The sequence below is a fragment of the Limanda limanda genome, chromosome 15 (genome assembly GCF_963576545.1).
Source record: "Limanda limanda chromosome 15, fLimLim1.1, whole genome shotgun sequence".
Classification (NCBI taxonomy): domain Eukaryota; kingdom Metazoa; phylum Chordata; class Actinopteri; order Pleuronectiformes; family Pleuronectidae; genus Limanda; species Limanda limanda.
In genome coordinates, this window is record NC_083650.1 from 1642567 (window position 1) to 1786745 (window position 144179).

The following is a 144179-nucleotide window of genomic DNA, read 5'->3' on the forward strand; positions in this document are numbered from 1 at the left end:
TTGTGTCATTTAAGCGGGGCTTTAAAGATTAATATAGACTACATGACAATATTCAAAAAAAATGTTTAACAAAAACCTGGGTTTAGACTAATTGTTCCAAAGACAAACTAAATAAAGAGGTTAGGAACAAAACATAAAGACAAGCAACCGCCAACGCTCACATTCACACCTCTGGACAATATGAAAAGCTGAATGAATCTATTCAGAAAATAATTGTTTTAAAGGAGTGACACAATAAAATAGATGTGGAAAAGGGGATAAGGATATAAATGTATGTGGTTGTGGGATGTTTAGTAGCCCTGACACACACACACACACACACACACACACACACAGAAACACATGTAAAAGTATATTTTTTATTTAATCTGTTAAATTATGAGTAGAAGTGGGATAAAATCTCCTCCAGATCATATCTTAATCATGTCCTAATATCTCAATACTATTTGTGACTGAGTATAACAGTTGCTCATCCTGCAGAAGAGGAGAAGCATCTTATGCTTATACTGGTGTTTACAGATTACATGTGTTCCATGGTTTTAAAAGCGTTTAGTTTGAAGTGTTTCCACTTGTCGTCTGTTGATTCTGGAAAAATTTGTTTATTTCTGATCCTTAGACAAGCAATATGCAACCGCGCTACAGTTGCACCCAGTTGCTCAGCTGAGAGGTCACCTGCAGTGCTATGTTTCCAATGATGCACCGTTGCAGCTCCGATAACTCTGGAAAGCCTGTCCTCCTCCCTTCCCCCCATCTTTCCAGGAGGAGGAGCAGTGACACAACATTTCCCCCTTACACACAGCTAGTCAGACAAGAAAAAGAAGTATGTTTATATTATATAAATATGTATGTAGATATGATTGTTATGATGTATCACTTTGTGACACATTAATGTAATTTATGTATATTGTAAAAACATTTCTGTCATCTAGGTTAAGTCACATGGGTGAGATGTGGTGGCAATAAAAATAAAATACCTTTAAAAATAAAATCCAATTTGGGATTGTAAAGAGCCATGCAGGCAGGCAAGGTCACAGGTGTATTATATATTGTAATTATTAATACAAAACCGATGTAAAGAACAATAAAAAAATACATACAATAAATCTCTGGGCCCATAAAGAAGATGCACTAAACAGATATAGACCCAGGGGTGAGGGAAATTTTGCCCTTGCTTCTGCATGTAAACAGGCTTCAACCTCAGTCTCATCTTCTACCAGACCAGGAAGGTGACCTCACTGGTAAGATGACTGAACAATGTGAACTTAACATATGTGCTTCATTTAGAAAACAGTGCAGGGTCAGAAAGTGCTTATAGTCTATTTCTAAACCAAACAAACTGTGTCTGTGTTTTATACTATCTTTGTGTCTGCAAATTGAAGTAAGTGAACGTGATAATGATGTGGAGGGTTGTGGGATGAAAAGAAAAGTCATTCCAGCTATGTACGTCTGCTTTCCAAGTCTGTGAGTTCACAACTCACATTACCGGTATACCTGGTTGGTGAAATACTTTCGTGAAGGGAACATTTCATAGCAACTTCAATGTGCTGCTTCAATATGTTTGAATATGACTGTGAAGATCCTCAGTCATCCAGGTCCTGGTACCTTCAGTTGTACAACGACCAATAACTGGTGGGGGGGAGGGGTTCAACAACCTGCTTGTTTAACATAATGACTCTTAACATCAGCATTCAAGCCATAATTGTCTTCTTCAACAACGAAGAAAACATTTGACAGTGATTGTTAATAATTCAAATAATTAGCATAACATTTAAGATTCAAATTTGTATATGTCACAATATTAATTGTGACAATTTCAAAAAATGTCTCCCTCAGAATAAAATCTCCAAACAGGAATATATTTCATGCTCTTGTAATTTCATCCCCATTGAATTGACACACTCTGAAAAGCTCAGTAGTAGTGTTCGCAGTAAGGGTCTTAAAGGTAAGAACCTGCTGCACATACAGTATCACTCACATGTGTAGGTTGATATCCTTCCTTGTCTGAGGCGTGTGGGAGTAAGCCTGGTGTCTGCATTTGCTTTTTCAACAGATAAACAATATCTACTCGTTACCGGAGAAAAATAGCACAACAAAACACACATTCATTTCCTCACCCCCTACGCGACATCAGGAGGGAAACAACTCAATATAAGAAGGATTCTGAAAGTGGACTGTGGATCAATATTACATTTTTATGTGGAATACAACAGATCTAATATTGCTGTATTGAGGACATCATTGTCAGACTTTTCTTGGTTGAATCGTTAAAAAGATCCATCTCCTGTAAATTTCTGTCTCTTATTTTTTCCCTCAGATGATGCAAAAAATCCAAATGATGCGGTTAATACTTCTTTAGTTTCCCTCTTGTACTTGCAGAAGCACACTGTCTCTGATCCTATCTGGACATGTTAGACGGGGTAAGATGAAAAAAAGGGGTGGTTTCTAACTCAGAAGAAGTGTTATTTTTTACATTGATTATCATGATTGCGTTACATACATCTTAATATGTTAAGCTGAATCTCGTATGATAATGAATGTTATTTCTATTTGATAATAATATTTAAAACAATCAAATTTGCTTATTTTCTGAGGAGATATCTGAATAAGCAAAACAATACTAGATACAACTAGATGTGTGAAAAGAGGTTAATCTGTGTTCCTCACAGGATTTTGTGGGGCCATTACTGATTGATTCATTTTTTTCTTTTGCCGCTTTGTGATAGGTTAACCTGTCAGGAGGTATGAGACCATAGTAATGTAATTGGCAGAGTGACTAATGGTTGATTACCACACCCTCTAATCTACACAGATCAGGCACAATGTTAAAACCAGTGGGTAGTGGACAGAGTTTGTGCTCAGCTGCAGTATACACAGCATGAAGAGCAATGGTTTGGAAGCTGACATCTTGTGTGTTCTGTGCTCTGGTGAACCCCTGGGACCAGAGAGCTACTACTTTGATACCCAACATGGCTACAGTAGCAGTGACAGCAGACGCAGTGGCCACACTGGAGCAGACATTAGGTGAGATGGCAGCAATGAATCAGGAGCAGGCCATGGTAACAGACGAAACATAGAGATAAAGATCCAGGTGTTGGAAAACCTGGTGGCAGCGCCTGTCCCTCCCTCCGCACTCTCTGGATCACCCTCCACAAAATTTCAAGTCCAGAATTTAAGAAATCTTTATCATATCAAAGAGGCCAATTGTTCTACAGCAAGCAGCCAGTGCTGCAAAACAGAGAAACAAAGAATACAGTGTAAATAAATACAATATAAAAATCACATTGACTCATTATAAAGGCCAATGACAGCAGGGACAAATTAACTTTTTTATCTGTTCGTCCTGCATTCAGGCCGAGAGAATCTGAGGTCAGAGAGAAGGAACACAAACTCTTTAAACAGTGGAGTATCTTTATCAGACAACACTGACTTCTTCAAAGACTTCATTCTGTAAAGATGAGGAAGGTCAGTCAGTGTCATGCCAGTGATTTCACTGCACAGTAACGATGCCCTGTATCCCTTGTTGTTTTTAAGGCAAGGGTAAAAAAAATTATTATAAAAGTAAAATCAACATCAGAACCTCTGGTGTAGCCCATGCGCTGGTGGGCTTTATTGCACACAGCAAACATGTGGGAGTCAAAGTTCAGTCTGTTATCAATAATCGTGTCAAGATACATGTACTGCTGCACGACGTCATCAGCCTGGTCATTAGTCACCACAGGAGAGATAACTGTTTTGGACACATTTAAGATTAAGATTATTTAAATGGACGATCCTCACACATTCCTGGAGATGTTTGAGGCAACGGCAGCTGTGTGGAAATGGTCAACAGTGTATTGGACTGAGCACCTTCTGCCTCTGAGTCTCTGACTGCAGCGCTTAGTTTACCATCTCCTTCGCAGTAGGAGGTTCTAAGATATTTAGAAGGCCATCCTGGATGGAATGGCCTCCATCCCTGGGAACCACTGCTGCCAGTTGCACATCACAGAGTCGGGGCCCAGGAGCTGAGGGGGGCAGCGTCCATGTGGCTATGACCATGAGAGTCCACAGGGGAGAAGAGGATGTGAGATTGGTTACAGTGCCTGTTGTCCTGACCTGTACCACCTCACTGTTCATCCCAGGGACCAGGCACAATAGAGATGAGCACCCAACCCCTAGCATCCTGAAAGAAGCCCACACCCTTGCCCCACCAGCACAACATTCACCTCAATCCAACAGGAAGTCCATAGTTTTAAATTTTGTGTGACATTTCTTTGGGAACACAGGCTCCATTCTAACACTTACATGTCCAGCCCCTTTCGTCAGCTCTGTGTCTGCTTTTCAGGCCTGTGTTGTAGAAGGCTTTGGTACCATGCACATAGGATTTCTAAAATATTGTTACTTCACTGTTGCTCAGCAGAGTGTTACACAGCAATCTTTTATTCATATAATCTATGTCCACCACCTACATGGTGCATGATCTCGTCACATTATACAGCAGCCTGTTCAGATGTGAAGAACCAATAGCTCATTATATTTCTGAATCGTGGTCTCCAGATTCCTCGCCACCATCCCCCAATGTGCACAAAGGGGGAAGGTCCCTTCAGTGCTGCTTGCAGCCGTAATTCTCTTTAAATCCAAGAGCTCAGCAGCATTAACCTTCTTTTTATGAGAAGCATATTGAATAATGGATGAATCATCTCAGAAAGTCCTTCCTCCAAGGTCTTATTCAGCATTTCATGAATCTGAGAAATACTGTGCTTCGTGGTTTTGCCAGCAGCAAGTGTTGCTGGCTGAAGTTTTCTTTGATCCATAGTATTATTTGCAGACAAACATTTTGAGTCTTGACATATTTTGGTATAAATGTATGATTGCTAGCTTCCAGTGATTTTGTTTATAAATGGAACTCCAAAACCATATCCAACAGGACAGATAATCCTATTTTGAAACATTTTATTAAAATATGGTATGGTCTTTAACGAAGCTCCAAATTAAATTTGCAGAAATTGCTTTATGTGTGGCCAGGAAATGTATACTAATGACTTGGAAGTCTGATTCCCCGACTCTCATAGACCGCTGGTCTGTGAAAATTAACAGTTGTATTCCTCTTGAAAAGATTACATATAGTCTCAGAAAGAAATATAAGTTATTTTTGAAAATCTGGCAGTCTTATTTGGAATACATGGATACACCACCAGCGGTACCATAGGACTGTAACTATTTGGAGCTCTGAATTACATTATGTACTGTGTCATTGCGGTATTTCTCTGTGATGTATCATCCTATGCACCAACTTTTTTTCTTTTTTTTCTCTTTGGGTGGGGGGAATTATTAACTTTATTCATTTAATTAGTTTTATTTCATCTATGTGTGTATTTTTTTTATTTTGTTATGTAATTTTCTGCAATGTTTAATGTAGAGTGCTCTGTATGCTCTGCATGTTCTCTTGCATTGTGAAAATATTTGGAAAAATAAAATATTCAAAAAAAAAAAAAATGTATCATTGCACATGTTAATACTGTTACTGAAAAGCTTTGTTGGAAAGAGGGACATCTGGACTACCTTGCTGTTGCCACAGCTACATGACCCCGGGTTAATTGATGTAGTAAATGGATTGATATATATTGATCATAAAAGTAACTAACAAGGAAATATGGCAAATTTGTATATAAATGCATTTACTGAGAAATAGTTCACTTACTTTTTCTGGCCACTGTACATATTTTATTATTGTGTTTATAACTTTTGCTCTATTCTGTCATATATATGAAACTTTGGGCTAGTGGTTTTGAAAAGCCCAGCAGCTGTACAATCGTAGTGATGCTGAATCCATACTCCTGCCATGAGCACAGTTGTTTAGATGACATTTTAAGATCCTTATTGTTACACGTGTTCACATGCAAAGCAGTTGCAGATGTGGAATTGTTGCATGCACCTGTTTGTAAAGTGACACACATGCAAAAGGAAATATAAATTTCACTCCTGCAGGGGCAGAATTTCTTCTTCTCTGGTTGTTGAGTCATCTCTGCATCACCCAAACTTGGAGCTGTGATGTCTGCTTGCAAGGGACATGAAGCTGCAGGCTGCATGATTCAGGTGAACTGAGATTCAACAGTGACGGTAATTCCTCAGGAGCCAGAGGTGTTCCCCTGATGGTGCAAAATCATGCCCACCATCATCTTTAGCAACATAAACCTGGTGAGACACATTATCCACATCTAAATGTTTGGTTTGTCATGCACACTGGCCCACAATGAAATATTCCAATGTTAGATGGATTAATATAACAGTTTGTACAGTCATCCATGGTCCCCAATTGACATGGGTCAAAAATATTGTTATATGTTATAAATTACAACATTACTTTCAGTCTTAGCTGTACTTTGTGTTAAGTGGTAATTAGCACACTAAAGCCCTGCCCCAATTCTTCTTCCTGTGCCCCTACATATGAAGTGACCTTCGCTGGGAGTGTCCCCCTCCAAAAGAAGCCACAAGGGGGGGACAAGGAAATCTTCCCTTTGGAATTGGGACACCACTCACTACGACATCACCGACATAATAAAAGTGAGACATCTGATGACTGCTGGACAGATGGGACAGATTGCTCTATTGATCAAAACACAGTCAGTCAGTGTGTTTACATCAATTATTTCAATGTAACAAAGTTCCTGTTCATAGAAAATTCTGCCCCGCAAACGATCAAACTCAGATTGTTTACGTTCTTGTTTTGACAGCGTGAATAGCAATTTTCCTGAAACCATTGCACAGTGGTTCAATGACATTTTTAGTTGCTTCTACATTAAATACGATATTCTGCTATATTTCCATTGTGTCTTGTTACTTCTGTGTATCTAAACCCTGTGTTTTCCATACCTCAGCTGGTCTTGTCAGTTCCCTGTCAGGATTCTGGTGATTGTCCTTGTGTGATTTATGTAGGCGTTTAATCGCAGGTTCTTCAAATGTACAAATATAGAGTGTATGAATGTAAATGGAAGTGATTAGTTAATAGAACAACATGGTGGCTATATCCTACATGTGTTCTATTACTACCAGACTTCTTTTTTAGATCCATAGAACAATCACTTTGCATTCAGGTATCTATACCCTCACTCATCAGGAATGCCTTGGTGTTGAGAAAACTCTGACCAACCTCCCCTGTTTACGGCTCAGGTCGGTGAAATCACCATCCCCTCAGTTTAGCATCATATCCACCAATGATGCAAAACCTGGAAGGAAACTTCTGATGCCAACAAAAGGCTTGTTGATCGCCACTGGGCTCCAGCCCGCCACTTCTTCCCAGGAGGGTTTGACTCTCTACCCAAAATATTCTGTTAAAAACAAATTCAAAAAAATTCCCCATTGAGTGGAACATCAATCCCAGTCTTGTTAAACGTACCTTTCCTAGAACCATGTGCAGCCACCCTTTGTCCCATGTGTCCCAGATCAAGCCAGTTGCCCCCAGCACTCTGATTTCAGAGGAAGCCCCACAGTGTCCAACCATATAATGGCAAGCAACATCAACAAGAGCTGGATTTAGCTGCATTGCTCCTCCTGCTAAAGAGAGGAACCTGTTTTAGCATCTGTCACTGAATTAAAATAATGAATGATACTTCTAAAGTTTTTACAAGAAACCATTGCTATAGATGAATGTATAATTGATGCCGATCACAAACAGTTTACACTACAACTTGAACTTCACTTTGATAACTGTACAACAACCACCGGGTAATGTTCATAGTGGATGAAAAATATTGTGTAAAGTTCATAAGATACAGTAAATTACACAATGATCTGATTGTTTGTTTTCATCAAGGGCAGAATGCTGTTGCCACAAGGAGTTGTGGGGAAGCCTTGCCTTTCTTAAAGTGTATCCTATGATAAAGGAGATAGGATAGAAAATATTGAAGTCCCAGTCTTTAGCATTTAGAAAATGAGATGTTCCCTATCTGTTATTGTTTGTCTGTACTAGACTTAGTTTAGTGAAGGAGCCTGAATCTTTTGAGAAGAGACATTGCTGTTCAGGATCCTGCTCCTCAAAGCCCATGATAATCAAGCCCCATCAATAATTAAAAGGCTCATAACACTGTACTGTCCAAATAGATCACTTTGCTCCCAAATACAGGCTCTCTTGTGGTTCCTAGAGTCTGTAAGAATAGAACAGGAGGTCGAGCCTTCAGCTACCAGGCTCCTCTCCTGTGGAACCAGCTCCCACTCTAGGTTCAGGAAGCAGACCCCATCTCTACATTTAAGGTTAAACTTAAAAATACACTCATATAAGGCGTTGGTTTTCAGGTTGTGTGATTGTGTGTGTGTGGTTACTATAATGTAATGACATATCTGAAAGTGTAACAGGCAGGACAGCAAGTCCTCCAACCTATAATAAACATAAGGGATATACACAGGTTTTGTTTAGGTTTATGGAAACAATAGGTGTCTTTGGATAGGTTGAGAAAAGCATTGTAGTTTGCAAGTGAAGTGGGTCACTTCTGTATGTTCGAGGATCTTTATTGCCATGGAATGCCGACAGTTTCACAGAATTAAAAGCAGCCTTCTGTATAGATATCCTGTTAAGTCGTCATCTCTGCCTCTTCCTGACCTCCTCCTTTCACCACTTCGACCAAAAGACGTGACCAAACCAGAAGAACGTACAGAAACTAAAAGTTGTAGCACCTGTAAGTTAAACCTGGGCATTAAACAATGCATTGCCACTCTGAAATGTCTTAATACATAATCATGAAACGAAATCAAAATGGAAATTTTTTTAGTATTTGACACCGTAGATTAAAATAGGTGAATAAGGGTGTGGCAACTTTTCTTTAGCTGTGATCCACCTTTAAAAAAGATTCATGATTCTAAGCTCCTGAGAATTTGATCATAAATCCATCCCTGGTTGAGTCTCATTAGAATTCCCCGTGTCTCTGAGATCCATGAGGAGTTCTTTGGTATTCACGTCAAGCTTTTTGATCAGACATGCACTGCAAGCTGTGGGATCTTATACAGAGCTTTCTAAATCACTTAAAGCCACTCAAAAGAATTTCCACAGAGTGGAATTGAATCATCCAAAGTGGACAGATAACAGGAGGTATACATGCAGGCGGTGGTCACAAGACAGTGAACACATGTGGAGTCAATCCAAAATAATATCCATTCAATAAGTACGACCTTTGCTGGTTTGTCTTTGAAGATATGTGAGAGGATGGATTCAAGTTTGCAGAACTTTCAGGTGGAATCTGACACAGGAGAGAAACTCTTTGAAAAGACCAGAATGCAATGCAGCCAAAGGACTGGTTGGTTTTGCTGGAAGTGAACATGTAACCCAGTATATGTGGAACTACATATGCATTCATACAAGCACACTTCACCTTCATCATCACCATCTCCCTCTCTCTATATATTTATGTATATTTAATTTTTTTATGTGTATAGTATTTTATTTTCTTTCTCATCTACCTGATTCTGACTATTTGCTGCTGGAACAAGTGGGATCACTTAAGTTTTATCTAATCTTATCATCATGGTTGCCATTTGGTTAGACCTCAAGGATACTTATGGGTTCTGGTGAGTAATACCTGATGTTAACTTAACTTTAGTTCTACATCAAAAACAAAACTGCATCACAAAGGTTTAAGTAGGTTTGACCACAACCCTGTTCAGGCATTTTCCAGTTCAACACCTCACAAACCCAGTTGAACTGCATTAAATGCAGATTTTGTTCAGATATACTTGAGTAATGTCAAGTGAGTGTGAAGAATTAGTGATTGTAATATGACACAAGGGGAGTAAGTTACACACTGAGATCATGTCACTGATCTCACTGAATATTGTGACAAACAGTTGAAAGTCTAGTGAACGGACCACATCATTTAATATTTCCAACAGATTGCTCAACAGAACAGATCAGCTGCAGAGTCAGAGTTCCGATGCACGGATGTACTGCATATCAGGGGGAGGTGTTGGAAAAGTGACCACAGGGTTAACAGGGAAGTGTTCACAGAGACTTTTTCAATGTTGGCGTCTGTCATTGTGAAGCAGAGTTCACCAACCAGACAATTACTCTCATTACCATAACTACATGAACCAGTTTATGAAATAACAGGTCTGGTTGTGTTTAATGTTTAACGTCTGCACATAAGAAACTTAAGTATGAAAACAGAAGTAGTCATTGCACCGACTCTTATTTGATGTGTGGCTTTATGAAGCTAAATCTGCTGTGAAACAGGTTTCGAAATTTGTAGAGCCCCCAGCAGGTTGACATTATTTATTTCTGCTCTAATTTAGTTCATGACAAAAAAAACTGCAAATCAAATTTGTCTGGTATATATTTTTGCTGGTATGCAAATTGCATAGCTACAAACTAATACTGTGGACATTGTAAACAAAATACCTGAGATCAGCATGCTAGCATTGCCACTGTTAGCATATAAACGCTAGCATTTTGCTCTTGGTCTTATCCTTCAAGTGTTAATAAATATTAAACTTTTGTTTTTTAAACTTTTAGAACTAACTGAACTCTACATGTCCAGGCATGTTGACTGAGGTTTTTGAAAACTATTAAAAAAAAAACTATTTAGAAAATACATTAAAAAAATGTACCTCAAATCATTAAATAAAATTATGAGCATACGTTGAAAATGAGATTGATATGGACGTTGTTTTTAGTTTTTTACTGGATTGCTCCTAACTCAAGTCGTCATTATTGCAACAACTTGTTTTCTGTCTGACATCTTTGCTTAGGTGTTCAGTCACCGTCTCTCCGCAACGTTCATATTCTCAGGTGAGAGCATTGACGTCCTGTTACACGCAGAAAGAAGCATTCGCACAATCCAACTGTACTTTCAAGCTCCATTTAATGTCCTAGCAAAAGGAGTATGTGACTGTTCTAAAGAGTGAGCAAAATAGAAAGTGCAGTTTTTGTTCACTGGAGTTCCAAATAATAATAAAAAAAAAAGATTAAAGCAGTTTTTATGTCAGACGGAGCAGAATCATTAATTTTGTAGAAATAGCAAAGTAATCAGTAAAAGGTACTCTGTTGGAGTATTTGGTGGTATGGTGTAGATCAAAGGCACATCACAGCTCTCACTGGGGATTGTTGCACACGCACAGAAAACACACTTACACATGCACAAGCCTCCAAAATACATTTCCAATGTGGCTCTGACACAGTCTCATGATCTATAGTCGTGTTGATGGAAAACATTCATGGAGAAGTTCTGAGAGGCAACAAATTTTTATCCAGAGCATGGTGCTTTTTAATTTGGAGCCTGCAAAAGGGAGAACATAACATTAAGAATGTCCACGTCAGCATTATTCAAGTGGATATGATCCTGGAGGAAATCAAATGAAGCAGTGGATGAGCAGAGCGGCTTTTATCTCAGATTCTATTAATTGTGTTTTCTTTTTCTCGCTCACTTTTTAAATAGTTTCCTTAACAGTCTATCCTTGGTTACAACTGTTGTCATTCTAACAGTCAAAAAAAAAAGGAAATTAACATTCAGTAAACATTCTTCTCTAAAGGTAGTTTCCCTTATATAATCTGTAATTTTCCTCTTCCATATGTATACATAAACAAGTTTAATAACATACCAATCAGTGGTTATTTCACAATTGGAAAAAAGCACAAAATGTTTACACTCTTTTACAGGTAAATAAAAGTTTTGTTGACTGTTTCCAATATGGGTGTAGCATAGTTCATGTCGTTGTCTTCTGTTTCCCCACGTCCCCTCGTTCTATTCTTTTCTGCCATTAGATCTTTACATACAAATATTGACAAAGTGGTGGCTTGTGCTCTGAAGCCATCAAGTCTTTTCGGGAGCAATAATCATACGGAGGAGCGGGGAGGGTCGGAGATGCTGGGAGGGGGGTGGGGAGGGAGCAGGGAGTGGGGACTCATAGCTGGCCCTCGCCGCAGTGGCTGTCCTGGCTGCTGCCAGGCTTGTCTGCGTCCTGACTGGGCAGCTCTTTGAGTATGAGGGCAGCGCTCTTCTCTGAGAACTCGTCACCGTCGGGCTCAAGACCGTCGGGGCAGGGCAGCTTCAGAAACTCCTCTCTCAGCTGGGCAGTGTGTCTCTGCAGGGAGATCACACACACACACACGGTCAGACTTAACACTGGGAGACAGGAATATATCACATTTTTCACAGATTATCTATGTGTTCAAAATAGCTGTCACAAGAGTCAGGTGTCATTCTATATTTTTCTTATGGTCAATAAATCACATCAAAACACCAAAAGCAACACAATGTATTAGTCAGTTTCTCAAATATTTTGGATTCCATGAAGCCACTGGTCCCACTGGTTGTAAAACTTCCTTTCAAGAAATTATCCTTAAAGGGATAGTTCACCCAAAAATGAAAATTCACTTATTATCTTCTCACCCCTATGCTGATGGAGAGTTAGTGGTGAGTTTGAGTCCACAAAAAAAAACTTCTGGAGTTTCAGGAAAAACGCAACATCCCTCCATACTGCTTGTGTGAGGTCATCAAAGTGTCCACAAGCCCCGATATTCATGTTCAACTCAAAACGAGGTCATTTCAACCACGTTTTAAGCCTGGACACTTAGATGGTACCACACAAGCAGTATGTAGACATGTTATGTTCATTTTCTTTAGTTTTTTTATGTCTGAAGATAGTTCACAATTTTTTTTCAATTGTATTGATTTGGCTGCAACACTGTTTACCACTAAAAATCCAGACACTTCCCCCACCCCACCATCAGCATAGTGCTGAGTAAATAATGAGTGGATTTTCATTTCTGCTGATTATTTGTAGTGGCAGATGAATCCATATCTGGTACTGTGGTGAGTATTAGAGCAGCAGGGCGGTGAGTGTGTGCACTGTACATGTGGACAGATAAACTAGTTACTGGGCAAACATCCATAACTAGTCTATGTGACCTATTGATAAATATAATTATGGTCCAAAGAGGATCAATTCTGAATCTTTTTCTAATCTTCATTCATCATAAGGGGATCATTTCACTGTATCCGCATTTTGGTTATGATAAACCTGTAAAAATAAAGATGGTAAATGGTCAGTATGTCTACAGTGACTTGGATGGTCATAAAGCTCCTCTGCTGGCACGCAGTATAGAAAAGAAACAAAAACTCTGCAGCTAAATGACAAGTGGGCTCTGCTCTGGCCTCTTCTCAGTGGAGCTAAAATGTTTTTACAGTGGGGATGAGTTGTAGTTTTTGCCGGAGGGAGAAGAGAGGAGACCAGCCTCAGTGTGTGGGTACTAGTTATTGTGTTTGAGTGTGTATCTCTGCACATTATGAGCTCATGAGTGTGTCTCAGGGGTGAGTTGGCTGGGGATGTGAATTAAGGTGCTGGCCTGGCGAGGGTCCAATGTCCCCTGCAGCTAATTCACAGTATATAAGCAGGACACCAGAGCTCAAACACCAACTGTGATTACATGCATTGCGGTAACCTGCCCACTGTTTAAACCTTTAGTGCAGTGAGGACATTTTAAACAGCATGAAACAGGAAGTGTAACATTTTGAAAGTGTTTCGACCTGATGCATTTTCTCCAGTGGAATCAGATGAATTAATATCCTTTAAAAATATTCACTTGTTCTTGTGGAAGAAAAACATAGTTTGAAATTTATGCTAGTTGTGATCATAGCTTGTAAAGCAGTCAGAGACATAGGTGTCTCTGACAGACTGAGGGTGACTCAGCGGGACCCACTCTGCTTCATCCTGTTGTGAGTCGCGTCTAGCCCCAGTATTTCAGTGGAGCACAGTTGGGTGCAGGTAATTCACTCTGACTTATTGGACGAATAAATGGTAAATGGCTTTGTATTTTATATACATTTTTATACAAAGATGGAAGTCGTGGAACTAGGCTTTCACAAGCTTTCATGGGAGATATGATTACAGACATCAAGCCACTACTGGAGTACGTCGACCTTTACATGTGGCACTGTGGTCAAAGAGCATGTAATGCTGACAGTTGTACATTTTCACTGCATTGAATGACTTTACCTTTAGTGCAGCAGCGTGGTGGGACATGGTGCGGCCGACCCTCTTGTCGCTGCTGTACTGCTGGATGTCAGCAATCCACTCCTCACACTGAGACATGATCTCTGTTCGCTTCAGGTAGAAATGTTTGTGGACCACCTGCAAACACATGACACAGCAGTGTTCAACCACAGGGCAGCACAACCAAGGAATCATTCTGCTCTACTGCAGTCAGAACCCCTGTTACCCTGATAAACTTCTCTAAAGCCTAAAAAGTAAAAGTTGAAAGTCAACAAAAATACGGTCAGAAATAAAAAAAAATTCAAGATATCGCCACAGAAAATGATTCCCCATCATATGATGTCTCAAGAGACAATCAGAGACTTAAATAAACCAATTACAAATATCCATCATATGGTATAAAGTATGTCACAATGACATCATGATCAAGTAGCATTATTACAATGTAAAAAAACTTTGTTTGGTATATTTACAGTGCATGTGCGGGGTAAGCATCAACCCTCCGATGCTGACCTTATATTTGAAATGTTATTGGTCACTATAAGCCAGATTTTTAAGGTACAGTTATTGGACTGCAAAGCAATACCTTGCTTTATTGGGGTTCACAAAATGCGATTCACAAAACCTCAATGTTGAAAGTTTTTGTTTTAAAATACTCAAATTTTGGCAGATGATTATTATCAGTTTAACATTGATCTAATGACTGTCAAAGGTTTTTCAGGAGCTGTGAAGTATTATTGGGCCACCCTCTGACAGAACATGTGCACTCATGTTGTTTATCAATGTCACTCTATTCACTGCCTACAATTTATCTAGTAAAGCAAATAACATACACAACAGACAAATTACTCTTTAACAGTAAAAGCCATCAACAACATCAACTTCTCTCTTCATATTTCGATTAATTAGGAGCCGTTTCTTATAAAAGGTGTTTAAGCCACTATGTGACATCATATGTTTGATACTCTGCTTAATGGATGATCAATTATCCATGCACAAATCCCATGCTTTCCCGCCCCTCCAGTCAACTTCCTAGCAACAGTCACCATGGCAGAGTCATCAGTATGCAGTGAGCGCTGTATTGGATGTGTCTGTAGCTGCTTATCTGCTGGTGGAAGGAGTGAATTAGTTATTAAGGTGGCTGCTGATTTGCTGCTTACCAGGAGGAGAGGCAAATAGGCCACAAGGGGAGCTGGCGGGAGGGGGGGGGCTGCTTTTTAATCTCTCTGTTCCATCTACATCTCCCTCAGCACACTGTCTTCATACCATCTTTTACATTACTTCCCATATCTTCGCCTATCTATTGTTCCTCCCAACCAATCCCCCCACTCCCTCAGCTGTTTAAGTGACATTTGGGGGGGGGGTGGGGGGGGGGATGACTGTCCCCAGAGCAGAGGGAATGTTTCAAGGTTGCAGATGAGTGGTAAACATGGTGACATGGTGACATGGTGTGGTCGGCTGCCGCTGAGGCTTTCTTCAAGCAGAGACAAGGTTCAGGAATCAAGACACAGAACCCATATTCTACCCATCATAAGGAAGATCAAGTCAGAGGCACACGCCTGACATTATGCATAGACATGTTTGAGACACGGTGGTTTAATTGGGACATTTTCCCTGGGGCTCCATGTGGTAATGCAGCAGTCGTTTGACTTCTGGTATTTGGACATGGCCATTGATCACAGCATGGAAGGAAGCTCTATATGCAAACCAAATCTGATCATGAAGCGTATGTTGGATAAGGGCGTCCTGACAAATGACCTTTCAAGAAATACATGTCCTTATGCACGTACACACACACGCGCATCCAAGCACACACAGGCACACACACAGACAGGTACATGGAGAATTGTACACACGGATACATTGAGCTCATGTGTGCAGTCACAGACGAGGCCCTCTAATGGAAAGCCCGGGCTGCCAGATATACTCATTGACCTTTGATGTAATGCTGTCCACTCATTATTCCGCAGGGCAACCGAGGGGGTGTGTGTGAAGCTTAAGAATGGACGTGTGGAAACGTTCGACCAATGCAGGGTCAAGGGCGAGAGTGAATCATGCAGTCATTAAAAAGTTCCTTATTCCTGATTTTCTGTATTCCATCAGTAGTGTGTCAAGGCCTCATGAACCAGCCCCACTAACCCTGACCACAGCTCTGACCGGTGCCAAGACGGAATAACACATTTTTATACAACATCTGATGTCCAAAGCAAAACTACAACAGCACCTGCAAAATAAAACTAGTTTTTACCACTAAGTCAATCCTAACTCAATCTCAAAAAACTGTTGCTACAATGTTATTTTAACTAATGAAACAGTAAAGTGCATAAAGGATCATTTTAAAGTAAAGATACATGTATGAGAAGATGAAATCTTAATATGCTGACATCCTGGTCAAGTTACCATTTATGTAATACAGATAACGATTTCAGATCGCAAATTTATTAAAAAAGAAAAACTGAAATATCACATGGTCATAAGTATTCAGACCCTTTGCTCAGTATTGAGTAGAAGCACCCTTTTGAGCTAGTACATCCATGAGTCTTCTTGGGAATGATGTAACAAGTTTTTCACACCTGGATTTGGGGATCCTCTGCCATTCACCCTTGCAGATCCTCTCCAGTTCCGTCAGGTTGGATGGTGAACGTTGGTGGACAGCCATTTTCAGGTCTCTCCAGAGATGCTCAATTGGGTTTAGGTCAGGGCTCTGGCTGGGCCAGTCAAGAATGGTCACAGAGTTGTTCCGAAGCCACTCCTTTGTTATTTTAGCTGTCTGCTTAGGGTCATTGCCTTGTTGGAAGGTGAACCTTCGGCCCAGTCTGAGGTCCAGAGCACTCTGAAAGAGGTTTTCTTCCAGGACATCTCTGTACTTGGCCGCATTCATCTTTCCTTCAATTGCAACCAGTCGTCCTGTCCCTGCAGCTGAAAAACACCCCCATAGCATGATGCTGCCACCACCATGTTTCACTGTTGGGATTGTATTGGGCAGGTGATGAGCAGTGCCTGGTTTTCTCCACACATACCGCTTAGAATTAACGCCAACAAGTTCAATCTTGGTCTCATAAGACCAGAGAATCTTATTTCTCATAGTCTGGGACTGTTCTCCATGTGTTTTTTGGCAAACTCTCTGCGGGCTTTCATATGTCTTGCACTGAGGAGAGGCTTCCGTCGGGCCACTCTGCCATAAAGCCCTGACTGGTGGAGGGCTGCAGTGATAGTTGACTTTGTAGAACTTTCTCCAATCTACCTACTGCATCTCTGGAGCTCAGCCACAGTGATCTTTGGGTTCTTCTTTACCTCACTCACCAAGGCTCTTCTCCCACGATTGCTCAGTTTGGCTGTACGGCCAGGTCTAGGAAGAGTTCTGGTCGTCCCAAACTTCTTCCATTTAAAGATTATGGAGGCCACTGTGCTCTTAGGAACCTTGAGTGCTGCAGAAATTCTTTTGTAACCTTGGCCAGATCTGTGCCTTGCCACAATTCTGTCTCTGAGCTCTTTGGGCAGTTCCTTCGACCTCATGATTCTCATTTGCTCTGACATGCACTGTGAGCTGTATGGTCTTATATAGACAGGTGTGTGCCTTTCCTAATCGAGTCCAATCAGTTTAATTAAACACAGCTGGACTCCAATGAAGGTGTAGAACCATCTCAAGGAGGATCAGAAGAAATGGACAGAATGTGAGTTAAATATGAGTGTCACAGCAAAATGTCTGAATACTTATGACCATGTGATATTTCAGTTTTTCTTTTTTAATAAATTTGCTAAAAATTCTACATTTCTGTTTTTTTCTGTCAAGATGGGGTGCTGAGTGTACATTAATGAGAAATAAAATGAAAATTTTTGATTTTTGCAAATTGCTGCAATGAAACAAAGAGTGAAATATTTATAGGGGTCTGAATACTTCCCGTACCCACTGTACATCTTGCATACAACACTGAGCTATTAAAGTAATTCACAGATTCATGTTTTTATTTTAAACATACATGTAGAAGAGACAGTGAATCCTCATCTGTGGATGGCACACATACTCCCACATTAGTGAGATGTCGGACCCTGATGGGTAGCACACAACTTATCTAATCTTGGATGGATGGAGGTTGTCCGGCAGAGGGTCAAATCAACCTCACAATATGTTTGATGCATGTTAATGTGTTTTGAAAGACAATTAAATTTGTGGAAAAAAAAAAAAAAAAAAAAATTATAAAAAATTTAAAAAATTGTCTAATCAAGCAAAGATTTCGCGGACCCCCTGCAGTACCTCCGCGGACCCCCTAGGGGCCGCGGACCCCCTGTTGAAGACCTCTGGTCTAGCTCATGACATTGACCCTTAGCCTATGGCAATAAACCACATGGGGGTCAGTGTTGGGGATATTTGCCTGAGATGATGGGATGCCAGTCAGTGGTTCCACAGGCCCTTGTGCATTTCAGTGAGGATATATGTACAGTATGACAACTATGGCTGCTTCCTGAATGACCATGAGTCAAATCATACGCCTCAGTCGACTGACATTCTATAAAATACTTGTTTTTTAACAGTTCATGAGGAATAATAAATAAAGGGAATCTATGTTTTTAGGTTGTAGCAGGACTAGCTGGCATACCTTCTAAAAAACCTACACGCTCTGCTGGTTAACCTGATGAGAGAAGCTTAAACCTGAGGTGAAGTACGGTAAACTAAGGGAGCTTTAACCATGTCAAGAAGTTGTATGTATGGTGTTCCCTACTGATTAAAAACTAAAATTATTAAAATTATTAGTATTAGTAGTAACTGTTGCTGCTATCATTAATACCTTCATTACTTCTATAAATATCTTATCTCTTATCACTCTTCCGGTTACTGAAGGTTTTTTTTCTCTACACAGCTGTCACTGCTGCTCATTTTAAAAATTGTAGTGTTTCGCTATAAAGGTCAACAACCTTACAATGAAAAGTGCCTTGAAAAGTTCAGGATTTGGCTGAGGGATTTTGGAGGCTAATGGAAACTCTGGAGGCAGTTGCACTTTTTCTAGAAGACACACTTATGTACACAATGATGCTGCAAAATGGCACAGTGGGAGAGGTGGTAATGGAGGAAATGAAGATCAGTGCAGCAGTCAGTTTCACTACCAACATTTGGACATCACAGCTAATGGCAGTTTACATGACAGTTTTATTCCGGATGACTGAAGTCATTTGTTTTAGAATCAGAGTGGAGATTCGCACCACAGAAAACATTGCTTCAAGACGGAGCAAAGTCATGGTTGCATAAGACATTCAGCAAGAAAAGTGAGTGTCTCTCGTACATGACAATGCAGGAATCATGATTCTGTATTCAGGTATGTTAGCCAGCGTTTCACTCAGAGAGTGTAACGGGTCACACGTTGCAATTATATATTAACGCAGCCCTAAAAGAAGACTTGGTCTGTCACACTACAGCAGCCTTCACCTCCAAAAACAGCTGCAGAGCAACTCAACCAGGGAGCGACTGAACACAAACTGACCCACAATGAGCAAACTCGTGAGAATTCCACATTCTAAAATCGTACACATTGAGATGCTTCACTTAAAAGCAAGAATATTGAAACCACATTTCTCACACTACGTTATAATAATACATTCTTGAAGGATGTTCAATGCAACAATGTAAATGAATATGTAGTAAATCTGGCCTAGAGTGTTTCTCACAAGTAATTAATAAGGACTATCCTGTTAACAACAAGATGCCAGTTGTCAATTCTGTGAATTTCTGAAGGCCACGAGGAAAATGACAAATTAAATCTTCCCAGTGAATCCCCAAATCTGATGATAGCTGACAAAATTCTTTATCTGGTACTGCCTTACTGACGATGCTGCCTTTGCTCTCTAACACCCACAAACACACAGCCTGATTACCACAAACACACTGTGAAGCCCTCTCTCAACTCAAACATGCACATTTACAAGTGTACCCTCATTCTTTCTTATTCTCACACACACAAACACATACAAAATGATCCATATTTTAACATGCAGCCCATTGTCCTTAATTCCACTTGACAATCTGCTGCTGTATAATTCAAGCCTGGGCTCCCCCTCTATAAATAGCATCTGGTTCTCACACATACACACACACCAAAAGTAAAATGTCTACGTGGTTAGATCCCACCAAATAGCATCATCATCAGCAGGGTCTCATGGGGCATCCATGCATGTACATTTGAGTCTTGATAAAATCTCTGTTTTCTCTCTATCTCCAACCTTTCACTTACGGTCACAATTGCACAGTGTTGGACAAAACAATCTCAGCTCCACTTACCAGCTTGTTTTGGAGCCGTCAACCATTTCACCCGCTCCATTTATTTTCAGAGGACTTTAAAGGGTTCATTTGTGACCTTTGAAACTGCAAGCACTACAAAAGATGGAAAGTTTGAACAGTTCCATAACATCCACTGAAATTCCATCCACTGATGAAGATGACTTGATATGGTTGAAAGCACTGGAGCATGGCAGTAACTGGAGTTTGAGTTAAGATTGTTTTTCAAGGTTAAAAATTCATTTTTATGGGAACTTCAAATTTAAGTAAATAATGGTCGAGACGAGTAAATAGAACAAGCAAATCATGAAATGTTCATTAGATCAAACACAGTTTTGCTTTGACCAAGACATATCTCTTCAAATGAAGTTAAAAATGTTATAATGTAGTGAAGTATAGGTGACCGTTGGATGCAGTTGCAGCAGACACTCAACTCAGCCGGTAAGAATAATGACGGTGCAGGTTGCTTTTCTCATTCACTGACTGTGAAGTGCTGCTCAGTACTACAATGTGTGGCCAGATGCTATATTACTGTATTATTATTTAATAAATATGATGGGTTAGGAAAAGTGGCGATATCGCATGTAGTAACAAAGTATGACTAACATTCAAACTTTTTCAGGAATATGGTGAAAGATTCTGAAACTGGAAGGCGGAAACATTGTATATGGGATTGTATACTTCCACTAATCAGCACAGCTCAGTGAAAACCACAAGCTGGGGAACTATATTAGTGCAACATTGAACATTTTCAGCAGATTTCACGACTGACCAACTCAAGTGTTAGTGGAGAATGGAAACCTAGTGGAGGTTTTAAGTGAGGTGCACTAGTGCTGAATCACATACTGAGCTACTGTAGTCAACACAACTATATGACACATTTTCTGGATGCAGCACTGTTAAAATGAGGTCAAAATGATGGATAAATGAAGAATAGTTGTCAGGGTTAGAGAATAGTGAAGCAGTTGGCAGATAAGGGCCTGCTGTTATTCATCAACAGTAAGAGAACAGCCGGAACAGCAAAGGTTGATATGAAGGCTTCTGATGAAGCTGTACACAAAAAAGCAAAAAGAAGACAGAGGCCAGCAAGCTCACATGGAGGGCATCTTCTAGGACAAGCTGAACAGCTCATTGATTTTCAGTCAAGTTCAAAAGACCTGGAGGGACAGCAGTGAAAGACCAAATGACGTACTGGATTTACCAGACAGAAACAATACTGTGTCAAAGAATGTAGGGCAATGAGATGGGTCACTGAGAGGATGCCTCTTACTCCCTCTCATAAAGGTGCCACATTTCTGTGTCAAGATCCAAAGAGCTAAAGATGCAGCGTCAGGAGAGGTGACAGGATGAGCTTAGGCAAGTGACAGACTTGACAGCGTCAGTCTCGAGAAGCAGCCAAACTAGAGCAGAGACCACCACATCAGCAGACAAGGCATCTTCAGGAACAGCAGATGTAAGCCAAAAAACTGCTAGTTCAACAAGCCATGCATATAGTTTTCAGGAACAATATACTGACTGCATTTGATTGGTTGTACTTTCATTCTGTAAAAACACTCATCACTATGGGTGGACATGACAGCATACAAGAGAATAGTTAACTTCACAATTTTGATAGGGTTGTTCCACAAAAAAATCCAAGCGCAAGAGTCCAAGTGTGGAGAAGGGCTGAAGCATTGAGAACAGGAAATCGGTGTGAGCAACAATATATCTGAGTGCAAGCAAACAGTTTGAGCAGAAGCAGAGCAAATTGAAGTGCAAACAGTTCTGAACGTAAATTCAACAAAGTCATGTGCCTAAACTGAAAGACCACGCTCTTGATTGAAGATAGGAAAGCACCATAGTTTGGCCCTCTGTAATGTATTGTATCGTATTTCTTATTCACAGAAATTCAGATATTAAGCACCTTATTGTTTTACACACTTTTCTGACATCAGAACTATAACCTTGGAGTGGATTAAATATAAGAGATGTTTCTCCATGTTTATGAGCACGAAGAGGGTGAATCATTTTTGTTCATGGATAGTTGTTTTTCCTTTCTGTCTTGATGTCTGTCTCAGCTGAGGACTTAAAAGCGCTAGAAGGCCAGTGGTGAGAAAGCACATGGGAGTATCTGACCAGGCTTAATTGGAATTCTGTGTGCGTTTGTGTGAGATTGCTCAGCATTGCCAAGTTCTACTGTGCCCCCTCAATTTCTCTCGGGCCAATGGCCCATTTCAGTGGATGAGTGATGTCACAGACCCAGCATCACCTGCTGTGCTAGACTTATATTTCAACTTCAAATCCCACAGAAATACAAGCAGCACTGGCTGTGAATTCATGGAGTGAATAATGGAAACAATGGCAATCAGCTAATCCAGAACCGTTCCTGAACTAAATATACAAACTACAGTGAATATGAAAACGTATGTTTGTATTTATTGACTTCATTGCTGTGTGGTTATGCAGTGCTGATTTCTAAAAAACAACATGTAATAATGAAAGCATGCCCAGGCATATTGTTCATTGTAAGAACTGTAGGTTTAATGAAAGTTTAGTAAGTGACAGTTGACTTCATAAGTCAATATGACATCCAACACCACTACGGCCGTACAGAATAAACACTAATTCAGAACGTTGACCAGCTCTGCTTTTGATATATCCATCACTGATATTTAGCAAGAAAGAAAGATAGAAAGAACAATTTGAATTATTTTGTTATTTGAAGAGAAAAAAAGACGATAGAATTGCAGTCTGTTATTGATCTAACAGGCTGCATCACAGACTAGTTAGCAGCGAGTCTGGCAGTTGTCCAGCATGGAAGATGGTATGTGGAGAGTGAACAGGTCCCGAAGTCTCCCAGCTAAACTTGTGAATTTTAAATTGCTACATTTAAATTTCCCCAGTTTCAAAGACAAATTATATAAAAGCTAATGTTTATTTTATTTTATTAAGACATCATTTTTTTTTTTCAAATAAAGCCGAGTGAACTTGTAGTTTGTGTTTCATTTTATCTGATTTAGGGAACTTCTACAAAAAACTGCTTGATTTTATCAGATTTTCTCTAAAACATGTTGATAACTTATGTATGTGTAGAAAGATGTTTGTGATTGATTATTCTTGGTGAAAAATGTATCTTGTTTAATACCAGGTTAACAACATATATAGGTTTATATATATATAGGGAGATGGATGAATGGAATTAATTGTTAGAGTACCATCACTATTTCAGAACAACTGAATTATTAAAATGATATTCTCCGAAGCTTGTTTATCACAAATCAACATCAGGACTTGGAATTTGGAATAACCCATAAGTGAAGTAAATGTAAATCAACAAATCAGAAACCTTTGCATGACATCATGCATTACTGCAGAATGTTTTTCTCATGTTATCCTGTCAAGGTAGCTGGATAAATGTTCTTTCTCTCCCTCCCCCTCTCTATCTCTAATTTTCCTCTCCTAAAGTGCTCCCCTCCCTCAATATCTCTTTCTTGACATCTCAGAATGAGGCACCTCTGGATGTGCAGGTTGAAAAGACTGTTATTTTTCAAGGCACTATCTGTCTCACAGGACCATTTAAAGTATCACAGGGAATCAGAAAACTGAGGAAGAGAGAGAGGGGGAGTGGTAGGCCGACCTCCAGACGATGTCATCTACCAAGGAATTAATAAGAGGGGAATTCATGATAAGAGAGAGTGTCTGAACAACTCTGAAGGAGAGTGGGTGGCTTTTTCATTCATGTTTGGATTGAGGACTCAAATAGGTGGAAAATATCACGAATGGCAGGAGGTGGCATTCCATTTTAATTTTCTATTTAGGTTGAAACAAAAATCTACACAAATATTAATAATATAAATAATGTTTTCTGTGAAGGAGCAATAGTGGTGAATTGTGGTTAATATATATTGATTTACTTCACAGTTAAGGTCCTCTCCTTGGCCCAGGCCCAAGAGGGTGTTGACATGCTAGGGTGAATCGGTTTGTTTTTTTATACTAAAAAACATCGCTATTCTATCACTGTTAAATTATAAAAAACGATTCAGTTCCCCCCCCGAAAAATAATATCTGAATAAAGTTTGTATGTTGGTCTTATGCATTCTATCTATTTATAATATGACTGCTTCTTAACTTAATATATCTCCTCCCGTTTCTTTTGGTATTCAGATGTGCAAACATGTGACTGTAGTTCTTTGAAGGTGTTTGGGTGGAATGAAGTATAACTAACACTTAGAGTTGGCACAGGGTTACCAGCAAGTGTTTGCTAACTGTTTAGCTTGTGTTTTGCTTGGTAGTAATTGGACAAAATAAAGTTTCTTGTGTTTTTTGGTCAGGTTTAAGATTCTGTTGTGTGAGGATTTACCCAGTTAATGGATATTGTGTTTAGTTCTTCAAACATGAAGGAATGGTGGTGAGCCAAAAAGATTTACTAGTAGGAGCTGAAGTGGGTTGCCAGCTACTAGGAGCTGACAGCTTAAAAAATAAACAATTTAAACATTTTGAAATTACAGGGGCATTAAGTAAAGATTTAAAGGTGAACGAGTCATTTAGACTCTGTGGGACCATTGCATTATCTGTATAATATTTCCCTATGAGACAGATGTTGTGGGAGGTGACAACAATGCCACCTCTATATGTGACACCTTTTTCAAAACTGTCAGTGCCTCACTAGGAAATTAATGCTTTTGATTCTGTTTTATGCATTCATCTTCATGCTGAAATGTGTCAGGAGTTAGCTGGTCTTTACTATTTAGTCATTTTGTATGTCAAGTCAGATACGAATCCGCAGATGCTGTGAGTTTTTGGGCTTCTGTCAGGCTCAGGCCCCAGTAAATGAGGCTGACTGGTATTTACATGTCGCTGTAACACTTAATGTAACAATAACATGTTAACAGGACTCTTGCTATGTGTGATAGAGTGATTCCTACCTCTTTGAAGCATGGTGAGGGGTTTCGCATCTGCTCCAGCATGGCCCATTTGACAGTGGCCTGCCGGATGTTACCATCGTACTCCCGCGAGCTCTGGGTGCCACTGGGGGTGCCACGGGAGCGTTCATACCCTGGCTCGTTGAAGTAGGGCTCAGCCACCAGGATGAGGGACTGCACCGACACTAGCACCTACAGCAAAGCAAATGAAAAGAGGGAATATTTTAATTTGTTGGTTCAAATTCCATGGTGAATGCTAATCATAAAATATGTAGACAGTAGCTTGGTTTAGTTTAAAAATAACATTCTGATGCACTACATTTTTCCAACTAGCTTGATTTTGCTCTGTTGGTTAATTAGCCAGACATTTCTTCAGTCTCCTCAGTGGTGGACGCCGAGAAGAGTCTGACCAGGCACATCATATTTTGGCCCCTGAAAAGATATATCCTTCAATTCATCTTTATTAACAGCCCGATTCATGACTTGTCCTGTCTCAAGGAGACTAAGGACATCCTGCTGCATCAGTATGTCTGTTCAAAGCCACTACATTACCAACAATGACGATCTTGGGCTTGGAGGCTTGCCTGCTGGCCTATGCCGTGCTGGAGGATGAACTTGAAAATGCTCCACTAAGCGGTGGTGCGTGCCTCCTTTCCTGGATTTCTGAATTTCAGAGCCGATCTTCAACCCAGCCGATGACCGCTTCCAGCCCACTCCATTGTCTCTTATTCACCCACCCCCTTTTTTCCCTTATTGATCCGCAGCACACTAACTTGAATGATAATCAATGGAGACATCTCTATGCACTCTCCAACCCTGCAAATGAGGGAATTATAATAAAAAAGGAGCAATCCATTTCCAAAGGCTCTGGCTTGCTTGTTGCTGGATCAATATATATATAAAAAGTAAATGCAAGTGTGTGCATCACAAACAACCAAATAATGGTGGGGGTGTGTGTCTATCTATAAGCCTGAGCATCACTTTGGATACCTAGGCACAGTATTCCCCTAATGCTGCACATTATCTATCACAAGCATTATAGGTCCAACCCCTTAAAACTTTAGATGATAAATAAGTCTTTACAAAAAGCAGAAATATTCCCTTAACCATAAATAACATTTGAAACAAGAAGGGGGCACCGGGAGCACATACTGTACCTCGAGCAAGGCTAATGCCATATGTTGCCGTGTAAAACAAATCAAGAGCAGAATCAATATTCGTTTTTACAGAACATCTGGGGGGATAACTGAGTCCAAGATTTACACAAATCTTTAGTTTCACTCAATAGCTCAATGGACCCCAGTAGGCATGTCTTTCACTGTCTATCCTAGGAGTTTAAAAATAAGAATAAACTTGTCAGATGTGTTTGAAGAAAAGAGTATATTGGTATTGTATCAATTTCAGCAGAGGTAGGTCTACGAAATGAGGATTTAAAGAGTACAATATGAAAACAGTCTCAAATCAGATGGCATCAGGGTTAACTGGCAATTGAAGGCAACTGATTCCAACTCTAAGATGAGTGATGCGTGTGCACAGGCATAACCTGGAGCTCCAAATGATATTGGTTTGATTAACATCGACACACTGTCACCAAAGCAAAATAATAACTTGACTTTGAAAAGGATCCTTCATGTCAGCTGTCGAAGCACCAAGTCCATTAATACACAGCCCCTGGCAATTTAATGATGGCACAGTGATAAACAACAGCCTGTGACACAAAGACTCAGACAACAGCCCTGCTGATCTGTTCAGACAGGTGACTGTCATGATGAAATATCTACAGCTCACCTGTAAAAAGCTTGAGGTCTGTGGGTTCCATTTCTCCTCTGGTCTCCCGTGCCATGTATTGAGGATACTTAAACACACCTGATTTAGACACACACACACACACACAACGAAACAAAAAGTTAGAAAACTTGTTCGTAATTATAACCCACACATAGAAGAGTTTCAGCATAACATCCATTGCATTGGTGAAAGACTCAGGTTTTTGAAATTCATGACAAAACTTCTTTGGGAATTTTAGTTTTTTCTGTTGTTGCATACATTTTTTTTTTACATTATGTTTCCCCATTAATTATCTAGACTGTAGGGCCCAGCCATATTACAATATGTCCTGCCAAAGTTTTCTAATGAACCAAACCTTTTTTCATTTCTCATAATAACATAACAGATCTCTAACTCTCTAAGCTGAAGTTGTGTTATGCAATGCAATTCTTTTTTTCGCACAAGTACTTCTCTTTCACTCTTTAGTCTGTTGCGAGAGTGACCTTCGGGCATGTGCACCTCTGTTACTGCAATAGATTTAATTGATTCTGTGGGAAATGCATAACAATAATAATAATACTCTAGCATATACACTTAGCTGAGACTGATGTAGTCAAGAGCAACACTCCTGCTATGAATCATACCCTCATGAAGATTATGTTTGGGTTGTAACAGTTTAAAGGTGTGTTTGTAAAATTGAAACTTGAATAATGGCTCCATAACATTTTGTTAGTATTTATCTTAAATTAACACTCTCCAACTTGTGCTCAATACCTATGTTTCCTAATCAGACCTGTTTTCAACATAAATCTGTAAAAATGTGTCGATACTTCCTATCACTGTTCTTATTCAACCTGAACCTTCAGCATGGCTCACAGCTTCCAAGACAAAAAAATATGCAGCTGAATATGAACAACCCTCAGCGACAAGCTTCTTATTATGCATCCGTCTTTCTGTTTCCTCCACTTAACCAACCATTCACCCCTCATGACTTGTGCTGAATGGTGGCTCCCTTCGCCCACCCCTTCCATTGATGTGGGAAGCTCCAGGTATTTCTTATAGAAGTTGTCTGCCCATTATGGAAATATATTTGGACTGTCAGTGTGTGCCTAATGAGGTGCAGCAGACTGGGTAAGCCTCAGCACCTTGGCCCCAGCTCCTAAATGGAAAGAAGCCAAGGGCTTGGTGGGAGAGCAATACATATTCAAACATGTCTGAAGGAAAATCTTCAGATACAGATATATATATATATATATATTGGGTTCATTTGACGGTTTAAGTCCATTGTGGGTGATTAAGTGACAACCAGGCAAGTTATTTTTCTGGTCCATTTCACTTTTGGAAGTTTCTATACAAAATGAGTTTTTTCTGTATTTCTACAGGATTTTGACACACAACAATTATCAGTATATAAAAGTTCAGTACAGATTGTCAAAAGGCAGATGACACATTCTGAATCTCTACACGGTTCATAAATTATGTTATATTGAAATATTTTCAAACATGAAAATACAAATATTCTAAATAGTATATCAATATAGTTAGTTATAATTTAGTTAAAATGCTGAGAAGTCAGTTGAGAAAGGTCAGGGTGTAATATTTGACATATTTATCTAAAAAGGTAAAAATCCTTTATCGCAGTTACTTGACAGAGTAACATGAGCATTTTTCAACTCACTTTGCCATCATTGTAGAGGTTTGGGTTGAAGCGCACACTGTGTCCGCCAGTAGTTTCCAGGTTGACCAGAGGCGGAGAGTTGGGATAATCTTGGGGAAAATACACATCAAACTCGAAGCAACCGTTGGCGTATGGCGTGTCGGCTGGACCTGTGATGAGAACCTGTAAATTCAAAGAGTAGAGGGCTTTAACACAAATAGCCTGAGAAGGGGCCGTTATACAAAAAAAAAGGTTAATTAAAGAAAATATATACTCTATTATTAGTAAATATGGATTAAACAAAGGGCAAATTTATTGAGAAATGGTTCTGCCTCTTTCAGGTTCTTCCCCACTCACAAGAATGTAATTAACACACAGACTAAAGGGCGTAATTAGCCAGAGGAGATCAAATATATCTACAGCACTCAAGGCATTTGTATAAAAATCCAATTTATTTACTGACTAAAAGACACACAAGCACTTACAAAAACATATAACATATACCCTAAATATGTAAATATCATCACAACAAGCTATCAGGACTGCATTTGTGCACACACAGTAGTAATATTCTCTCAAGAGAATGGTCTTCTGCTCACACACTGTTCTGTGCACCCATGACTTGTGCGCATGGTTTTTATGTGCATAAGTTTTTAGACTTTCGGCGTGAAAGCTGCTTAAAGCCTGGACGACTGAAAACATCCAGACACACCTGACAAACGGTAATGTAACTTATCTGATTAGATATGATCTGTCTACTGCAAGAGCAAGTGACCTATCTCTACTAAACATCATCATCCTGTCTGTACAGTGGTAACAGAGTAGCCACAAGTCAAATAACAGGAGAGGTGTTCACAAAGACTGAGTGGAAGCTGAAGGACCCCTAGCAAACAACCTGGAGGAAAATGCGTTCTTTATTTTTTCAGAGAAATGGATCATCCTGTTGTAAACCACCACAGAATTCTTCCATGGTGTCGTCATGTCAACTGACATGACTCTACAACTACACTAATCTTTCTTGAGGGTGCCGGGTGGAACTCATGCATGAAGTATATTTTGACATGGACATTCAGACCCAAAATTTGTACTGCACTTCCACACAAAGTCTGGTGCAGAAACAATAAAGAAAGCAGCAATGGGACGTGGATTAGATTTTCACCTCACCAGCCACTGTCCCTTTATGTTGATGCTGCTCCTTGATTCTGACTTTGTTGTAAGTTTGCCACTGCCTTTAGTTTGAGCGATCTTTTGCCTAAGCCAAGCTAAGCGGATGAGGACTTTGACATTTAGAAAAGGAGATTCTGCCATTTATCAACTTGTCGGGGATACAGCCATTTATTAAATGTCACTGGAGGAATGAGTAAGAGCTGTCAATGACAAGACGTATGTTAAAAACACCAGACGTAGTAGCACAGTACACAACATCCTTCAGGAAGACACAAAAGTTCACCTTTATTCTGTTCTCAAACTTTAGGTTTCATTTAATCACAGGGTACAACCCTATAAAAAAAACCATACAGTTCTGTGCCACAGTTTCAAGATATCAGTTTTCTCGCAACAATGACGGTTACATACAATATACACATTCATCAAAACCAATAATGAATGCCTAAGTTGGAGGTTTTACACCATCTGAAAAGGTCATGCTGTGGTGCCAGGCCTAAGAGTGTCTAGTACTTTACCTTCATGATGTCCAGCCTCTCCTCATCACAGCGGACAAAGACGCTGGATGAGGATGATAGGGGCAGAGAGGTGGACAGGGTGACGGCCTCCTGAGCCAGACGACGGGATCGGGCTGCACTGTTTGTATCACTGGCGTTCTTCACCTGAGACATGTAATGGTAGTTCACCTTGAACATAAGCTTCCCATCCTCTTCCTCGGAAACCATCTCAAAGGTGTCTGGACAGAGAAAAGACAAGTGAGAAAAACCATGGCTGTGAATATAGCAGGCCAGCAGTTCGGCCCGTATCATCTATTACAAGACCCAAACCAGATGATGCACAGCTGAAGTTATGGCCCTTACATCCGCTGGTGGCCACTTACACCTGCTAACATCTACTGGTAGTTGGTAACTTGTGCAGTAGACGTTCAAATGTACAAGGGATATTCAACATCTTGTCCTATTTTTTTTTTCTTTCTTTAAAGCTCATGCTCACAACATTGCCAGTTGTACTGTTTGACTGTTCTATGGTTATGTCAGTAAAAATTACAATGATGTTTTGTTATGAGCAAAAGTCTTTCCTTCAATGTCTTCAGCCTTTCTGTCTGCACAGTGAAACAACACTGTTTACACTCAAGTCACTCGCAATTACTTCAGACATCAAGTTGCTTACAAAATCAATTGCGACACAGCAAAACCAGTGTAATTAATCATGACACAGCTGAATAGAGAGTGATGGACAGTCAAAAGGGATGAGCAGGATGGGAACATAGTCTGAGTCTGCTTTCCTCTCAGAGCTCTGGCATGATGGCATTATGGATCATATCAGACAGGAGAGGGAGACAGAAAAATGTTGTGTTTGTGTGTGTGTGTGTGTGTGAGTAAATACGCTTCAACAGAAGAATGGGGATTTATGGTTATTTTTGCTGTTGATTTGACATGTTTGCCTGACGGAACATGAAAATCATGTATGTAGAAATACAAAATGTATGTATTCTACATAATGGTTCATGCACATAAACACACAGACACACCCACAAGCAAATATATAAACTCACCAAACTGCAGCTTCTTCATGGCAACTACATATTTTTCTTCTTGAGAGCGTATGATGGACAGGGGCTTGGGTCGGCTTGACACCCTTCTTGAAGACTCCACCAGCTTTCGCTCTGGTGAGGAGGAGGGATTTGGGATGAGGAAGAAAAAACCATGAAGACCAGAGTTAAAGGGGACATATTATAAAAATTCCACTTTTGTAGTGCTTCTACACGTTCATTTGGGTATCTGGCGTGTCTACCGTCCCAAAAACTCTTGAAAAAAAAAACTCCCGCGATTTGGTGTGGTTCCTCTATGTCAGAAACTATAAGCTAGAGTGAGTCGAATGGGAAAACACCAGATTGTGACCTCATAGTCTGTCTGCATGGCCTGGAGGCGGAGATCTGGTGGAGTGTGTATGGTGTGACGGGGGGGGGGCGGAGCACTCAAAACAGGACAACCTGAGGAGGGCTGTTTTAGACAGGGTAAAAAGGCTGCTGTTTTAAATGATCCTTGTGGTATTTTGACCAAAAAATGTTACAGACATTTCATTAAGACCCCAAGGAACCATATCAACTGTGGTGAAATGGGCATAATATGTCCCCTTTAAATCAGACCAGAGTAGGGGCATTCAGAGAGTGACAGTGACACAGAGGCATCAGCTCCAGAATGTCTTCCCCTGTGAAAATCCTGCAGGGCCGGTGCACTGATCTTCATCAAACAGACACATATATTCAGGCATGCACACAAAGCAGCATTACAAAAAGCCTGTTGGAAACAACTATGACAATCTTAACTAGGCCTCTGAGATTGATACATTGAATACTTTTCGTCACTAGTTCTGTGACTCGCAACCTTCCTCAATTCCAGTGGACAAACTGATGTTCTCTGCATAACACCACACAGCAAATTGCATAACTCCAAGCTTCTTTATTGTGCTCTTCTTTGTGGTTTCTGTGGTAAATACGGTCAACCAGCTAACAGTGGAGGCATGTTGAAACTACAATAACCATCTTGCAGTTGTACCAAGTTTCCGACCAAGTTTCAGTAAAAACGGTCACTATTCCCCTTCTGTTCCATAGCTATGGAGGTGAATAATGGCCAGAAAAGTGCTCCTGGAGATCATTATGACATAATAAGGAAGTCAACGTTTGATCTTTTTGATATAAAATGAGATCACTTCATCATTTTATAGAATTTAAATTAGCTCTGAAATTTTTCATACCAACGAGTACTTGAATTCTAGACTTATGGCCAAAAAACTGCTTTGTGAACTTTGACATTTGTCCACCAAAATCAGTTGAATTCAAAAATAAATGTATACTATAATTCGAAAAATTCCATTACGGCTTTTCTGAGATATCTTATTCACAATAGTGGACGGATCAGACGTAATGCCTTGGTACAGATTCATAAAAAGGTTCAACCATCATTGATAGAAATCCAACTGGATGTAGATTGAAAACAATCTCATTGAAAGTTCCTTAGGATGCAAGTTGTAATTATTTCTAAAGTTGTGGAGAAAGTTAGAGTCATATATTGCATAACATTTGTATCAAAATATGGATTCGGCAAGGAAGTCTCTGAGAGCATCTCTCAACATTGATATAACAGGAAAAACATATTGTAGATTGAAATAAAAGTCTACTAAAAGTTGCAGTTCTCATCTGTTTCAAAGATCAATAATTTACTTCTATGTAATTACCATAAATGCCAATTCAAACAATATATCTTTAATTCCACCTCAAGAGTGTAAGAAGTAATGATGAATAAATAAGAGCACATCTGCTGATATCATCATTGATTTAGCCTGTTCTGTTAGGACAAGTGTATCGATACTTCAGAGGAATACTTCTCCTCAATCAATACTGTCCAGCTCCTATTGGATCATAGCTCCTCTCAGAGATGTTTCTTAAAGCCTCTGTACTAATGAATGATTATACATCTGTCAAGGCCCTAATGTTGCAAGCTCCGCACTGTACAATTCTGTATGATATGTGATTCCCGAGGCCTTCGTTATATGGATTTCTCTATGAGAAGTGACATGACAGTGATCTTTATCCGTATCCCCTAACCCACATGCACATTTCCACCACATGTAATGGCCAGTTCTCCACCTAAGTGATCACTAAGACGACCGTTTATGTGGACCGAGCATAAAAATCCTCCGAAAGGAGCTGGAGGAAATGGTTGGGTGGGGGATAATTAATACTGTGTACTATGTAGGCAAGATATTAGGGGAGGTGTAATGATTCATTATGTGGAGGACATTGACGGTGCTACTTGCTTAAGGTGACTAATGGCTAGTAAGAAGAAAGTCTTTTCTTTCTCTAAATCTCTACGTACAAAAACAAGTCGAGACATTTGTACTTTGGCCTTAACAATTTTTCAACGTCCGAATCTTGTGATACAACTTGAAGAGGCCGTCCTTCCTCTTCACAGGGCTAAGGAGAGCCTCAGAAAAGATGCCAAGGACTGGGAACAGTTTTAGAAATGGGACATCAGCAGTGCACAGTCCATCACTGACTTCCAGAGTCACAGTGTCACTTTACAACACGTTTCAGGCAGTACCGAAGGCTGAGTTTGACCTGAAGCTTTCGACTGTAAGGTCAAGTTGAACTTTTAAAAACAGGCCAATAGCATTCTTGATTGAATTGTTTAGTCATTCACAGCTGAGGGATTTCAGACGTTTTGGTAAGCTAAACTTAGAGACCCATTTCCATGTCCCTGTACCAAGAGGGCAGGACACAGACAACAGATGAAGGTGTGAGGGAAAAATGGAGAGAGAAAGAGGGAGAAAGGTGTGACCCGGTGAAATAATTCAGATAAAGCTGAACAATTCTGGATATCCGCCAACAAAGGCTCTTAAGTAAGAGCAGATAATAAAATATGATAAAGAATTGTTTTTTTACGCAGGTTATGGATTCACATTAATCAAACACATTTTCTATGAAACTGGGTTTTGGTGGGATATAAGTTTAAATGTACTGATATAACTGCGTACTGCTGCAAACCAAGACTCTTCAAACTGGGATTTGAATAAAACAGATATAGAATGTAGGGGTGGGAATTGGCAAAAATGTGACGATTCAATAGTATTGCGATATTTGGGCCACGATTCAATAGTATTGCGATTCTGCGATATATTGCGATACTGCAAGTATTGCGATTCGATTCTGCGATATATTGCGATTCATGTCCCCCATATTATTCAAAGGCATTACAAAAAATGAGGAAAATAAGACTGCTCAACTCACTTCAAATGTCACATTAAATTCTGTGAACAACATTGTCTTCAACACATTAACTGAAGTGCAAAAACTAAGAAAGGGTAGTGCAAAAACTTTGTCCTTGAACATTCAGGACACAGGACCTTTGTAATTATTTTCTGAATAGAAGACCTCTCACATGAACGCTGAGCTCCCAGCACATAACTTACAATTATTTAAATGCAATACAGTAACATCAAGCAGACATAATAGAGTAACATAAACCTGAGAATAATCATATAAATAAGAGTAACCTAGAGCTTCAATCAAATTGAGAAAAATAAACAAATGTATACTACTAGAGTCCAGTCCAGTTGGCTGCAAGGGCATGACCCAAAATGTTAAATTCATTTGGGAATATTGGCATTTTTGTTCAGAAAAAGGAGTTGGTCAACCTGCTCAGATGTTAAAGTGCTCCTCTGGGCCGTTACTATAACTCCTGCAGTGGAGAACAACCTTTCCGCAGTCACACTAGGTATCTTTTAAACTCTGAAACTATCCTTGTCATGCTTTGCCAGCCAGGGGCTGTTACATATATAATTGTAAATAAAGTATTAAAAAAAAAAAAAAATATTGCAATACTTTGTGCTACAGTACAGATATAATCGCGGGCGCAAAATATCGCGATATTGAACAGAATCGATTTTTTTTCCCCACCACTAATAGAATGTGACATCAGCTGCTAAAGTGTTTGACAATAAAACAAAAAGTGTATGTTGCATACATACCCTGGTTGGCCTGCCGCAGGCTGGTAGTAGCGATGTAGACGATCTCAGCTGTCCTCTGGATGTCAGGTACCAGCAGAGACAAGCCCTCTGGCTCTGGATCTGAGCTATCGGTCTTCATCACACCTTTACTTTTATCTTTCTTTGACCTAAAATACAAGGAATATTCATCCAGTCACGACAACTTCAATTTTAGAAATATATTTATTGTGTAAAAGGTTAGGTTTATTCTTTTGTCATTATGCTTCCAAAAGACAGTGTAGCCTATTACTATTACTGAATCAATTTGATGAAGAATATTTTTGATTAATGGTCTTATTCTGAAACATAATTTTTTTGTTTTCTAAGGGGATTTTGTCCAAGGCAATGATTTCTCTCGAGCAACTCTGGGGAGGGTTTCGTTATTTTATTTTGCTCTGTCCTGCTGAATGTACTATTAAGACCATTACCTGCAATATAACAATGATTCAAATGCCACCTAGACCTCAATTGAAGTAACATTTGCATCATTTTATCAGCTTGTCTAAAGGTTTCATAACTGTGAACCAAATTTCCCCCCCAATATTTTCAAGTGCTGAACTAAGCAAGCACTTTTCAATTGAAGTTAGATCAAGAATGTTTCTATTATCAAGGTTTCAGAGCCTTATTATTTATTTTATGATTAAAAATAATGACATTCCAATACGGGTCAGCCATGCGTTTGTTTCAAATTAGCAGCTGTTAGCATGCATAGATGCTCAAGCATGCTTTAAACATGGTAAACATTCTACAGGCTTAAAGCCTGAGCTTACAGTCTGTCTGATTATACATCTTGTCAAGATCATATAGGTGTGGACAAATTGAGTTTGACTGATTGCTGCACTTATTTTAAGGAGGATGATCTGTTCTTTAATTCTTACCGTTACTCTGTAAGGCTCTGTATTTATTTGACACTTTTCCAGTATTTTTGGCCACTCAAAGCGCTTTACAGTACAAGCCACATTCACCCATACATTCATACAGCGTCTCTATATGCAACGGTATACATCAGTCATGCACTCCTATATTTTTTAATGTATTGATGAAAAGCTAGCATTTATATCTCGTTATTTTATCTATCAATAGTTTCTGTAGAAATTTTCCAAGGACATTTACTGTGACAATGATACCGTGATAAAATATGTAAATATATCATATACTAATCAAATACTTTTTCCTGCTTTATCTATTCTGCCCACTCCTAATTAAGTGATACCACAACCTGGTATAAGATGAATTACTGTTACTATAAGGCACATCATAACCTTGTAAATTAAAAGAGGAATTGATGTGTTCTACAAATCATTGACAGAAGTACAAATTTAGATTATACATTTCTTATCAACCCTGTTAACAGAGATGATCATTGTTCATCTCTTAACAAAGCAGCAAAATAGGTGCAGACATGAAGAGCTTATCATACTTTAAGTTTAAAGCTTGCTGTGATGTTAAATGTTGACTGGACTGTGTACACCCTCAGTAATCCACTGTTGTCTCACTGATTTATCAGGGAACTATTATCTTTACCTCCTGTGGAACCTTAATTGAACCATGTTGCCACACGATGGCTGCTGCAACATTCAGGATGGGCATGTTCTATAAATACCATCAGATTCATCACTCATAAAAAAGGCACTTGGACATGTATGTATGCAGGATGTATACGTACACATAAAACGGAGAATAGTATGTTGACCAGAAGCTTACAGGGGCTGTGAGTGAGGGAGATGAGCTCACTTATCTGAAGATGTTGTAGCCTCATCTCCTAGGATGTATATCCAATTGTTAGTTTGACTGTGTGTATCAGGTTCAGTACTTTACGCTAAGCAAAAGAAATGCTCCTCCCCCAGCATAATGATATTTAATGCTGAGACTGAGAAGTATTTTCTTCCATAATAGAACACAACACATTCTCGACGTGTCCCTGACCACCTCAAAGCAGCTAAGTGACTGAATATCAATGCCTCCTCGATGTTCAATGCCTCTTGGGGCACATTCCCTTCATTCAGGGTGGATTTCAAAGCAAAGTGTGAACAGGGCTAAAGATGTTAAGATTCCCACTTCATCAGTATTGCAGAGAGGAGGGCCGTGAATGATACTGGGGCGAATTTAAAGATTGGTAAGATTATGGCTGAATCAAAGTGTTGAATAAAACATTACTTGTCATGTATGAAGTAAGCTTTAGCAAATATGATGATTAAATGAATGCGTCACTATTCACCTTGATGTACTCTGTGACATTTGTGGTCCATCTTTAAAATGTAAAAACCTGAGCAAACACATTACATTAAGTTCCATTAAGTTAATTGAATTTGCTCAATCTTACCTGAGGCGATTGGTATACGTGTCCACGCATGTCTTCATCTTGGCCAGCAGCATCCCAACAGATGTCTGTCCCTCAGAATGCTCTTCATCTTCCTCCTCATCGTCATACCCCGGGTCCCCAGACAGAGGCAGCAGCAGAGGGACCAGGGCTGTGCAGGTGGAAATGGCTCTCAGCAGCTCCAGTAGTGCCCGATATAAAGGCACATGGCGTGCCATATCCAAAACTGCAGAGAGAAAAGAAAAATACTTAAGTGTAAGAAGCTAAGAGCACAGAGGAACCATTAAAGAACATGTTTACACCCATGATTACATTTGCACCTGCCTTACATTGTTTTTTGCGCCTTACGTCAGTAAACACTAGATTTTCAGCTGTTCAAAAGGTGAGGCATTAATATATTCCTCTCTCTTTCACACACACATACACCCGAATAGTATATCAAAATCTGTACCATCATTGGACCTACACATTCAGTATTGGTTGAGACTACAGTTCTGGATTTAATCAAGTTTTAAGTTATTGTGAAATAGCAACATCCTAGTACAATATCAAGGGTGAGCAGCTGTGACACAGGACACTGGTCATATCATCTCAGTTTTGATCTTTGTTGACCATTTATGAGGATGTAAACTCAAAGCATAGTAAGGAATACAGAGACAAACATATTAGAAAATCTAATTTAAGTTTTACAGAACGATAACTATTCAAAAAAAATCTTAATGAGTGAATTATATTTTTAAATGAACTCTTTGAACTCTGAAATTATCATTAGGTACAGAAATAAGCATTTAGTAGTGAGGAATATTGAGTAGTGTTTTGGAGATACAATGATGATGACATGCTAATGTTTTGCAGTAAATCTTTACTAACCAAATGTAGCCATGCCATAGTTATAAACAGCAGTACTGGGAGAGGTTTAGAAACAAGTGTAACAAATCATGACCAAAAAAATTGAAAAACTAGATGTTATCAAAGACTCAGTGTTTATATAATTTATATAATAATACTTTTTTGCCATGGTTTGTCTCAACCAGCACTTGTACAGAAGCCAATCAGATACATGGGTGTGTTGAAACTGTGAAATAATTATCAACAGGCTGAGTGTGTAAGACGCACCATTTTCTGAGAACAGGGTTGTTTAGTGTGAGTGGAAGTACTTGTACATCCATGTGCTTGCCCTGAAGTGTCAGCTTCAAAATAAACAGAACAGCTCTTGTTTGTGGCCCCCAGACTATTTTACATTTATATTGAAATTCCCAGCTCCCTACTACTTCTCCCTCCATTTGCACAACACTGACCTTCCGAGGCATTAATCTGCTCTCAGATCCTGTAACCAGTGTTTCTGGATGGCATCTAGCATTTAATCCCCATCCATTCAAGATACTACACTCATAACTCATCAGAATGCCTCCTCCTGCTCTGTGCCAATGTCAGACTTGTTTTTCTTTCCACTGTGGGTACTAAATTCCAAGCAGTCTTGAGTGAAAGAGAAAATAATTAAAAAGAGGGAGTAGAACACATGCCTTTTTAAATAATGGGATAATAATAGGGGGAGAAAGAGAAGTACAATACTGAGCATCATTGGCAAACTGCACTTGGGTTTTTATTTTCATGCAGCATGTAATCGTCCTTTAATCCAATTTGGCCATTACAAATTATTTCATTAGCATAACATGTGAAGGACATAAGCATTCTATGTTAAAAACTTTGAAGGTTTGAAGAAAATATACTAGAACATTTGTACTTTAAATTTTGTTATGTTTTTAACAATGATTGTAGCAATGACACCAAACAGTCATGTTTCCATGAAAGTGAGCTTGATACATTTGCTTTTTGGATAGATATCTATAGATTATCTATCATCATAAAAAATGTACCTCATAATACAAATGCAGTTGTGAAAAGCATGTAACTTTTACAACTAAAAATAATTCTACGCAGCGTTATAAATATAACTTCCATGAAATCCCAGAAACTCCACCCCCTAATTGGAGGACAGAACAGTGGTGCAGAGCCAGCAGTATAAAAAAATCAGATCCTGTTCTCAGCCATAGGAAGAGCAGCATCCCAAAGAGGCAAGAAATCCATCACAGTTATGACAATCTTGGTAGTGCTGACCTGAAGTCATTGCAGTGCTACGAACAGCAAAGACTCCTATCGTTGTGATTTAGGGCCTTCTGGGGGGCATACAGAGATTGGTGCTGTGATAACCATGTTGGAGGCTTGGGCTGATTAATAGTTAACAAAGGCCTGTAGACCTGAATGTGAGTGCCTGCGATGAGTTAGCGTGGCATGTGTAAGGGCAGTTCGAAATAGAGGTGCTACTGTTGGACTCTAATGTCTCCCAGTTCGCCCATGTAGCCTGACCTAGTTTCAAAGCAATTGCCTCACTGAAACAACGTACCAGGTAATTGCATCTAAAATCACATTGTGAATCATCCAGAAACACATACAAAATCACTTACATCACGGTCAAAGTTGAAGATCAAGCTTTAGCTTCTACAGATGCACACAAAACTTACTGTAAACTTCCACTACAACTAGTCCACAGATGGAGCTGAGTAGCAGGTTCAAAATCAGCAGGCTGTTACAAGAGTGTTATCAGAGGTGCTTGCTAGGCTGTTAGCACGATCTAGGGAATATAACGAACTATGGCTCAGCTGTACCAATATTGAAGAACACAGAACCAACATTTACATTTGGTACCCAAAAATGTGTAGAAAACTTAGGAGGTACTGACTTAGCAATTAAAAAGGTAAGTGTAAATGTTGTCTTCATTCTTTGAACCAAGTCAAAAACAAACAAATTATTTGAAAAAATTAAGGTTAATCTCGGTGAACTCATTTCTAGGAGCTTCCACTTCCTGTCCAGTCAGCTGTTGATGCTGCTGAGAGTCATGGGAAGAACCATCTGTTTATCAAGTTAATAACCATCTTTTGGAAAACAAAATCAATACATTAGACACAAACAGAAATAATATGATTTAAAAAATAAGAATCAAACTATGAAGAGGCACCACTAGACAAACAGAAATTGAACTTTCTTTTGTCACTTCAGGGCTAACTTTTCACAACTGTTAATGCATCTCATTTGTGAAAGTTAATAGAACCTGACCAGAACTACCGCCTGAGCAAACATGGACAACTATTGAATATTGGATCAGTAAAGAGCTATCCAAATCTTAAACAAGCTGAGCCATCTACTCAGGCAGTTGGAATTCTTTACACGTTCTGACACTTTTCCTTCATTTCAAAGCAGCTGATCTTTTCATGAATAAAAGGACATTTCTTAGCGACAACTGATTTTAAACCATCGGAGAAGTATCTGAAATATCATAGATCAAAGTAAGGCTGTTTACCTTTTCCTACAAATACAACTGCAGTACGCCGATGACAACAAGACAATCTATTGTTTAGTTTGTAGTATTGTAGTTTTGACTATGATTACTGTAATACACAAATACATAATGCGATGTATTTGATAAGCAGCATCTGTAAAAAGTAGGAGCACCATTAAATATCAACAATGCAGGGTTTAATCTTGTCAATGTCATTTCTGTGTGTAATAAAGAATGAAGAGAAGAATATAAATGTTTTCACTATTCTAAACATCCTTTCTCAACTCTACCTTAATAAAAACATCTAATGTGCGATACGGCTTGGTCAAAACCAGGAAATAACAGTTATTATCAACCAGAGACAATTCTGCACTGTTATCAAATGCCAAACTGAGAAATTCTAATTAACCCCCAACCCCTTATTGTCCACTTGTGTCTCCTGCCTTACTTTTCATCTAATTAAAACACCTACTCTGCCCTCCAATTCCTTGTGAAATAAGAAGATTCCTGCAATTACAGCTGACAGACTGACGTTTGGTATTTTACTGGGGGTATAGAATTAGGGAGGGGTAGGGCTGCTCAATTAATCGAAATATAATCGTGATAACGATTATTGTGTCAAATGATCTCCAAACTACTATAATCGAGTTGAAACGATTATTTGGCATTTTTTTCTAAAGAGACTCGCATGCGCAATTCAGTCCCTCCCCTAAAGCATTCAATGCTGCCCCGCTGACCGGCACTCACTCTCAAGCAGCGGTGAAGTGAAGGAGGCGAGTTGTGTGCGTGGTGACCGGAGGTATTTAAAAAACAGCGCGAGTGGAAAATGGCAGAGAGAGGGCAGCCCCGTCTGATTGACTCTTCGAATCCGACGAGCAGCAGCACCACACAGTGTAGCGGCCGCGCCGCGGAGCATCCACTCTACAGCGCGCTGCCGCCCGGCTGTTCTCACCGGACCCGCGCGGGTCAGCTCGCGATTCTCCGCTTGTTGTTGTATGGAACCCGTTCAATGTCGGGGTTCGGGGGTAAATGATGATGGTCCTCATAGCCCCCCCCCCACCCCTCTTTTTCTCTCTCTCTCTCTCTGTGCTTGTAGTGGGGGGGGGGCAGATGGGGACATTTAATAATGAGAGGAAATTTCAAAGTTCTCAGTTACAAAGTGTTTTATGGAGAATGTTGCCATCATTAAGGGTTTGAATAACCAGGCACCGATATCCTGCATGGTTTCACGGAGGAATAAGACACGCAGCTGTGATCGGTGTTTACCGGAACCGGAAGTGACGGTACTTCCGGTTAGTCATTAAACAAAATAAGGGCACATTAATAATCGTTTGAATAATCGTGACTTCGTTTTTGTCCAAAATAATCGTGATTATGATTTTTCCCATAATTGAGCAGCCCTAGGGAGGGGGCATACACAAAAAGAACAAAGATGGTTTTGAAAGGGAAACTTGTTTAGAAATGGACACCTCTTTGCTCTTTAATTATTAACACAGTGCCACTATTGGGCTAAGAAGTGCTGAAAATTGCGATGTGAAAACATGCAGTATTCATATCCATATTTGAGGGACAAAAACAGCTAATTTTAGATATTTGAATGTCGTGATGGGGGGCACAATCCCTGCTGCCGAAATGCTAATGCTTCAATAACCCAAAATACCTCAGAAATTCCTTCAACTTAATAGATACAAACACCCCATGTCAGATAAAGCTTCTCTGCCTCCAAGGGTAATGACACTTAACATTTCAAAGCAGCTCATAATTCAGCTCTAGGGACAATGGCCTGTTTATAATGAGGGTAGCTGTGCATAGAAGCTCGCAGAATGAACACTTGATAATTGCCCTTGATTGGCTGGTGCTGCAAATGTGTGTGTGTGTGGGTGTACGATCAAACACCAGAGAACCCGCCCTACATTCATCAATGATGTACATTTATTCATAAAGCATCTCAACGTTTCCTAAAGCACTGCCGTAATCATCCAAGAAGACTGACGAAACTGATACAATGCTGCTTACACAAGCTTTTACGAGTGGGGCAACAAATTAAAGTTCAGTTCAAATTGTGATCACATTAAATACCCTATAATGAATGTTTTCATTAAAACAACAAATCAAATGACTACAGAGACCATGAAAGTGATCACTCTTAATGTCAAACCTACAAACCTTTGGTCCAGACTAAAAAATGTCAACTATTGTATAGATTTCTATGAAATTATGTACAATCATTCATAGTTCCCAGTGGGGAATTCGTTATGCCTGTGCACTGCTCTGAAAAGTGATGAATGCTGCTTTAAGAGAACAGCCTATTACACAGATTGTACTATATTCATTACACGCTAGTGGATTTTGTTGTGATCATTGTAGCAGTTTATTAATTACTTGGTTATAACATATACAACACTGCGCTGCAATAACAAACCCACTGAGACTACAGGATATGACAGTCATTGGTCTTCTTTAAACCCACATGCTGCACACACCCACTGGTTTACTGCAATGCTCCAAAAAAAGAAAGAAAAGAAGCTATGAAGCATTAAATGACTTACAACAGAGCCTCAACTCATGGGTGAGAAGAAGAGCTGGCGAGTGGGCTGGTGGCTCCCACAAGCGGCAGATATCTGTTGCCTTCCCAGGGGAAGAAGCCATTGAGCATGCGGGTCACACCGAGTGGGTGGCTAATACTCTGACTCAAGCTCGTGGCTAGACAATGTCAGGTCTTCTTGACCCCTTTAGGGCAATGGAACAGAGGAGAGAGTTGCTGAAATAGTAAGACTCTGACATGTCTCTGCCAACACAGTCTGCCTCAGTGGACACTGTAGATAATGTGCATCAAAGCAAGACTATGTGGAACAACCAGAAAAAAGTGGCCTGAAGCTCTATGCTGTTTCAAAGGACAGACGGAATGCTGACTGCATTTGTCTACACAAAGAATCTTTTTGTAAACCAAGCTACTCAAGCACCTAAGTTTTAGTTTGCCACACAGTGTGGACATCTTAACTGGGTTAGAATGAGCAAGAAAACTCAAACTCTCAGAAACAAGCAAAACAAACAAGGAAAAAAGTCACTCTATCCTATTTGAAAATTCCAAAACATAACTAATTTTGCCCATTTGCAAATCATTTGTTGACTGAAAACTGACAAAGAAAGAATTAAAAAGACAGAAGTAATAATTATTTTACTATATTAGAAGTCTACTCTGAAAAAGAAGTCACTGTTTTCCTCCCATCCCCCCCAATGTGTTGCTCCCTCCTTTGGGAAGTAGTTTTAATATTATTATTGCTTAGTTTCATCAGCAAATGAAATATACTCTTCCAGTAGAACTGTGGAGAATTGCTTTGTGGCAAACTTGAGGTGAGCACTGAGTACTGTTTTTTTGGAGAGAAGGGTCATGTATTTCCATGGTGGACTCAAGATGAGAGATGTTAACCAGCTGCAATGAATCCTTTAAACTTTATGCTATTAGTGTGGTAGCTCACAGGCCTTGGGCTGGCCCCGCCCCCACTCACACAGACAATAAAGTAGAGATGAGAGAAGAGAGGCGGTGAATGAGCTGGTAATTGTCGAACAGTGGTGACAAAAAGTGTGAATACAGGCTTTGCACAACGGACCACCATGATAAACAATTAGTTCTGCTGTGTCAGGATCAGAGCAGAAGCAGCAGTTGGTTTGTACAGTGTCTGAGTCTCCTGTCTCTGTGTGATCCCTTCACACTCCGGCTGACCTGCACTTTCTTTACACTTTAATAATAAAAACCAACACTAATCAGAAGTTATTAAATGGTAAATGGATTTGTATTTATATAGCGCTTTTCTAGTCTGATGAAGACCACTCAAAGCGCTTTACAGTACAGTTTCACATTCACCCATTCACACACACATTCATACAGTGCATCTACTTGCAGCACTTTGTTATTCTATGGGGGGCTATTTAGGGTTCAGTATCTTGCCCAAGGACACTTCGGCATGCAGATGGTTCAGACTGGGGGTCGAACCCCCGACCTTCAGGTTGGAGGACGACCACTCTACCCCTCAGCCACAGCCGCCCTATTATTAGGACCTGAATTTACTGAAGCTTACATTGTGTTTGTTTGACTCGCTCCAGAGTTTATGAGACATATATTTATACATATTAAAATTGGACAAAAACACACAAAATCTTAGCAGAAACACTGGAATATTGGCCTGATACTATACAAACTTAAAAGCTTTAAGTAAATCATTACCATCCCATCTTGGTTACCGACCTGGTCAAATACAAATCCTGCATCAATTGTCTAATATTTACTGAAGTGTAATTTATCTTCATGTGATAAAACTCTGTTTGTCTGTGATGTGACTCTGCTGCTGTTCAAAGTAGACCCTTTGTTTATAACTGTAATGTCAAACTAAGTTTTGCTAACTAGTTTAATTATGACAACATTTACTGGTTTTGGATGGATGAATGGCAGCTATACAGCTTATGAGAAAATCAACCCAAAAAGTTTTATGACAAAAGATTGTTCATAATAGTGATCATATAGTGATAAAAGGGCTTTTCCACTTTTGAGTGTGAGCATATCAGTGTGGCATCACTATACTGTTATAGTAGAAGAGCAGTGGGTCACCCATACAGACATGATAAGTACAGGAGCACAGAAAACAAGTTATGTGAAAATATCTAAAGAAAGGTTTTTTAAAATATAATTTTTTTTGTTATATCCTGCTATGTTCATCATGACTGATTGTCTGCTATGACACACAAAAAAGGCAGGAATAGGACAACATAAAGGGCATTAAAGTATCCATTGGTTTAAGCATCAACACATGGTTTTACTTGCTCACCTTATAATCTCATCTGTTTTATCTATTATTAACCTGTTTGAGACAATGTGCATTCTAAGGCCAGTTTATTGAGCTCTTAGAAAATCTAAATATATATAATTGTGACACATGTCCAGCAGGAGTCACCCTGTTAAAAAATGTTTTTAGTATGCACATACAAAGTATTACGCTGTGTTTATGGCCCACAGAGGACATGTGCAGCCACCTGATAAGGAATAAAAACACAGGATTTAGAAAATGTGAGTTAAGGAGGAAGAGAGAGGAGTAAGAGTGAGTCATAACGCTCGAAGAAATGAGCTGACTGGGTCAGAAGCCTGTTGACATACACTTATAACTGCAGTCGAACTGCACTGACCAATGGAAGTGGAAGGGAATGCCGTTTTCCACATTTATTAACCTAAAAAAATTCAGCATGGTGCTTTGGAGCTGGGAGAAGCTAACCATACGTAACTAAAATTGGCATTTATGTAGGTAATGATGTATATTTTAAAAAACGGAGAAGCCAGAAGCCAAGGGTATTACAGTAGGTCTAATTAGTGGGGTAAAAGGGTACCTGAAGTGTGAGGGTAAGTTAGAAAGGAAAAAGAGTGGCAAAGAAGGCTCTATGGGCTTTGTGCCTTCATATCAGAGGATTTGAAATATTAAATTGAATGCAAAGACCCCCTACTGCCTCACTCTTTGTCCTCCACCCAGCCTCACCCATCGTTTATTTCCCCCGCCACCTCCTATTGTTGCACTTGCCTCATCCATTCTTCCCATCTCCACAGGTTTGTCAGAATAACAGCAACTGAACTCAGAGCAGTACGGCTTAATTCACCTCCCTTTTAGCATTTATTTTTGGTATTTTTGTGTTAAGTAGACGGCAGCAGTACAGATGTGTGCATATGTGTGTGCATATGTGTGTGCCTGCTCAACGAGGCTGCACAGCAGCGGGAGAGGAGGAGACAACAGTGAGCGGGAGCGATGTCATTTCCCCCTCCCTCTTCCTTCTCCCTCCCTGAATCTCTCCCTCTCTCTCTAATTCTCATGCTCCTTCTCCTTCATTGCCACGGCCATCAGGATCCATCCTCTCTCGCCATCCTTCTGTTTGGTTATGCAATGCACTGTACTCCCACAGTGACTGGTGTTGGAACCCTACGGTAACGCTGCTATTACTGGCGGTAGGTGCTGATCCATATTGCCTCAGTGACTGACTGGCACTTCAACTGCCGCTGCCTATTTACAGACGTCTGCTTCATGGGATTTTACAGCATTTCCTCTTCTTCTGGAATATCACTTGTCAGACTTGACTGATTCCAGGACTTGCCCGAGCTTACATCGCTCAGTGGAGGCTGGGTGTCACCGAAACTCAGCTGATCCTACAAAATCACGCATGGTGTCGGCATATGTTTTTTCTGAAAGACACTAATTGCAGTGATCCCCAGAGGGTTTGTAGCAAGCATTGGAGGGTTGAGGTGGGGGCAATACAGAACAGCGGTGTGTAGATTTGTTGATACACTGGAGAAGGGGGTGGAGGAGTTGCGTGGCAGCAAAGCAGTGACAGAGAACTCAAGAGAGGGAGCAGACGTGGGGAATGGGAGGCAAAGTGGGGAGGTGGGAGGGGGCAAATGAGAAAAGGGGTTCTCTTCGCCCCCTAAACAGAGGCTGCTAGCGCTCTAGCTGCAATGCAAACCTACTGAAAAAAAGGCGGCTGCAAAGAATTGTGTGGGGGTGAAGTTAATCAAGAGGGAAGCTGGGGGCTGGTGGGTAATTGAACCTGACGGGTGGCGCTGTAGACTGGGGGACTGTAAAAGGAGGTTTTCACTGGAAAAATCGCTGGACACCACTGCCTTTGATTCTTCTCTCTGTCACTTAATCTGTCGCTCAAAGGTACTGGAACTGTGATTAATAGGCAGACCCCCTCTCCTTGAGGGCTCCACATGTAGCATGCCACGGTTTTCCAGAGAGGATCCGATAAGCATGCTGGATGATGTTGACTTACACCTTGGACGCCTAAGGGTAAGCAGCTTTCACTTTATACCCAACAATATTTTGTATTTAACTGCAAATTCAAAATTTCTTCAACGATAGATAGATAGCCACACTAAATGATGACATGAGAATTGAACAGGATAAAATGACTGCAGCTGTGTTCAAATTTGACAAAGAACTGAGAATTATCCTGTTTACCATTTTGCTCACTTGTCACTCATTGGTGGACATCTTCTTGTGATGATCTAGGAGGGGTGGTGGGGTGGTGGTTAACCAAATAATGGGATATTACAAAAGTCAGGTGAGTGTAAGGTGGCTTTAAATTACAGCATTAAATCAGGCCTATTTAAGTGTGGCAGCATTCCGTCGACAGATAGTGCTGACAAAGTAACAGCTTCATCACAGATAATCCAAGAATAAGACTGAGCCAGAGCTGGTTTCATGCTTGTTGTTAAGTAGCTTGGCTTGAAGCTTTAGAAGCTCATAAACAAGAGTGTTCACAGACTAATCTCCACTTCACATGGCTATTGTTTTTGTTTGATTCATGACTGATTTCCTCTGGGGGTGGGGTTGGGATGGAGATAATTATGTGGGTCTACCTGAACCCAGAGCTGTTATGTGCAGTTTTAATGCAGAAGATGATAGATTAATGGGGGAGAATAAAAACAGAAACTCTACCAAGTTGTGAAAGCAGCATGTTATGTTAACTCAATCCATGTTCTTTGCTGTTTTCTTTGTTTGTGTGACAACTTATACATTGTCTTTACAATTTCCTTCCATTCCAGATAAGTGTTCCCTTGCCAGGCTAGGTGAGCGTCAGGATCATGGGCACCACAGTAATCACCATTGAGGATGTGCGGGCACTTGAGGTCAAGGAGGAGCAGGAGGAGTCCATATTGGCCACATTAGGAATCATTGGCACATTCCTTAACCTCTTTGTAATCGTTTTTGTTTACATCTACACCACACTGTGAAGTACCAAATAAGAGGATAGCGGATTTATAAAGCCTGCTTTTGATAGGACAAGAAAAACTTAAGTGAGCTGTAAGGGTTAATGAGAAAATGACATGATCATCTTCCCCAGAGAGAGGATGAGTGAAATGGACAGCCTGGCTGAAGAAAAAGAAGCCATATTTCAAAGTCACAGTCATGAGCCGGTGAGATAACAAAGGGCTGGAAGAGCGATGCTGGAATCAGGGTGAGCAAGAACAGACAGACTCTAGCAACCCCCAGCAATGACTGATCCCCCTGTGGCCTGACAGGAATTACCATCTTCCCCTTGATGTCATTTTCTTGGACTGCTGGACTCACTTGGAAGTTGAGCCAAACAAGACAGCTATGGGGAAGACGCTGATGCTTTTCCATTTGTTTTTACTTAATTTTCAAGTTGGTGGAGCTGTAATTGCTACTTTCCTGGAAGGGCTTTGGAGAAACATGTTTAAAAGCAGAGTGTATAAGAATTACATTGGGACGCCACTCTGGAGACACAGTTGTCTACCAAACTCAATCAGTCTTTAGGTCCAAAAATGTGTAGCTTCAGGGCTTCTGTTAAAAACTACCCTCCCCCAGAAAAGTGGCTTTGGACAAGCTCTGCTGTACTTTCATCATCTTAGAATTACAAAGTTACAACAAAAACACATTTAGGAGCATACCTGCAACAATTTTACAATTTTTTTTGAAATGCTACTTCAAGAAATCTCCAAATTGGTAACAACAAGAGGTTGAGGGTGGGGCATTGTTATGGGAAAGCAGTCTTTTAACGATTGAGTAAAGAAAACGGAGAATTGAATCAACTTGTAGCAGTTTCACACTACAGCTGTGCCTGTAATGTGAAACCTATCTTTCTGTTACTGCACATCTTTCCACATCCTGAAACTGATGATTGAGAGGGGGGTTGAAATATACTCTTCAGACTCATGTTCATTTTGATTTAAGGGTAGTGTCAGCAATTATTTTCCTGTATTAAAAAGGCCTTTTTTTATAAATATTTGAATAAAGTCTAGATGTATTGTGCAACGAGAGCCATTTGAACAATAAACATCAGAGCACATAACTAAGGATAGTGCAAAGCCTTATCTGTGTGAGAACCCAAGGAGCGTGTGTGAAAGGATCTGTGAGAAAAAGTGTGAGGATCATCACAGGGGTTCATTAATTACATATACAGGTGAAATGTACATGCGTTCATATGATCATAGTTATGGTTGCTTTTTTTTAATCAAAATAATTCTGTTGGGTTTATGTAGGCTACATCCTTACTGAAAACAGAGACATTGGTACAAGGCTGTTACTTATTGGCAGATTTACAGGCTATTGACAGCTGTTACTGTCTGAAAAAACAAGTGGAAACGAAAGGGAGGGATACAATTACAATGCCTAGCATCTTCAGTTTCATCCAACACACATCTTTGAGAGGTAAACCAGGGAAAATGCTATCGCAGTTCTTAAAATTAAAAGATGATCACTGCTGGTGGCAGCACACCACCTTGCTCTTTGAAAAAAACTTTGTAGGAAATGTGTAAACTGTAATATATCCCAAAAGGATTTGCCAAGAAACCAATGATTCATGTGGGGCAATGTGCTAGGCTGACGGGGTCGAGAAGCAGTGGAAGGAATTGAAGGAAATATAAAGGCCATCGTTCTGGTAGACAGGTTGATACTAAAGGGCAAATAAAAGGTGTTGGGGGCAGTTAGGAGAAATGAGGCTCTTTTGGAAGGGATTTATTTCTCTAGAGGAGATAAAGGGTGATTTTGATTTTGATGAGCTGCAATGAATTAAATCCAATCTAGACACACACGCACGCACAGAACCAGCTGGTTTCACAATTCTAAGATTCCCTGAGATATTGGGAGCAATAGAAATGTTTCCAGAGGATATTCCTCACATGCTCTATATGACTGCAGCATACCAATGTATAATTCCATTTACAAGGTTCATGCCAAAAATCTTAGACGAGCCAGACATGACAGGGTCATCAAATGCACTGTTGTGACATCATGTAGAGTTAAGCTTTTAATGAATACTGAAGGCATATTGAGTGAATTGGTGAACAGTGTGTTGTATTACTTAACAATTTCATGGGATTACTCGGGATCAGAAACCCAGAAGAAACCCCAAGTCTTATGAATGCTAAATAGCTAGAATAAAGGATTGGGTGAGTAAGGAAGAGTCACCCTGATCTCAGTGAAAACCAGACAGGTTTAAATATTATCTGAATTCTGTACTTTCTGTGTTGGAACTGGGCCAAAAGTTGAGCTTTGTTGAAGAAGGTGCAATTAATAATTTGTCATGATTACGACCATCGTGGAGTTAACAGGGTAAATAAGTGATTTCAAAAGCAGGTTTGTTCAGTGCTTCCTGTTCCTCTGCGACCTCAGCAGCTCCACAGATTTGAAGGAGTGGAATGAAGAGAAAAGGGTTGGACTTTAATGATCCTAGTGCCTTATTTGACACTATACAATGTGGCTAATGGTGCTTCTTCAACTATATTAGTATTGTTTTTTAACCTAAAAAGGGGTATATGAGACAAATCATCATTTATTATTTTTTTTCCATTTCAATTGTAAAATCAGTATAAATTGATTTTTTGGCGACCGGTGGGCAAAATGACTCAATAACAAGCTGACACCAAGTTACTTTGACATGTTGGTCAGTCAGTCTGCCATTTGTATATTAAAGAGGAAAAAAGATGCCTTTTAAAAAACAGAATGAGGGCGAACAAAACAAAATGTGCCTTAAAACTAAAACAACCAAGCAAAACATTAAACATTATGCTGCATTGAATTTACAGCAGAAGTCAAAGCTGGGATGACATCACTTTCAAGTTGACAATGTTCCAAAACTTGCCAACATGATGTTTTTAAAGTAGCATCAATGTTAGTATTATGCAGCACCGATCCCTTCCAGTCCAAGAGGTTATATGTTATATTTCTTCAACTGGCTTAGGTAAAGCCTTCTAGTGCTCATTCAGTCTTGTGAGGCTGTTTTCAATGCAGAGGCTGAATTACCATACAATGAAGTGACAGCAGCAAGATAAAAAGTTATAAATCTTTGAATTGGAATTAAGATCCAACAATGTGCTCCTTCATAACAAAACAGTCTCCGGTAGGTACTAGCAGGTACTAACACACAGAGATCTTACACTGGATAAATGTAGCACACAGCTCTGACTTCTAAAAGAGAAGCAAACCGCGATTAGGGATGCTGAAAGTCTGTTGGATGTGAGTATAGAAGTAAATTACAAAGCCTTATACTTATTATTTTCGAACTTCTTGAATAATTTTCATTCGCACATGCAATGTCATTAGATTTAGGGTACATAATATATTTTTCAACTTGAAAAAAATAGTTTGTTGAGGTGGTTATAGTCATGCTAATAAAATGCATTATCTCCATGCTGTTAAACTTGTAATGTTTAAAGAAGTATTCAATGTACAATGATATGAGACAAGGAAAAGCAGTGAAACCACTTTGTCAAATAACTTATGTTTGGTATATTGGTTAATAAATAACCTGGAAATTAATCAGTAATATTTGTTGACTTATACGTCAACAAGGTATTTAAACATTGCAACTAATATTCCCAGTCTAGTGAGTGATTATTGGTACACTCTGTGAAGTATAATGATAATTCTCCTTTTGTACTTCTGGACTAAAAGACCTGATTCTCTATGGCTTTAAGTTGTATTTTTACTTTTCAATGCATTTGGAATTCAGTTTTTATATATGCAACCTATTTCGTTCTTTCTATTGTGCAGGTACTGCCTGGACATTACTTTTTCAAAGCCGTTTTCTCATAAAAACTCTGAACATAAGTTTTAGGCCTAGCAACAAATGAAGCTGATCCCATGTGATTAAGAATATAGTCACTTTCTATTGCTTTTCTTATCTTATCTTCTTAAGGAATAAACAGAGCTGAGATAACATCTTGTTCCAACTAGCAGCTCCTCTGACTCCAGAATAGCAGGAGGACTCTCAGTTCTTTATTATGGTTCTTTCTGACATTTATTGACTGCTCAGAGCTTCTGTGCAACTGGCTAAGGTATAGAAGACGGACAGAATATATTTGCAGCATTTCTTCATTTAGCTATGTGTAGTGGCTAGTTTTCACAGTATAATGTCATTTGTTATTGAATTGAGAGGTAAATGCATAGATTTGAAAGGAAAATGTGTCATCATTTAGGCTAGGGCTTCAACAGATCATGTGGCAATGCATAATCAAACAAAGAACATTTTTGTCTCTGAAACACACACACACACACACAAAATGCATGTCAAAGCCACTTACCGGATAATGAGGAACAATTATAACCCTCACTGTTTTTTTCTGCTGTTACTTAATTATGAGACATGGGGCACATTAGCAGACAGACCAGCTTGCACACAGAGATACTCTTGCAAACTGAAACAGCCAGCAGTACAGAGTCAGGCACAAAGAGGTGGCACACACCCGGCTATAACCAGCTCTTGGCTGATGAGCAACAGCACACAATGGTAATGGGAGCATATCAACACTGGTGCGAAAATCCTTGTGTATCTTACTGCATGAAATCTGTTCTATCCAAAATAAACACAAAAAGGGTCCTGATCAAACAAAATGTAAACATCTGAAGGGGAACAGAGTCTGGTTCTGTGGACAATGAATGCTTTACTGTTTCAGAACTGGACTACATACAGGTATAATGGGTTTATAGTAAAAAACTAAATGTTCATGGTTTAAAGGTTTCCATGTTTTTTTCTTGGAAGAAACTTGCTTTTCTTTTCTTGGTGAATTACAAAGTGGCAAAGCCAAATGTGGCATGAAATATCCCGCTAACTGCCTAAACATAGTAACATCTGCACTTCACTTCAGTGTGGTGCTACCTAATATTAGGGCTGCACGATATATCGAAAATATATCGTAATTGCCAAATGATCACGGTAGGCAGACTTTGTGGAGCTTTACATGGCTTCCTGGGTCTCTGCCCTAGACTTGGTGGCGCTGTGGCCGGGATGTGTGCCCTCTCCCTTGGGCTGTGGAGCAGTCACTGGTCCCTACATCCGTAGAAGTGTGACAATTTTTCAACAAAACCATGCTGTTGGAATGGGAATATTATCTCATAGACCACTTACTGTATGGGGATCTATGTTAGCAGTGAAACCAAACCAGAAAGACTTTAACACTTATACTTAAGCATTTGTTTATTTATTTAAGTCATATCATCATCGCAAAATTCAACAACGTTATCACATTTTGCAGGTTTTCCTTGTATCGTGCATCCCTACCTAACACAAGAACACTATAGCTACTTTTTTCTTCAATCAACCCCTCAAAAGTATGTGTGATTTGTCACAAACTACCAGTGATTAGAGTCATATGACATTTACTTGTGCATTAGCTTGTGCACATTTTACTGGACCAGTGTAGATCTATGAACCAGTGGTGTGCAATTAAGACAATTAATCTGATTCACTCTGTTATATTAATTATTACAAACCGAGCACTGGCTAAAAAAGGAATAGAGCTGGGAATTACTTTCAATAATTTGAAGAGCAGCTCAGTGCTCCAATTTAGCTTGAAAGTACACACGTTAATTTCCATTTACTGTGCCACTTTTCTGACACCCCAAACATGAGCTAGCTTATGGGCTAAGTCTAGCAAGGCTGTGGATGAAGCAGAGGCAGTTTGACAATGTCAGCGGTAAGGAAGATATAAAGTTGCCCCAGACACTATTACACTAATCAGCACTGTAAACTAATCGCTTCCTACTACTAATAATACATCCAAAGAAATGAGAGCAAGGTTACTTGATTTCTCTGGATGAAAGCAAATGATGGGCACTGAGGCGATAATATGTTAATGTTGAGCTCACTGCTTGCTTCCGCTGCCCTCAAGTGGCCAAAACCAAACTAAAGATAGAGTCATCAGGAGATTTTTTATTCACCCAATGGTTTTGGGTTCTGCTCTGGAAACAAATGATTAAAGATGGGCAGACAGACATTCTTATCACGATATCCAGCTGCATTCATTATATATTGCTAGTTTCTTATGGTCTTACTAGCCTTTTGACCTAAAGGTTTCAAGTAAACCCCACCATGTGTACTTTCAAAAAGAGCAGGTGAAGTGGTAAGTGTGGTTGAAAGCAATGGAAAAAGTTATTGTGAGTGAAATTCGTTAATTTTCTTTAGTTTTTTGTCTAACGTTATAATTGTGCCTTTTTACATTAGTGGGGGAAGAATTGGATTGAATACGTTTTTGTCCCATAAACGTTAAACCAATAAAACCTATGTTATTTGTTACTTTTGCTAACTCACTTTTGTTTGAAACCCGTTCAATTGCAGCACTTGTGAAGAGAGCAGTTTAAAGCTTTTGAGTCAGCCAACAACACAAGGGTCCACCCAGCACTCATAACCAGCAAGTCTCTGGGGAACAGAAGCAGGATGCAATCAAAGGACTGGCCTGAGCTGAGCAGTAAAAGGCCACTGTGCACTCAGAGCTCAGCAGCCAGAGCTCTGACTGAAACAAGGGATCATCTTAAAATGTACAAAAACAGAAAGTTGCTTCCAGCTGCAGCACAACGCAGTTAACCGACAGCTACACTACGACAGTGTTATATTATACTACACTAAAGAAAACACATTCTTAACAAATCCACACTGGGCCAAACTAACCATCTGCAAAAAATGTAATCCCCCTCTGCTCCAATTTACTAAACAATCAGACGAAAACGACGACAGAGCCAATCTAAGTGAAAGCACTAGTCCTTTCATTCCTGAAAACAAAATCATGGGTGGATGGTGTCTCTGACTAGTCTGGGCTCATTAAACCTATACTACCAAAGTTGATGTGACTTCATGGTAAAACAGGAAGAAAGCTTAACTGCAATACGAAACACTGTAGCGCCATCTGGTGTTTCATTTTGCAAGACAGGTTTAGCACTGACATTAAAGACTAGAGTTACCAAACCTCAGCATCAAAGACAGCACCTTGCATCATGAGACAAATCAGTGGGTGTGTTGGTTATATTGTGTAGAATCAGTCTTTTCTTCTTATAACCATATTTCCTGAAAATCCTTTGTCAACATTATAAAAGTAAAATGTTTGCTTCAGGACAAAATGTTTATTTTCCATCACTTATTCATTTGTTTCATCCTCCACAATTCCCCAATTACGTACTAACATAGCAGCGCTGTTCACAGGGTCAATACTCTAGTGACAATATAATGAGGGTCTCATAACCAGAAAGGCTGAGGTCATCGCATAAACCTTGAAATTCGCAAAAGGCGGTTGGTATGAAACTTTTATACTTGTTCTATACCAGAAAATGTAGGGGCTGATTAGCCATTCAGTGTACAATATGTCACCGAAACTATCTGAATGCATATTAAAATGAAAAGAAAAAACATGTTACCAGCCAAGATGTCATCCTAAATACACCTTAATAGCCCAAATATGAGAGGATATTGTTTCAGGAACTTTTGTTTGAATAACCGACAGTTTGAGTACTAGAAAATTACATATTATTCAAATCAGATATTACTTTTGAATGCAAAGATGTTCTCTTACAGAGTGTTGCATTATGGATTGTCTGCCACCTTAATGTTGGGTGGTAAGGGAGTTTCTTCAAGCTGATAGTGCCTGTTAGAGTTAATCAGCCCTGAAAGTGTTGAGATACCGCAGACCAACCTCTATGCGTTTCTGATTTGTTTGTGTAATGCGTTTCCCTGCCTAGGAGGTAATAAATTCCTGATGAGTTAAAACTGTTTAACATCTTCACCACACACAGAGCCTTAAGGGCAAATAGTCAATCACACGGTAAAGAAGTGCCAGTGTTACAGATGAGGAGCAACGGAAGTATTTCAAGTCTTTAATAAATGTGTTCTACTATTGATGACCAGTTTGCTCAGTTGGTTAGAGCATGGTGCTAATAATGCCAAACCCCATACTGGATATAGAAACAGTATGGTAGAGAAGACTGAGATGACTGCTAATCAATCACAAATCAATGTCCCCCACAGTGGCCTAAGAGAGAGACAGAGGGTCATTGGTTTGATCCCTGGCTCCATCAGCATGTGGACGAGATACTGAACCCCAAATTGCTCCTGATGTCGTAAGGTCACAGACAATAGCCTGGTGTGTAATAGAAAAAGCACTGTGGTCTATAAGACTGTAAAAGCGTAATCTCTGAGGCAATGTTTCTGTGTGATTACTTGATCTGGACTCAAACATAGTGCACAACTCCTTGATCCAACTGTTGTTCTGTCAATAAGTACTGATTGGTATATTTTTAAGCTTCAGAGTAGTGAATAATACTGGAACAAGAATTACAATTGTATTGTTCACTTCTGCCAATGATGTCAAAAACTATGCTACAAACAAGCAATACAAACTGTTAACAAACCAAGTTTGAAGGCTCAAGAGTTCTGATTGGCCATAGTCTAAGGCAGGTAGAGAAACATGTAGTGATAGCACCCCACAGAGTTACTGATTACCCTGTCTTTTGAGTATTAGTAGACTCAATGTGAAAAATCATTCTGACATGGTGAACAGCTTAAGATGTATTTTTTGTTATGGTTAAAAAGGAAATCTTGAGAGAGCAGTTCAAAACCTCTGTAAAGAGGACGTTTCTGTTGGGATTGTATTTATTGAATTGGAAACCTCTGGTCATCTGTTGGCCTTGTGACCCCTGTTATATCAGTTACTGGAGTGTCTCCTGTTTGAGACAAAGACCAAGTTTGATTTCTGCTTTTCAAGTAATTCAGGCAAACAAATAAATAAAAACTTTACTGAAAACCCTGTAGTACATTGAATAAAACAAAGAAAAGATTGGCAGGGGCCGTATATGCCAAAATAGCTGCTCACTCATTGGTAGTCCAGAAAATCCACCTATCATCTTTTATACAGGAGGAAAACAAACTTTTCCCCCCTCATGCTCAGTGACAACTCTATTCTAATGAAATGCATGGAGTTGTAAAGCTTACAGTAAAGTAGAGGGTGCAGGAGTTCTGAGCATTTTGGATTACACCACCTTTACTGTGCATGTCATACTCTTCATTTGTAAAAAAAAAAAAAAAAAAAAGGGAGCCTACCTGAGTCATTGCGTAGGTAGGAGGACATGGCTGGGATGAGGCAGGACTGGATCAGCAGCTCCTGCAGCACTGCTGGCAGCGCAGAGCTGTTGTGAGTTCTGCTCTCTGCTGAAGAAGCATCAGCACTGGGGCAGCTACAGGAGCCAGCCGGGTTGATGTAGCTTGCCAAGACCTAGTGAAAAACAATATTGAAATAAGATTGGTTCCCAATTAAAGTTGCTTACATTGAGAAATATAGGCAGTATGCACAGACTTAAGATGACCTGCTTTGGAACAGACCCAGACTCGGACAATCCCTGTCCACAGACATGCTGTGTCATCACTGTCTGCTTAACTATGATCTGTTCAGTAACTCCCTGTCCAACAAATGCCAAATCTTGATCTAGATTCAAATGTTACAGGTATTCTATTCAGAGGAATCAACTTGTCAAGATGTGTGAGAGAATAATCCATTTCAATGGTAAGAAGAGTGCAATCCAAGGCATGAAGTTTGGATGAACCTAAAACCAACACATCACTCTTCCTATCTCGATGCTCAAAGCCTCGTCTGAAGCACTGCCGCAAAGACATATCTCAGGGCATTAAGGTGATTTGTAGATACTGTGTCTACTGGGTAGTTCTAGAGATAAAAAGACTAAACATTGTTCTGTTTGATACAAACTATGTTACCTTTATAAATGAAAAGCCTTGAATGAGCCTTACCTGTAGTAAGCAGGTGACATGTTCCTCTTCTAGCCGTTGTTTGGTGAGGGCCTGCTCCACATCCCAGCCTGAGGCAGTGGATCCAGTGCCAAAACCAGTTCCCTTAGCCCAGTACAACTGCTGTTCCTCACTGGTGCCCCCACCGTGGCCACTGGACATCTGCGGCTGTCAATGCAGACAAAGAGAAAACTCAATATGTAGTTTAAGAAGTATGAAATCGGAGTTGGGTGAAATTGTTGGATGACTATGGATTCGAAAGCGGTTTATTTATCACAGCCAACATGAGTAAAAACAATACCCAGTAATATAATTTCAGTCAAGGCTTGATGTTTTCTTGGATGTGCATGCCTTTATCTCACATTTAAAAAGCCGTAGGTCTCATCTCACGTCTTTGCTCAGATCACAGCAAAAAGAGTGGGGGTCTCAAGGACAGCCAATGCCACAGTGACAAGTCTTTGGCTCACATTCAAGTTATTGTCCTTGTGATCTGTACTTGGCTCTGACAACTCCATAAATCCACACAGTGTTGGGAAAGGGAGCAAGAGACTGAAGCAGATCTGGTTCAGAAGCTATAGACCACAGCTTCCAGGAGATGGTTTGTCATTATTAAGCAAGCCAAGAGGAGAAAGTGTAATCATAATGCATGCATCTGTGTGTCTCCCTTTCAAATATATTGACAAAAGACCCCTTTGTCATAGTTGGACTGCCCATTGTTTATACATATTAAAGTAATGAAAAATGATTGGCTTGTTTTAAGAAAAGAGATTGTTTGTTCAGGGCTTCTGTTAAATGTTTCTGTAAAAGTCTAGGCAATGAATGAAGGTGTAGTGTCAGTTTAAAAGGAACTGAAATTAGATTGAAGTTAAACAGTCAAGCCCAGCTGACTTCTTCCAGATCACTAAGGTTGAAAAACAATGTCTGCATGCGTGTAAGTCTGTTCTTTTGTCCTTGTATTTTTTTCCCTTTTAAATCAAATTAATGACACAATCAAACAGTGAGGACATTTCTGCATTTCAGAGGCCAATCTGGCAGGTCTTTTCTTCTTCAAAGGGACAGCGTGAGAGAGGGAACAACCATGGTCAGCTGAAGGTCTTAATGAATACCAGTATAACTCTCTGTGTGCGTGTCTGTGTGCGTGTGCATGTGCTAAGCATTAATGTCAGTGCGTGGTCTATACCTCAGAGACACTGGTGCTGGCATTGGGATTACGGGGGGCGTGGTGGCTCAGAGCTGACAGACAGGCCAGGATGAGGTGGATGGCACCGATCTCCAGAGCCATGCGGCGCAGGAGTACACCATCATCAGTGGTGAGAGGAGTGCTGCTGAACAATGCACGCAGGACATGGAACGGCAGAGTGGGCAGCACATTGGCTGACGGAGACTGCAGTATGTGACCTAAGAGGGCAACAAAGCATAAAATTAAATCTGAAAACCAAAAGCATTTTTGTTTAGGTTTGTGTTTAAGAGGCCTTTGTTGGTTTGAAAATATCAAGATCATCCACTGTGAGTTTTACCATAACATTTTAAACAGAAAGTTAAAAGAAAATAAAGTAATAGTAGTAACTTCTTTCATGTATTTCAAAGATACTTCAATACTAGCAATAACAAACAAATACTTTTAATGCTGATTAGTTTCTATTCTTTTACAACTGATATGAGTTATTATAACTATCTTAGGCTAGATATATAACATTGGTGGAATGTACATTACTATTTAAAATGTTATTCTGCCATTTCACGCAGCCCTTACCCTCGTACACAAACTTCTTCAGTGTGTATATTACTGAAAAATAGTGAATTGTATGTATGCCCCTTTTTAATCCATAAAAATTAGCCGTTTTCAGACATGTCCTGCGGAGGATCTCCAGAGAATTGGGACCAGACTCCGCAGTTTGCCTCTAACACAGCATAAAGCAGCGGGGAGTTCTCTGCTCAGACATGTTCACAACAGCCACAAATTCTCAACATGATTCAGGTGGGAGGTGGTGCTGCAGGAAGCGACGGGATGTAGGGTGTTAAATCTGTCTTGACATCTTCATTTGCCTCTTCTGTTTATGTGTATGGCACCACTTTTTTCCAGGGTAGATGTTTGTTTTCTTTTCATTTTTGAGTCTGACGCTGAAACTGCGGAGTTTCCCCGGATCTCAGTGCATTTCTGAATGTAGCTTATGTCTCTTTCTGTCATCATTCAACAAAGCTTCTCATTTAAAGGAGATGTAAAACAAACTCAGATGGAGAACTGCTTTAAAATGTTCTGAGACATTATTAATATTAGAAGCATGCAGTAAAAGAACATCGGATGTAAAACTGTTGATGACTTACTGCCCTCTCCATCATCAGTGACTCCGAGCACTAGACGCAGAAGACACTGGGCGTGCTTTCTCTCCTTCAGCAGCACTTCTGCATACCCCGGCAGGCGCAGGAACAGGCCAAAGGCAGCCAGCGAGTGGGCGGGGATGGGTGACATGGTCTGCACAGAGGATGAGGATGACGAGGAAGATTGGGACTGCTGCTTGTTTATAGGAGGTGGTTCGGTGGCGATGGCCTCCGGCGCCTCGTACACCAGCTCTCCCGACTGCTCAATGGTTACCCACTCAAACTGGTCACTGTCCTTGGGCTTTTCCTGTGTGGCTGAGGGAACCACTGGGGCACTGACCTGAGAATGACAACCCGGTAGAACAGAGGGTCACTTTAGCCATGATAAAGAGGTGTGGATATGAGACAATGCAGACAGGTGTGTTTGCTGTAAGAGAGCAAGAACTCTGCAGTTTCATAATGTGCAGAGAAAAGACTGGTTTCTTTACATGCTGCAAAATGTACTATTTCTATGACTTTTTCACTTCCCCAGATAATAAAGACAGACAATGACATACCTATTCCAGATCAAGGCACAATTTCATCCTTATTAAATCAAGGGGAGCCTTTTGGCAGGCGACAGAGCCATTCTAGCATAAATACTAAAGTGACGCAATGTCATTCTTGACCTTGGAATGAGTCTGACAAAACAATCCCAACTTAAAAGGGATAGTCCCCCCCCCAAAAAAAATATCATAGGTTTAACCAAGCCCCAGCAACCTGCCATGTGTGAAGAGTGCAGGTGCTGGTCATGCGTTGGTGTAGTGACTGTTCTTGACTCACACTGTGACTTTAATACCAATCAATCATGGTCTGAATGTCACTGTCTATCTCATTATTGTTGCTGGCATTGTTTATGACATCATGGTCACAGTTTACCATCTTCTAATGACTGCTTCTTGCAGGATAATGCTCCATGTCACAAAGTAAAAGTCTCAAACTGGTTTAGGAGCATGACAGTGAGTTCAGTGAACATCAGCGACCTCCATAGTGACAGGTTGTGAGTACAGTATAACCTTTGTGGTTCTAGAATGGTGTTCCAAATAAAATAAAGGCCATGAGAGTACATTGACATGCCTTAGATAAAGAGTTGAGCCCTTCTTGGCTGTGATTCTCACCTGTTGAATGACATCAGGGTAGAGCATAGGTAGTCTCTCTGCGATGAGGGCTAGGCCACCCATGCCTGCAAAGACCTGCAGTGGTGACTGGATGGGGTTGGTCTCCAACAGGGACTCATCAGTGGCGGCATCCAGACATTCTTCACTGGCCAACATTGGTTCGTCCTCAGGACAGCTGTTCAGTGTGTCACAGTGGTCCACTGCAAGGAGAGCAAAAAGAGGACCTGTTGTATGTTCATGCACTGTCTGGCATCCAGGAACATTATATATTGATCACCTACATCTACTATAAGGAGAATCTCAACACTGAGAAAACAGCACTGTTTTTTTGTTTTTTTTACTGATTGGCTTAGTGTAGTAAAGTACATCTCATACAGCTTGTATCTTGGGATATTGGACTGCTGATTTGTTCACAAAGGGACTCTGAACAAGACTTTGATGTCGATATTGTCATAAAACTAAATTGCCAAATATGATTGAATAAACTTAAATAAAGGTTGTTTGTTTTTCAACCGAAATCTCAAATGAATGCATCAAGGAGAATATCTGTGTTCCAGGAACAGAAGTACATTCTTGACTGATCTGAACCAGAGTGTTTATATGCTCTGAGGTATGAACATACAACTGCCCCTGCCAGTTCAGTGTAGTAAACATTAAAGTATTATGTTGTTATGGAGTCAGCCAGTAAGCCATGTTATTTAAGGCAACGTTTTTATAGAGGTTATTGTTGGATTAGCTACTGGCCTTTCCTGTTTGAACTGTGATGGATGTAGACATTCGTCTGTTACTTATAAAGGACAATGTTTTTGGTATTTTCTTATATTCTATTTCAGATATTTTATGCATTTATTTTTCTACTTTTATAACCACAGAAAAAAAACCTTGCTGTTTTATCATTATCATTGATAGGTCATCTTCCAAAAAGCCACTCATCATCTCTTACAGAGGAGAAAATGAAGTGGATGATTTATTGCTCTCTGCTCACTCTACACCGCACATTCTCTGGTGATGAATTTAACAGATCCTGGGCTGGTTAATAAAAGGCTTTTAACAGAGATTACTGTGTCAGAACTTACAAAACAGGAGTAGAGAATGCTCCTGTTTTCCAGCAGGCGAGGACAAGAGTGTCATTTGGCAGCTTTCCAGACGACTAATGAAACGTCGACCATATGATGGGCATTCAAATCCAAGAAACACTATAGAGGCAAATATGCAAGTGCTTTTGTTTGACAACTTAAATTAAAAACTTAAAAAAGGTAGCCCATCATTTCAGCAATGCAATGATTGGACACAGGAGGAACAGTTTAAGAAAAAGGGATTACTATCAAAAGGGCCTACATTTCCTACAATGCAGAGTTTTTACTCAGGTGAAATTTATCAGACTTTATGCAGCTCCCAATCTGGGGTCACTGCCTTATTTCCCTTCTTGTATCAGCAATAAGAGGGGTTCAGGGAAGGAGAGATGAATTTGAAGGTTTTTGGGGCCATTTGTAAGGGAATGGTAGTTTAGTTGCATGTTGCACATGTCAGACATGACATTAGTGATTTAAAGAAGACAGCTGTCATCTCTTTCAGAGGTATGGCACCTGGGCTGGCTCATACTTATACAAACACACATATATATATCCATTAGGGCTGCAAGGTTGTTTAATATGGCGATGACGATATGACTTGCGATAAATAAACATTCACAGTCCCTGGCTACTGACGCAGGGACCACGGACTGCTCCACAGCCGGAAGAAGGCGCACAGCCTGGCCAGAGGGCCACCAAGTCCAGGATACACAACTCCACTAAGTCAACCTATAGTGTTGATTTAAAGTCCTTTCTAACATATTTTGACCGTGAAAAGTTTTTCTATACAGCTTTTAGAAGCTCTGTCAGTAATTTCCTTCTCCTCTCTGTGTCTCTATCATTTGTGCCCTGTACTACGCTAACTGCACCAAACACATTGACTAAGTTCACAATGATTGTTGTTTTTACCCAGACTGAGTTTACACATGCATCTGATCACACTGTTTGTGTGTGAGTGAGTGAGTGAGTGAGTGAGTGAGTGAGTGAGTGAGTGAGTGAGTGAGTGAGTGACTGACTGAGTGACTGAGTGACTGAGTGAGTCAGAGAGAGACACAGAGAGAGGAAAAGAGGGACGGCTCAAAATAATCTAAGTAGTTCTTGGTTGTGGGATGCCAAAGGTCACTATTTATTAGGGTCCTACAGAGGAACAGAGCTAAATATGAAAATATGCTCTGCTCAAACATAACCTCTACAGCATGGCTAGCACTTTGAGTACTCAACCAACAAAGCACTGCAACGGTAGAACAGTTGCTTTTGCATACCAAAACATTATGCCTGCAGTACTCACAATTAAACTTTGCTACCAAATGGTCCATCAGAGAATCTTTTTAAGAAAAAGAGCAACATTATAAATTCAAAGGACTTTGTGGTTGCTGGCTCACTTTTGAGGCTTGTTGGGACAGTAAACTGAAAGGTAGAGTAGGGCTGTCAAATTTAACGCGTTAATCTATGAGATTATTGTGACCTAGATTAATGCAATAAAATATTTTAACGCAGTTAACGCAGCTTTGTTTACATCCGGTGTGCGGAAGAAAATTCAGCTCCTCGAGAAAGCTCAGCAAACTGCACAAGGACAGCAAGAAGAGTTGCTAGTTCAAGATGTTGCCACCCGGTGGAATTCTGCCTGTGAGGTTATCAAACGGATCCAGCAAAACAAGGGTCCGCTCGCTGCCATCCTGGCTCAGCGCTGGCTGAACTGTATTTCTTTTATTTTGCCGTGTTTGTCTTATTTTGAAGGCCCACAGCAGGAACTTCTGGGTATTAGTGTACCCTTTATTATCTCAGAAGCAGATTCCCCCGGTCTGAGTGAGTTGTGTCGCTCTGTCTGTTAGTGTTTTAGTTAGCTTCTAATGGTTATTTTAGTGTATGAAACTTGTTTTGTAATATGCAACTTTTCTTTTGTAGATAACTGTGACTGTGTCCCGTTATATGTTACAGAAAATAAAGTTAAACTGTTTCACTAAGCCTGAGTCAAGTGAAGTGAATGAAGAACGCAGCAGTGCAAACAGAGACCGTCACACAGGCAACTCCACTCTTTCCGTCCTCTCATGTGCATTTTTTTAACTTCCTCGAACTGTGTGTGTGTTTGTGCGCATGTTCGGGTGTGTAGTCCTACTCTGCGCTCCTGAAGCGCCGCGCAGCGCCAATAATATCACATACTTTTGCTGTTATCAGCCTGCAGTAAAAACCGCATTTAATCATTTTTTTTCAAGCATATACTTACTTGTTGCTCCAACATTAACTGCAACAGCGTCCCAACGTTTGTATTTTTTCCTCATATGTGCTGAGGATCATACAGCTCACTTTACTTCTCCACTTCAATTATTAATTTAATGTCATCCATCTTCAAGAACTTCTCCGCAGTTTGCTCCGTTCAATTTCGGGTGTGGAGGGTAAATTACGTATTCTTGACTCAAGCCTATGTGGAGAATATGTATTCGTAATGGTGTCTCAAATACACCTTCTTTTTTTTTTACCTTTTACTAATCTGGATGTTTCACTGAAGAAAGAAGCAGTGTTATTGTTTCCAAGGAGATTGGGAATATTTTCAGCTGTTGTTTTTAAATATTTTTTTTACACAATTTATCATACATGATATTTAACGACCTGGCTGCCACTTTATAGGTAGGTGTTATAGGCCTGAGTCTCTTTGAAAACACAGCATTGTGTAAAATACAGGCTGTCTGAAGTGATTACTCGTTAATTCATTAGATTTAGTCTTTAGAAGAAAAACAAACTTTTAATCGCGATTAATCGCGATTAATGAATTTCAAAATGTGAGATTAATTAGTTAATTTTTTTTAATCTATTGACAGCCCTAAGGTAGAGGTAAACAGGAGAGCAACTGTGATTGAACAGTTTGTGCTCAAACCCATTCCAAGAGCTTTTAGACTTCAAAGTCGGTTTTTAACAGAGCAGACCAAGAAAAGGCAGAGGATGTGAACTGAGGACACCTCCATTAAATCCTGACATAGGAGGAGAGTGATAGCCACTGGAATAGATTTTTAAAGAAGCACAAAACATTAAGGATGCACCTGCACTTTCAAAACTACTATATATCCACATGATTTCCAATGACAAAAAGGTCTTACAAAGTATACTTCATTCTCTTCCATTCAAATGGTTCTGTGTTGGAGTAAGTCATATTTATGGTCCTAAACAGGACCAGTAGCTGATGGATTAATGGGTGGAGGCCACATGATGAGTGGTATCTCGGTGTCGCTGCTTGCTCAGTTTCAGAACTTATGGTCCAAGAATGGGAGAAGGACTTGTGTCAGATTAAGAACCGAACAACCTGAGCATTGACTTTATTTGTGGGAATATTTATTAAGGCTGTCAAAATAATCACTGAAATGTGGAAAAAATGCGACAGCAAAACACTAAAACATCAGGAGAAGTTATGGAATAATAGATGATAGCATATGGAAGAGAGAGACCCCAGTGTTTCGCACAGAAATAGGTCTTATCCTTAAACTCATCAATAGATCAACATAGATCAACTGAAAAGAAATGTGAAGTCACTTGACTGAAATCTTATTTGACATAAAGTTGTTGTTTTTTACCTTTTTCAGTGCGTAGCCTCTTGAAGGAGTCCGTCTTGGAAAGGCCAGGGTCAGAGATGACCTTGGAGCCCAGTTTGACTGTCAAATTGATGGACTGGTATCCCTGTGGCTGCTTACGATCATACAGGAGCGTCAGTAGCTGGGCCAGGGTCATCTCAGGAGGAAGGGGCTGACCTGATAGGGTAAATACAAAAATCCACTTCGTACAAGAGCTATGGCTGCTGAATTTGAGTGTTTAAACACAGAACAAACCCCAAACCCCTGCTGCCAGACCTGAGTGAGCATGTTAACTTTGCATCTGCACATTTAGTACCTGGAAGCAGCTTGTGGTAGAGGTGGAAGACAGGCACACTAATGGTTTTGGCTGAGGGGTCCACACCAGATGAAGCAGTCAACTTGTCGCTCATCACACGTCCCCGCCTTGATGGAGGTCGGGGAGGGGTTGACAGAGCCCGTTTGGACTGGGACTTTAAGCCTGATAGCAGAGACAGCCATTAAGGACACATCCAGATTCTGCTTATTTTGTTCTTGCCCTCAAGGTAAATTTTTTTTGATTTGATCCAAATATTGATATTGGAAGCTACCAACAGCTGATAAAGTGTGCCAGTGTGACATATCTATAAATCAGATTTATTGATTGCATCAAATTAAACATATTACATTGTATGATTGTCAGCAAAGGGTGTTGCAAATCTATGGCCACTGCTTTCTCCATTGTTGCCAACAGTTCAAACAGTCATAATGCAGAACAGAGCTTTGTGCAGGTGCAATTTTGGCACTCTTTAAGTGAAGGAGTTGTGGAGGAACAAAATCACAACCAACCTTCATCTGACCAAAGCCTGAAGATTTGACTTGGGTTTCGTTCAGGTCAACATCAAAATCGATGCAACAGAACCCCAGATATAGGATTTTTTATATATTTATAAATCAGTAGAGTTCCTCTGTTTTCTGTTGCTTCCTTTCCTCTGACATCTTGAGACACAATCTCATTGTTAAAAGCAAATAAGTGGACCCTTTGATTTCTGCTTCTTTTGTCAAAATGCAACTTTCACTGCATATGCCGTTTATTATTGCAATTACTTTTTATTGTATTCTTGCACAGTGAATTGTGCAGCCTTAGTACATGTTGGCTTTAGACCTTGTTTTGAAGTAGCTGTGTTTCTTTTGAAAATCACCACTTGTTCTCACTTCCAATGGTGTCAGCCCCTGAGGACTTTACAAATAAATGTTTTTACGGGATATTTGTGGGTAAACAATCTACTCAATTTCCCTTTTCCTTTGATAGCTGTGTACAGATTGAACAAGATATGATACCCAGCTGGGGTTAGCTAATAAGCTAATGAAGGGGGTTAGGTTTAGGAACAGAACTAAGTACCTGAGGCCACAACAACACTGTAGTTGTCTTGGAAGCCGCTGTCTGCTTTCATCTTCTCCCTCTCCTCATGGTTCTTCTTCTCCTTGTCCTCCTTCTGCTCATTGATCAGCTTGGCTGTAATGCTGGGTGTGTCTGAGTATCATGAAGACAGAATGAGACAGATGAGTTATTTTTCCTTGAAAAAACTCAAATTTGAGAGTTGAAAAGAGTAGAGATTTTCTATTAGAATCTGCAGAATCTACATAAAGACACCAGCAGTAGATGTTGCGTCTGTCTCACACACAAACATGGACACCATATTGAAAATTCAATGATTTGCATCGAAGGGACTTTCTTCTTATCCCTATTTCAAAGACAATTAATTAGTCAATATGAGCGGTTGATGGTGCTACTTCTCCAGGTGCCTGCAATTAAAACCATAGCAGTAGAGAAAGCCCCAGAATGACAAATAAAAGAATCAAACACCTATCTAGTTTCCAATTATTGATTCCTTTCTTTGGTTACAGTGAAGGCTGCAAATAAATTGTGACATGTCTTCCCACCAAATCTGTCCCCCACCCACCGGCCTTCAAACCCTTACAGTGTAAGATACACTATCTATCATAAAGAGTTTATTACCTAAATCAGTCAATTGTACAAGAAATTGAATTATGGTAGTAATGCAAAACTTTGTTGTTTGTTGCTGCATCCACTTACAATATGGGAAATAATGGAAGAGAAAGAGTGATAATGCAGCTTAGAACAATGGTATCCAACCTTTCTGACTTGCGAGTAAAGCAGCATACTGGTTCATTGATTCATGATCCGAGTTGACACTAGTGTGTTTAACATGAAAGTTAAGCCTATGGGCATATTGCCTGTATGCCCATAGGTTTTTTAACATATATTATCATGTGTATATGGATGGAAAGTGGAAAGTGTGTTATGAGAGATGAATCTTCATCCATTTTTCTAATGTTCTTTCTTTTTTTCAAATAGGATACAAATTCCCTACAAGGGCTCCTTCTCTCCAGGGTTTCCCCCAGAAAACTTGCTAAGCCTGGTGGTAGGGCCGCTAGAGAAGCCGACCGGCGGCCGACCGACAGCCGACACCGTGTTTTTGTAAAAAAAAAAAATGTTAAAAGTTGAAAGGAATTTTGAAATTATGACAATTATGTGTTATTGTAAGACATTTATTAACAATACTTATTAACTAGTGCTGTCAAACGATTAAAATATTTAATCGCGATTGATCGCATTTATGTCATAGTTAACTCGCGATTAATCGCACATTTTTATCTATTCTAAATGTCCCTTCATTTATTTTTTTTCCATCATTTTTTTTCGTTTTAATGCTCTTATCAACATGGAAAAGTGGATTGACTTGCTTAATGCAAATGTTTTATTTTATTGAAAAACAACATTGCCAAACAGGGCGGTACAAAATAAAATTATAAAGTGCACATTTCAGGTAAACAAGGACTCAGCCTATAGTGCAGTTAAACCATGGCTTAATATAAAAAATTTCAAGTTTGCTGTGAACAAAGCAGTCAGGCCTCTTATTTCAGAAACAATGAACCATAACAGTTAGGTTACCAATAAAAGGTAAGCCTACTACTTCTTTGCTTTCAGCTAGCTACTGAAACAGACAAGCAACAAAATAACAAACAAACAAAATACACAGGCAAGTGTCGGCCTACTTTGAAATAAATTAAACACAGAATTTTGTAGGGCTATTTGAGTCCTCCCCATATTTGTGGAAAATGTATGAAATAAGAAGTACCCTATTTTGAAATAAATAAAAACATAGCTGCAGCCTCATAGTGTAACGGACTGGGTTTATGTTTATGTTAGGTTTTGACGTATGTTCAGTAAAACACTGTGTTGAAGGAGCGTTCTGATGTCTGAGGGTCAGTGAAGGGGTCGGGGTGGGACATGTGACTGTTTGGACCAATAGGATGGGGTTGTTTGGGGATCGGGGCTCAATGAGGAAGTGAAGTGTTGACAGAAGAAGCTATGTTATTCAGCGACCCTCCGAAGAGGCACAATTTCTTACGGTGTTTCTAAGTTGTTTAAAGTTTTATTAAGGTGTACGGTGACAAGGACGGTTCAATAAACAACCTGAACATCAGTTAAGTCTCATCAATCTTTCGGGGGATCTGCTACACCGTCTTTGGTATCATGTTTCTGGTGCATAACATTTTTTTTTTTTTACTAAATAAATAAACAAGCGACGCTTAGCCTGGCGGGGGGGGAGAAAAGCCTGGTGGCCCGCCAGGCCTATAAAGCACTGGGGGAAACCCTGCTTCTCTCCATCCATTTGTCTGATGCCTACAAGAAGTATGATGTTGCCATGGAGACAGTGAGCACAGCTAAGCTCATAGCCCAGGTTTGTTTATGCATTTCATAAGATCTCAGTACATTAGGGCTGTAACGATTCTCCAAATCCACTGTTCGGATTATACCCAATTTTTTTTTGTCTTTGAGTATGTGTGTCTCCCGCAGTCAGAGTGTGATTTGACACACATATGCAACATGCCCTCCTCACTTAAACTTACCAGACACCCGGTCCAGGACTTCAGCCAGCGTGGTGGAGATGGGCAGATGGAGGGTGCGGTACTTGTGGCCTGCGCCATACATGGGATGCTGGATCAAGTGGCTTGTTGCATTGATGCGTCCTTTGTATAACTAAGAACAGAAGATACAGAACAAATTATTATTATTATTAATGAATTATTATTTCAATAACAGATATTCCAGTTTGGACTGCAGTGGTGGACAGAGTGCTGGACCAACCAACTGACCCCGAGACCGACTATCATATCTAGTGATACTAAAATGTTTGATCAGATTTGTATTTTCTTGTGTTAAAATGCTGACCTCAAAGTGATGCTGTAGGAGGAGGGGGTCACAGAGTAAATACTCTCAGTAGAGTAAAAATCTATATAAAATATCATGGCCATTTCAGTCTGAGTGGAACACTGTTTAGGGAAGGAAGCCCCTGCTTCATACTGCTGCAGTGTCCCCTTGTGGTCACAGCTGAATGCTATGTCAGTCATTTACACCTAGTACTACACTAACTGTCTGTTCCGTGTTCTTAGGCACTCCTTTTCATGCAAGTTATGTGACAAAGCCCAGAATGTATGATATCATATAACCCTTACTTTCCCATCTGGATGTTATGTATCTGGAAAGGGTGGTATCCCGTATAAGATCACATCTCCTCAAATTTTCATCAAGTAGTTCGTAGTAAAATACAACACCGTTTACATATTTTTCACTGTTTCCATATTAAATGGAACACTAAGCACTAAGATGTTTATATTATATCCGAGCTACTCTGTTTAAATAAATAACACTATTTTCAGTGATTCATGCCATGATTAAACCGTTAGAAAGGCGGGGGGATTAGAGAGAAGAGGAACTGCTTTTTAATGATTGCTTTGGGATTGCATTGGTCATTATGGCCAACATCTCCTCACTTTATGAGGACACTGAGGGTGGTAAAGCTGTTATCTGAAGATGCATAGAAACATTTTGGAAAGCGACAGACCGACAGATGCATAAAATAACACATCTTGTTAATTGGAGCATCACATAAAATAATTTCTTAATGCAGTCTTTATAAATTGGCTCCCAATAATAAAGAACAGAAAACTAACACCATGTTTAAACAGAATGCAAATCAGGATAACCAAGTTAGCAGAGCAGCAGTATTAGCTCTGATGCTCCATGTGTCTACAGAGAAGGCACTCGGGCACAGTATTGAGTTATAATTTTTCTGCATTTTTGTATCATTCAAGTCCAACACACAATCTCTATAGTGATGTGCAAATGAAAAGAAAATAGATTTATTATTTGGGATTCCAACTGGCATTTCTTTCTAATCTGAGAAGGAGAAGAAGAGAGAAAATGAACCAACCGGACAGGGAGACTGTAGGAAGACTGTGACCTTCTCGTCCTCAAGCATGAGCTGCAGGAAAAGCCGTCGAATGAAGCCTGAGATGTTTCCAGAGATCGGCACGTTGCCTCGCTGGGGTGCAGACTGGAAGAGCTCACAGAGAACCTGCAGCCGAAAACAGTCTTCAAATTATTACTGAGACTGATGAATACCTCTCAATGAAAAAATGTATTTTACATGGTTTCTAAATGATTAAAATAATAGCACACAAATATTAATACAAGACTAACAGTAATTAATATAGCTATAGTCTATAGCTGCGTTGAGTTATAAAAGAAGTCAGCAAATATATATCTCAAATATCAAATCTCAATTTCTAGTGTCTTAAATAAAGCGAGTGATGGAATGAAAGAGCAGACCTGTGCCATGAGCCGCTGGTTGTTCGGGTGGCATGAGATACACTGGAGAAAGAAGGCCACGGTGGCATTCTCAAGAGCTGTCCTCTGCTGGGTGGTGAGCCCTCCAGCTTGCCCAGAAGATGCCAGAGAGTAGCGTGACCCTGAAAGCTGAGGCGGAGGTGGAGCTGCTGCAGACCCTGAGCGCAAAGACTGACAACTCGCATTGGCACCAGCACTGGCACTGGAATGGCACAGCAGGAAAAGCAGCGCCGTCCACAGAGGGTTGACTTCAGGACCACCTAACCAGTCTTTCATGGCGTGACTGTTGCCTACTTCTATGAGGAAGCGCAGCACCGGCGCGACCAGCTCTGGAGCCAGAGGTGGCCGACTGTGTGAGGATGAGTGGTAGTTGTGCTGGTGTCTTCGCTCGGCCTGAGCAGCAGGCAAAGGGAGGTCGGCACTAGCCAAGAGGCCGACGCAGAACTGGGCCAAGCTGCGAACCAGCAGCGAGGGTAAGCCTGAGTCTAGCAGCTGCTCTATGGCTCCTGGAGACTGGGAGGCGGCTGCCAGTGTGGTTAACTGGGACTCGGACAGATTTGTGGGGCATCCTGCGTGCTTGGAATCATCAGTAAGTCCTGAGGCATTGGTGTTGGCATCATGCTGCTTTTTGCCGTCGTCGGTCATGGAGAGACGGCAGTGCTGGGCTTGAGAGTGGCTAGCATTGGACACTGAAACGACCCCCATCCAGGACATGAGCAAAGAGAAGTAACTGGGGTGTATGTGACACATGGAGCACAACAGGCTGTCCACTGCCTTTTTCAACACAATGTTGCATGGCAACGACATGGACCAATTATACAGCAGCCTGGAGGGAAGGGCAATAAATTGAATCAATAAACAAGGAAGTTATGAAATTCACCTTTTAAGGGCATCATCAAAGTTGATAAACTCTGTCCACATCAATACATGTTCATGATAAGTACAGATGTGATATTTAAACATCCTCCTATTTGAGTAATATAAATTCACTGCAAGTCATGAGTAGGATTGAATTGAATTTGTGGGATTAAGATCTTACCAAAGCACAATATTTACTCCTTTCTCCCTCAAAAATTACTTAAGTATTGGGAATTCACATTTTTAACCTCTGTGTTCACATACTAAAGCTGTAATATGAACTTGTAAAAACTCCAAACAAATTAACATTACCACAAAAGTGATATTAAAGTCTAACCTTGAAACATGCTTAGAATTATAGGAAGGCCTTACTATTTGCCCACAGTACATTTGACAAAGTCATTCAATCCGTCCTCAGCAACGGCTGGGCTAATTGCCAAAGACATTTATAGAAATATTTATTGTACCTCGAAGATGAAGGATTGTTTTTAGGTGAGCTCTGCTCATTCCTCCTGAACCACTTTCAATTGCTTTAAATAGTGGATCTTGTTTTTTATTCTTATGCATTAATTATATCACTCTCCACAAGGTGAACAAGACGCACAATTAATCTCTGTGTGTGCATATTTAACCTTGTGCTGCGCTCAATGTTGAATATTTCACTCAGACTTTATTTGTTTTGAAAATGTATTGAAATGTTAAAACATTGTAAGATTGTCTTTTCTATAACAAACCAACATTTTACAATTCTCATCATAGGTGCCAGAGGTGGTCTGGGGCGCATGTGGCCACATTCTTTTATCAGTGTGAAAATAAATGCTTCCTGGATCAAAGTTTCTAAAAACAAAAATTTTCTTAGTGAACAGAAATAATGTGGTGAATGTGTAACAGCTCCGATTCTGATTTCATATATACAGACTAAATAAAATTTGTTATACTCTCTCTAAATATAATATATGCACGTGTATGTATATACTTACTCAAAAAGCTCTCTGTTGAGCAGTGCAGGTAGGTCATAGTCAACAGGCAGCTCGTAGCTGTGCCACAGGATGGCTGCCACACAGTGGAGGTGAGAGGGTGAAGGCATGAGGAGGCCGTACTCTCTCAGAGAAACAGAGGTAGAGCCAGCGCCGGCCCCAGTGTATCCCATGGGGCCGCTCATCTTGTGGGCTGCCACCCGTGAAGAGTCATGAACCCAATCAAGGAGAGCCTGGATCCTGGGGGGTTTAGATCCAGAGCAAGTTTGGATAAATAACTCATAACAAGGATATGCCTTTGTATTTTTTTACTTTAGCACATAACCAACACGTGACTGTAAAATATGTCACAGAGAAAGGACACTTTTTACGGTCAGACTATAAGTCTGTCTGGAATATAACCTTGACAGAAAACAGTTTGTCATTGCTTGTTCTTCGCATTGAGGGAAGATTGAGAACATTTGAGTCAAGGTAAAAACAAAATGTCGATGTACCTGTCTTTGGTTCCTGGGTCCTGTGTGGTGCCAAGCTGGTACAGAATATCGATGGTGGAGTCTGAGGAGAGACCGTTTAGTCGTCCAAACAGCAGAGGACTGTTCAAATCTACAAAGAGAGGAGCAAAGACTAAAATAAGGATGGAGTTTATGATAGATAACTATTTTTTAACCCTTTTGAATGATTCAACAGACAAATTTGTTATAATTTTTCAACATTGATCTGCAGATTTTTGCTAATGGTATTTTTTTCTTTGGGTTTGGGGTGGGGTATCTACAATTCTACAATTTCATGAACAGTCCAACCAATGAAAGCATTATCACTGTGAGCAAATGAAGCAGCATAAAAACACTTGTACTAACTAGAGGGCCAAATCATCAAGTCTTTCAAACGCTATCAACCTAATATAAACACATTTATTCAGATAGTTTAAGATTTTTGACTGTTTTTAAGGTACTGTGGGTTTAAACTGTGTGACTTACTGCCTGGGTCTGTGCCAGAGGCAGCACAGTTCCTCAGCAGAATGTCAATGAGTTTGAGTCCGATGCGAGTCGACTGCAGGCCGATCTTGACCAGGACGGCCTCGATGTTGGGCGAGTGCATGCCACAGTAAGGTGACATGAGTAGTGCTGCGCAAGTCTGCAGCAGGTTAGCGGTGGGTGCTGCAGCACTGGCCATCATGGCCTCTAGGTCACTGACATGCGTCAAGCAGTGGTGGAGCAGACGCAGCCATCCAATGCTGTACAGGAAAAGGGGAAAGGTTAGAATAATACCCACACATCGCCAAGATGGATATAACCTCAAACCAGGATCAGGTCATTGTACCTTGTTTTGGAGACCTGGTCCTCAGAAGGCAGGAAGGGGTTGTTGACAGTTGCAGAGGAAGTGTTGCCAAACGCTGTCAGGCCTAAGAGTTTAATCTGAGACAGACCCAGAGTGTTGGCATCCCGAGGCCGGTGCAGCCTCAGGCAAACGGCAGAGGCAACCTCCGCCTTCACCAGCTGTATCTTTATGTACGTCAGGCCGCTGGTGATGACTGGTGTCGAGAGGGGCAACATGTTGACCCCGTCAGCGCTGATCTCCACTGAGACGGAGGATGGGCAGGCTGTTTGGTAAAGACAATTACACAAGGAATGACAGATGAGTTTTCATCCAGGTGAGGTGAAATTACACGTTTCAAAAGATACAGTAATGATACAGTACAATCAAAATGGTGCCATTTAAGATTATGAAATGGAAGTTGCTGACATTTCAGTAAAAACAGGAGGAATGGTGGAGTTGCAAAAGTGTTAACTGCTAGTGTATATCCGTCATCACTCACTGGCTAGAGAAGCAAGGTGTGGCTGGATGTGGAGCTCCTTCAGCAGCACAGCAGCAGGAAGGTGAATGGTGAGGTCACACCACGCCTCCTCTGGCAAGAAAATGTAGGACCAGGCTGCTGAGCGGGCCCGGCGGTGCGGCGGCGTGGCCTGAAGGAGGACCTCAGCTGGCTGCGCTGTGGGGCTGCTGGATGTGATCGTGCCTATGATGCGACAAATGTACAATTAGAAAAGAGTTTGTGCAAGTTTGTTTGGTTGATTTTTGTAAAGATATCATCCCAGTGAATTTAACAGACTGAGCTGCATGTAACTGAAAGGCACCTAAAGGGGCAAAGTTGTGGAGTCCCTCGGCGTTGTCTGGCTCTGAGGTCATCACTCTGGCTTTGAGGTTGCCATCCGCTGCCTTTCCAGGTCCTGAGTCCAAGAACTTCATGATGGTGGACACCATGCTGCGTGCTGTGTTCACTATAGCCCGGGTGCTGGTCACCATGTTGTTGCAGATCAACTGCACACCACCTGGTTGGGGAAACAAGAGTTTTGTTTACTTAACATTCAAGGTTTCAAAATGTCTTCATATTAATTAAGTTAAACTTTCGTCGCTTGGACTAAAAGTTTTTCCATTTGACTGGTTTGTGAAGAAAATAAGAAATGTGCTATCACAGAGCTAGAATAAGATCTCCATTAACGGATCAGGTAAACGCTACTGTGCTAAGCAGTGCGGTGCAAAAATACTGTCCTTGGTATGGCTTGGCATAACTATGACCCCAAAAATAGTGAAACCAGTTAAAAGATTGGGGATAAGTAAAGCTGAGTAAAATAGCACAATGAGGTGTTATATATTCACATACCCATATCATGGAAGGCCTTGAGAGCCTCGCTGGTGTCCAACACTCGGAGGATGAACCACAGAAGAGGCTCAGACAGCTGACATGTGGAAAGAGACCCCTACAAAACACATGTACACAGATAAGGCACTGGGCTACTTGTTGCATTTATTCAAAAAGTACTTTAGTATCAAATTATCAAAGCCCAAACAAATCACTTTGACGCTTACCTGTCTGCCCATGTAGCCACAGGCCATGTACGTGAGGATGGGCTGTAACATGACCTGGACTGAGGTGGCCCTCTTACTGAGGGTGGTGAGGATAGTGAAGAGGCCGTCACCCACTGAGATTGCATCCAGACCCCCATGGAAGTTTTCATGTTTGGTCAGATGGAGACCACTGGCTCCTGGAGACCAGAGAGGACAGTCAGCTGCCATCAATACAAAAAACTTTTATCTTCCTGATGTCAGATTTTTCCTTCTGTTCACTGGTTCCATCACCTGCATAATCCTGCTTCCGAATGTACTGCAGTTTATGCAGAGATTAAAGCAGGGTGTGTAGAAATAACAAAATTCATCCTTTTTTTAATTCATAAGCAATAAGTTGCTCAATTCAGTACACTCAGAGATTAATGCTCAGTATTGCTGTGCAACTTATGACCCTGCGAAATGTGTCCATCACTATCCCATAGCTGCTATTCAGGGACAACATTTTTCGATTAGTCCTTTTAAAAATGTGTGGAAGCTTCAACTTCATTTTTAGCCACTTGAATCGGCTGCAAACAAAATACAGACACATTCATAATTACAATGTCAAGGAATAATCAATTTCCATGAACAGCCTTTAAAATGTCATATATTGCATATAATTATGGAAAAGACTTTTCATTAATCGTTATATCGTTAAACAGGTTTTGTCCGACTACTGATAAATGAAATTTGCATCCCTACTTATCACCTTATAAAACAGCCTAGGTGCACGTGTTAGCAAACAGTTTATTTAGAGTTTTGCTCCCTTTATTAAGCTCTGTTTTGTTCTCCAAAAACTCCTGAGAAAAACATCATGCTCTTCAGAAGCTAAATGCACCAGAACTATAAAGTAACAGGCCATGAAACCAAAACAACGAGCTGAAAGAAGCTAAGACACTTGGTAGAAATGACAGGACCGAGAGGGTCAGGCAGTACATCTCTGTGGGTTTGTCTTACCTATGATCATGGCCATGGCACTGCTGTTGCACTGGCCCAGCGCTGACAAGATCTGGCTCATTATCTGCTGATTGGCTAGCACCAGGTCTGCCACCCCGGCAGGAGGACCCTGACTGGACGATGATCCACCACCCACGCTTTCTTTACTGCCACAGACCTTCTCCTCATCTGACACGCTGCTATCAGCAGCTCCGCTGCAAGCCGGCGGCAGCCTCCCACTGAACTCTCGGTCTCCAGACAGAGGCAGCTGCACCAACACGTTGACCAGCTTGAGGAGGTCGAACATCAGCTGGTCACGGCTGGTCTCTCCACAGACAGCCTTTGCATCTCCAGGGCGGATGATGTTGGCAAACAGGCCACCAAAACAAGCACGGGCACCCACAGAGCTGTCTGAGCCGCTGCGGGAAACCACCTTATCAGAGCAGGTGATGTAGTGATGAACCAAGAAAGTGATGGACTCAATGACAGAGGAGATGGTTGCCACTGAGACCACTTCGAAGTTTTGCTCTAAAGTGAACTCCAGCAGCTTCACCTGGGCATCCAGCGGACCCTGGCCTGACTGGAAAGGACCCCTGAAGGATTAAGATTAATCCATTAGTTCCCAAAGACCACTATGAGTCAAAATGACTGAATGAGCTTGTCACACTGAAGCAGCAGCATTGCCAAATTTCAACCAAAAACGAAAGCCTACCTCTCAGTAGACAGGATGTGCATGAGCTTGAGCAGGAATTCGCTGAACATCTGCGGACAGGTGGAGGACAGGTGGACCTGCAGGCGGCTTAAAAATTCATGCATGGCCTGGGTGGCGGTGGGTCCAACTTGAGAGGTGTGCTGGCTCGTCCCGTTGGTGCTGCTGCCGGACAGGAAGCGCACCAGGACATGGACCAGGGTGGGATCAGACACCATCTGCTGAGCTGTGCTTTCCTGAGAAGTCATCCCATTGCTGGAGGCTGGAAGTTCAAACACAGGTTTTATACAAATCACTAAACACCAGGGATATACAAAATAAAAAACATACTATATATTAATCTAAGTTATACTTTCTTGTGCAGAAACATTAACATATTCCGATTCCTTTGACTTACACCTCCTACATCTTGTGACTGCCGACTACTTTTTATCAGCAAGCACAAAGTGTGTGTGGATTAAATTCTGATCTTTCACAAAGGATTTGTTTTCCAATTAATTTATTGCACATTGGAAGTCACCTTGCAGAAACATTAAATGTGTCTCAACATTAGTAATCCATCACAGTTGTTCTGGTCTGGTCAAAGTAACTGTGATAATGAATTTTTGAGCAGGGGGCATTTTGCTCATCAACTAGACGGAACATTCAAGGATGCTTTCACATCCCAAAAATATTTCCATAATGAAAAACATGAGCTGTATTATAGGAGAGTCTTATTCAATACGAATAATGTGACTCTGCGGCTGTATCCCTGATTTGTGTTCAGGCTAAATGTAGCTCCTAAATCGATGCGTTAGGACAAATTACTAATAATGGACGTGTCAGACCTAATTTGGTGATGCATAATTCACAAAGCTTTTCAGCTCTTCTATTCCTGTAATATTTCATTATATCATTTTAATCTGTAACTTTCTCTAACGTTGACTAAATTAATGAACATATTATTTTACATTTACTGACACAGACGCTCGACTGATCAGATATAATAACTAAGCTCTCGCACTAAAAAAGGGTCTCTTTGAGAGGACGACTGAAGATTTGTCTTGACTGAGCTCTACAACTTTGTTGAAGGCATATAGAAGGAAACCAGTGGATGTGTGGTACTGACCGCAGGCTGACATGTTGGTCATAAGAGTGAGAGAGTGCAGCACCAGACACCAGGTTCTCAGGGAGGTGTTGGGGTACCACGCCAGCACGGTTAGGAAACTGCTGATAGATGCTGGACAGACACAGATATACACACACAATGTAATAAACTCAGCTTCTACAGCTCCACATCACAGGTAGAGTATTTGAGGAAAGAGTGTGTGGGTGAGTCCTGACCTTGGTTGAGCGGGATGGTGGGCACTCGGCTGGCATTGAACATAAAGATGTCCGAGCCGCACTCGTCACTGTTACCCGAGCAAGTGTTTAGACTGAGCGTCAACCACAGCTGCAGCAGTGACTCCAACTGAGGGAGAAGAAAAGGGTTTCAAAAGTTTTGTTGACTTGTTAATTAGGTTAACAAGGTATTCTTAATAGATGTCAAAGTCATTCATTCTCTAAACTCCAGTGTAAAGCTGGTTGTGAAAACTCAGGACACTATCTGTTAAATCAGGTAAAAACTGAATGAAGCAGTTTCTAATTAAATCACAGGAAATGGGGAGGGGCTGTGAGTGGGGCGGATTGCTCAGCTTTTTTCTTTGAAAACTTAAGATCCAGATGTCCTAGCACTTATACGTTCTTTCATTTTGGCATTAGCCTTTTTTCTGTTGACAAGTTCCAAAACGCTAAATGAAAGCCCCTTTGCACAATGATATGCTTTTCAACACTTTCAGTCAACACATATCAATATATATAACAAAATGTGTCATTATTATAATTCCATTTAGTGGGTCCAAACATGGCATGTCCTGACCTGTACGTGGTGAACCTGCAGCATGGAGAAGAGCTTGTTAAAGCAGGCACTCAGCATGGGAATGGACGAGGACTGGACAATGAGGCAGCTCCCAGGAGGAGAGCCTCCTCCATGGAGAGCCCTCAGCAAGGAGTCATCAGTGCCATTGGAGGACTGGCTCACTGAAAGTCAGACGGCAGAAGAAACTTACAGCCATGACACAAGCGCTCGAAGACGAGCACTGAGACTTTCCAGCTTGGTTTGGTGTGTTACCTGTCGATGAGCTTGAGGTGAGCGCTTGTAGAATGGAGTCAGCCTGTAGAGTTGCCATCATTTTGAGCATCAGTTCAGCCTGCTGCTCAAGGCCCACTTCTAAGCGGGCATCCAGAGCTGTAACACAGAGGTTCAAGCTTAGATTGAAAGACACTAAAACATGAACTTAAGAAGGTAAAGGCTGGCAAGAGAAATAATCCATCTTCAGTAATTGCTCACCTTGTGACACAGAGACTGACAGACTCTGTGAGCCGGGCTTTTCAGCAGCCACTGGAGGTTTGGCCACAGGGATACCAACACCTCCAATGTAAGGGTTGTACCCATATGTGCCATAATCAGCACCCCAGTAGTCATACCAGGTGCTGCTTATAGGCTGAGAAGATACATGAGAGAAGGTGATTGGAAAGGTGAGTACAGGTACTGTAAGCAGAGTATTTTCTACATTTGCTTTCATACCTCCAATCGAAAGTAAAAGTCTTATCAACAATTCATGAGTACATAAATTCATGAAGAGCCTGGAGAAAATCACTTCAAAAGATAGTAATTGTCAAATTTATGTTCTATGCAAATTAGGATTTTACTATCAAACTGAGCGACTTGCAAATAGTTTATCAAGAGGTAAAGCTCTTTGGGTGTTTTGAGCTTGTGCTTTCTCTCTGTTGCAAACAAAGGTTGCAAATGTATGCTGCACTTGAGCATTACAAAATAATAATCAAGGCCTGAGATAAAAACACATCACAGAACATCAACTTTCTAAACAGTTCAAATAAATAATTTCCATTAATTTGACACACAAGCTGACATCTGTAGTTTGTTTTCCATGTTTACTTTAATATATAGGTGCAATTGAAAATATTTTATCAGAATTTTTATTAGTAAATTAAAACTATGCTAAAAATACGTCTTTGTTTTTGATCAAATTAGGTTATCTCACAGCATTAAAACATTATCTTCAAAAATCAACTTCATCTTAAAAATACTTCGCTTCCCTACAAGTTCATTTTTCTTGTGAACATACATCTATGTTGTGAAATTATAAATTTGTTTCATTATTCTCTATTATATGGATGCATGACATGTTGATCAATCAATACAGTAATACCAAACGTTTTAGAAGGTAGTTACAAAGACAAGGAAGAACAAGAATATTAATGTCCACGTACCTTAAACACTTTGGCAGCGAGTGGATCTTTTTCCAAATCAATATCTAAAGGATCAATATCAACATCCATCAGGTCTTGTAGCAAGTCAAAGTCTATGTCTTTATCTTTTTCCAAAGATGATAGAGGTGGAGCACCTTTGGATAATGAAAACAGCTTTAATATTGCCAAGCAAGCACACTAGAAAAATATACAAGCAAGAAATAATTTCTTTGCTACTGCACTTCACTGGGCAATTTTAATGCCGATCAAGCAATCAGCTCTTACACTCCTGTACTGGAGGCAGATGACACAGTAACAATCAAATTTTTCTGTAATAACTGTGTTTCTGTGTGGCGAAAAATCTGTACTATAAGCAAGCATCCAGGATTTACCAGTTAAATGCTAACGACACACACACATAATGCAAAAGACAGATAACATTACTTCAGATAACACATTTCCTAAAATGCCTCTGAATCTGCAAATTTGATCTGTTACTCCAAAAGGCAGAACATGCAGATATGAAAAAAACTGGAGAAAGTTTAACCACAAAAATATAAAATATGTGTTAGTTCATATCAACATCTTGTGTGTTGTTGTAGGAAGTGTGGAACGGACAGGGCTACCCACGCACTTTGGAATAGTGAGGAGGTTGCGCTAGTACCTGCGATGATATCAGGTACCAGGGCCTCATCTATGCTCTCTACCAGGGGGATGGGTGCCGGCTGAGGCAGGGAGTCATCCGAATCAGCCCCCACCGAGGAGGAGGAAGCCCCAGCCTCCTCACCCACCCCCACATCATCCATGATGTCCAGAGATCCTGGAGACAGCAGCTCACCTGAGGAACCGACAAAAGTGAGACACAATTTTCTGTTGAATTCATATGTATAGAATGGGGTTCAACAGTCTAAGACCAATTTTACATTAAAGTGAAGTGAGTGCGTTTGTGTGTGTATCCAAAGATGTTAAATCACAAAAAAACATTAAATTATATAACACAATGTCGATGAAATCCATTGGAGGATCAATGCACACCGTGCACACTCCCTGTTTATTACATTAACATTTCAAAATTACCTCATCATGAAGTCATTTTTACCATATGATGGTGTGATTGGTAAATCTAAACAAGTTTTAGATTATATATCTAATGTTTGTACCAAGTTAATGTATTACTACGTCATGACGTCATTTTCTGAATTGATAGTGATGTTATCATGACATCATTGTGCCATATGGTCATGAATGATTTTTGATCTATATAAGCTTTAGGTCAAGATACAGGAATATTTTCTAACTGTGCAAACCTTTTCACATCAATATGTTGAACTCAACACACCTGCCAGGATGTCCTGAAGCATGCACGTGAGGGAATATTGTGCCCATGCTCCCCCCCAGGAGATGTCCCCCCGGTTGAAATCTGTCCCAACAAGCAGGAGCAGCAGGCGCTCCAGCTGATGCTCAGACACAACCTCACACAGGTGGATTGTGGGTCTTGTGGCGTTGGCTATCCTAGCTAGGACCTGAGCAGGTAAGAAAATAATTTATTTATGATTATATGTCACTACAGTAGTTACAGATTCATGCATTTAACAAGCCCATGTAGCGGTGTCAGATGATTACCTTGCAGACAAAGAGCAGCAGGTCAGCGTGACAAGTAAAGTCCATGGAAAGGAGGAAGAGGGCCAGCTTCTGAACCACAGAGATGCAGCGTTCATGGGACAGTGTGAAGGGCAGAGGTTCGACTTCTGGGGCTTCTTTGGCTGTTGGGGACTCTGTGTCCAATGCTGAGCGGGGCCATTCAGCCGTCCTCCGCAGACGTATCAGGTCTTTAAAGTGCTGCAAGAAGGAGGGAGGATAAGAATCCATTGTTTCTATAATATATTGACAAGTGATGAACTTCACAGGAAAACTGCATCAAGATTCTCATAATTTCTTAACTTTATTACCTGACTGGTAAAATCCCACCATAACAGAGCAAAGCCTCTAGCATGATTATCTGTTTTAATATTAAAATACAGTCTGCGTGCACTTCACAGAGCATAGCGGCAATGCTCTGTAAAACATAAGCTGCCCCAAAGTGATTCCTGAGGTGAGAACATGCTGGCACCGCAGACTGAGCTCTGTGCAGCCGTGTGTGATGAGCTGCTCACCTTAGATGTAGCTTGTTTGAGCTTGGCCTGTTCCACCAGCAGTTTGTACGAGGAGCCTTTGTTGCTCTGGATCTTCTCCTTTTCGATTTGCTCAACCAAAGCTTTCTGTTTTGCTTTCAATAGATTTAACTGCTACAATAAAAAGGGCATGATAAATAAAAGAACAGCAAACGCATTTCATAGACAGTTTCTCACACTTTTATACACATTTTCGCATATTACTCTATATAAGGCTGTTATACTAAAAGTGTGACGATGTGCTGGTGCTGGAATGAGACACATTTACCTGCTTGTGGTGGACAAGCTGCTTACGGATCTTGCGGGAGTAGAGTCTGTCGAGACTGCTGCTGCTTTTAGCAGACCTGCTGGAGTTCTGAGACTGGAGGCTGTTATTGATGAAGCTCCACTGAATACCTGAAGGACAGACCAACAACAACACATCAGTTCACAGACACTGGAAAACAGTACACTGTGATGAAAAGTAAGAACTGAAATCATATGAAATTTACTGCATCCAAGTCTTTCAATAGATATTAAAGTTAAGTGATTGATCAGTGATCAAGAGAAGACGGCCACACAAAACTTCATGTCGGCTATTTGAGAGTCTGTCAAGCACTCAATACAACCTTCAGATGCATAAAAGCTCTCTAGTTTGGCTCCATATAAAGCATTGCAGCTACAAAGTAAACATCGTGCTTTTAGTTTGAAGACAAATTGCCAAAACAGTAAGTAATTATTTGAATGTTGTTGCCATGATGAAGATATGTACCGGGCTGTGTCAGTCTGATATGGTGAAATATAAATAATCATCAAAATGATCTGGCGGCCATTTTGATATTTACATAGCACGCAAAGCACAGCACTTTCTTGGGCCAATACAGATGCCAAGTGCATAGCCGTTTAGATGAACAAGTCATGAGATAGAAAAAAAACATTAGTGGAATTAGTAGGTAGATTGAGAAGTGATTAGCCATTCTTGTTATCTTTTCAATACTTTAAATGAACTAAATCTTTTGAAGTGGAATAAAATCCTCAGAAACTCAATTTATTTACCTGTAAATGTTCTCTCCCGCTCTTTTCCACCAAGGTGCTTCTTTCCACCCGAGGCCTCGTCTTCTATACTGGCTACATAGTCCAACAGTCTTGAAACCAGCATCACCACCCAGCTGATCATCGGGATATCTAAAACACCTAGAAAACACACACACTTTTACTTCCTTTGTCCAATGAATAATCTGCCACAGGAATCAATGTAAATGTGCACATCTACAAAAACATATGACTCTGTCCTCGTAAGGTGTTACGTCTACCAGCTTTAGGTGTCTGACATACCACAGGGAGGGTTTGCTTACCTTCAGTCCTCCGAAGAGCTGTCAGTTGTGGCTGCTGCAGGGGACACAGCAGGTTGTCCAAGAGGTTCAAGAGGCCCTCCAACACACCGCTGTTACTCAGAGATCTTTGGCCAATGCAGGACAAGAGCATGAACACCCTGAAATGGAGATAGATGGAAAAACTGCAGTTAGTGCTGTATGTGCGTCAAGCTTCACATTGACATTGTAAATTCTGCATTTAAGGTGAAACCAAGCTGTGACCGAGATGTTGGGGTTCCAAAAAAAAAAAACAGCTTGTGCCATGGGTCAGACAATACTGAGAGAGAGCTGCACTTTGATGCAATATTAATCTTTGTTTGTTTCTTCTTTTTATGGAGACAAACTACTTATTATGCTGCAACAGGCAACACTGAACAGACAATTCTAGAAGGGAGTACTCCCTATTTAATGTGGATCTGAACGCTGCTTCAGTTTAACGCACAGCCAACCTGACTGTGGAGCCTCATGTCCAGTTCAAGAATACATCAACTTCTTTGAATTTCTTCTGCATGGATGCAAATTTGAAGCTGCAAGTAACAATAATAATACATAACCATACTCAAAGGATGTAATATATTGAATGGCTGTTGATGAACATAACACCAAGTTTTAAAAAATTGATACTTAGTGACCAAGATGTTAAAATGCTACCAGAGACCTTTGGTGCATCTGACTCCCTCGTCCCTGTCCTATCTCTTCTACCACCACCTAATACAGTAGCCCTAATAAATAATAACATATGATGTGTTGAAACTACGATGGAAATGATTGTCCCCTACCTGTCCTGGGGGAAGATGAGCAGTTGCTCCGAGTTGTAGAGCTCCTGCAGTACGTTTGAAAGGAACTGGCCCCACCAGCGCTCGCCTCCACAGAGCTGCACCAACAACAGGCCGGCGTGAAGGCGAATTTTAGGGGTTCCACTGATGCAAAGGTGCTTGAAGAGCTCCTCACAGGCCTGGGCATGAAAGGTACTCTGGAGCACCGAGGGCACAGAGTGGCCTGAAACATACAGACGTGAAAGAATGAATCAATGGTGTTATTCATGATGCTGTCATTGAAAAGGCAAACAAACATTTCACGGGCCAGCAGAGCCAGCTGAATCCTGCCTCCTACTAACCATTGTTAGAGTGCAGCAGGCTCAGCAGTGTGTCCAGCAGATAGCGAATGATCGTCCTCAGCTGCTCTGTGGAGGAGTTATGAACCAGCTCCTGGGCCTCCACACCACCAGCTGTGGGAAGTGACTTGCGGCTGGCGCCCAGTGACACACGCAGTCTTTGGACAGCGTGGTGAGCCAGGTTGAGTTGCAGCTGCAGCTGGATGCAGTCCTGGTAGGCTGAGAAAACACGCTGGTCCTCCTCCACCACCTTGTCCGGTTTTCGTAAAAAGTACTGTGCATTGTTAGCACTGTTGAGAGGCGGCAGGTCGATGTTCTGCAGCAGGGTCTCCAGTCGATGGCAGGCCAGATTGTACCTGGTAAACAAGAACAGGAGAGCGCATGGAAATTTAAGTCCCTTCTCTCACACAGTTTTAATGTACATGTATCATATTTGACTAACAATGTTGGTTTTGATCTTTGGTTGGGATCAAAACATAATAGAACAATGGCTTTAGTGAACTTACAAATGCATGCAAGTGCAGCTATAAGTAGAAACAATTCAGAGTTCCTACACTCATGGTGCTGTAGAATTTAGTATGCTAAGTATAGATGCCTCATATGATGACATTTATTGTTTCACTATTCGAGTGAACATATTTAAGGTAATTTAACTTGGCAAACTGGGGACGGAGCTGGAATATATGTTTAGTGCTAGACTTGATTAATCCACATCTTACCTGCACTGGATGTCCTCCTGCAGCGCCACCATCATGGTCAAATGCTGATCTACATCTGGCTGACTGGCCGCCTCGCTCTCTCCCCGGAGAGGATCATGCATCAACTTAAGCTCGCTCTCCCAAGGCAGGATGTACGTGTGGCCGTAGTAGAAACCCAGAGGGATCTTTGCCCGCGCGTTGGTGCTGCCGTAGCGACCGATCACAGTGATCTGATGGTTAAAGAAAGCAAACAAGGATATATAATTATAGTAACTTAACAACAGCACAAAAGACTCACAACATCATGTCAACCATCTGTCTCACTGACCTTCATGAACCTGCAGACAGGGGGTGGCAGCAGGTCGTGTAGAATGAGAGAGTGTGTGCTGATGTCAGTTGCCACGACCAGCCTGCGGCCATCCACTTCCTCACCCAGTGTCCAGATGTCTATAGACAGGGAGGCCAGGTCGCCACAAGTTGGGATCAGAACGTCAGTGAGCAAGACCGGACGACCGAAGTCCAGGGTGACAAAGCGACGAGCTCCTGGGGGAAAGGAGAGCAGACGTTTTCTTAAATGTTCCCTTTTAGAGAACTGATGCTATGGTGGTGTGAGACCGGTATAAAACAATGTGATTTCAAAGTAAAACATGATTAAAACTAGGTTGGTTTTAATTAAATATTGCGACGTGACATACCAGAGTGCATCCGCTCTATGATGATGGATTGGTGTGGAGGAGGCTGCAAGAAGTGAGATGCCTGGGAAATGGCCAAAGCGAGACCACTGCCAATGGGGCTCTGTAGCAAAGAGAAAATCATTGTTGGATCTAAAGAAGAAACTCGAAACATTTTTGCTATTTATTGCCAAGAAAAACTTGGTGGTGAAATGGATGTATATGACAGTTACGGACTTATTCTGGTACACTGTACACTATTCCTCCAGAGTTAGATAACAGCTATCATTAAGTAACCAAGCTTCATGATGCATGTTACTAACCGGCTTGGCTTTCTGTATGTTCTTGTGTGCAGCCAGGTTGACAGGCCCTGGGTCCATCATGGAGCCTGGGAACAGGTGAGCAAGCTCAGCACTGAAGGCTGCTGACACCGCCTCGTTGGGCGGCGTGAGAGGAGGGGTCATGAAGAGGGGTGTGGTTTTAGGTGTCGGGGGGATGACATCAGAGGGATGAATAAAGAAGCCTGGAGTGGAGGAGGAGTTGGAAGGCACAGAGTTGTGGATTGGTCCCACACCAGAGGCGGCAGCGGCGGCTGCAGAGGTGGTCTGATGCAGCTTGGCCTCCAGCTTGGCCTTCTGTTTTCAGCACAGACAAAGAGTAAGACACTATACGCTGAAACAATGGGTAACTCAGTTTGTGGTTCTTGTGAGAAAAAGTCAACAATAAAAACGTGAGCTTTCTGCAGTGTAAAATGAATCTGTAACATCAACTCAGTCTTTCACCTGCTGCTGCAGCTTCAGCAGCTGCTGCTGTTTCTCTTGCAGGACCTGCAGCTGCTGCTCTGCCGACACCATGGCGTGTGACAGCGACTGGAGTGCCACTTGGGCAGCAGAGCTCAGAGCTGTCGATGCTTCACCGACTGTTCCAGTCGACAGGCCGCCGACTGCCGGGGTCACGCCGAAAGTACTCACTGGGGTTCAAGAGTTACAGGTTCAATGACCAGGTCATACAGTGAAACTTGAGCCAAAATGTCATCAATGAAAGAGACTATTTACCAGTAAACATGCTTGTGTCATCTCGTTCCACACGTGTGCCATCACTGGTGGAAATACAAGTAAAGTGCAAAGGCTCCACCTCCAGGAGTCCTGTTAACGCTGTGAAGCTGCCCTCTGCTGCTGCACAGCTGCTCACTTTCCCATTTCCTGCAAGACACAGAAACAAACATTCACATAAACATCTGAGTGTCTCATTTAAAGCTACAGAATGGAGCTTCTGTCATGGAGCCTCACTCTCACTCACTGTATCATCAGCAGCAGTGTATCACTGTGGTTTCTTTATTAATGACATCACTGCCATGGCCACCAAATAATCCCTCTTTACCTCCACCTCAGTAACAAACACCTTGATGCGAGTTCAGAAGGTTTGGCTCCCTATTCTCATTGTTTGAAGCCATGATTCACCGTGGAAGCCCATTGGTCAGCAGGATAATTTAATATTCATAGATGCTTTGCATTGACCATTTATGGTTGAATGTGGGCGTGTACAGGGCGGACTTTGAGGCAGATCTACGAACATTTCTAGGTGGACTGTGATTTATAAAGTTAACAATGCGTTCAGGTGTGCGTGCTAAATCATGCGGAATTCTGCAAGAAAGAAGACAAAGATTCGTTACAGGCTTAAGACAATGAATTGAATCATCCAGGAAATAGGAGCTGATGCTGCCTCTTAGGATGGAAATTATTCCAGTATAATGCCACAATGTGTGATGTAGATAGCATGCCAACAAGGTGGAATGAAGATACAACCACTTAAAACTTTTGGTCTAAAAAAAAGGTCAAGTAAAACATCAACCAGCTTGCCAAAGTACTGCATATTAACAGTCAGATTAACCCCACGTTAACATTAACTCCATGGCAAACCTGGAAGTTCAGAAGAGTAGTAATTGAGGACTTGTTTAATTTGTGTCTTTTATTTATATATTGTACACATTAATTTGGTATTTGAAAAGTACCAACCATTTGAAGTATGTGGCAACAATGGTTGAATCTTGAATCTGGGTTTAAAAAAAATTCTGTCTCGCTTCTTTATTTCTTCTGCCCTTTCCCTTCCTCCTCTCTTTTCTATTTTTATCTCTCCCTCCGTGAGTTCTTTCTTTTGTCCCTAATCCATGTTCCCCTGACCTATGGAGGGGAACAAACCCTTAATAATATCATGATTGAGTATAGGGTGGATATTTTTCAGTGACCATTGCCTTGTTTTCAGTGCTTCATTCAATAACATAAGAGCCTAAATGCATTGCTGTAAACGAGACTCAGGCTAACTTTGTTATGAGAAAAGAGTCTCTCCCGGGATGTGAGAGAAGAAGCAGAATGCTCCTACAGTCATAGAAGAGTGTGTGTGTGTGTGTGTGTGTGTGTGTGTGTGTGTGTGTGTGTGTGTGTGTGTGTGTGTGTGTGTGTGTGTGTGTGTGTGTGTGTGTGTGCGTGTGTGCGTGTGTGTGTGTGCGTGCCATTAGCAGCAGTCACGTTACTTCAGTGAGGAATTAAGTGTGTAGATGAGCTCAGGTTGCAGTACAATAGTGACGGAAAGACACAAGTCGGGATAAGAACTGAGTTAACCAAGCCTGAACATCAGAGATGTAGGACAGAGATTTGTTGTTCAGTTACAATTAACAAAGTTATATAATATTTAGCATCAGATCCTTTTCACTCAGTGATTGTCTAATGCATCTTCACTCCAGTGTGTGCATGTTTGAAAAATACTCCAATAAAATGCCTGTAGCATTTAGTCACTAACTGGATACCTGCAAGGATGTCAGAGAGGTCTATCTCATCTGATTGGACGCCGATGCTGCTGTTGAAGGCATTCTTACAGGAGGAACCACTGACCTCCAAGTCAAAGAGCACCGGGTCAAAAGGAGAGCTGTACAAGCCATACCTGGGGGGATATAGAGAGTGGGGTGAGAGGAGACTTGTAATTGGGAAAACTGCCTTATTAGGAGAACATGCATGTCACTCAGGAAGAGAATCATTGAATAGGTACCTGGTCTGCAGCAGTGCCTCCAGTGGAGTGAGGCGCTCCTGCAGCTGTCGAGAGATGGCAGTTAGCAGAGAGGCGCAGGTAGTGCTGCAGCCCGCCAGGTCTTCCTCCTTTACATAGTTCAGTAACACAAAGTACCAGAACACTGAGCCTGAAAGCAGACAGGAGGGACAGGTCAGAACATTTAACCTGAAGCCATGGAGGAGAAACAGGGGATAGGAGCTGTGGGTCATTCTGTATTGCTGTTTAGTTACTTACCACCTGTTGCTGCTGCAGGCAAGTAAGGCATATTATCAAGCAGAGACTTCAGAAGACTCACACCAAAGCCTTGTTGACCTGGGTCACCTTTCCCATTGCTACAGCAAGAAATAAAACAACATTTTCAATATTATCTCCACATACAGCTAAACGTTATCAAGAAACTACTTCAACAGATAGGCTTTCTCCAAGTTCCTGGAGTTGGTAAAGACCTAAAAACAACAATGTTACTTGCCTTATACAAAGGGCAAGAAAGCGAGCACATTTGTGGGCTATGCTCCGGCCAGCCTCGAAGAAACACACTCGTACAATATCCGTTAGCCGTGTCCGCGTTTTTGCCAGAAGCCCCTCCTTTCCCTCTCTTATGCTAAAAAGAAGAAACAAGACATATTACTTTTCTAAGTACAAAGTCTTAGTCACATAGATATCCTGGATGAGACTGGTTTACTTGCTGTGTGCTCCGTCTAAAGTCCTACCTGCATGGTCCGTTGGTGAAAACCCCAGCCAGCCAGCACAGGATGTCCAGGATGAGGCTTTGAGCATGCTCAGTGGCCGGGCTGCCCTCTGACAGACACAGTGCATCCAGGAGCTTCTCATGGAAGTCTGGGAACTGCAGCATAGCACAGCGTTGGAGCCTGAAAAGCACAGAACCACAAAGAAGGTCAAGTCTGAACTTATCAGCTGCAGGGTGTGCAGCAAAGACTACAGAACCTGATGTCACGTGATCAGACCTCTCTTTGGGTATTGACGTCTTTTTGAACCTTCTGATTGTAACTGAAACTTCTTGCAGTAGGTCACATCCTCGAAGGTTTTCTACTTTCTTAGAAGGTGTTTGTGTCTCCGTCTTCACTGCAGAAACCTTGTCCTACACACACACACACACACACACAGAAAACAAACAGATTAACAATCATGATTATGTCTCCGTAGTGTCACTGTAACTTATTCAGTTCCGATTCAGTTTACACACCTAGTTTTAGGAGCCATTAAACTAGAAATAAGGTGGTTCAAATATCTGTGAACCGTGACACTATCAGTGGGCATGTCATATTGTTCAGATTGTATGTCATCAGGTTGATGACACATCCTTAAATACAGTGGTCCTTAGTTACAGGCTGAAAACTGGTTGAAATGTGTGGTGGTTTACCACCAAGGTTGAAAGGGCCTGGAACAACCACTAAAGCCAGCGGGCTTTAATAATATGTTTGCATCTCAAACAAAAGGACATTACTCCATTGCCAGCTAAAGTGGGCAATCTTTATTTTATGACAGGTTTGTGTATTTCTAGTGTTGGTCTACTTAAATGAGATCCATTTGTAGCATCTATAGAGGATTGGCTCTGGACTTGAATAAAGTATGTTGGGCAGAGGTTAGCTGTCTAACCTAGTGAGTTGTTTTACTGTATTGAGACATAGTCCTCTACACCTAAGACTAAGGCCAACAAATTTACAGAAAAACCCAAATGATTAATCGTACAAACTGTCATTTTGTGACTAATTTGTCCTTTTATCCTAAAAAAAGGTGGATAAAATATTACATGAAAGTTAAAATTTGTATACTGTCAGCAACTTTTTTTCAAGTAATCTGCTGATAACTTTAAAAGACTAAAATATGACAAAAAACTAAATGTATTACTCGGTCTAAGTATACATTTTAAGAAACCACAAGGCAGCCATGGGTAGCCAAACAGGCCACCTCATTCTGGACCACATATTACACCAAGTTGGCACAGTTTTACCTCTGAAAAATGTTATCTGTTTCTTGATTGAGAAAAAATATTCTAACAAAACTCAAGACTGAATTTGTACCTTTGAGGCCTGAGCCCTTTGCAGGAGTGTGGACAGTGAGTGCGCTTTACTGCCCTGGGGTTTGGCACTGGGCATTCTAACCAAAGGCCGGGGACTCTCTTCCATGCCCTTGTCACTCACTGCTTTAATGTGAACAAGGAAGGAGCGGTACTTTCCTCCTGCCATGCCTACAATGCAGGGACGAAAAGGACAAGTGAGAAACATTGATGCATTTACAATTCCATGGATGATTGTTAACACTATTTAGTAGAAAGCTATGGTCAGGTCAGCGTCAGACTGTGACTTCTCACAAACACACAGAGAGGACTGTTATTACCTTTGACCAGTTTGGGGCTGGTGAGGCTGAGCATGCCTGCATGGCCAGAGAGGTCCAGGCCACTAGCCAACCACACTGGACCACACAGGATATCCTCCTTATGGTCCTCTAGGAATGGACACAACATGGACCCTATGACAAACATACAAAGCTCCACTTTACACATAGGACATAATACACACATTTGACTGCGTTGGGAACCTTCTGCCCTCTTAAAGATGGAGCAGGAAATGTGAGACATCATGGTTGAATATTAGAAAATGTAAATGACAGGTGGGCCGTCCTTGTCTGTTAATTGAAGACAGCTAATGAAAAACCAGTGAAATCCGAATAACAAATTGATTGTGAGGGAGAATCAAATCCAGCTGTTTTCTCCTTTATGTATGCATAAATACATGATTTGTAGCACCAAAACATAACTGCTGATTAAAATAGAGTCTTTATACTAGGGTCAGCATTTTACATCATGTGACCCACTGAACACTGGGCTGTTTGTTTCGCTCGAGGATCTGAAAAAAAAAAATCTGTTGAAAAAGATGAACCTGGCTCATTATTTGCTGCGAGGCAGGACAGTGTCATACTGCTGGTTTGCTGTAGCCAATCAAAACCATGCTGACTCACATCCCTCATTGTTTATTTGTCACATGAGCAGTGCATATCTGCCACACACTGACATCTGATCAGACTTGAAATTATGTAACACAACTTCACAAAGAAACGTATAGAAAGACATTTTAGTAAATGTGATTAATTTTGATTAATTATTCTTAAATAATGATAAAGGCAGTGATGGTTAAACAACACTTTATATATTTGATTGGGTAACAGCTGGACAAATTGAGGGGTTGTTAACTGTCTTTCAGAAAAAGTTAAAAAAAACTGTAATACTCAAATAAAACAGATCTAAAACTAAACAGACTAATTCTTAACCTGATGTCTCCTCTATGTCCATAAACTGGATGTCCTCTGTGAAGTCATGCAGCACAGGCTGGCCATTCTTCTCCCCATTGGCATGGAGGACACTAGAGAGGGGAAAGGAGATCTGTCGGTCCACCGCTGTCTCTGTTAAAGACATGAAAAGTAATGGTTAAACACTTCTACCTGAAAAAATCCGCAAAAAGCTGTATCATCAACATCTCAGTTCAGTTGAGTTACTTACGGAAAGAGAAAATACATCTTTTGATACCATATCACTAAAAGTCCATGCATATGCTTGTTCAAAACACGGTTATTGAAGAGAACAATCTACCATCTCAGATTAATGTTTGAATAAAAATTCTCACCGCTGACTTTACCCAGCCCAGGAGCCTTGTTCTTCAGTAAAGTGATCTGGATCTGAGGAATGTTGACTATGTTGGCATTCAGGACAAATTTGAAGTCCACGTGGCCAACCATACAGGCTTTTGGCAGCACAAGCTCAAACACATGCTCGTCCCAGCTGGAGCTGCAGAGAGAATATGGGTCACCAACTGCTTCAATGTTCAACTAAAAGTCCCCTGCCTTCCCACAAAAGTAAGACAACTGTCAATGTAGAATTTACTACTGGTATTTGCTGTTTGGATAGATGATTTAGTGTTAAAGATACCTGTCACTCTGAAGCTTCCAGGTGCGAGTGTGCTGGGCTGCATCTCCATGGTGTTGCTGGTGAAGGTGCTGCGGGTGGCGTCGCTGCTGCTGCTCCTGCTGCACCTCCACCCAACATGGTGGCACTGTGGCTGAGAAGCGGGGGATCAATGTCTCAAAGCGTGTCAGCTCCACCAATGACATCAGGCTCTCCGTGGTCAGTGGTTGGTCCACCAGGAGGTCCACTCCTACACAAAGATCAGTGGCTCATCAGATTCAACGTCACAACAGTATCACAGAGAGCCAAACAAAGTAATGAGTGAGTGTCTTGTGTCTGTTCTACCTGTGATCCCTGGGCTTGAAGGGTTGGAGGAGGGCTTAGCCCCCTCAAGCAGCATTTCAGCCCCTTTAGAAAGGGGGCCATCAATAAACATGTCTCCATCATCTACATCGTCACACACGCCTCCAATTTGAAGGAAATGAAGTTCTCCACCTTCAGAGGAGAGCAGAAACAAAATGAACACCAACAGATAATTTAGAAGTACTATGTACTCAAAAAAAATACCAGTACTATACAGTATGAAGCTGTGCATCATCTCAGTGCGTGCGCACACGCACGCACCCGCACGCACACACACGAGATATATCATGGTTCCCTCCACACGAAACCGTAACAGCCTACATATAAATAGAAAATATCCTAACATTTGTCAGCGAAAAGGCCTCACTATTCCTGAACAGGAAATACAATCAAACTAAAAAATATGGATGAACCTGTGTGAAAACAAAATTCAGGATGAGTTAAGCCCGACCTTGTCATCCCGGTAGTCAACAGTGTTGTTCTCTACAGGGAAACAGGTCAAGAAATAACACACTCACCTTTAGTGCAGGCACAAAGGCGATCGGTCCCAGAGCAATAGGTAACTGAAACAAAGGGGTCTGTCTCCTCAACTGACCCCTCCTTCTTAGGTGGCTCCACCTTGGCCAGGACCTCTAACGTGGACAGGTCCAGAATCATAATGTATCCCGCCCTTGTGGTCACCACCAGGTGTCCCAGGCCTGCCACTTCCAACCTCTTGCAGTCTTTGGGACTGGAGGCAGAAGTGGAGGGACTAGTGACAGTAGCGCTGCTGCTGGTTGTGGCTGCTCCACATGCAGTCCCAGTTCCAGAGCCAGCAGAACCTGCAGGGGCCGTTCCAAACCCAGACAAGCCTTTTTTTGGAGCAGAGGGAAGAGCCTCCTCAGGAGCTTCTTCACTGTCATCCTCCCTGCCATCCAGCACATCTGGAGGTAGCAATATATGAGAGGTGATTGCATCACAAGGGTCCCAGATCTGCTGCACCTTCACAGGTTCATCATCCAAAGTGACAATACGGGTAGAGTAGTTGAGCTTGTAGAGTGCAAGGTAGCCCCCTCCGCTCACACCACTTGTGGACCTCTGCGGCTGCTGATCACCCGGGGGCAGAATGAGGGGTGTCTGAGGTGGGGAGTCTCCTGGGTGGTGGCCTTCCACCCCATTGGCCACTGGGTGTAGGGGATCTCCCTTGCGCTGACTGCAAAGGGCAGAATGCAGGCGGTTGAGATTGTTGAGGGCCTCAACTTGATTTGTGGCGCTAAGAGATTCAGCGCCACATGGCTGCAGGCCGACTAGAAGGTGCACACCATCCCAGCAGGGTGTTATTGAGTCCACATAAAGATTCTCCTCTTCCAGCTGTTTGGGCAGCCTCAAGCACTGCACCAGCGCTCCTGGTCGAGGTGGGGCAGAGACACTCGCCGCAGCCAGTGTGCTCCATTTGTCAACGTGACCATCTAACCCTGCCAGATTATTTGCTGCATCAGCAAACTGCTGAATGTAGGTGATTGGGGGATCCTGAAGAAGAAGCTGCTCGTGTGTGTCAAACTCCATTTCTATGATCTGTGGCACAGTGAAGCCCTCCTCATGCAGCCCTTTGCTCATAAGGTTGTTCATTTGGGCAAAAACCTGCCCTGAGGATTTGTCATCCACATCTCTGATACTGTACAGCAGCAGCACGGGTATAGTCCTGTGCACAGCCTGCAGAGAAGAGGGGCTTGGAGGATGAGAACCTGCTAGATTAGAGAGGCCCTGCTGCTGGGCTGCAGTCTGGGGATTGCAGATCTCAATTTCCATGGGACCTTGGTCATGTACAGGCCCAGAGTGAAAGGGCTCAGGGCCCTGAGTTCTTAGTTCTGTGGTCCTGCGTGTTGTTGCTGGGGCTGTGGGTTGGGTCCCAGCCATTTGGGTGCTGGATGCTGAGCGATAGCTGAGCAGGCCTCCGGCCAGTAGGCAAGGGAGGGGAATGTTGTGGTGGTCGGAGACCTTATCTTTTGCTTTGGCCTGACTGTGGGCCTTGACTTGGTTTAATGAGGGGTTGGCACCCAGCTCCTCCAGGTCCTTGACCGTGTCCTCCAGCACACTGGCAACCACCTCCCATTGGAGTTTCTCCGGCTGCTGGAGCACACTCAGCGCTGTCACTCCTAGGCTAACGTCCATGCTCTCCCACTGAGACTGCTGACCTGAAAAGGAAAAAAGGAAAGAGCTGAGATTTTTCCTTTTCACACCACAGTATGAGTGATGGAAAATACAATTCTAATAAGCAAACTAAATCCATTCATACAAATATGGATCATTATGAAGTTAATAACAAGGGCACCACCAAGCGTTAGATTACACAAAATTTAAATTAAAGTACCTGTTATTGACTCTGATCGGGAATGCTCATCACTATCTGAATCCTCCAACTGGTCGTCACTAGAAGAGAAGATGTGGTTAAGAAAACATGACGCAACCCAAATTTAAGAAGTGTGATGAAACAAAGTACTCTCTTTGCAGGTGTCCAAACTGTTTCTTGCCGTTAGCGTGTGATTAAAGATCATTCAAGTCGAAGGCATTATCATTAAATCTTTTTTGAATGAACTGTAACTGGTTTCCTGCTGTTTAAGTTATTTTATGAAGTGGAACTACTTCATAAAAGAAGAGATATTCCAAAAACAGAAGACTTCACTTGCTGAAGTGACACATGATGAGGGACAGTTTATTAAATCAGTGAGTTACAGCTGATTTAATCTTTGTATTTTTATTTTATACAAAAATAAAATGTTTGCATATTAAGCTGGTACCGAAGTATCGGCTTTTGTGACATCCCTATAAACTATTACTTGAGAGAACTTTCCATTTGGAGGGATTTTCCATCATAACAATTGCACATGTTGTTGGTGTGTGTATAGTGAATGTGGGTGCCTCACCTATCTCCCTCCAGTTTTGGCAGGTCAGAGCAGGAGGAGGACTCCTCTAGCCAGGCCAGAGTTGGTCTCCGAGACTCGGTCAATGTCTGCTGGCTTTGCTCGCCTCCACACAGGATCAGCTGCCTCAGAATGGCAGGGTCGTACGGGTTGATGTCAAACTTCAAATGCACCTGTTCATCACACAATCACAGTTGTTCCTAACATTTAATGTCTGACACCTTCATGTCTGGATGCAACGAAAAGGACAGATGATCATTTCTTATGTGTTCACAGTTTGATGATCTGACCTTCATCATTTTAGAGACATCCCAGATGCACATCTTGCCCCTCTTGGTAGCAGCAGCCAGGAACTGTGGGCAGCTGCCAAAGCCGTAACAGGCGATCTTGTCAGAACTGTCGTGGCCGTTGGGAAAGTGGGCGGGGCTAGTTGCCAGTGTCACTGACAGTGGGACGTTCTGTGTGTGCTCGCCCTTTACAAACGGACAATTGGGAGAATGTCGCTCGTGTTCCGACCTGGATTTAGTGGAGAAATGTTGCGTTACAGATATGTGTGGACCAACATACAACAGGGCGTAACCATTGCATTTGCTCTAGCAGCTAAATAAATGCATACTATAGTTAATGACGTGCACTCACCATGGCTCATCTGTAGGTTCCCAACAGACCAGACACACACTACAGGTGAAACACATGGCTCTGTCGTCCCCTGTTGAGGCAGGCTGTGGAGAGACAACAGGATCATTAGAGCTTCGTAATACTTACAAAGCAACAGTGGCTTCAGTTGAAATTCAGAGCAATTCAATCTCTATACTTAAAAAAATAAATAGCCAATTTTACAAATCAGTCCACAATCAATAACCCACAATGACAATGAAATACTAGTTTTCTGAAGTTTTTTTTAATATTTAAAAATAAAAACCAACAGTGTATTTCTAGACATAAAATCCATAGAACAGGTATGGAGAGACTTGAAGATGGCAGCTTACAGGTACTTATCCAAAGGGATCTGAGAGGAGGAATGTGATTAACTGCTTGTAATGTGTAATGTAAATGTGCTTCTACTGTATTGAATTAAGGCTGAATGTTAAAAAAAAATTAACAAACATTGTGAAAAAAATGTCTAACTCGGTCATGATGAGTTATTTGGTTCTAAAATGACAGATATCAATTCAAACTAAATCTAAAAAATAATGAGTAAAAAAGATGAAGAGGTCTGAATTTTTCTGAAGCCACTCTCATGTGTCAGCCACTGTGGGGAAGTCAGTGAGATTAACAGGTGTAAAAATAGAACATAAGTTATTTAGTTTTATAAAGGAATATAATATAACATGCATTGTTATAAATCTTAAGGTATAGCCCAAAACGTTTTGTGAGCTCACAATGACTTTAAAAACATTAAATACTAATTAGTTTTCCCTCAAGTGTTTGTGCCAAATATGAAATTTCCCTCAAGGTGTTCCTGAGAGACATTGTTTACAGGATCGGTACGGACAGACTGAGGGATGGACAGAAAGAACTTCTGAAAACATATAACCTCTTTGTGTATTATAACCGTTGTTGCCCACGTTTGCACTGCTACTGATGACTCACTTACGAAGTTTGAACAGGATAGTCGCTGTGGTTACATTCTGTTAAATATTACCATTTCTTTCATTGACTGAATAATCTTTCAGCAACCCCAATAATATTCTGTGCAGCCCTATAGCCTCTAACTGCATGCATGTATTGTGAATGTGTATGAGCCTACAGACTATGTTGCTCCCGTGAGCTGAGTTGTCTCGTCACCCACCTGGTGGTAAAAACCTGCTTGAGCCATTGGGTCGGGCTGAGCCCACCTGTAGCCAGCATGTGGCCACGATGTAAACGTCTCCCTCCTGTTGGCCTCACTGTACATCAGGGATCTGCAGAGAGTCAAACAGTTTAGAACCATGCCCAGTTTCCTGTGTGCTGCTGAGGAATGTGTCACTGTGACTGTTTAGTTGCGGACTATTTGTGAGACCTGTGTTGTATACATATTGTGCATTACAGATCATACATGTGCCCCTCAGTAGGGCTCCACGATATATCCAATATGTATCGCCATCGAGATGTCAACGTGTGCGCTGACACAAAAGACTGCGATAAATGGTGTCTCATGTGCTTCACATTCACACTGTTCATGTCGATTTGGACAATCAGATGGAGCCCAGCTTATATAGAATATATATGCTTATATATCAAAGATATTCAGATCATTAACTTTTCTTCTGTCAATGAATCATCTCGGTAAAAACAATCAGATTTTTAAACTTAGTATGGAGCTGATAGGGCGCGCTGGTTTGACACGGTTGGAGCAGCGCACCGGAAGAATGATAGTCACACAGAGGAGCAGTAAATTACTGACAAAACTGTAAAAAAAAAAAAAATTAAAATAAATAAAAAACGTTTCACACCCCAAACATGTAAGAAAAGATCCCTAATTAACACTGTAAGTGGACAGAGTGGAGCTGTGCATGGCTCTGTCTGCCACGGACTTGATGGCACTGTGGCCGGTTGTGCACCCCCTTGGCGGGCTGTGGAGCTGTCCGTGGTACCTACGTCTGTAGCCCCTTCGTCCGTAGCCAAGGAATGTTTAAGTATATTTATCGCAAGTCATATCGTCATGGCGATATTCAACAATGTTATCGTATGTTTTCCTCATATTGTGCAGCCCTACCCCTCAAGGATAATAATTCATAAGAAAAAAAAGGTAAATGCATAAACACAAAATGTTAGTGATAATCAATTAGTAATAAATCCTGCTTTCAAATTAATATTTTTTGGAAACAAATGACTGATCTATTTTGTGAAAATAATTAACCAGATCAATAAACTACATTTTTCCAGTATTTATTTTGTTTAAGTGATTTACTATGCTTAATTTCTTACTTACCTATCTACAGAACGCCCGGGGCCCACCCCAAGCTCAGGCCTGGCACTTGACAAGAGGTAGGAGAGCCTGTCCATGATGGATGAGGCCACAGACAAGGCAGCTACGTTCTGGTTGATTTTCTTCAGCTCACTGACAATGGCGCTGGCCACCAGCTTCAGCACATGGTGGGGAAGGTGGAAGGTCACTGTTGCCCACTGAGAGAAGAGATAGGATTGGAAGATATCAAAGGAAATGCAGATCAGAAGCAGAAACAACCACACATCACGTTGTCTAATCTTCTGATGCTTGTGTGTTTTCATTTGAGAGCATTATAACATAGTTGTTTATCACTGCATAGCAACTGAACAGCAATCAGGAACCATGGTCATAACTCTCCTTGGTGACTCATTCAGGGTATGGACTGTGATAACTGAATGATAGGATATAATGTCAGGTTTATCTATCAACTGATTCCAATCAAAGGCCAAAACAAAAATATAGTGCAAATAAAATTCCAAGATATCTTTACAAATACTAGACAATCAAAAGCTGATATTGATCAGAAAATGATTTCTAATCATATGTTCAATAGCATAGTCTGATAATGACGTCAGATAGTATAGTAATTCCTTAACTTTTGCAACCAATAACATTAGACACAATCTACAGCTTATTTAGATTCATTCATTATGAAGTATGAATGTCATAACATCATAACCGATACACATCGTCCTATAGGTGCTGAATTCGATTTAGTTCGAGGGAACGTGAGGGCCAGTCAAGGGCATCAATGCCTTCGTCATCCAGGAACTGCCTACACACTCTGGCCACATGAGGCCGGGCTTTGTCCTGCACCAGGAGGAACCTGGGGTCCACTGCACCAGCGAAGGTCTGACAATCTCTCTGAGGATTTAATCCTGGTACCTCACAGCAGTCAAGGTACCGTTGGCAATGACATGGAGGTCTGTGCAACCCTTCAAGGCTATGCCTCCCGAGACCATCACTGACCCAACACCAAACCGGTGCTGGATGATGTCACAGGCAGCATAACGTTCACTACAGCGTCTCCAGACTCTTTCACACCGTCACATGTGCTCAGTGTGAACATGCTCATCTGTGAAGAGAACTGGGCGCCAGTGCCACCAGCTGTCTGTGGACACCTAATGCAAAACCATTCACTCTTTGGGCGATGTCTTGCTTTTGCTTCTCCATTGTACCTGTTGTTACTTTCATGTGTACAAAAGCAGATCACTTGTGTTCCCTAGAAAAGGGACAGATTGATATCCCTGAAGTTCATCTGACTTGGTGTTATACTGTGACGATTAAGGGGTTCCTTCATTTTTGGAGGGTGCGTATGCCATTTATCACTATATATCCTGTAAACACTAATGATGTCACATCTTTAGATTTAAATTGCTATCACTATCATTGTTTATCGCATTAGACATTCATTGTCATGGAAATTATTAAATCTAACTGTGCTTTTGTTAAATGTAACAAAATTATTCTGTTCTTACATAACTATGCTCGAAGTACAGTTGGAATGACCTAAAGGAACATCATTATAAATTCTATGTAATGTTTGTGCCTGCCTGATACCAGCAAACATCTGTTAGTTTTCACATAGATGGCCTTGTGACTATTTAATGTTCTGCCTAATATCTATACACTCAGGAGAGGGGGAGGCATTTGCCTCTTATCTGACATGGTCCAACTGCTGAATCAGAAGATGACGTGGAACACTTCAGCTGTGTATTTAAGCCAGCACCTGCCTCTGCCAAATCGTCAGATCCTCGATACCTGCAGTGGTGTCGAAGGCTCTGTCCCACTCGGCCGAGTCCTCGCTCAGAAACTCTGTTTGTGTTCAACTCTATTCTCTGTAAATTGTTTTCTTGACCATTAATTAAATACTTTGATATCATTGAATTGATCACTCAGTCTGATGGTCTATTTTCCTCACCAGGGAATTAAATACAAAATTCCTAGCACATTCATCACATTCATGATGACCATAAACCAGTTTTGTGATCTCATAGTGACCACAGCTGTTGTTGGTGCAGAGGCATTAGTACAACTGGGTTCAAACAACAGCTCAGTGTCAAAACCAATTCAACACAAGCTTCAGGATTCACCTAGGTTCTGAAGGACTACACTGAAAGTTCTTTAGCTACAGCCCTCTAACCTACAATGAATGCTTCTCATATTTTGGCTAAATTATTATTGAAAAGTAACAGCACAGAGGGAGAAGGAAAAACCAAAGGCACAGGAACAAGATAACAGATGACTGAGCCTCTCTGAATGACCCCAGAGAGTGGAAGCCTTTTTTTATTATCCCTGACAGGCTCTCCCTCTCAAGTGCTGGAACATGATTTTTATTTGTCACTTAAGGGGAAATAAAAAAACTGACTTGTTATTATTGCAAAGCTGATATGAGGACAAATGGTGGAGCTTTGTTCATATGGTGTATACAGTAAAAATTAAACAGCTTGTGTAAGGCTGCCAGACTTACCTTTGCCACTTTGTGATTGGCTGCGGTCTCATGCGAGGTATTCTTCAGGCCTTCTTTGAGCTGGGAGATAAAGAGTTCGTAGCCCTCTGTGTTGGACACATCAATCTTTTCCTGACAGGCTGACAGCATCTGCTGGGCCTGAAACAGACACAAACACAGGAGTAAAAGTAAGTTCCAAGATACAGATCAAACATTTTTACTTTTGATATGCTGATCACAGTTTTGTGGTGTTTGTGTTAACTGTGCAGTCACGTGAGACATTTTTCAGGTTTCAATTTGATTGGAGGGCCATAAAAATTGTAATGTGATTGTACATGCCCACAAACAAAGTAGAAAGTAAGAAAGTAGAGAAATATCTGATGACCTTAAGAATGACATTAAATACAAAGACAGGGGACATCCTCTTTAGAGGACCTGACATCACCATATCAGACTACATCCTGTAAAACAGTGGTTTGCCTCCGCCAACTGGTGAAGTTGCAGAACACATGGTTATGGTCTATCCTATTGTGTTGCATACAACAACTAGAACAGTGTTTATGCAGAACATTTTAATTTCATAGTGAAGTTGAACTTTTACCTTCAAGATTTAAAATCCCATCACTCTATCTGCCTCACAGACTACAGTTTTTTAATGTCCATGGACACTTGACTATTTTTGTCATGAATATATTTGTCATGGACCATTGAAACAGACTAAAGTCAGATCCCCGGATAAAGCTTTAAAAATATGATGTAATGAACTTCCTTATTGATATCATCGAGCACATACATTTTAACCATTGTTTACATTTCTGGGTATCCTGTTATTGGGTCATTTTCTCCTGCTTTGTGTGTATTAAGGTGAGAATTCATGGTTAAATCAGAGTTGCTTAATGCCCATAGGTGTGGAGATACTGGAGCACATCAAGAGAAAGGAAAAGGGAGTGAACAGATTACACCCAGGACAGGTCTTAGTTAGTATTTATGATGGCTATGCAGCCTGGGCATAGGATGGAGTACCAACTATTGGTGTGAATTTACGTATTATATAATAAATCTGTGCTATATCACTTCCTGATCCACTAAATGTCTGTTCTGCCACACCCAGAGCTTTAGGTAGCATATCTAGAGAGGAAGTAGGGTTTCTATCCAACAATGTCAGCCAGTATCAATTCAGCCAGTATATCAGTGGGGTTGTGTTCATGAAATGACAACAATCCTTATTTGAGCAGCTTTATGTAATGTAACCACAAAATGTATCGTCTATTTTTCTTTTCCAAAAGTTAGCTTAAATGTAATGAGTCATCAACCTGAGGGAGCTTCCGTCCACACTAATTACTCACAATTAAAAGGTAGACCTACTACTCACACAGCTGGAGCTAAAGGAGTCACTCTGATGTTCTTACAGGAAAACTAATTCTAATGATTTACTCAGTGAGATATACCTCATCCATCATGGACTTACAGGAACACGTGTCAAAGTTCAGTGAAAATGTAAGAGTGGAAATTGGAACTGGACAAACAGGCCACTAAAAGTGCAGGATGAAGGAGAAATGTTACTTTCAATATATCTGATGTTTTTAAGGGCAATCTACTCAACTGTACTGTGCGACCCAAACAACTCCTTCACTGCACCTTCTTTAATGTGTATTGTCCAAAATATATTCCACATCCTCTGTCACAGACAATATTTACAAACTTATTTAAACAAATATTAAATAACAGCCAGATTAACCAGATCAACCTAATTAAACCTAAATTCAATACTCTAGTACAGACAGCCCTTTAAAGAAAACTTCCAAAAACAACCACTACGTGAACAACATGGAAACTTGTAGTCAAATTTTTTTCAGACCTCAGTCATCCGCAACAAGGACAACTTGTCTACTGGTTTTCATTCAGAAACGACATGTGCCCGTACTCTGGAGTTATTCAGGTGACAGAGTTATGTCTGATATATAAAAATATAAATATTTTAATCGTTTAACTGGAGATATCACTCAATATTCTTATTGTCGTTTAATGGTTGTGCAGCTTAAGAGGAACATACACCATTTGATCCAAAATATAATGGAACCTGTTGAAGTTGTTGACGTTTTCATGACAATATGTAATGTCCGTCTTGGTCTGATCAGTGAATGAGTAAATGTTTGTATGGGTAGTCGCACAGGATCATCCTTTTTAGAGAGTATGTTGCATGATGAACACGTTGCATGTGGTCAGAAAGTCAGTACTGATGCAAACTCACTGTTGAGAGTTTTACTATTTTTTTTAACCATCAATGAAGTAAAAACATTACGTTGCGTCACAATCTGCGGGAAGAGCACTGTCTGTGTGTGGGTGTATTGTCTGCTCGTCTCTGTCCCTCTTCACACACAAACTGATAACCACATGTATCTAGTAATTAATCAATGATGTCGGATCATGACTCCTGATCGTTCCTGTCACTTTAACCCTGATGTAACCCTTATTATCTTTATCATTTTATCTCTAGGCCGACCCTCCCCATGAACACACACAGGGTGGAAGTGGGCAGGCAGAGAAGAAAGTGGTTTAAGAAAGGGCTGCTGACTTTGCTGTTTTCTTCAGACAAATTCAGGCTAGGCAATAAAACAATATCATTATCTTTATCAACAACAATATAAGTTATCAATTGCAATACAACAAAGGTTGAGTATTTATCAATAAATTACTTGTGCATTGTGCTCAGTGAGGAGGTGTAACACATCATCAATCTACTTCATATTTGTTTTACTGTTTATCAAGTGTTTGTCAATCTATGCAAATAATGAAGACTTCAAACATCCTTCACTTAGGTACAATCACTCTTTAAACTTAACAGAAATCATAATGTGACATTTATCTTGATCATTATCAGTATTGACAAATAATGGATAATAAGGACTAGTACATACAGGAACAATATCCATCCAACAGTGTGCATCCTAAACCACTGCTCTATGATCTGGTTGGGACTTACATGGTGAGTAGGTGTTTCATGTCCAACATGCCCCTATATGCTTCCCAGGTACAACTACGAGGTTGCGCTGCGTAAAGGTGGCTACCACAATTAATTGTGGGAACCTAATTTTTTCCTTTTCACGTGCGTCATATGTTTAACAAGATTACTGAGGAAGAACTGAAATTCCTTTCCTTATCAATTAATATATTTGAACAGCTCTGCTGAAATACGTCTGGGTCATTTCACCTCCTTCCTAAGCAAAATGGACTATTCAAACGCACCTCTGGACTTTCAAAACTTTAGGGAAGGAGAGGGCTACACTCATTAGAGGCCCTCCTCTTGAGCTCCCTCTGCTGTTTGGGGTCTGTACTGAGTGCCTTGGGAATGAATAAGTGTGAGGAATTCCAGATTGACTCAGGGAGCATTTACACTTTTGCAAAGACTGTTGTCAATGGTTTTAACTAGCATGCCATCTGACAGAGGACTGATTGTTAAACAAAAGGCTTACACGTATATCTGGGCAAAACACAACAACTGGTGTCACATACCAGTAGGGATGGGTATCGTTTGGTTTTTATCCGATACCGGTTCCTAACCGATACTTTTAAAACGATACCGGTTCCTAAACGGTGCCTGAACCGATACTTTTTTCAAAAAAGTGCACAAAACGATACTTGACTAAGAAAGGCTATTTTATTGCCAAATATATTAACTGTATAAAGTAGATTATAAATATAAATAAATACAAAACCCTTTTGAACTTAAAACTATGAATAACATACAACTGTTAACAAAAGTTTACACTATACTTCAATAAATAAATACAAAACACACACACTCTGACTCGTGACTCTGACTTCGGTGCCTGAGCCAAATGAAGACTGAGGGTCGCTTTTCCATCACTCGGAGACCCCCGTGTCTCCCGGCCCGCCTTCGTCCCCGCATTTTAGGGGCCCGCCTTCGACCCCCTAAAATGCGGTCGCTTTTATGAAACATGTCCCGGAGCCGGTCCCGGAGCACCGCCAAGGGGGAAATGCGCCCGGCGGGGGGGGGGCAGCCAGCGCCGGGGAGAGGTCTCACGAGGAGGTGACAGTTACCATCATGAAAGGTGCTTCCTGGTGCCTCTGTGAAAAGAACATGGGCAGAGTGGTGCAGTCTTCTCTTACCTCTGTGACCGGCAGCTCCAGCTGAACCATGTCCTCAGGCTTGGCCACTGGAGGCTGGAGGGCTGTGTCGAGGAGCAGGATGCCATTCAGGTCCTTCCTGCATCCCACTGCATAGTCGTCCACAAAAAGCACCTTGTCCACTGCGGGGAAGTACTGACACTTGACACGACCACCAGGTTTAACTGGGAAAGAAACAGAGGACAACAGAGTCAAGATGTTGGAAGGATAAAGGTCCAAAATGACTGTCTGAAAAATACAAAATGAGACCTCACTTATTCGGCATGTTCACCAAGACAAATGGCTAGCCACCTCTTACACAGACAGCATCAGCTACTCTGATGTCGGGTAAATGGACAGAGTATTTCCAAAACTTTCATTTAAAAACAAATTCAATCTATTTTTGCAAGACACACATAGATTGTGCTATTCTACTGTAGCACTGAAAACAGAGCACTGGCTCATTTCCTGTACTGCCCTGAGGGTTTTACATTACGGTAAGTGGTCTTGAGGTGTGTAGTTAAATACTGCAATATAAACCCTTCTTATGCACACGTTTAGCTCAACTTCCATTTAATTAGTGATGTGAGAAAATATCAATACAACTGAAAGCGACAGTATGTTATGTGATACTGTATCTACTTTCAATTCAGCTGACAGTGGTTGATTTTTTGTTTCACCAACAATTTCAGCCTCTTCCACTTCAACATTAAAACGCATTGTATACATATGTTAGTGAGTTCTTTATACTGTATCAGTTTTGTTAAATTTGGTTTGTTAAAATGACAATACACCATCTTTCATACAGTGTCACAATGTGTCTTTAAAATATTGGTTAGTAACCCCTGTATCATGATATATATATCGTATGGCCAGGGTCTTGTCAATATACAGCCCTATAGATTATGCAAGTTTTAATTGTAATCTACATGAGTTGGCTTCAGTTAACAGAGGGGAAACATTAGCTGCTTTCAGACATGCACTGAACTCTGGATAATCTCCTGACATTCCCTGGTGTGTGAGAGCGCAAATGTCTGAGTGAGATGCTCCAGACTTTTACCAGAATTTCTCAGGCCAGGCTACTAGTAAGAACCCTGGATAATGTCCGAATGGGCTCATGTGATAACACAGCAGGAGGATCTTCTACAGGATTCACTGCTAGCTAGTGGATGTGTTGATGTTTCTAACAGGCGACAGACAAACAAACCACACCGATACCAATATCTCTGCGTGAAAAAGAGATGCCATACATGAAGAAAACACCAACGAAGACATCAGGAGAGCTTTAAGTGATAAGGGCCAAAGCCGTCGTATCAATGTGCTGTGAACAAAACCTGTGATTATTTATGGATCGGATTCAAGCATCAGTTATATCAGTTTTTCAAATATAGAAAGAAATAATATTGTATGAATAATGTATAGTAATAAATATTAAATATCTTTATAATGTAGGAAAAGAATTCCAGAATTTTTAAGATCTTTAAAAGCCATAACATATAACTCTGTGACAGAAAGAAAACTGGACCTCAGGGGACTCAAAACCCCACACTCACCCAAAACACCCTCAGGGCCTGAATATCACAAGTTTTACAATTTTATATCATGTACATTTTCACCTGTGAATTTCTTTATTTTGTAAATGTTAATTATTGTTATGTTGATGTTTTTATATCCTTAACCCTGATACATTACTACTTTAATATGAATTGACCACTATTGGATGAGAAATGTAAACGGGGGTCATGTGATTTGTATGTGACCACAGGCTACAGAAAAGCAGCAGAATCATTAAAAGCACGCACTTGCTGTTGGCCATGTACTGAGCGAGCCCGATGAAGCCACAGTGTGACACGTGTTGCTTGTAAATTTCTTTTGATGTGCAACTACTAGTGAATGAAGAGGATCAAGACTTTCTTTGGGGGTGTACATTTCTGCTGAATTAATCTGAAATCCCCTGCTTCTGCAAAGGACCCTGCAGTTGAATAAACACACAGCTGTACACAGGTGTATCATCTGTTGATAGGTCTGGAATTGTTCTTGAATTTCAGATGCTGGTTCAAAGACTATGAGCTGAATTGAGGTCTGTGCCAGAGAAGGTGCATCTTTATGATGATGTAATGTGTGTGACAACTGAATCCGTCACCTACAAGTGAATATGCTATTACTGATGTAATAACAAATTGCTGTTTTTCTGATGAACTATTATTCAATATCCTTTCCCCAACATGTGAGTGCTATGTAACAGAAAGAGTTGCCTTGCTTTGTGAACCTGGTTAGTTGAGGACCTGAAGCCCCCATACCAAACTTTCACTGTCAAACATGAACTTGTTGGGTGGAAGGAAGGAGTAAATAAACAATGAGGGCTATGATTATAATGTTGTTCATGATGTTGCTTTTTTCCAAGGAAAAACTATAGTACACTGCATTAATAAGTATTGAAACAGATTTGTATGGCATCACTCTGGCTGAGCCTTGCTATAATCACAACTGACAGCCATCTGATGGAGATAGACAAAACATCAGCCCTGACTTTAAAAACAAATCAAACAAGCCCTTCAGAAGTTTAACTGAAATGAAAGTAAACTGTACACAAGACATACAATATCATCAAGGGTTAATTTGTTTAACACCTGTCTTGATTTCACGTTAGAGCTTCCATGGGGGCAATATCATATTAGCTATTCTGCAGAATTAAGGTTGATGCTACAAACATGACAGGCCGGATTGATGGGAAAGATGTTTGTAAGACTTCTGTGTATTCCATCTAACAAAGAGGTGTCTTATCTTCTTCAATTCCTACTTCCAAAAAAAAGCTCCATCATAAGGTCATCTGTAACGATCCTCAAATGGGATGCAGCACAACAGACACAATGACCCTTGCAGAATAACGCAGGTCTGCAGCTGAACAGTGTTAATGTGAGCGACTGCATGCTGTGTAGTAACATTGTTTACCGTCAACAATCACACAGTCAAAGAGTAAGGGCTCAGGATGGAGCTGTGGTCACTATCTATGCTTCATGTGTGAACTGGTAAACTGATATCAAATTATTCTGTTGCGCTCAATGTTCGAATGTGTTACTTTTGTTCAATGATAAAGGTCACAGCGAAAGACACCCACCAGCTGATCAACACCATTCAAGATGTAAACAAATGATCACACTACTGTCTGTAGGCCACCATTCCAGGTGTCCTAATGCATCTCTCTTTCACAACTTCTACAGCATATGATACATGCTGTGTTGTGATCACAGAGGACAGCGACCAGCACTGCGATATAAACCAGATGAGCTGTAGGGGCTCGTTGTGACTCTTGCAGAAACTTCATTATGTCCTGTCGGTGCAGAGTGACATAACATTTTCGAGTGATATTTGACTGAATGATCCACATTAATCCAGCAAGCAAAGAAGGCCCCAGGACACCAGCTCTACAACATCATGTCAGTTTATATCCAGCATCACATCACAGCCTCCAAATGACTGGCATAGAGCACGAATTAAGGAGTTAGGAAGCCGCTAGCTGAGCTTTGAGACTATCACAGCATTCACAATAACAAAGAGGGCTTTCACATATAAACAACTGTAGATGTGCTACTTCAGATGTCCAGGAAATGAACGGCGCTTCCAACAACATAACGTTGTCGTGACTGATCACTAGAATAACAGAAAACTGTCAGGGCAGGTTTCCCGGCGAACTAGCATTGTGCTAAGTTAACTAGCCACCTATTAGCTAGCACGGTAGATATGTCATGTTGCAAGGGGCTAAACAGTAGCAAATAATGACGTTCAAAAAGCACCAACTAAGACCGATGGACGTCTGAAGATTGTTCTAAATGTCCAAAAATATAACAAGCTAATTGAGAGAACGGTGTTTTTCAGATAAGCTAACCAACTAAAGGCCCGAGTGTAGGAGCTAGGAGCAGCTAACGTTAGCTAACGGAGGTTACCAGCCTGTGTCGTGTGTAGAGTGTTGACAGCCAACGGCTGGTTTGTCAAATCTATAACTAGTGGTGTCAGGGTTTGACAGGAGGCTCCGGGGCTCACCGTGCAACGCTGAAGCCTGGAGAATGGCCCCTGAAGTGCCGTCAATGACTTTGATACTGCCGCGGCTGGTGACGGCCAGGATAGCGTTGAGGGCCGGGTGGTAGGACAGGCTTCGCAGGCCCTCCTCGTCGCAACGCAGGCAACCGTCTCTCAGCACAATCCAGTCTGAGGAGGTGGACGAGCCGGAGCCCGGCGAGGCCGCGGCCGCCATCTTTCCTTATTTTCCCCTTCCCTTCCTTTTTGGTCTTTCTAAGGATCCGATGATACACGTAATACTGCTAAATCTACCAGACTAACTCCGAAGTATCGCTCCTTTGCCACTCCGGACTCCTTCTGCGGCGTCTTCTCCTCCGCCCGTCAGCGCAGCGGTGGCTATTCACCATCAGCGCTAAGGAACTCCGGGCTCGGCTCTGTCAGTTTACACGATAGGTAGACGGAGCTAGCGTATCTCCGCGCCACCTCTCGCGATAACACCGAGTCCAACTGAGAACACAGGGGTAGACTGGGAACACCAAAATAAAATAATAATATTGATAATAATAATAACTAGAAAATTCCTCCCTAGAAATTTCGAACGTGTGCAGCGTGCTTCCTGCCGGGTCCAGAGAGATAGAGATAGAGAGAGAGAGAGAGAGAGAGAGAGAGAGAGAGAGAGAGAGAGAGAGAGAGAGAGAGAGAGAGAGAGAGAGAGAGAGAGAGAGAGAGAGAGAGAGAGAGAGAGAGAGAGAGAGAGAGAGAGAAAGAGACAGACAGACAGACAGACAGACAGACAGACAGACAGAGAGAGAGAGAGAGAGAGAGAGAGACAGACAGACAGACAGACAGACAGACAGACAGACAGACAGACAGACAGACAGACAGACAGACAGACAGACAGACAGACAGACAGACAGACAGACAGACAGACAGACAGACAGACAGACTGGTTTAAGAGGGATAGAGAGGAGATACTGAGCGGGTCTACTGGCCCGCCGGAAATAATGAAATATTTCACCTTTGCAGCTGTCTAAGACATCAAAGATTCCTTAGATCTATGACCACTAACTATCACTCGTTCCTTTGATGAAGGCTCCCATTGACTCCCATTCAATTCCCCCCGCTGTTTTTCGCAATTTAGAGCGAACCGTTTGGCGAAAGTCTCAGAAAAGTCCGATCACACCATTCCCGACCGAGCCGCACGTTCTGATCTATTTTGTGTGCGTGGGAGGTGAAGCCGGAAGAACTGTTTGGCAGAAGGAATGAATATTCATAACTAGAAAGTTTGTCCTCAGAAATGTTTAATGTGTGCATTATGCTTCCTGCCGGGTCCAGAGACTGTTTCAATTTGAGACAGAGAGAGAGACACAGACTGGCTGGTTTAAGAGAGAAAGAATGTCTAAGACATCAAAGATTCCATCGATACGACCACTGACACTGTGACATTATACAGCGCTCCCACCATGGAAGAGACATAGACTCTAGCGAAGCCCACGAACAACCTGCGATTGTTCAAAGCAATAAGCCCTATCTCTGACATAAAAACACTCTGAGAATCCCAAGACTTTGCCGAACGCTATAGATAGATATCTTTTTTATATAAATGGATACAGCCGAAAGTTTAGCTCTGATAGATTTCATACAGACATTTCTGCAAGGCTAACCAGTTTTACTACGTTTTGATCTAACAATTATGTATGACAACCTCCATTTGTGGCTTTGAGAGCAGTTTAAGCACAGAAAAAGTGGCTGACAATCTGTAATTTCTCACTTGTTCCTTGAATGAAGGCTCCCAATGACTCCCATTACATTTATCCGTTTCGCAATTTACGAGCGAACCGTTTGGCGAAAGTTTGAGAAAAGTCAGATTCCCGACCGAGCCGCTCGTGCATGTGCAACAAAAACTGCGGGATAAAAAAATATATGTGCAATCCATCGCATTACTGCAGACATAATGACGATAAGAAGTATGGGGAATAATAGTATATATGCCTTCATTGCATTACTGCACACAAAATAATAATAATAATAATAATAATAGTTACCCTTTAAAACAGGCATGAAGAACAAATAAGAGAAACAAGGAAACAAGTAACAAAAATGTTACACTAAAAGAAAAATATAATTAATATCCAAAATAAATAATGTAAAAGATATTGGAGAGATTATTTCAAAGCAGACGTTGAAGTTTCTAGAATGAGGGAAACTGTGGTGTTGTCAATCACACATCCCCCTTCACCAAGAATGGCTGGCTTGAAGTGGATAGAGGATATTTTATTCAGCAAGATTAACATACAGACAATATCCTGCGCAAAATCTAATATGATTGTATGTCTTGCAGTTCTCAACATGGGCAATGAACGCCCTGATAAAACTTACAAGCAGTTTTCCTGAGACTGAAACTAATGTTCTAACTGCAAAAAGTACAGGAGAGCTCTGTTTGACCAGTGTGGATGGTGTTTCAGCTGCTAAAGAAGCAGCTGTTGCCCAGCAATCAGAGACCTGTATGCAAGAATGTTTACTTTGGTTTTATCTGGTGAGTGAGGAAACTGGACCAGATTGCTTCAGGTAAACTTTCTGATCTGGTTTATGATATGTAAATACCTGGCTGGTCTTAATGTTATATGTTTCAATCAAAGGCATCACTGGATTCATGGCTAGACCAAGTCAAGAATACACTGATCAGCCACAACATAAAACAAGTCACTGGTTTTAATGATGCGGATGATGCCATGCTTTCAGCCGGGAGACAACCTGTCGTTTGAGGAAGTTGATATTCTTACATGGGTTTGAGAAAACTCTTTACACCTCTGCTGTATGTTTTGAGGATAAATACAGGTTGAATGAGAAATAAAATGTAATATAAATAGTAATCCCTTAAGTCATTAGAGCTGTTGAACAGGTTGCTAAGTGCTATACTGCATATGCAAGCACAAATATTAGTGTTTTTTTTGGAAATAATCATAGAATTTCACAATTAGGGTGTTGAAGCACTGCAGATATTGAAACACATCTGTTACCACGCTGTTTTAAATCAGCAGTTTGTGTCCACTGTGTAACACACAATGTGTACAACAGTATATTGAGTGATAATGTGTATTTTATATATTTAGTTATTTGCTTTTATTTAACCACTTAATTTGCAGTGTCTTTGAGCATTATTAAAGCGCTGTATAAATAAAACGTATTATTTTTATTACTTCTATGTAAAATATTTATCCTCAAGCTTATTTTCACCTGACTGGAATCTGTTCTCTTTTGTCATACAAACTTATGTCAATTTTTGCAAATGAAGTAGCTTACAGATTTTATACCCTAATATAAATAGCATATGTTTATCAAATATAGTGTTGAATTGATAGTTGATTGTCTATCAACTAACTGAAATGAAATAAATGACAGTCAATCAGTTACTTCAGTCGACCCTGAGCCTTGCGACGTCGGGCCCGCCCGGCTGCCCGCGTTGTGTACTCGAGCCTGTTCTTGCTCGGTGATGCGAAGAAAACGAACAAGAAGAACAAGACTTTTAAATAACTTTATTTAAGACACATTGTCAAATACCTCTTAATTAATTTTTGGAAAAGACAAAGGGATAAAAACACTATATACACGCACACATCATACACCAACCCTAAAATTTAAAACCAGAGACTGGTTCTCCCCCAGTGAACACAGGACCTGTCCCACCCCCCACACAGCCCTGAAACCCTCCAAATTGTTAGTCAATGTAAAATACGCGTGTTCAATACTCAGCCGAGCTGCCACCAAACCCCTCAAACAGCGCAGTGGATCAGTCCAGCCTCCCCCAGCCATTTTGTATTTTCGACTAATCCAGGTTGCCATTGTGCATTAGAAAAAAGAAAATTCATTGAAACCATAGTGTGTTTTTTTCTTGCTGTGTATTTCAATCAATCAATCAATCAAGTTTTATTTGTATAGCCCACATTCACAAATAACAATTCGTCTCATGGGGCTTTAACATTGTGTGACATCCTCTGTCCTTAACCCTCAACAAGAGTAAGGAAAAACTACTAAAAACCCTTTTCACAGGTAAAAATATGTAGAAACCTCAGAGAGAGCCACATGTGAGGGATCCCTCTCTCAGGACGGACAGAAGTGCAATAGATGTCAGGTGTAAGAAAACATCATCAGGATTTTTAGCAGCATCCATGAGGCTAAACATTTTTCAATACTATGTGTCAGGCAGTCCCGCTGCAATCACAGTCTCTGGCCAGCAGCCAGCAAGACCGCGATCCAGCATCAGGATGAGATCCACTGTAATCCACAGTCATTGTCCACCGCCGCCAGTTAGAATCCATTATCAGCTGCCGCCTCGGTCGTGGTCCCTCATCATCCGATGCCAACGCGACAAAGGATCCTCCATTACAACGACGATCAGCTGGCACGATACAGAATCCACCGAACTGGATCCACCATTGCGACCTCTGACGCGCGATCCACAATCATAATCCATGGTGCGGCCATGGATTTGGAACATCGCACTAATTAGCTCTAACTATAAGCTTTATAAAAAAGGAAGGTTTTGAGTCTACTTTTAAACGAACAGAGCGTGTCTGCTTCCCTAACTGAAAGTGAGAGATTATTCCACAGCAGTGGGGCTTGATGGCTAAAAGCTCTGGCTCCTACTCTACTTTTAGAGACTTTAGGGACAACAAGTAAACCTGAGTTCTGGGATCGGAGTGCTCTAGTAGGTTGATATGGTATTAACATCTCTTTAAGGTAAAGAGGTGCCATATCATTAAGGGCCTTGAAGGTGAGGAGGAGAATTTTAAATTCTATTCTAGATTTAACAGGAAGCCAGTGTAGCGATGCTAATACTGGAGAAATGTGCTCTCTTTTCTTAGTTCTCGTCAGGACACGTGCTGCGGCATTTTGGACCAGCTGCAGAGTCTTTAACGACTTGCTGCTGGAGCCTGATAATAGTGAATTACAGTAGTCCAGTCTCGATGTAACAAAGGCGTGGACTAGTTTTTCTGCATCTTTTTGCGAAAGGATATGTCTGATTTTTGAGATATTACGCAAGTGGAAAAACACGGTCCTAGAAATTACTTTTAAGTGACTATTAAAGGACAAATCAGGATCGAAGATCACTCCCAAGTTCCTGACTGTGTCATTGGAAGCAAGGGCAATGTCATCTAGCGCAGCTATATCATTAGATAATGTATCTCTAAGGTGTTTAGGGCCGAGTATTATAACCTCTGTTTTATCTGAGTTTAATAAGAGAAAATTGCGGGTCATCCAGGTTTTTATGTCCTTGAGACATGCTCGAAGTTTAGTTAATTGATTACTTTGATCAGGTTTTATTGACAAATATAACTGGGTGTCATCCGCATAACAGGGAAAATTTACCGAGTGTGTCCTGATAATGTTTCCTAGTGGAAGCATATATAATGAGAATAAAATTGGGCCGAGCACAGACCCCTGTGGGACACCATGGTTAACTTTGGTGCGCACCGATGACTCATCATTGATTTGAACGAATTAGGAGCGATCAGCAAAATAAGATTTAAACCAGTTTAAGGCCGTTCCTTTAATGTTAATTAACTGTTTTAGTCTCTCTAATAAAATTTGATGGTCAATTGTGTCGAATGCTGCACTGAGATCTAACAGAACGAGGACAGACACAAGTCCCTGATCTGAAGCTATTAGAAGGTCATTAGTGACTTTTGCCAGGGCTGTCTCTGTGCTATGATTGGTTCTAAACCCAGACTGAAAGTCTTCATATATATTATTTTCCTGGAGAAACTCACACAGCTGATTGGCTACAACTTTTTCTAAGATTTTAGATAGGAAGGGGAGATTAGATATTGGCCTGTAATTTGCTAAAACCTCTGGGTCTAGGGTGGGTTTTTTGAGTAGGGGTTTGATTACAGCTATTTTAAAAGACTGTGGTACATAACCTGATGATAATGACAGATTGATTGTGTTAAGTAACGAATTATCTATTAGGGGCAGAATTTCTTTAAGTAATTTAGTTGGAATCGGATCTAAAATACAGGTTGTTGGTTTAGAACCTGAGACTATTTTGGTAAACTGATCACGGGTGATCAGAGAGAAGCTGTCTAAATAATGGGAAGGATTCTCAGCCGTTTCTGAGATCTCTATTGTTGGGAGGGTATTAGTGCCAATTGAGGGCAGGAGATGATTGATTTTATTTCTAATAGTTAGAATTTTATCATTAAAAAAGGTCATAAAGATATTGCTATTTAGGGATCGAGGAATACTGGGTTCGGTGGAGGTGTGACTCTCTGTCAGCCTGGCTACAGTGCTGAAGAGAAACCTGGGGTTGTTTTTATTCTCTTCTATTAGTTTTGAATAATAGGCAGCTCTTGCTTTGTGGAGAGCCTTTTTATATTCTGTAACACTACTCTTCCAGTCTAGGAGATTTTCAACACTGTTGCTGGAGCGCCACTTCCTTTCTAGTTTTCTTGATATTTGTTTCAACTCATGTGTCTTGGAATTATACCACGGAGCTAATTTACTATGTTTTACACATTTCTTTTTTAGAGGCGCTATTGAGTCTAATGTTAATCGTAATGAGTCTGCAGAGCTTTCTACGAGGTGGTCAATCTCAATAGAGCTCGGGTTTTTAAAGAATTTGTTGTTTATGTCGACGGATAATACGGGTTTAAATGTAATCGGAATTATTTCCTTAAATCGGAATTATTTCCTTAAATTTAGCTACTATTTGGGTCCGAACACAAAGAGTGGCAACGAGAAAACCTCTCCTAAACCCCCCACCCACTCCTGCAGTTGTTTAAACATGTCAGCTAACCTGGGACAGGACACCACTAAGTGTTCCAGGGTCTCAAGCAGTGAGCAGAAAGGACACCCCCCCTCAGTGCTTGGGTCCAGGTGAGCTCTGTATCTGTTTGTAGCTAGAGCTCCACCTATAATTCTCCACTGGATGTCTGCCATCCGTCACTCCACAGGAGGTTTATACAGGACCCGCCAGCTGCCACTAGTGGAATAGTCTGAGCCATAAACCTCAGTCCATCTGGACTCCCTGACTCCTGCAAGAGAGCGACAGTTCAGGACCTTCACGCAGCTATGGTACAGCTGTTTCCCTCCAGAGGTGTTGAAGGTGCCCAGTGCTGGAGTCCTGAGGGTTAGCAGTCGGCCGCTCTCTTCGCTCCACTCCCCCACTGCAGGACTCACATTCAGGCTAGGAAATCTGTACTCTTGTGTTTTTGTCCACTGGTCAGCCTGACGTTGGTTCTGGGCGAAGGTCCGCAGAGCCTGGGGCAGTGCCTGCCACACCTCGTCCACGAGTTGAAGTGGGTGTGGATGTCAGGACTGAGGTGACCAGGAAACCATTATCGAACAGTCGCTCCTCAAAGAGCCACATCCCAGACGTGGGGTCAGGAGGCCTCGTGAAGTTGAGCGTCCTCCAGGCATCTATCACAGAGGTATAAAAATGCGTGAGTCCAGTTAGTTTGTGCTGAGGAGAGTTCAACAGAAGCAGGAAGCAGAAGAGGGGCAAGCGGAGGCTAACGTGCGATCCTTGGACAATAAAATGGATCATATATGACTTCTGAGGTCAGCGAATCGGACAGTGAGTAACTGCTGTGTGCTTGTTTTCACTGAAACATGGGTTAATGACAACATCCCCGACTCCGCTGTACATCTTGAGCAGCTAACATGCTATCGAGCTGACAGATCCCACGCTAACGGATGTAAACAACGCGGAGGAGGAGTTTGTATTTACATACGTGATGCGTGGCACCGGGACGCTGTGGTAGTATGCAGACACTGTTCACCTCTGGCGGAGTTTATGATCATTAAGTGCCGACCTTTCTATCTGCCTAGGGAATTTACTGCGGTTTTGCTAATCGCGGTATATATCCCTCCAACCTCCAGCAGCAGTGACAGGAATACAGCACTTTGTGAACTATATCAGGCCATCAGCGAACACCAGACAGCAAACCCAGATGGATTTACTATCGTCGCTGGAGATTCTAATTATGCTGATCTTAAGACTGTCCTACCAAAACTTCATCAGCATGTCAATTTCCCAACAAGGGAGAAAAACACCTTGGACTTGGTCTATACGTCACACAAAGGAGCATACAAGGCCTCCCCCCTCCCACACATCTGACTTTCCAACCACATCACTGTTATGCTAATGCCAGCACATAGGCCCAGAGTGAAAGTGGGTAAACCGGTTCGGAAGTGTCAGGCCAGGACTGAAATGAGGACTGAGATGCAGAGGATTACACGTACCAGCACACTTTATTGAATTCAGATCCTCTATGAAGAGTGACAAACGATTGGGCTATGAAAAAAAACTCACTTAATATATCTAAGACCTGGCAAGAATAACTGGGGGAAAGAAAAACTCCCTAATAAATTCAAAACCCACACTAGAAAAAGAAAAAGGTTTAAAACATAAATCGCTCCCGAAGGATGACAAACAAAAGGCTAGAGCAAGAAATCAAAAAGCGCTCCCGAAGGAGGAAAACCAAACTACTATGAAACGGGACAAAAGAAAAGGCTCACCTAAACAGGAGGCTCAACAACTAACTAAATGTCTCTAAACATAAATCGCTCCAAAAGGGAGGAAGAAAAACAGATTACAAACAACACAAAACAAAGCTAAACTAGAAAACTTTAACAAACAAAAAATCACTCTCAAGGAGGAAACAGAAAACAACTTACGTGGCGTAGCAAAACTCTTAAGCAAAAACACGACAATGACTGTGGAAAGGGCTTAGGTGCACGGACAAGAACGAAACACTTCGGCACAAGACAAAGGGGAGACGCAAACTATAAGCACATGAGGGTGAAGGGAACAGGTGGAAACAATCCGGGATAAGGGGAGACAATCAGACCGGTGACACATGAGGAAGGGCAAGTGACTGTTGAGAAAAACAGCAGCGTGTTCTTTACTTCTTTAATGAGAAGAAGAGCCAAACTCAGTTTTGCTCAATTTAAGAATTTATTTAGGAAAGCAATGAACAGGTTACGGCAAAAGACAATGGGCTTCCAGTACATTAGGTGTATCAGAGCGCGATGGACATCCGGTGTCTGTCCATTTTATACAGTAGATCTTCGTTCCTCCCTCCTCGGAAGTGCGCACGCGTAGGCCATCCTCCTGGCTTTTGGATACGGAAGTAGAACAGGGAGACATCCCCCATACAATATAGTTGCTAAGGCAACAAGTTTTCCTACAAGAACGTCCTTCACCCTCAGATGAAATATGGGGCAAAATTGTTGAACAGCGAAGCAAAGAATATTATGTTACAGCTTCATCAAAACAAACCTTGCCTGTGTAAACATTCGCAGCAACTTAACCAAAGCAAAATACAGAAGTAAGCACTGCATGAAAAGAAGCGTTTGTGTCAATCTGTGTCGCAGGAAAGTGTTGGCACATCCTTCGGTTAACGACTTTCACACGTATCTGCAGGCAGCAAAGGAAACTCTGCAGTTGTCAAGCCTGAGAGCTGTTGTGAGGTGACCCCCCTGCTCCTACGCCTAGAGGACGCTTTCACATGCAAATGACAATGCTCTGAGCTTCACAAATGCAAATCAGGATAGTTCCCCTCGGAGCAGATAACACCTTTTTCTAAGAGTAAACTAAACTATCTGGCAGAGTGAACCAGGCTGAAAATATATATAAAACCTGAAATTTTAAATTGTTCTTAAATAAGTAAGTGTGCTATAATGAATTACATTGTATACCACGAACAAAGGTCAATGCTGTCAAATTAAACAATGCACTTTATTTCAAATTTTTATTGTCATCCAAAACAATCCTGAATCTCAACCACTGTACAGAGTGGCATGATTACAGTCACTTTTTCAATTGTGCTGGTTAAATGCACACTTGATTTGTTAACCACACCTCTACCAGAAAAGAAATGATGCTGGGTATGATCATCTGTGTCCTGTAAGCTCCAAACTTCTACTGGCTTTCCATAAAAATATCTGTCCTCCCAAAATACTGGCATCAAATTCACATTTCCATGAATTACAAATGCTACCTTTTCACCAATACTTTCAAAATTGCTATGAAACATTCATTGATTTAATGATTTATTTTTTCAATGTAATATTTAATCCCCCATGGACTGCACAGTGACAAAACACAGCAGGCGGCTGTCAACACTTTTATCCAAAGTGACTTACAATAAGTGCATTCAACTATAAGGTTACGAACACAGAACAGCGTGAATCATGTGTGTAAATTTACTAAACACCAGAAAAAATAAACTGGGCCTCAGTCACATACTCATCCCATATGAAGTAACCGCTGCTTTAAGATATGGAAACTGTGAAAACCTCACGTCACCCGCTCGCGTCATCAGCTGATGGGCTCGTCCAATCACAGCCTCGTAAACGCAGTGCAGCGTCGAGTGTCGCAGACATGAAACTCCGGCTTGTGTTAAGTTTGTTCCGTACGAGTGAGTCTGTCTTCGGGGTAAATAACTTGCTGAAGTCGACACGACGCTTTTCCCTGGAGGAGAAGATGAGTGCGTGGGAAGCAGAGCCGCGGGCCCGGTGTGGACGAGTCGAGGCGGAGAAGACGTGCGCACAGTCCCTGAGTTAAGGTGAGAGCTAAGCTAGGAGACGCCATGCTAACTACGAAGCTAACTGGTACATCTGAAAAGCATGTCCGCCACTTTGGGATAGCGAGGAAGTTGCTAAAATACGACTACAGCATCGAGGGCTTGAGCAGATCTAGTGCATGTGTAAATATGTATGAATTACTTAGATGTAACAGTTTGTTCTCGTTAAGTTTTTTCATCAACGTGACTTTTTTCTCTTATGTTTTCACAGCCTGACGCCGGGTTTACACCGGGCGCTGAAGCGACGCGTAAGCGCAGCACCATGCCTTAAATAACAGCTGACTCCCATCCACTCCCATGTTAATCCTCTGTGTCGGTCCCACAGGACGCTGAAGTGCAGCGCTGCGCCAAGGCTGCCTCGCGCCGTGCAGCGATAGTTTCGGCGTCGAGTCTATTTTATGCGCTTGACGCGAGCGTATCGCTGCAGGAAACACACTGAAAAATGATTTTAAACGATATTGATGACATATTTTATATGATATAAATGATCAAATATGCATCCCATAGTTTGTATTCCCCTTCTGTTGTCCTGCAGTTTTAATTTTACCAATTTTACCGATCACATTATTAAATCTCCCCCTTTGCCCCCCCACTACAGCCACACAAGCAGTCATAAAGATAAAAAGAGAGAGGGAGGGGGGCGGGAGTGTGTGTGTGTCTACGTACTCTCCCCATAGGCTTGAGTGGAGAATACGTAATTTACCCTCGACACCCGACATTGAACGGCGCAAACAGCGGAGAAGTTCTTGAAGAAGGATGACATTAAATTAATAATTGATATGGAGAAGTACAGTGAGCTGTACGATCCTCCGCACATGTTGTATAAAAACAACATTAAAAAGGACAAATGCTGGGACGCCGTTGCAGTTAATGACAAATATCAGCTGTATGTGTGATCAGGGAGAGGAATCGCAGGATGACCGCCGCGGAGAAAAGCATGTCTCTTGTGACCAGCCTGGCGCCTGCGCACTAGGGATCTACATGACGCTTACGTGAGGCTTCAGCGTCCTGTGTGTTCAGCCAAGCGCCGGCGCGCTAGTGCACTGCGCTTACGCGACGCTTCAGCGCCCGGTGTAAACCCGGCGTCAGCCCCCCCACACACACACACACAAACAAAGAGGCGTTAGGCTGAGACGCTAAAAGTCCGGATTTAAAGTGCAGAAAATTAAGCCATTGAATGTAAGTAACTGTTTATGAATTGTTTTGGTGTTTTTTTTGCTGTGGGTCTTCCAACGGTGATGCAGCGCGTCTATTTCCGTTTATTAATAATAAACTCATGTTACTCATGTTGTTTTCCAGCTGCCTGTCCATGACGTAGTAAGACACACTATGAGCCAGTATGATCCGACCAGACCTTACATCAGCATTGAGGAGTTGTGGAGAAGAAAGAGGGTAAGGTTATATTCATTAAATCATTTTCCAGTTACATGTAAAGGTGTATGTTGTCATTGAACTGTGCTAATTTTACTGAATGTGTTTATAGCTGATTGAAGCGGGACAGATGACATGGATCCATCCTTCCACAGCCAGGAGCGCACCGACCTGTGTCCCACACTTCAAATAAGACTGGAAGCTACACTGGATCTCACAGCTACACACCACAGACGTCTACACACTGGAGAAGATTCAGACAGAGTCCCACAAAGAAGTCATGACCCAGAGGCTGCAGAGAAACATTTCAAACTTCACCTGAGTTTTTGTACAATGTTTGTGCTGTATGTAAATAAAGCTTTGACTCCACATATACCTTGTTCACATTTGTTCCCTGTACAATGTGTTCACCTGTAACATCAAGCATCACATGAATGTTTAGTTTTAATTAACTGCAGTGCTTTTGGTAAAGGCTTACTAATAAATAATAATAAATATTAATATATACATTTTTATTATTAATATTGTGTGGGAGGGGCTTACCCCACGTGTGCACTGCAATGACCCAGGGTGACCAATAGCAACACTTCTACCAGCCAATCACGAGTGACATTTAGTTTCAAGGGTCTGTGGTTTCCTCCAATGGTGAGTAGAGAGAGGCTCTTGCCAGCGGCGGGACTCCGATTCATATGCTAATTAGATCACACGTCGTGATCGGTCCGCGAGGCTCAAGAGCCCCCCCGCGGCTCTCTCCTTTGTTCTCCATATCCCCCATAAGGTTCGCAAACGCCGATTGACTCAGCTTATTGCCACTGGCGAACGTCGAGGTAACGTCATGGAAACAGTAGGTAAATACAGGGGGATTAGGCCTGTCCGAAGAGGTTCCCTGTGACAATAATACTGCTTTTCGTCTAGTGAAGTCAACAACGTCTCTCTGTCTGACCTCCTCGACTTTATCAGACAGCTGTGAGACTGATCATTCTGAGAATGAAAAGATGATTATTTCGCTATATCGGCTGTACGTTCTGTTTGTACAGACATTCAAACGACTATACCAAATAAACATACAACATTATGACGCACATACATTCTAATTCGTAGATTAAACCTTAGGAAGGAAAAATTATTATTAAAATCATTTGTATAAAGCATAATATCTAACTAAAATTACTTCTATCTTTATTGTTAAAAGTTCTTTCAGACACAACCTATAGTTAAAAGTTTGAAATTCCTAACAGACCCTCTTTTCACACCCTTAAAGGGTGTGACCACTCACTGGGAATTTCATGTTCTCCGCAAACCATCATCACATCCAGTGCAAACCCGTCCTCATCCTCATCATCATCGTCAGCATCTCCTTCGTCTTCAGCATCCTCAGCTTCACAGCATCAGCATCCAGCTTCACAGCATCAGCATCAGCATCACCATCATCAGATCAGCTGGGGGCATGAGGCATGTTTTCCTCCCTCCGAGCAGTGGTGATCTATTCAGCAATTTCAAAGTCTACTGCCATGTCATGTCATGGTACGTAGAGGTGGAGAGGGCACTGGTCACCCAGCCACCTCGGGCAGTTTGGAAAAAATGTCTTTCAAAAACGTCCTATCATAGTACACACACATAACCCTTTTCTGCAAGCAGCAGGTCCAGGGCCATTCGTTTCTGTGTGACCAAACAGGGTACAGGAGCGAGCTGTTCAGATATCAGCTTCTTTCAGATCTGCTCCAAGAACAAAATTATCAAGAATTGTCAGTGAGGCTTTTTCCAATTTTAAGAGTCAATGATCTGGATCTTAGCCTTGTAAAGATCCTTTCGTGGAATTGATACTTGCCAACAGGCCAGGTGGTTGGCTTGCACTGTACCAAGCCAGGCGCAGGGCGTAGTCGGTCGTGGTGGAGGAGGTGGAGTTGTCACCGGATGGGAGTTTGGTTTGTGAAGACATGAACCCCGATTCCAGAGTTTGAAAGGAAAACAAACAGAAAAATGATTAATTTACTGCGGTGCGTAATTAAGATTAATGGTTCTTTAAGCTTATAATTAAAAAACAAACAAACTATCGAATCAAAACATACATACCCTCTTTTGGTATTCAACAATTTCACTAAACCTTTTTAGGTGTGGTCGGCCAAATCAGTGGACATTAAAAATAAGAAATTAAACAAGTTGAATTTCCATAAGCAGCAGATATGACAGTGTTTGAGTATTTGTGTTCAAACCATTTTCCAAAATTCATTCGACTGCTCCATAACACGATAATTCAGAAGCTTTGACGTCAAACTGTCAGGAATCACATACAAAGGACAAATGTGTGAGACATGAGATTCAATTCAAACATTTCAGAGTTGACAGCTGAAACAGTTCAAAACTATTTAAAGTTATTCTGCCACAATTTTCTTCAGGATGAAATGAAAACAATAATTGGAGCTAAATAACACCCTTTCCATTTAAGAGCATTGGATGTTAAGATAACTTATCAATCAAAAACAAAAATTTTCTTCTCTGAATTCAAAAAGTTAAAGTGTCTTTAATAAATTTAAATATAATTATAGATATGACATTCAAATAAACTGTGTAAACAGAGGGGCTTGTATTCTGGCTTCTGCTTTTCATTTAAGATGAAACAGGCTATGAGTTAAAGTGTATTTGACCTCTGACCTTTAACTGAATTTAGATTTATTCTTCTTTAAAAATGGTGAAACATAATTATTTTAGGACTCTCAAGAGTTTAACAAGGGGGTGAATCAAACTTCTAGTTTAAATTCCAACTGTAAATAGATTTAACATGTCTTGACTATTGAGTTTTTAAATGGATGCTTTGAATATGGACTAAAAGCACATAAATGATTTTCAGCTTGATATAGAACTAGAAGTAATTAAAACAGCATTTCAACAAACAAAGATAAGAGCTAGATTTCCGTTCTCATCAAACCTTTGAGCAGAGCAAAGCTGACCAGCTCTGTCTAGCTTCACTGTGCTCATTGCATCAGAGCAGCAACTTCTCCAGACTAAAAACAAAAAACATTGTTATCATCTTGTCACACAGCCACAGTTGCGGATGAAACTCTTGTAGGTGTAAATGGCTCAAAAATCTAATAAAAACAGTGAAAGAAAAGAAAAAACATTGCACATTAACTGTACTTAGAGATGGGCTTTAAAAGGACACATTAATGTGATTTTGTTAATTACTCATCCTTGAAGTTTATTACGATTCAAATTAGTAACTTGTGAATTATTAAAATGGTGTCTACTATTATCCCTGCTGTGTCAGGTAAAAACTAAATAAGATATTAAATGACTGGATTTTATATAGAACATTGGAGGTCAAAACCTTTCTTCTTTTCTTTAATGGATAAGATATATCGGAAATATCTGAAACAACTAATTTGTGCCAAAAAGTGTAATTTTAACAATTCCTTCTGGAATTCTTTACCTATGAATGAAGCAATATTAAAACAAACAAACAAACATACGGACAAACAAACAAACTGTCCTCCTTATGATGTCAACGCCAGTTGTAACCCGAGCTGTCAGGTCCACTGGCTTTCCCCCGATAGCTTCCCCACTCCAAAACACTCATATCAGCCACCAAGCGGCAGGCGAAAATATCTGCCTCTGTCTCAGTCAATCGTTTGACCTTTGACACACTTTTTACTCTCTCGTTCATACATACAACATACATCAGATGGCATGCGCATACCACCTCTAGTATAATTCCTATATTTCTTATTCTGTCTCTCTCATTCGTTCTTTCAGTGTCTCAGTCAGCCAGCTGGCTGAGACACACATTTTCTCCTCTCTTATCTCCAGACACACACACTCCTCTCCTCACACACTGACACTCACACATTCACACCACCTAAAACCTTCTTCAACACAAAACCTCTCCAGAGAGAGGGAAAAAAACATAAAACAGACACACAAACAAGACAAATCAATTGAGCTCACATTACAATAATATTTGATGATCTAGGCGTCTTTAAATGTTTACGGTCGACACAGGCAACGGTAAAGTCTGTGTCCCAGCTCCAGTCTCGTCAGTACTGATGCTGGTGCAGACTCATCATATTTGATTACTTGTGTCGCACGGCGAATTTTAAGCTTGATCAAATGTTGCATCTGGTTAGTTAAGCACTGTTCCGTCAGAGCAAGATGCCACGTACAGAATTACAAATTTTCACAGCCGTTTTATCTCTAATCCAAGGGTCGCTCAAAAAGCTGTGTCTGGTTTCAGTTAAGCGTCTGGTCTCGTCATAACAGCGCTGCGCGTTCAGCTCACATTATCTTCACGGATCCCTTTTTAATATTTGCTTCAGGCTCGCTTCTACAGTGTATCTGGCCCGATAAGCGCCTGTCCCCGTCAGAACCGGCACTCCGCCTCCAGATTCCACTGCAACCCTGCTACCTGAATCTCTATCTTTAGGTCCGATTAAACAACGGTGTGTTTGGCAGTTAGGTCCCTCACTCTCCTAGTGCAGGCTGACCTCTTCATCCAAAACCACACCCTAAAAAAGTTTAGGTTGCAATATTTGCAAACTGTTGTTTAAATCGTCTATTTACGGTATCATGCGCCAAGATCTGGGACTTCTATTCCATTCTCATCACTTAACGTATCAAACGATTCCGTTTCTCGGAGAGGGCTCCACGGGGGGCGAAGAGTCTTTTTGATTTTTACCTCTCCGACCACTGTACGTTGAAAAAATTCACCGCCAAACCCATAGGTGGCGCAACGGAAGACGAGCTCAGAGAAGCCTACCCCAATTTTGGGAAGAAGAAGTCCAAGTGTGTCTGTTTATCTCTGTGGCTTGCCTCCCACACACTGAACCATGGCAACTAACAGAACTAAATAAAGTGACACCCAGCGGGTCAAAATGCTGATGTTATCGTTTCTTAGCGCAGCGGTTCCCCGGTCTTGTTTCCGAACTGTGTTGCTGATTCCACAGCTTGAAGCTCCGTGTAGCTTGAGGCTACACGGACCTAGTTAGCTCCCCTCCCAGCTAGCTTCAATCCCAGCTTCCACACACAGTCAGCAGGGACTCCGGACACTAACTACTACCCAGTGTTTGCTTCTAACCTGGCAGTATTATAGAAACGGTGTCATGATAGAAGTGGAATTAAAGTCGTGACGGCGGATTTTTGCACTGTTACCACCGCAGTTAGCATGGTGGCTAGCCCGCTAGCCTAGCCTGCTAGCGCCGTTTTGAAAGCTTGTTATAACCGTATGTGACTATGCACACATGCCGTCAGTGCTCTAACGAGCCACCGGTAGCCGGACAACTCCGCTGGCTTAACACACACGTCACATTAATCGTAGAATCATAGTTGTGTTTGGGTTTGATGTGACACAGGGAAGGAAACAGGAAGTTTGAGGTCCGGAAATGACGTCGTAGGGAAATTACGTCGTAGGGAAATGATGTCGTTAGCGGAACAATCACAGCCAAGAGCTGTCCGTGGGCTCTCCGACATGAAGACGGACAGTTAGAAAAATCAGAGGTGTACGAAAAGCTCTCCGAGGCGCTCGGAGAGGGCGTTCCACGACGGATAGGGCGGAAAAGACGTACAAGCATAAATTGGCCTTTATTTCCTCTGGTTTCTTACAACACTTTTCACTGTCCCTCTATTTAACATTGGTTTGCCGTAACCCTTCATTGCCTCCCAAAGACACTACACATATTATCTTACCTCCTTCTCCTCTCCGCATACTCACAATCTATGTCAATGCCTATATTACTAAACAGAATTTGTTTAAACAGGTTTTCTGCTTACCTTTTAGTTTGAGTATGTGGAGAATCACAGGAGCAGCCTCGACCTTGTGGTCTCTGGTCTTTCTGGTCAAAAGGTTCTCTTCAGGATTACGTCTTAAAGAGCTTCTCTTAAAGAATCACGTTGGGGTCACCCAATTGTTGAGAAAAACAACAGCGTGTTCTTTACTTCTTTAATGAGAAGAAGAGCCAAACTCAGTTTTGCTCAGTTTAAGAATTTATTTAGGAAAGCAATGAACAGGTTACAGCAAACGACAATGGGCTTCCAGTACATTAGGTGTATCAGAGCGCGATGGACATCCGGTGTCTGTCCATTTTATACAGTAGATCTTCGTTCCTCCCTCCTCGGAAGTGCGCACGAGTAGGCCATCCTCCTGGCTTTTGGATACGGAAGTAGAACAGGGAGACATCCCCCATACAATATAGTTGCTAAGGCAACAAATGTTCCTACAAGAACGTCCTTCACCCTCAGATGCAATATGGGGCTGTTGTGCAATAGGAGTAGACTTGACGTTGGCTAATTATTAATAATCATGAAAAATGATTATTAAAATAATAAAAGATTATTTATTAAAATTAATTAAAAATGATAAGGCCATAACTTATCGTAGAGGGGCACCACCCTGGTTACAGGGAACAACGCGTCAAACTATAAATATCAGTCTCATATGATACATATTAAATTAATAATCTCAATAGTTAATATTAATGATTATTTCTTAAACAATTAAGGGTTTTCGAGTTCAAGCACAGGCTATCGTAATCCAGCTGTATTCACACACATATGCACAAATAATCACAGACTACAGATACTTTAATTACAAAAGCATTTATTAAAGAAAGGGGAAATATAGTTAATGTTATTCAATGATTCATCATTTTAACAAACTCCAATATTTCAAAGATAACAACAGCAGCAGCACTTATCACAATTCAGAAAATACATGTAAAACCTGCGGTCTACCTATGTATGTCTGTCTCTGTGTGTGTGTGTCTGTGTCAAAGTGTCTCTCTGTGTGTGTATGTCTATGTGTGTGTATGTGAAATAAAGTTAGTGTTATTTAATGATTCATCATCTTAACAAACTCCAATTTTTCAAAGATCACAACAGCAGCAGCACTTATCACAATTTAGAAACACATGTAACCTGTGGTCCATCTATGTGTAGCTGTGTATGTGTCTATCAGTGTGTCTGTGTGTGTGTGTGTGTGTGTGTGTGTGTGTGTGTGTGTGAGAGAGAGAGAGAAAAGGGGGGCGTGGCGATGACGTAGTCACGTGGTGACGTCACATCTAAGGTGGAGGCAGACAATGACTCAAGGAGTCATTAGGCCTAAAAACTCTCAAAATGGTGGTGACTACAAAACAAGATGGCGGATTCGTTTATGAATTTGGAGCCAGAATGGAGGGCGTGTCTAGAGATGAATAATCCCCTATGGCCGCCGGACCACGTGTGAGACACAAAGGAGGAGGTAGAACAAAAGGGTTCTTTGTTCTAGCTTAGCTTTGGCTTCAAAATGGCGGCAAGATGCGTTCAGGCCCTCTAAATATAGATTTAACTATGTGACATGATCTGTATATATACAGATCGGAGCGTTTGTGTAAACCGGTTCAGGAGAAGAGAGAGAGAGAGCGAAGAGAGAGAGAAAACATGCAAGGAGAGTTCAAAGAAACTCTTAAAACACGCCGGAGATAAGTTAACAGTGATTTAACCATTCAGCCCCAAGCGGACGTTGTGGGCTGAGGTTCTGATCGGTAAAATCACTGCAGACTAACACGGACGTAAACAGCGCGGCCGGAGGCGCTGCTCGCGGCGCTCAAACACTAACACAAATAACCCGGAAATGAACTGGAAGTAGCCTGCTCGTCGCCGCTAAAACAATGAGACACAAAAATACCGAGTTAACTAGTAAGACCCCTAGGGGTCTAGTTGTAGCTTCGGCATCTGAGTAAAAAAAGAGAGATTTCTGTGAGTCCAATCCTTTTGTAGCACCTGAAAGGTACCGGCCCCCTCAGGAAGTGGTCATGGGCTTAGGTTGGCTCTCAGCCAATGAGAATGTCAGGGTCCCGACCTTAGTGGGCGGGGATTCGACCTCAGTGGGCGTTTTAGAGTCACAGTGGGGGTCCCTGAAGGACACCCCAGATGTTCCCCTGCTGGGAGAGGCTCCACGTTGTCTGAGGAATGTGAGGAGGCAAAGCAGAAACCGGTCGGACTGGTTTCGGGGTGGCCAACAGGCCGCAGTTTTAGTGCTCCCCTTTGTTTGGAGGTCAGATCTCAGGACTTCACCCCCAACAGGGCAAAATTGTTGAACAGCGAAGCAAAGAATATTATGTTACAGCTTCATCGAAACAAACCTTGCCTGTGTAAACATTCGCAGCAACTTAACCAAAGCAAAATACAGAAGTAAGTCAACAACGTCTCTCTGTCTGACCTCCTCGACTTTATCAGACAGCTGTGAGACTGATCATTCTGAGAATGAAAAGATGATTATTTCGCTATATCGGCTGGACATTCAAACGACTACACCAAATCAACATAAAACATTATGACGCACATACATTCTAATTCGTAGATTAAACCTTAGGAAGGAAAAGTTATTATTAAAATCATTTGTATAAAGCATAATATCTAACTAAAATTACTTCTATTAACTTCTGTTAAAAGGTCTTTCAGACACAACCTATAGTTAAACGTTTGAAATTCCTAACATGACCTGAAACGAGAGGAGAGTTAGGATTTCAAAATAAAACAGGAAGTTACGAGACAAAAACCCAAGACAAGACAAACCTCACCGCGGTGTGACAGGAAGGAGATTTCAGTGTGGCCGGATGGATCAATTTGTGCTCTTCAGATACAGATACAGATACATTTTTATTTATCCCACACACATGCACGGACACACTCATGCAATTGAGGGAAATTTGTCCTCTGCTTTTATCCCATCTGGTGCAGGACACACAGAGCAGCTATGGACGGCGCCCGGGGAGCAGATGTTGGGGGAGTAAGGTGCCTTGCTCAGGGGCACTAGACAGGAAAGGGCGAATAGTCTTTTGATTTTTTGGACAGATCCAGGTTCGTCTTTTTGTTGTTTTTCCATCCAGGTAAGTTTTTGTTGAAACTCCGTGGAGTCGAACCGTGGAGTCGAACCAGCATCGAACCACAGACCTTTTTCTGCCAGTAGTCCAAGTTTCTGCCACTAGTCCACCGCCTCTCCCAGGACTGTTTTGCGATAACAGACTGGGGCATGTTCAAGCAAGCAGCTACACACAACAACCACATAGACAATGAGGAGCTTACAGACACTGTTTTCTCTTACATCCGCAAATGCACAGATGATGTGACCCACACAAAGACCATCATCACTCGGACTAACAAGAAGCCATGGCTGACAGGAGCTGTCCATCAGCTGCTGAGGGCCAGAGACAACGCCTTCAGAGCCGGGGACAGAATTGGCCTGAGAACAGCAAGAGCCGGCCTGTCCCGTGGCATCAGAAGAGCAAAACAGGACTACTCAAAAAAGATAGCCAGACACTTCAAGGACAGCAGAGACACGCGCAGCCGGTGGCAGGGCATCCAGTCCATAACGGATTACAAACCTGCATCACAGACCTGCGACAACAATATCTTTCTGCTCAACGATCTCAACAGCTTCTTTGCACGGTTCGAAGCAACTAATAACACAAGCCCACAGAAAACTCCTGCCCCCCCCCCCGTAGGAGATGTTCTCATGCCCTACCTGCTCCCCCACGGCCAACAGCACCTGCTCCACCGTGGAGCTGAGCTGAGGCACCAGCCTGACGCCAATCCTGAACTGACGGATTGTTGCTCTTGTGTTTTATACACAGGTGAAAATGCAGCCTCACAGACCGGTATCGCCTCCACCTTTCAGCCGCAGACCTCCTGTTGGTTCTGGCGCTGCCCTTCTGGGCCGTGGACTCAGCCCTGGCTGACTAGCGCTTCGGGGAGGCCACCTGCATCGGCGTGCATGTCATTTACACAGTCAACCTGTACGGCAGCGTGCTCATCCTGGCGTTCATCAGCCTAGACCGCTACATGGCAGTCGTCCGCGCCACAGACACCAACACTGGTGGGCTGAGGCAGCTGCTGGCTCACAGACTGGTGTTTGTAGGTGACTGTCCAAATGTGTTTTTTTTTTATTTTTTTTTTATATCCCTCAGGTGCCTGGTTGACCGCTGGCCTGCTGGCAGTGCCGGACTTTTTTGCCAGGACTCAAGAGGGAGGAGAGGGGGCCACTCTGTGCCAGCGCTTCTACCCAGTAGACAACGCTCCTCTCTGGGATGCGGCGTTCCGACTCCAGCTGGTCCTAGTCGGCCTGATCATCCCTGGCCTGGTCCTGCTGGTGTGCTACTGCGTCATCGTCAGCAGGCTGACCCGGGGTCCGCTGGGGGACCAGAGGCAGAAGCGACGAGCGGTGAGGACCGCCATCGCATTGGTGCAGGCTGGACGCTGTTCTCGGCGTGTGGTTGGCAGCGGCTGAGCCCGTGGCCTTCGCGCACTGCTGCCTGAACCCACTGCTTTACGCAGGCCGGGTTCAAGAGTTCAGCCCGCAGAACCCTCACACTGAGCCGCGAGTCCAGTTTGAGGATTTTACCACGAAGAAGACCTGGGGGCCTCTACGACACTGAATCGGAGTCATCCGGTTTACATTCCAGCTAGTGTTGATTTCTGCTGTTGAGTGTGTGTGTCCTGTATATACTGTGTGTGTGTGTGTGTGTGTGTGTGTGTGTGTGTTAGTGTGTGTTAGTGTGTGTGTGTGTGTGTGTGTGTGTGTGTGTTTGTGTGTGTGTGTGTGTGTGTGTGTGTGTGTGCATGAGAAAGTTTGTACTAGAGCCTGTTCTTGCTTGGTAATAATAAAAATAATAATAATAAGAAGAAAATGCTGTGGCGCTCTTTTTACTCGTTTATTTTTTTTTAAATAATTTGTATTGCTGCACGCCACGCGCAAAGATCGGTGACTGGCTGATGTAGGGCCTGTCGCTTGTCTGCCAGGGTCTCCGTGACCCAAAGGCACGCGCAAACACATGCTGGGTCAACCAGACCCTGGGACAACACAAGGGTTAAGGTGTTGCTTTTCATTAATAGTTCAATATTCATTAATTAAAATGGTAACTTATTGTTTCTTAATGTATATATTTCTTACTGTATATATTGTTCTTTTGTTTTATGTACAGTGCACCAACCACACTATGGCAATTTCCAATATATGCAAATATACGTGGCAATAAAAATAATTCTGATTCTGATTTTGATATTATTGCATCTTGACACTAAAAGAGAATTTTAAATTACTGGGACATATTATATTCGACCAAAAAAACATAAAAGCCCATGATGCATTTCTTTATTCGTCCACTTTTGCTGTAAAAACATTAGATTTAAAAGATTTATATCAGACTCCTCATCACATGAACGCAGCATCGCTTGTGCACCTTGTTAACCCAATCAGCGTCCGCTTGTGACGTGTATCCTGCTGCTGATTGGCTGACTGGTCCGTCAGTCGCGGGCTCAGGGCGTGGCCTCTGCCGGCAGCTGTCAGAGCTCGAAGCGGTGAAAACACGGAGCAGCACCGGAGGATCATGTGTTTGTGAAGAAGAGAAGGAGGAAGAGGAAGAAGAGGAGGAAGAGGAGGAAGAGGAGGAAGAGGAAGAGGAAGAGGAAGAACACAGAGGTGAGGGATCAGCTTCACGTCCAGCTGCTCTGGGATCAGCTGCTCCATCCAGATGTGGAGGACAGAGCTGGTGTTTTTAGCATGTAGCTAGCTGAAGCTAACCCCTCAGCAGCTGCTCGTCTCTGAGGCTGTGTCACGTGATCCCACATCAGTTCGACTGGCGGTGAACTGATGTTGGATCAGTGGATCATCGGGTGAAGCGGATTCTGGGCACCAACACAATAAGCCCAACTAAAACGCCCCCCCCCCCTCAAGGTGGAGGAACCTCACCACCCCCAGATTTCGAGATCCAAGATGGCCCCTATGTGTAGTTGTTACTGTTTATTTGCAGTACTGTCATTAAATGTGTCACACACAAAGAACTGTCTGTTGACGTGTTACTGCGGTTTGTGTTATTATGAACTGTTTTAGCTAACAATGGCTAGCTGGCTAATGTAAACATTGTTCCTGTGCAACTCTGGAATGTCACCAACTAATCAACTTGAGATTATTTGGGTGTGATGTCATTCTGAGCTTCAAGGTGTAATGGAACGCGGCATGAAATTGGGCGTGAACGGGAACTCGTGAGTTAGACCTCAATGAATTAAAGCAAAATTAAATTTCGGTGCAGACCAGGATTAGGAGGCGGATCCAGGAAATTTTCTTTACAATTCCGAGAAGTTTTTTAGACGTTTTCATAAATTTGACGGATAAGTCAATGATCAGGCCTCAGGATGATAAAGTAGCGAGTCGACAGTTTCACTTACACAGATCATTGCAAGCAGCAGAAACGCACAACACAAAGCAAATAGGCAAAAGTTTTGTTTTACTCGCTCCTGCCACTAATAATATGATTCTTCTTCTCTTGTCTTCCTCCATAGTGCTGATATTGCCCAGACCATCATCACCATGGAGACCACCAACAGCTATGTGTTGATTCACGGGAAGAACATATCCCATAATACCCTTGCGGGCGCTGCTGGTGTGCCCCACATGTCCATCGACAAACTGTTCCCAGCTCTCCTCGAGTGCTTCGGAATCATATTGTGTGGCTACATCGCCGGCAGGTACGTGTGTGTGTGTGTGTTTGTCAACCTTGGTCTATGTGATTTTTAGTAAAGGTTTATTTTACGGGTAGAAATACTGCAGAGAGCACAAACCAATATTTAGAAACTGTTAATATCTGTGAATTCAGGAGTATTTCTTCCATGACTGCGTACAGGGCCGATGTCATCACGGAGAACCAGTCAAAGGGTTTAGGGAACTTTGTGTCGAAGTTTGCTCTTCCAGCTCTGCTCTTTAAAAACATGGTGCTGTTGGACTTCGGAGACGTCATCTGGGCGTTTCTCTGGAGCGTCCTGGTTGCGAAGGTCGGCTTCTCTTTTTGTGTTTCTCTGCTTTTGTTCACACTTTTAAAGTTTGTGTGTATTTACTTAAGATTAAACACATCCTGGCTGTGACCGTGTGTGCAGGTGACAGTGTTTGTGCTGGTGTGTGTCCTGACACTGATTGTGGCTGGGCCAGAAAACAGGTACAGCAAGGCCGGTCTCTATGCCATCTTTGCTACACAAAGCAATGACTTTGCCCTGGGATACCCTATCGGTGAGGCAGGCAACACACACACTCACACAAATCGTAAGTGAAGTAAAATACTGTTTAAGACTCAAAGTGTTTGTGTCTCTTTCTCTCTCTGTCGCTGTTGTTTCTAGTTGATGCTTTGTATCGTAGCACGTATCCAGAATACCTCCAGTACATCTACCTGGTCGCCCCGGTCTCCCTCATGCTCCTCAACCCCATTGGCTTCGCTCTGTGTGAGGTGCAGAAATGGAAACAGAGCAGTCATCCGCAGCACAGCACCCTAGCCATCCTGGGAGTTGTGGTCCTACAGGTAAACTCTAGTCCCATATGTGCTTTTTAACTTTATATGACTTGGCAGAAACCTTCTCACTGAGGCTGTCTCCCTCTCCAGGTGTTGAAGAACCCAATAGTGTTCATGGTGATGGTGGGAATCATCTCTCACTTTGCTCTGGGCCAACGTATCCCTGCTGTGTTGTCGCAGTTCATAGACGGCCTGGCCAACTCCTTTGGAGGGGCAGCCTTATTTTACCTCGGCCTCACGATGGTGAGTTTCATTTAATGCAGTCTTTGAATGTAGTTTCTAACAGTATTAAAATCTATGGAATCATGAAAGATAATCCCTCTGTTCCTGGGGCAGGTTGGTCAGCTAAGAAAACTCACCAGAGACACTGGAGTTGCCTTGATTCTCCTCATCACAGCCAAACTGTAAGTGGGACTGGGATGGTGTGTTACTGTGATATTATTAAGGGTAGCCTTATTGATATTCATCTGTTTTGAGTATTTTCTAGAAGAAAGTATGTATATAAAGTTGTATATCGTCTTTAATAATGTGGTATTTCAGTGTCCACCAGCTAAAATGGCTCCTGCAACCAAAACCATGTTATTTTATTATGTGGAAAGTGTTTCCCAGCTTCATCTTCATCTTTAACCAGTTCAACCACTGGTCAGTGTTGATGTCTGTATGATTTTCTCTTGTCTCCAGCCTGGTGATGCCGCTGGTCTGTAAAGACATGGTTAATATTCTGGATGTGGGAGTAAACAGTACGAATGCCAACCACACCAGTTTGTCCAACTTTGCTTTCTTATATGGAGTCTTCCCCACGGCGCCCAGTGTCGCCATTTACGCTGCTCACTACAATATGGAGTTAGAGGTGGTACGTACCATTGATGAAGTAATACTACTTATAACAGATATACAATAAAACAAGTTATTATACTGACTGAGACACTGTCATGATGTGTAGAAATTGCAAGACCAATATCGAAGCCCGTAAACTGTGAAGCTCTCTCCATCCTTCTCTCAAGGTCACGTCCGGGATGGTCATCGCCACGTTTCTGTCGGCGCCGATCATCTACGTGTCGGCCTGGTTGTTGACAATCCCTCTAATGGACCCCACCCCCCTGGTGACGGAGCTTGAAAACGTTAGCTTCAACATTAGCATCGTCAGCCTTGTAGCACTGGTAAGCGTGTGCGTCTTGAAGTAACACCGACGTTTGAATGTCCTCCGGTGGGTCGATACTGGAAACTGTGTCTCTATTTACTTGAGTCTTTTTGTTGATGGAAGTTTCACAAGCTAAAGTGAAATTTGCTGTCCGTGTCTCCTCTCAGGTGTGGACCATAGCCGTGATGCTGCTCAGCAGGAAATTTAACAGACTTCCTCACCTCTTTGCCTTAAATCTGTTCCTGGCTCAGGTCAGTGCTTTACTTTGTCATATGATATGTTAAGGGTTATTCTTCTCTCTCGTTATATATCAGGAAAAAAAGCTGAGTCCAAGCTACTCACAGTCACTTCCCTATTCTATCCTGACCGACTCTACCGTTCTCTGCTTCAGTTTCTGGTGTGTGTCAGTATGATCCTGTGGAACTTCTTGGTGAAACAAGACGACAACCTGGTCGGCAAGATTCTCACCTTCACTCTGCTGTACGGCTCTTTGTACAGCACCTACGTTTGGACAGGTGAGAATCACAGTTATCACATCAACTCTCATCATTTAGACTACGTTTGACTTAACACTGAAACAGCTGGTGCTAACATGTGTGTGATTGTTCTGTGTTTCAGGTCTAATCCCTCTGTGTCTGGCCCTGACTAACAGAGATGAGCTGCTGAGACTCCGACCAGGAGTCTTCATGATTTTGGGTTGGGGGTAAGATAAGGAAATTAATCACGCTGGTCCTCCGCGATTTAATTTGAGTTGTGAATCGAAACTCAACGTCATGCATTGCCAAATTAGTTTGTGTTTCTGTCTGACGCAGAGGCAGCTGGTGCGTATTCATCTGGTTGTGGATTTATTTCCCATGAACTTCTCCTAAGCATTGTGTATGTGTGTGTGTGTGTGTGTGTTTGTGTGTGTTTGTGTGCAGGGTCCCCTTCCTCGTGGTCGGAGGTCTTCTGATAGCAGGAGAACGGACAGATACCATGGATTCTGCTTTCTTTTATGGCAGAGCTCAGGTTAGACTTGCACCCTGTTCAGTTTGTTGACTCCTCCTGTGTTCACTCTTACTTCTGCTGTGCAACAACTATTTATTTCCTATTCAAAAACCTTCAATAAAGAATTTCTTGTGAATCCCAGGAACATAAATAATAAATGTGTGATGTTGTGTGCTGCAGATGATCAGCACAGCGGTGGTGCTCGCGGTCAGCCTGGTGCTTGGTGCAGTATCCCTGATGGGGCTCAGCCAGGGAGACCGGGAGCAGCGAGGTTACGAGGCCCTGAGCAGAGTTGCTGGAGCCGGACCTGTTGATGAGCTGATGCCCCCTGGTGGCTTGGAGGATCCACAACAGCAGACAGAGCTGCCGAATTCCCCCGTCGGCAGCATCAACTCAGGTTACTGTGTTCATTCTGTCAGTGAACATTTAACCCAATAGCAGAGCTTTATAAACAAGCTGAAATGAGTCTATAACTTTATACTTTCAATTCCCAACAGATGAGCATCAGTTAATATTTGTACGGTGTGTGTGTTGTGTTGTCAGACCTCCACAGCTTCTCTCCTGTTCAGAGCCTGCCTGACATGATAGCCAGCACGCAAAGGGAACACACAAACCACACAGGTAACAAACACACACTTTATAACTTTATTTGCGTTTGATTTGCAAGAACAGATTCCAAAAGCCAGATTGAATACAATAACCTTCTTTCATATTAATGCTCTTAATTAATATAGGAAACAAAACAGAGGGAGGGTCACATGTTTTCGTCTAACTCTTAAACAAGATTACAGTTAAAATCTCAAGATTTTTTTTACACATTCATAATTTGCTTATTCTATTCACATGTATTTGTTGTAAAAATAAGACCAAATAAATCAGATATCAGAAGGTAATGTTGCTTTTCCTCTCCAGACCACAGTGGGGCGCCGTGTGACCGGCTGCAGTCTTCCTCCTCAGAGCAGCCTCTCAACCTGCCGCCGCCCGGACTTCAACCCACCGACGAGAAACAGACAGTCAGACACGTCCTGCTCTGCCTGCTGCTCATCGTCAGCCTGCTAGCGGTGAGGAGTCCGTGTGTGTGTTTGATTTAGACCTTCAGACACAGAGGAATGGATATTACAACACAGATGAATGTTCTCTGTCTTTATGCAGAACCTGTCCAGCTGTCTGTGGTGGCTGTTTAACGAAGATCCAGGAAGACTTTACCTGGAGCTACAGTTCTTCTGTGCTGTGGCTAACTATGGACAGGTACCAGTGCGCGTGCACATGCGTGTGTGTGTACATTAAATGAGCTGCTGTGAATGTTTCTCTCTTTCTCTGTGTCTCAGGGTTTCCTGTCCTTCGGGATCTTTGGTCTGGACAGACACCTCATCCTCCTGCCCTTCAAGAAGAGGTGAGTCCTTCATCGGGTTTTCCAGATTCCTCTGAAATAATGTTCAAATGGGATTCACAGGAGTAATGGTTGCGTGTGTTGTGTGTGTTAGGTTGCGTAACCTGTGGCAGGGCAGAGACAGCGATGATTTGAGTCCCTCAGCTGTTCCAGAGGACGTCAGACTCACCTGCACCCAGTTCGTCCGCTACCACAAAGACCAGTGTGTCCAGGACATCGTGCACACTGGCAGGTATGAGCACTTCTTTGTGTTCGTGTTTGATTTTGTCCGCATACAGTACATCGTGCCCCCCTTTTTTTAAAAGCACGTGTAAATATGATTTCAGATTACTCCCTCTTACTGTGTTTGTTCAATTCAGTTGAAAGTAAACTGATTTTTTTTCTGCCCTGATCTGAACTGTTGAGCAGTTTCCAGGGGGATTAATTCTGATCCTGTTTTTTTCCACAGTCGTGTTATTATTCTCTGCATCCTCTTTGCATGTTATCTACTGTAACTTATTTTTCTTTTCTATCCATCAAACAGCTGTTTTTCTCGACACAGATTTACTCATTAGACATTTACACTGTATGTTTCCACCGGTTTGCAGTGTATGTTGAACGGATTGACATCTGTGACTCCTGCTGTTGCTCCTCAGATACTGGACTGAATCTTAATGTTTGCGGGTCTATTCCCAGCTTGGCCGGTTCTTTCTGTGCATGAACCTGAAAACCATAATATGGCCACTTTAATGTTTTAACCTTTTCACAAGTTGTTTAATACTAAGCGGTTACCAGTGGGAAAGTTCTCAGATAACTGGGTTAATAACTAAAATACTTGCCGCTGGATTTTGTGAGTTTTGGGTTCTTTTCTTTGCTTTTTCTTCTAACACATGAAATTCTCTCCACTATTCTTTTTCCTCTTTATTTCCTTCCCTTCATCTTTCCTTTATTTCCTCCCTGTTTCCCTTTGCCTGCCCCATTCCTCTCTTCATCGCCCCCTAGTGGCTCAGGGGAGAGTGTGAGTGCGTCGACAGGTGAATCCTTCCTCTGATAATGACAGGTTTGGTGGAGGAAGAGGGCTGGAGGAGGAGGAGAAGGAGGATGGGCTTCCGAGAGCTTCCCCCTCCCATCAGCCCCTGCACGCACATCAGGATCTTCACCAGATTCACCAAAATCACGATCCAGCCGAATCCTGCGGCCAGTATTCACTCCCATCCCGACCCAGGCTTGAGCTGGAGACCGAACACCAAACTAATGTCCCTGACCCCGATATCCCAGAGGAGCAGATTCCCCAGCTGCCCTCGAACGAAGCTTCCGACCCGGCGACTCCTCAGCACCAGCAGGTTCCTGCTCCTTGCCCGTCCCGTCCACAGCCCCCCCCCGAAGGTGTGTTCCGGGGCAGCGACCTGGTGGACTGGCTGGTGGAGAGGGACCTGTGTGCCGGGCGAGCTGAGGCCCAACTGTACGCCCAGCGGCTTCAGTGGGGAGGAGTGTTAGATCCGCTGATGGGTCGCCACAGCTTCAGGGACGAAGTTTCACTGTTGTACCACTTCACACAGGGGGGAGGGGGTAGGCGGTCGCAGGACATGTGAGAGGAAGACGGTGGAGAGGCTGAGGAAGAACGGGCCTGGTGGCGGCGAGCAGCAACCACCAAGGATCAAGCTCCGTACGATGTGGATTCTCCTACAATCACCAAATGCTGGAAATCAACAATCTCTATTATGTGATTGTGGCCGTCTCATAAATACAAAGATATCAAATGGTTAATTTCACTGCATGTTTCCCTGGATTATCGTTTTTTCAAGGCTTTTCCTTGTGGTTGCTGTTTGCTCATCTCATCCGGCTTCACCCTGTGACCCGATGGGGAAATCTCAACCTCTGACAACTCGGAGACATTTACATTTTTGTTTCAGAGTTTTGTTTTTTTCTGCTCTGGCCTGGACCTGATTTCAATTTTTTGATTTTAGCTGCCCTGAGATCTAATCATTGATTTTTCATGTCTTTTGTCTCAGAGCCAGTGAAAGTTTTTCAGTTCGTACGAATAAGCTTTTTTATTTTTAAGGGACAAGTTGCCATTCATCAGCCTCCCGTCCTGATGTGTTGTGTTATTTGTGATTGTGTGGTTGCCAGTTGTGAGATGACGATGAGACCAGTAAACTGTTTTTTAGTTCTTTGCCAGTGAGCAGCCGGGCTGCGCTCTGAGAACCAGAGGTTTCCTCACCTGCTCGTTCTATTTTGTCATCATCGCCATGTTTTTGTTTTCCTCTCGGATGAAATGAACTCATCCTGGATCTACCTGTTATTTCAGTATTTGATATTTTGCACGTTGTGTCTTTTGAGACTCGGGTCTGTGTCGACTACTTGCATGACTGAGAGCAGACGTCTGCTCAGCACTGACACATTTGCACTTACTGAATAATATCATCTCGATAAACCATCATGTTTTTTAAATTATGCAAATCCTTGGATATGAACCTTGTGATGATGCTGCACATTTGTTTTTCTTATCTTTGCGTCATGTTACTGTGTCACACAACAAGAATCTGGGCCCAGTTATGACCATGTTCATAAATGTGTTCATTCAGCCAAAATTTGTGTAGATGCCTTTTTGAGCCAAATGTGTCACACAGCTTGATGGAATAATTCAGACCTGAACTAAACTTTGTCTCTTTTGTTGAATCTACAGGATAAGAACCTTGAGAAGACTTAAAACTATGATCTCTTTATGAATCTGAACTTTTTACTCGTCCTGCCATAATTATGCTCCTCATTTGTATGTGTAACAATCTGCCCCATTGTACACATAACCACTACAGACTTTTATATTATTTATGTAGCTTCTACTGATCGACTGGCAGCATTAACGACACTAGGCCCTTTATCCCGCCTGTTCAGTTGCTGTTGAATTGTGTTTTACTCTGAAGTTGACTTTGAATGTTTGGATAAATGGATAAATGTGCCCATGAGCAGAAAATCCACATCATTGTTTCCACCCATGAGATCTGAGGAAGGTGAACATGAGACTGATCGATTACATGTGCAGAATAAACCATGTGGAGAGTCGTGCATTTATATTTGCGTTATACAGATTTTTTTTTATTTTCCTAACCTCAAATTCTATATATTTGGTTGTATTTGTGTTTTATTTTTAGTAATTTATGATGAAGTTCATGATTAAAGTCTAAAATATTCAGACTCAATTTGATTTCTCCATTTTTGTGTTACTCCCTAATCCTGGAATCAGTTCCAACAGATTCATATCAGTTTGGCTCTTAACCACAGTGACGTGTCTACAGGCCGAACTTCCACGACACTACACGTACATATTCATCTTAATGCAAGCAACGTGCACAATGATTTAATGACCCCTCGTCCGACTCACTGGATATACGAGTACATTTTACATTTCAATATCTCCTTTCCTCCGGGAATGAGATCAAACTAACAGAGGCAGGTTTTGACTTAGATTCTGCACCATTTACTGTTTTTCTTTGTGGGGAAATAACCATTTGATTATTCTCCAGCGCTGACGCAGCCCGGTGAAGACCAGGTGACCTCTGACCTTTCATCGAGAGCAGAACGTCCAAAGAGAGGACGTTCAAAACTTCTCCAAAGTGTGTCCTCGTCCATTTACTTGCATCTTTGTGTCTTCTGCCAAACAACTCATGGAATTCACATCAGGTCCTTGTGTTTGCTGAGTTGTCACAAAT

At 41.6% G+C, this 144179-nt stretch overlaps 2 protein-coding genes and 1 pseudogene across 6 annotated transcripts; 2 read left to right on the top strand and 1 right to left on the bottom strand.

Annotated features, from left to right (window-relative positions):
* Positions 1–11184: 11184 nt before the first annotated feature.
* birc6 (baculoviral IAP repeat containing 6) lies at positions 11185–112139 on the bottom strand. 5 transcript variants are annotated; one of them, XM_061087666.1, is made up of 73 exons: positions 111736–112139; positions 107698–107879; positions 103588–103725; positions 101100–101293; positions 99978–100089; positions 98825–98907; positions 98476–98701; positions 98189–98358; positions 97636–97694; positions 95804–97459; positions 95268–95417; positions 94947–95172; positions 94645–94805; positions 94292–94423; positions 93362–93493; positions 93046–93212; positions 91969–92102; positions 91714–91872; positions 91473–91604; positions 91238–91335; positions 90983–91130; positions 90744–90877; positions 88996–89142; positions 88723–88910; positions 88264–88575; positions 87965–88064; positions 87598–87812; positions 87291–87499; positions 86575–86927; positions 86237–86456; positions 85440–85576; positions 85141–85278; positions 84374–84501; positions 84088–84216; positions 83558–83773; positions 83274–83457; positions 82569–82772; positions 81956–82089; positions 81012–81165; positions 80793–80909; positions 80541–80701; positions 79967–80093; positions 79752–79862; positions 78647–78905; positions 77956–78527; positions 76981–77156; positions 76775–76871; positions 76248–76442; positions 75929–76129; positions 75433–75712; positions 75090–75346; positions 74607–74715; positions 74116–74352; positions 72260–73103; positions 71862–72005; positions 70498–70627; positions 67961–68092; positions 66899–67060; positions 66586–66759; positions 61950–62173; positions 60799–61132; positions 59654–59871; positions 58477–58641; positions 57775–57946; positions 37581–37803; positions 35240–35385; positions 31266–31376; positions 30229–30446; positions 28568–28729; positions 26911–26988; positions 25126–25314; positions 13957–14091; positions 11185–12042 (listed from the first exon to the last, which is right to left on the bottom strand). In XM_061087666.1, the coding sequence occupies exons 1-73, from the start codon at positions 111944–111946 to the stop codon at positions 11863–11865; spliced, it is 15012 nt and encodes a 5003-aa protein (XP_060943649.1). In that variant the 5' UTR covers positions 111947–112139; the 3' UTR covers positions 11185–11862. The 5 variants fall into 5 exon arrangements, with proteins under 5 accessions (XP_060943649.1, XP_060943652.1, XP_060943651.1 ...); XM_061087669.1 differs by having other exon boundaries at positions 61950–62149; positions 82599–82772; positions 84088–84219; XM_061087668.1 differs by having other exon boundaries at positions 82599–82772; positions 84088–84219.
* Positions 112140–132669: 20530 nt separating this feature from the next.
* LOC133020962 (C-X-C chemokine receptor type 4-like) lies at positions 132670–134102 on the top strand (annotated as a pseudogene).
* Positions 134103–135000: 898 nt separating this feature from the next.
* On the top strand, positions 135001–143669 carry gpr155b (G protein-coupled receptor 155b). The gene is made up of 20 exons (XM_061087347.1): positions 135001–135114; positions 135975–136160; positions 136316–136463; positions 136566–136695; positions 136803–136981; positions 137063–137215; positions 137309–137376; positions 137654–137825; positions 137977–138132; positions 138281–138364; positions 138505–138628; positions 138732–138816; positions 139034–139121; positions 139281–139497; positions 139644–139721; positions 140013–140161; positions 140253–140348; positions 140429–140493; positions 140585–140722; positions 141530–143669. The coding sequence occupies exons 2-20, from the start codon at positions 136003–136005 to the stop codon at positions 142059–142061; spliced, it is 2820 nt and encodes a 939-aa protein (XP_060943330.1). The 5' UTR covers positions 135001–135114; positions 135975–136002; the 3' UTR covers positions 142062–143669.
* The last annotated feature ends 510 nt before the right edge of the window (positions 143670–144179 follow it).

Excerpts from the sequence above, each read along its gene's own strand:
- birc6 (XM_061087665.1), bottom strand. The coding sequence starts at position 111,946 with ATGGCGGCCGCGGCCTCGCCGGGCTCCGGCTCGTCCACCTCCTCAGAC. Across the intron at positions 91,605-91,713 it reads TTCACCAACGGACCATGCAG|CATAAGAGAGGGAAAGGAGG; the intron begins GTAGGACTTTAG and ends TCTTCTTTTTAG. Across the intron at positions 25,315-26,910 it reads AGACCTCAAGCTTTTTACAG|GTGCTAGTGTCGGTGCAGTC; the intron begins GTGAGCTGTAGA and ends GCTTTGCTGTAG.
- gpr155b (XM_061087347.1), top strand. The coding sequence starts at position 136,003 with ATGGAGACCACCAACAGCTATGTGTTGATTCACGGGAAGAACATATCC. Across the intron at positions 136,161-136,315 it reads TGTGGCTACATCGCCGGCAG|GGCCGATGTCATCACGGAGA; the intron begins GTACGTGTGTGT and ends GACTGCGTACAG. Across the intron at positions 136,464-136,565 it reads GGAGCGTCCTGGTTGCGAAG|GTGACAGTGTTTGTGCTGGT; the intron begins GTCGGCTTCTCT and ends CCGTGTGTGCAG.